A 137,299-nucleotide genomic window follows, 5' to 3' on the forward strand; every position below is an offset into this window, starting at 1 on the left:
GAAAGATGTCGTTGGTGATCCGGAGAACCTCACTGAAGAGAACATATGAGCCTGGGCGGAGGGCTTCCTGAACTAGCAGAACAATGTGATGAGGACAGGGCAATGTTACTCTGGTCTGAGGGAATACATACTCACCATTACTGCAAAGCTTGATAATTAGATATCAGTCATTCCATTCCAACTGAAAATGCTTCTCCACGTGTCCCTCTCAAGTGAAAGCTTTCATCAATTAACATGCATTTAGTGAACACCAAGTGATGGGCTAGATTCCCTGAGAGATTATAAGAAAAAGATAATGCACGGTTCAGTTGCAAACGTTGGAAATAAAAGGTCAGGAGAGGGATTCTCTGATTTACCCAAAGTGTCAAAGGGCCAGGGCTAAAGTCCCACAACCTGCTTTTCAGTCCAGGTCCTTTCATGTCTGCTGATGATCCGCTAGAGATGACCTCAGGACCTCCACACTACCGGGTCCCAACTCGTTGGTGGAGGTGTTTCATTATTGAGGTTGAGGAAGCCCTTTTCTCCTACAAAGTCTGAAATACATTCAGAGAGAGCCCACCAACCTGAGCTTACATGAAGACCCCAAACAGTGCCCATCAGCCCATGCTTCAGGATGACCAAGGGTCTCTCCTTGGAATGGACTTAGCCCTATGTTTTTAACAGATCCTTGCCTATACCTCAAATAGTCCTAAAAAGACCAAGACCAAAAAAAAAAAAAGCATATTTCTATAAATTTAAATCATTCAAAAGGATTATGTTAAATTTCTTCAGATAGTCATTTGTTTTCCTGATAGTAATTACAAAAATTAGCATTTGAAATGAATATAAAAGATTCTTCAAATCTTTTTCCTATAAATTCTCTAACAAAGAAGCTTTCCTCCCTCATTCACTTTACTTCCCTGGGCCTTGGTTTTCTTGGTTTTCTTATTATTATAAAATGATAGAGATTACATTAACAAGTTTCCAATGACTTTTTAGCAATAAAAATGTAATGATTATAAACTGAAATATTTCTTTATCCCACTTTATCCCCATTGTTGTTTTTTTCATACATTTTGTATCTTGGCTTCCTTAGAAACCTCTGTTTGTTAATTTTTCTTATTTAAGTCGCATGCACAATAGATAACTCCTTTATCATGATCTTTTCCTCAGTTGAGTTCATTAAGATCAAAGAATCTCACATTTTTAAAAAGCTTTAAGTGTCATCCATTTGCCAGATTAAAAAAACCTGCAGCCGAAAAATGAAAAATCTTTTCAACATTATATAAGTAGAATTGGAGGGACAGATCTAGAATTTGAACATAACACTTGGGATTCAGGATACTTTCCACTTATACCAGATTTTCCCTCTTTCTTGAAGAAAAGCCCATTCTTCCTCTCTCGAAATACTTACTTTGAGTGTGCTTTTCTCTCAGGATGGCAATAACAATATCCGCCACTGCATATGTTTTTTGTAATGTGATCTTGACACCCCTCCCAGCCCATCTTGAGGTGGAATCACTCTCTGCTTGAGGCAGGGCAAGCTTGTGACTGTTTCAACCAATAGAATACAGAGAAGTGCTGCTGTGTGCTACAGGGCTGTCATATCGGTGACACAGCTTCTTCTGGGCTTACAGGAACACTTGAGCCTCAAGCCTTACACCACCATTTAAAAAGGTTGACCACCCTGAGAACACCATACTCAGAGGAAGCCAGGCCGCATGGAGAGGCCATATGTCATGGTCTGGTCAGCTGCCCTAGTCTTCCATCAACCCAGCCCATGGATGTAAGTAAGGGAGCCTCCTCATGATGCCAGCCCCTAGCCATCAAGTCTTCCCAGATATCCTGTCATCCCACTGTGTCTGAACTAAAGTTCTGACCCTCAGAATGTCTAAGAATTATAAGATGTCATTGTTTTAAGCCACTATGTTTTGGAGATGTTCATTAAACAGCAATAGGAACCAGAAAACCGAGAATAACAGAGTCACAGAACTCTTTGGCTATGGGATCTAACAACTTTAGAGTGCTAACCAAGATGTTAACCTGATAATCTCCCCGAATCAGCAAAAACAGTGGCCTCTCCTTGTACATCAGCAGTAGCTTTAGAGAGGATGCTGCCTTTTGCTCTGAGGAGCCCCCACAAGGATTCAAAGGGAATTGCAAGTCAGATCATATCAAACATATCCTTAATGTTTTAACCACTATGCCATGCAACCAGCTGGAAAAATCTCAAACCATTTGTATTTGCTTTTGAAAATTAGTCACATTTCTTCTCTTTTCCCACACATTTTATTTGACTCATGGACATTCACACCTCTCTGTATTCAGGAATGAGGTTTTCGCAGGCAGATGATTATGCCAATCGTTTATTTATTGTCTCTGAGATCCAAATCTACTCTTCAGTGCTCCACTCTGATATGGCGGGTCTGGGACTCTGCAAAGTTCACGTCCAAACTGCCTTCTCATCTGCCTTCATTCGGGTTACGCTAAAACAAGTTTTCTCAACCTCAGCACTACTGACATTTTAGGTTGAATGATTCTTTTTTCCAGTTTTATTGAGATGTAATTGATACACAGTCCTGTAAAAGTTTAAGGTGTACAGCATAATGAGTTGACTTACATATATTGTGAAATGATTACCAAAATTGAATTTAGTTAATAACCATCATCTCATATAGACACAAAAAAGAAAAAAATGTTTTTTTCCTGTGATGAGAGCTCTTAGGACCTACTATCTTAATGCTTTTTAAATATACCATACAATGGTGTTAACTGTAGTCATCACGTTGTAAATTACATTTCTAGTACTTATTTATTTTATTTGTCTTATTTATATCCCTAGTACTTATTTACCTTATCTATTTGGAAGTTTGTAACATTCTCCCATCCTGCCCCCTACCTCTGGTCTCTTTTTCTATGAGTTTGGGCTTTTTGGTTTTTGCTTAATTGTTTAGATTCCACATGTTAAGTGAAATAGTACAGTATTTTTCTTTAAGTATTTAGCATAGTGCCCTCAAAGTCCATCTATGTTGTCACAAAAGATAGGATTCCCTTCTTCTTTATGGTGAATAATATTCCATTGTACCTGTGTATACCACAACTTCTTTATCCATTGATCCCTCAGTGGATATTTAGGTTGTTTTCAGGTCTTGGCTATTAAAAATAATGTTGCTATAAACATAGGGGTGCAGATATCTCTTCGACATAGTATTTTCATTTTCTTCAGTTATATTCCTAGAAGTAGAATTGCTAGGTTATATGATATTTCTATATTTTTAATTTTTTTGAGGAATGTTCATATTGTTTTCCATAATGGCTGTAACAATTTACATTTCCTCTGACACTGGACAAGGGTTCCCTTTTCTCCACATCCTCACCAGCATTTGTTATCTCTTATCTTTTTGATGATGGCCATTCTGAGAGGTGTGAGGTGATATCGCATTGTGGTTTGCATTTCTCTGGAATTTAGTGATGTTGAACACCTTTTCATGTACCTGTTGGTAATTCATAAATCTTCTTTTGACAAATGTCTATTCAGGTCATTAATCCATTTTAATTGGATGATTATTATTATTATTATTTGTTACTGAGTAGTATAAGTTCCTTATATATTTTGGATATTAGGCCCTTATCAGATATACAATTTGTAAATATTTTTCTCATTCCAATAATTATCATTTCATTTTGTTGTTTTGCTGTACAGATTTTAGTTTAACATAGTCCCACTTATTGATTTTCAATATTTTTGCTTGTGTTTTAGGTGTCATGCCTAAAAAATCATTGCCATCACCCATATCAAGGAGCTTTTTCCTATGTTTTATGATTTTCAGTCTTACACTGAAGTCTTAATCCATTTTGAGTTAATTTTTGTGAGTGGTATAGAGGTTTAGTTTCATTATTTTACATATCAATATCCAATTTCCCCAGTACCATTTATTGAAGAGACTGCCTTTCTCCATTGAGTGTTCTTGGCTCTGTTGTCAAACATTAGCTATCCATATCTTCGTGGACTTATTTCTGGGCTCTCAATTCTGTTCCATTGGTCTATGTGTCGGTTTTTATGCCAGTACCACAGTATTAGATTACCATAGCTTTATGATATTACTTGAAATCAGAAAATAATGCCTCCTACTTTGTTCTTTCCCAGGATTGCTTTAGCTATTTGTGTCTTTTGGGATTCCACATAAATTTTAGGGTTTTTTTACTTCTGTAAAAAATACCATTGGACCTTCTATAGGAACTGCATTGAATCTATAAATGGTTTTTGGTAGTATGGATATTTGAACAATATTCTTCCAATCCATGAAAACAGGGTACCTTTCCATTTATTTGTGTCTTCTTTGATTTCTTCTACCAGTGTCCTATAGTTTTCAATATAGAGATCTTAGCCTCTTTGGTTAAATTTATTCCTAAAGATTTTACTATTTTTGATGGTGTTGTAAATGAGATTATTTTCTTTATTTCTTTTTCAGATGATTCATTGTTAGTGTATAGAAATACTACTGCTTTTGTCTGTTAATTTTGTATCCTGCAATTTAACTGAATTTATTGACTAGATCTAAGAGGTTTTTGGTGGAGTCCAGGATTTCCTACATATAGTGTCATGTCATCTGCAAGTAGTGATAGTTTTACTTCTTCCTTTCCAATTCTAATGCATTCTATGTCTTTTTCTTGCCTGATTGCTCTATTGAGAACTTCAGGTACTATGTTAAATAGGAGTGGTGAGAGTGGACACACTTGTCTTGTTCCTGATCTTAGAGGAAAAGCTTTCAAACGTTCACTACTGAGTATAGTGTTAGCTGTGGGCTCATCATGTATTGCCTTTATTATGTTAATGTACATTCCTTCTATACCTAATTTATTAAGAGTTTTTATTATGAACAGATGTTGAATTTTGTCAAATGTTTTTTCTGTGTTAGTGAGCTGATCATGATTTTTTTCTTTCATTCTAATGTGATATATCATATTTATTGGTTTACATATGTTGAACCATCCTTGTATCCAAGGGATAAATCCACTTGATTATGGTGAATGATTCTTTTAATGCACTGCTGAATTCAGTTTGCTACTATTTTATTCAGAATTTTTGCATCTATACTCATCAGGGATATTGGCCTGTAGTATACTTTTCTGGCTTTGGTATCAAAGGAATGCTGGCCTGGGCTGCCTAGATGGCTCAGTTGTTAAGCATCTGCCTTCGGCTCGGGTCATGATCCTGGGGTAGTGGGAGTCCCACATCAGGCTCCCTGCTCAGTGGGGAGTCTGCTTCTCCCTCTCCCACTGTCTCTCCTCTGGCTTGTCCCCACCCCCGCCTCTCAAATAAATAAATAAATCTTAAAAAAAAAAAAAAAAAAAAGGAATGCTGGCCTGATAATGTGAGCTTGGGAGTGTTCCTTCCTCTTTGATTTTTTGATTTTTTGGAGACATTTGAGAAGAATTGATGTTAATTCTTTAAATGTTTGGTAAAATTCACCACTGAAATCTGGTCCTGAGTTTTTCTTCTTTGAGAGATTTTTGATTACTGATTCAGTCAGTAATTGGTCTGGTCATATTTTCTGTTTCTTCCCAATTCAGTCTTGGTAGGTTGTATGTTTTTAAGAATTTTTCCATGTCCTCTAGCTTGTCCAATTTGATGGCATATAGTGGTTCATAGTAGCCTCTTACGATCCTTTCTTTTTATGTGATATCAGCTGTAATGTCTTCTTTTTTATATATAATTTTGCTGATTTAGACCCTCTCTTTTTTTTCCTTGGTTAGTCTAGCTAAAAGTTGTCAATTTTTAAAAATCTTTTCAAAGAACCAACTCTTTAGTTTTGTTAATATTTTCTATTATTTTCCTATTCTTTCAGTTATTTCTGCTCTAATCTTTATTCTTCCTTCCTTCTGCTAATTTTGGGCCCAGATTATTCTTTTGCTAGTTCCTTTAGTCATAGAGTTAGGTTGCTTATTTGAGACTTTTTTGATTCTTAATGTAGATGTTTATTGCTATGAACTTCTCTCGTAGCACTGCTTTTGCTGCATTCTATAAGTTTTTTTATGTTGTGTTTTCATTTTTGTTTGTTTCAAAATATTTTTTTATTTCTCCAACCAGGCAAGACTTTCTGGTCAGGAGCTATAACGGGGGGTGGGGGTGGCTATTAATGAGCTCTCCTGCCTGAGCAGAATGGAAGGGCCAACCTCAGCAGCCTCTCAGGGGCTCTCAATCAGGTTTTCTGGTCAAAGGAGCCCAGGAGCTGCATTCTGCAGGAAGTGGGACTATGAATTAGCTCTCTTGACCAGGTGAAACAAGAGTCAGCTTCAAACAGCCTCCCAGGTTCTCCCAATGAGGCTTTCTGGTTTGGAGGGGCCAGGAGCTGCCCTCAGCAGTGGGTGGGGCTCAGAATTAGCTTTTCTGCCTGGGCAGAACATGAGGGCCAACTCTAAGCAGCTTCCCAAATGCTTCTTATCAGGCTTTCTGGTTGGGAATGGCCAGGAGCTGCACTCAGTAGTGGGCAGGGCTATAAATTAGCCCTTCAGCCTGGGCGGAGCAGGGATACTGATTCAAAGTTCTGAAAGGTTCCCCCCAGCAAAGAAAAGACAATGAGTCTGTGGCCTCTGCAACAGAACTAATAGATATGGATATAACCAAATTATCAGAAATTGAGTTCAGAGTAACAATGGTCAAGATGATGTGTAGACTTGAAAATTAATGAAATGAAAAAGTTAATGAGAAAATAGAAAAGCGAAGAAAGGAAATGAGAGCAAATCTGGAAGAAATTAAAAATACTATGAATCATATGCAGTCAAAACTAGAGGCTCTGACGGCCAGGGTGAATGAGGCAGAAGAACGTATCGGCAAATTGGAGGATGGGTTAGTAGAAGAGAAAGCTAAAATAGAATCTTGGCTCAAAAAAATCCAATCTCAAGAATGTAAGTTACCGGAGATTACTGACTCAATGAAACATTCCAATGTCAGAATCATCGGCATCCCCGAGGGGGTGGAGAAAAACAGAGGTCTAGAAGAGATATCTGAACAAATTGTAGCTGAAAACTTCCCTAATCTAGCAAAGGAAACAAGCATTCATGTCCAAGAGGCAGAGAGGACCCCTCCCAAGCTCAACCACGACAAACCTATGCCACGTCACGTCATAGTGCAATTCGCAAATATTAGATCCAAGGATACAGTATTGAAAGCGGCCAGGGCAAAGAAATTTCTCACGTACCAAGGCAAAGGTATCAGAATTACGTCAGACCTGTCTACACAGACCTGGAATGAGAGAAAGGGTTGGGGGTGCATATTTAAAGCTCTTTCAGAGAAAAACATGCAGCCAAGAATCCTTTAACAGTCACTAGCCAATTTCGTAACCACGAAACCAGCCCTACAGGAGATATTAAGGGGGGTTCTATAAAAGTAAAAAGGCCCCAAGAGTGATACAGAACAGAAAGTCACAATCTATAGAAACAAAGACTTTACAGGCAACATGGCATCATTAAAATCATATCTCTCAAAAATCAGTCTTAATGTAAATGGCCTAAATGCTCGCATAAATGACACAGGGTTGCAGATTGGATAAAAAGACACGACCCATCCATTTGCTGTCTACAAGAGACTCATTTTGAACCTACAGATACATCCAGACTGAAAGTAAAGGGATGGAATACCATCTTTCATGCCAATGGACCTCAAAAGAAAGCTGGGGTAGCAATTCTCATATCAGACAGATTGGATTTTAAACTAAAGACTATAGTTAGAGACACAGAAGGGCACTATATTTTTCTTAAAGGATGTATCCAACAAGTGGATATGACAATTATAAATATATATCCCCCAAAAGGGGAGCAGCAAGATACACAAGCCAACTCTTAACCAGAATAAAGAGACGTATAGATAAAATACGCTAATAGTAGGGGACCGCAACACTCCACTATCAGAAATAGACAGAACACCCATGCAAAAAATCAGCAAAGAAACAAGGGCTTTGAATGCCATACTCTACGAGCTGGACCTCATAGATATATATAGAACACTACACCCCAGAACCAAAGAATACTCATTCTATTCTAATGCCCATGGAACATTCTCAAGAATAGACCATGTTTTGGGACACAAAACAGGTCTCAACCGATACCAAAAGACTGAAATTATTCCCTGCACATTCTCAGACCACAATGCTTAGAAAATGGAACTCAACCACAAGGAAAAATTTGGAAGAAACTCAAACACATAGAGAGTAAGAACCATCCTGCTCAGGAATGATTCAATAAACCAGGAAATCAAAAATCAATTTAAACAATTTATGGAGACCAACGAGAATGAAAACGCAATGGTCCAAAACCTATGGGATACTGCAAAGGCAGTCCTAAGGGGGAAATACATAGCCAGCCAAGCCTCACTCAAAAGAATAGAAAAATCTAAAATGCAGTTTTTATATTCTTACCTCAAGAAACTGGAACAACAACAGAGGGACAGATCTAATCCATGCACGAGGAAGCAGTTGACCAAGATTAGAGCAGAAATCAATCAAGCAGAAACCAGAAGTACAGTAGAGCAGATCAACAGGACTAGAAGCTGGTTCTTGGAGAGAATCAATAAAATTGACAGACCACTGGCAAGACTTATCCAAAAGAAAAGAGAAAGGACCCAGATTATTAAAATTATGAATGAAAAAGGAGAGGTCACGACGAACACCATTGAAATTGGAAGGATTATTAGAAATTTTTATCAACAGCTATATGCCAATAAACTAAGCAATCTGGAAGAGATGGAATCCTTCCTGGAAACCTATAAACTACCAAGATTGAAACCGGAAGAAATTGATTCCTTAAACAGGCCAATTAATTATGAAGAAATTGAGTCAGTGATAAACAACCTTCCAAATAACAAAACTCCAGGCCCGGACGGTTTTCCTGGGGAATTCTACCAAACATTCAAAGAAGAAATAATACCTATTCTCCTAAAGCTATTTCAAAAAATAGAAACAGAAGGAAAGCTACCAAACTCATTCTATGAGGCCAATATTACCTTGATCCCCAAACCAGGCAAAGACCCCATCAAAAAGGAGAATTACAGACCGATTTCCCTAATGAATATGGACACCAAAATCCTCAACAAGATACTTGCTAATAGAATCCAACAGTACATTAAAAGGATTATCCATCACGATCAAGTGGGATTCATACCTGGGATGCAAGCGTGGTTCAACATTCGCAAATCAATCAACGTGATACATCATATCAACAAGAAAAGACTCAGGAACCATATGATCCTCTCAATCGATGCCGAAAAAGCATTTGACAAAATACAGCATCCTTTCCTGATTAAAACCCTTCAGAGTGTAGGAATAGAAGGTACATTTCTCAATCTCATAAAAGCCATCTATGAAAAGCCTACTGCAAATATTATTCTCAATGGGGAAAAGCTGGAAGCCTTTCCCTTAAGATCAGGAACTCGACAAGGATGCCCACTCTCGCCACTATTATTCAACATAGTACTAGAAGTCCTTGCAACAGCAATCAGACGACAAAAAGGGATCAAAGGTATTCAAATTGGCAAAGAAGAAGTCAAAATGTCTCTCTTTGCAGATGACATGATACTCTATATGGAAAACCCAAAAGAAGCCACTCCCAAACTATTAGAAGTTATAGAGCAATTCAGTAACGTGGCGGGAGAAGTTATAGAGCAATTCAGTAATGTGGCGGGATACAAAATCAATGCTCAGAAATCAGTTGCATTTCTATACATGAACAATGAGACTGAAGAAAGAGAAATTAGGGAATGCAACCCATTTACGTTAGCACCAAAAATCATACATTATCTTGGAATTAACTTAATCAGAGACGTACAGGATCTATATTCTAGAAACTACAAATCACTCTTGAAAGACATTGAAGAAGACATAAAAAGATGGAAAAATATTCCATGCTCATGGATCAGAAGAATTAACATAGTTAAAATGTCCATGCTACCCAGAGCAATCTACACTTTCAATGCTATCCCGATCAAAATACTGAGGACATTTTTCAAAGAACTGGAACAAATAGCCCTTAAATTTGTGTGGAACCAGAAAAGGCCATGAATCGCCAAGGAATTGTTGAAAAGGAAAAACAAAGCTGGGGGCACCACAATGCCGGATTTCAAGTTGTACTACAAAGCTGTGATCACAAAGACAGCATGGTACTGGCACAAAACCAGACACATAGACCAATGGAACAGAATAGAGAACCCAGAAATGGACCCTCGGCTCTTTGGGCAACTAATCTTTGATAAAGCAGGAAAAAACATCTGGTGGAAAAAAGTCTCTTCAATAAATGGTGCTGGGAAAATTGGACAGCTACATGCAAAAGAATGAAACTTGACCACTCTCTCACACCATACACAAAGATAAACTCCAAATGGATGAAAGACCTCGATGTGAGACAGGAATCCATCAAAATCCTAGAGGAGAGCATAGGCAGCAACCTCTACGACATCAGCCACAGCAACCTTTTTCATGACACATCTCCAAAGGCAAGAGAAACAAAAGAAAAAATGAACTTGTGGGATTTCATCAAGATCAAAAGCTTCTGCACAGCCAAGGACCAGTCAAAAAAGCTAAGAGGCAGCCCATGGAACAGGAGAATATATTTGCAAATGACACTACAGATAAAAGACTGGTATCCAAGATCTACAAAGAACTTCTCAAACTCAATACACAAGAAACAAATAAATCATAAAATGGGCAGAAGATATGAACAGACGCTTTTCCAATGAAGACATACAAATGGCTAACAGACACATGAAAAAATGTTCAAAATCATTAGCCATCAGGGAAATTCAAATCAAAACCACACTAAGATACCACCTTACGCCAGTTAGAATAGCAAAAATTGACAAGGCAGTGCCCTCCAACGGTGGCGTTCGTCGCACATCAAACCGTTGGCACCGTGCTGGCAGGTCTCAGCCGCTCAGCCGTCTGAGGAGGCCATGGCGAAGCACCTCCCACTTGTGCGTCCACATTAATGTGTCCATCTTGCCAAGGAGCCGAGCATGACCCACGGGTCTGGAGTAGGAACAACCGCGGAGGCGTCCTTGCTTTGCCCCAGCGTCCCCCGTACCTGCTTGTTGTGGAGAGTCCACAGGGAGGGGAAAAGGCAGTCATGGCATTGGGCCATCAGAGTTCCTTGGGAATTTGGTTAATTTCCTCTCCTTCTTGTCCAAAGTCTCTTATACTCTGGAGCAGTCGCACAAGCGTGCAGACGGCGACGGCATGAGACGGACGCGTATTTGGAAGGAGCCCTCGCAGCTTTCATTGAGGACTGTTGTGCTCCTTGCAACCGTCTGCTTGATCCATCACAGCCCGTGATGCAAGTGATCTAATTCTGTGGGTTCACCCTTTACTTCCTTTAGGTGAGTTCCCTTCCAGTCTCTTCCCCACAAAGAATTGCAACATCTTGCAGGTATAGACAGACGGATCATAAAGTTGCCTCCAGGCCCAATATTTATTTTTCATTCCATAGATATTTTCTCCAGTTTATGCTGGGTAACCAAGTGGCGTCGTCAGTGTTCAACAGCAATATGCTTCAGAGGGGAGGTGGTGGGGGAATGGGATAGGCTGGTGATGGGTAGTAAGGAGGGCACGTATTGCAATGGTGCACTGGGTGTTATACGCAACTAATGTATCATCGAAATTTACATCAAAAACCAGGGATGTACTGTATGGTGACTAACATAATATAATTTTTAAAATATTATTAAATAAATAAATTTAAAAAAAACAAAAACAAAAAACCAAAGTTCTGAAAGGTTGTTTGTGGTCTTAACTTAAGCCAGCCTGCTCCTTAAGTTCCTTCAGTGTGACTGGCTCTGCTCTGGGGACCATCAGCTCTGCTTGTCGAACTCTCTACCCAAGTGTTGCTGGTCCATGCAGCTTCTAGGTGTTCCTACCAAGCTTTCTGGTCAATAGGCCTAGGAGTTATACTCAGCAGCAGGCCAGACTATGACTATGCAGTTGGCTATGTAGCTATCCTCGGCTGTGGGCCTGGGACTATGACTCAGCTCCCCTGCTTGGGCAGCAACCATCCACGCTCCAGGGTTATCAAGACTCTTCATCTGAGGACCCAAATCAGGCAGACCTGCACCCGCCAAGTTTCCTGGCTGGACTACACCACCACCTTGTCTCTGCTGATAAACGAAACTACTGATTGGGACAACTACTTGAATACCGCAGGTAGGAGCTCGGTCTGCCATAATCCAAGTGCTGGTTATTGCAAATCCCTCTCCCGGTCTCCATCACAATGAGATTCCCACAAGCCCTAAAGATTCCTCCACAATTCCTGTCTGGCAAGACCAGAGTTGGGGCTCCCAAGAAGTAACCCATAATCCTGGGGAAGCTGGATGTCCACACTGGACTCTTTTTTCCCACTGGAGGAACATGGGCTCAGGAGAGTCTTATTCTACTGTGGTAGGGGCAATGTCTCTTCTCCTTATAATTCAGTTTGTCTTTGCCTCTGTGGTGCCGGGAGAGTGGGTAGGGGCAGGAGGTGCCTCAGCTTCACCCCTGTGTTCTAGGATTTTCTGTGGTGTCTTATTCATTTTTTTTTTTTAATGAGGTGGAACAAAGGAATGACCTACATCACCATCTTGGTGACATTACACTCCCTGGCTGGGTAATTCTTTGCTGTGCAGGATTTCCATTGTCTGGCCAGAACAGGGGAATTGTAGGATGCTTACCAGGATCGCTGCCTCTACTACTAGATGCCCATAATATTTTCCATCCCAGTGTGACAACCAAAAATGTCTCTAGACATTGTAAACGTCTCCTAGGAAACAAAATTACTCCTAATTGAGAAACACTGTGCTCTACAGAAACGTGAAAGTGGGCAAATGGGGAACTCCTGATAGCATTGCTTTTAGTGGTAGCAGTTGCCCTCACTTCCAGCTTCCTTTAGCACTACCTGAGTCAGAGACATTAGTGGCTGCTGCATGGGGCCGTACCCCTCTTCAATGTCTTCTCGTCATCAGCTCCTCAGGGACTCTGCTCTGAGCTACAGGGTAACCCCAGCTGTGCCCACTATTTCCTCAGCTCTAGGAGACAGTGGTGAAGTGGTTTCTTCCTGGAGCTATCAACTCCAGCTAACCTTGGCATCCCCTTGCTGTGCTTTCACCTTCCATCACTCATGTAACTATTTCTCTGTATTAAATCCCATCTGTTTGAAATGTTTAATATAGTTTCTGTTTTCTGAACTGGCCTCTGACTAATAGAATGATAATGAGTGTAACTTTGACAAAGACCAAAAGTAGAGGTGGCAGGAGCCTAAAATGTTTTTCTTCATTCAACAGACATTTATTAAAAATCTATGAATAGACAGGCACTGTACTAGGCTTTGAGAAGAAAAGGTAAGCAAGGGGTGCCTGAGTGGCTCAGTCGTTAAGCATCTGCTTTCGGCTCAGGTCATGATCCCAGCGATCTGGGATCGGACTCCCTGCTCAGTGGGAAGCTTGCTTCTCCCTCTCCCACTCCCTCTGCTTGTGTTCCTTCTCTTGCTGCCTCTCTCTCTGTCAAATAAATAAATAAAATTAAAAAAAGAAGAAAGAAAGAAAGAAAAAGAAAGAAAGAAAGAAAGAAAGAAAGAAAGAAAGAAAGAAAGAAAGAAAGAAGAAAGAAGAAAGAAAAAGGTAAGCAATATGCAGTCTCTGCTAGCTGGGCAATAAAGAAAAGCCCTATCAAGAGCCAACTATAGATGAACTGAGTACCTGCAAAATTGTTTTTTAATCCAGTTAATTATTTGGCAACCCACAGATCAGTGTTAAGAGGTGCTGTATTTTTTTTCTTTACTATTTTTAATTATTTTGAGTACATGTCCTATTTCTTTAGTGTGGCTTTTCAGTTGAAAATATATTCCTCCTGAAACATGCATGTTTGCCTTTACCAAAGATGAAAGTAATTTAAATATTTTATAGTTGCCAAATCCACAAAAGTGTAAAGAGTTAAAAAAAATGTATTCTTTGTTCAAATATCTTTGTTGCAACTTGAAGAAATCAGACAGATTTATTTACAAAACTGAAGAGTAAAAGCTACAAGCTAGAAACCAGTAATGTTAAATGTTTAAAATTTTACAAAATCCTCCAAGATTGATTTGAAACTTCGTATGTTGAGTAGTGAAGAATTTAAAAAAAAAACAAAATTTTTAAGACTCCTAATTTTATAAGGATGAGTATCTGAAGGAAAATTTCAAATTCTCTTCTTTGCCTGAATATGCCCATTGAGATAAGAAAAGGACCCCAGTCACTGTCTTAAATTCTGATCTTGATGTTTATTTTGAGACCAGTAACAAATGATCTTTTTTTCCTTCTGTGATGGGAGTAGCCCTGACAGTATCTTAAATAGGTCACTCGCTAGCAAGTGATAGAAGCTGAACCGAAACTAACAAAAGTCTAAAGGAGAACGTAAGGATGTTGGGAGATCTCACCACCATGTTGGTTTTCAGGAATATTGGAACCAGGGTCCTGAACTTCATTAGAACTTGATATTTTTCTCTCCTTCCTGTTCTTCCTCACCATTTTTTTCCCTCTCCTTGTAGATCAGTTTTCTAACAAAAATTTCCAAGTGTGTAGGGTCTGGCTTCAGCCAGCAGAAAGAAACATGATATGATGTGTTCCATTCCCAAGTCCAAAACTATGAGGGAAGAATCTCAGGTTTTAACCTGGCCTGTGACCCATCCAATGTCACCTGAACTGAGGGTTATTTAAGAATAATTATTTTTAAAAAGAACAATTAGAGTTCAGTTAATAGAGACAGTAATTGTATCTAAGGACATCAGAAAATGGTAACAGAGCATTTCACCCAAGCATTTACAGATGATCAGGCGTTTTCCAAAAGAAAGACACACCATGAATACCTCACTGGAGGATTCGCCCCTGCAAAAGCGTTGAGGCCAAAAGAATCCGGAGAATTGATAGAGCAGTCCAGTTTGATTGGAACATTAAGATGCCTGGTACAAAGAAGCAGGAGATTACACTGCCGAGAGGTAGGAGCTATTCGCAACAGGTTTTATATGCTGTCAAATTCCTCATATGCTATTGCAGAAAATAAACTAGATCATACAAAGGGGAGAGGAGAGAGGTGTCAGATAAAGGGCTACCATAATAGTCTCTAGGCTCTAGTCTAAGACAGTGACTCTTAACTGGGGGCAATATTGCCCTCCCCCTACAGGACATTTTTTAACTAACTAACATGAGTTTGCAACTTGGTGAGTTACAGGTAGAGACCACACCAGGTGGAGTTGTCACATAAAAGAAACTTTATTTGCGGCACGTAAGATCATAGGGAATAACTTCCAAAGCTGCAAGTCCCCCAGTGGGGGTGAGTGGGTTCCTTTTATTTAGGGTTACAATGAATATTCAGAAAAGGAGGTTTTGTCATCATATGTGGAGGTGGGTATAAGATCATGCATGTGTACTTAGGAAACATGCCTATACATGCATCATATATTATGGTAATGAGGTCTGTGCCCCTTCTGGGGCAGAGATTTTAATATTATAATGAGGTAGAGGTAACTGTTGGACACTCCATCGTCCCTTTGTGCAGGGGCGAGTTGGTGGTTGAGCTCAGACTGGCCAGGTGGAGCTTTTCTTGTTATTTCCCTCTAAGAGATACCTGTCAAGAAGAAGAGGGGTCATCAGGGGTGGGGGGTGTGCTGGTGACAAAATGGCAATATCCAGAAACATTGATTTACACTATGTGGGGAGTGATACTGACATCTGGTGGGTAGAGCAGGGATACTATAATGCACAGGACAGCCCCCACCACAAGGAACCATCCAGTCCAGAATGTCAGTGGTGTTGAGGTTGAGGTCAAGGCTGGTCTGAGATCATGGCTGTGGAGACTAAATGGCTTTTGTAGATATGCTTCAAAAATAGGTTGAAGGTGGGAGTAAGATGATGAGAAAAGTCCGCAGTGACTCTGAGCTAGCTGTCTGAGGAGCTCAGTGGTCATTGATGCCAGTAACCGAGAACAAGTGAAGTAGGCTTTTGCGGGGATGATAATGAAGCGTTCTGACAGGTTTCTGTCCCTTTGCTATGACGCTGTTACCAGGAAGGTGGAGATGGATAATTAGCCGAGGGGAAGTTGGGTGTTATTTGATTATATATTCTCTCTGCTACAGTAATGCAGGGAATAGTTCGTCAGCCTCGACATCTGCTCACTACAGTGAATGAAGCCCGTAGTATATTGGTCATTTTATGGCCAAATGAAATACTCTTAATGTCGCATTCAGGGAGATGATCTTTAATGCCGCTAATGCATCTTAAGAGAAATAGTGTTTATGCTGTCTTTGCTCATCTGGTTATTATCACTCAGTTTCCAGACATTTTGAATAAAGGTATAAGCAGGAATTTGAAATTGTTTTATTAACATGCTACCATGTCCTTTATAATATCATATGTATTATTTCTTTCTATTGATTAGCAAAATGTATTTAGATATTGACACTCTCTTCTTGACTAATTTACGCTCCTCTAAGCCCCATAGACCTTGACCTTGATGTCCATCCTTGTCAGACCTGCATCACCCAGTTGTAGCAAGCATCTTGCTAAGGCAGTTAAGAGAGCCCTTCCCCCATTCTTGATATCTGACCAAATTCCTCACTTCTGACCCTTAATGTCTGATTACCCTAGCTTGCCTCTTAATAACTTTCCATCCACTCACCCCACCCTGCTCCTTGGCTGTAAATCCTCACCTGTCCAGGCTGTATTTGGAACTGACCCCAGTTTTTTTGCTGAGGTCTCTTTTCCCGTACTGCAGCAGTTCCTGAATGGAATCTGTTTTTACTGTTTCACCTACTATCCAGCTCTGGGTTTCTTTAACAATCTCATCCTAACGTATGAGTTTAAGAAATTTCAACAAAGCCAAACCAGTACCTGCTAGGTACCATTACTATGCTAGGGGGTCATATCGGTTAGGGACTAAGCAGGAAACAGAGTCACTTGAACTTGTGAAACATTTAATTTAACACAGGGAATCGGTTAATGGGTGATGAAAGTGCTGAGAAGCTCAACAGGGCACACTAAGGCAAGGCAGAGATTCCCAAAGCAGGAACCTAGGATTAATACTCCTAGACCAGGGGGCGAGAGAGAGGAGGTGGAATTACCAAACCCAGGGGCCAGGGTTATATGGCGGGAGTTAACACCTGACCTACAGGCTGGGACCAATAAGAAGACAGACTGTGCCAGAAACATCACCCAAGGCCGAGAAGACAGGGGTGGGGAAATACTTTAGCTTCTCTCTCTCCTACATGTCTAATGAGCAGTCAGCGTTCCCCATTGGCCAACTCCCACTGGAAGCTGGGAACCCCAGAAATGCAGTCTGCAGAGGTCCCCTCACTTGCAATGCAGAGCAAAGCAGAGGAAAGGCAAGAAATGGATCTGAGGCTGGAGACACTACAGCCTGGCAGAGTGATTCATTTAGTATCTGTTTAATTTGTGCAACACACAGTAAGGTACTGTTACCCACTTTACAGTTCATTAAGTGACCTAAAGTCACAGGCCCATAAAGATAGATCCAGAAGTTTTACAGGGTCTCTCCTGATCCAAAGCCCCTGAAGCTTACTTAGCAGAGGCTTGAACATCGCTGCTGAGCTTTCCATGCTGTGAATCCTGGAGAACAGTTCTAAGGAGGACTGATGACGCTTCTGGAAAGCAAAATGGGGAGATCCAAGTCACAGAGAGACACTCCTATAATGCAAGGCTACGGGACCCAAGAACCCAGCTGCAGACCTTGAGCCTTTTTATTGAACAAAACAAAGATCCTGGCTTAACTGCTCACATAAATCATTATTGTTCTGCTTAATGGGGCTGCCATAAACCTAATAACCTGAAGGATTTGAAAGCATTTTAATGAAAAATACACTGGCATTTTAGAGGAAAGTAATTTGGCCCAGGGGGACAGTTTGGATACAAGGGAGATTTATCCTTTGTAGTCAACAATAAGCTCCGTTACCTGGGCAATGTAACACATCAGCACAGATGAGTTTATCTGATAAGATGCTGCCAGCAAAGAGCAAAACCTGAAGACAAGTAGAAGGGCGGAGAAGAGATGGCTTTTATGGAGTCTGACAAGAGGTAAGGGGGGAGGAAGAAAGATGAGCTATCTTACAGAGCCATAAAGGCTCCTTCAAGAATAATGGAATTGCTAGGGAAGTTTATTGGGTTTGATATTTTTTATTTATTTAGATTTCCTATGCACTTATTAAGTGTGTTACATGATCTTGTGGTTGTCAGGCCGTATTAGAAAGGGATCTTGTATAGATTTAAAGGTTAACTAATGTGGAAAACTCTTCTTGGATGCTTGTACAACAGGTGTCCACACATTCTGATCTCTGTAGCCTGATGGGTTCGTAGGCCTCAGATATTCCATGGTGATATAGCTATTTCCCCTGGAGCCATGTGGCAGTGTTCAAAATTCCTGATTTACAATTTTTTGTACTCTTTGTACTTGGATGTTTTATTGCTTGCTTGTTGTGTTGTGGAGACAAGCTAGGCTCAGAATCCTCCCATGGGCTCTGTGTGGCCTCCTGAAATCTAGTATCAGGCCTAGTCCCCACTCTGCAATTGAGCCATTGGAGAAACTTGCTCATTTGGCCCCAGTGATGAAAAAGAGATGAGTATACAAACCAAGTCAAACCCATCTGAGGCCATTGCTGGTTTTTTCCAACTGAAGCTAATCATAAAGCTGTCAGGATATAATACTGTAAGGTGTTGCCAGTCACATTATAGCAGATGGAGAAATCCAGTGAGCATCAGGAGAGAATGAAGCTGATAAACTAACGAGGGGGGGGGGAGGGAGAGAGTGAGAGAGAGAGAGAGAGAGAACCAAGAGGATGTGTATCAGTGACGTTTAAGTTCTAGTTCCAACCCCCAGGTCCCATATGGCCCCTGGTTCATGCAGCTCAAACCCTTCCAAGTGCTTCTGTCACTTACAAAGTCCTTGCTTAAAATAGTTTTTAATGTAGGTATAGTGCTGGTGATTCAAATATAAGTGAAACCTCCTGAACCCCTACTTCTGAACCCATAACTTGTGGAAATCTAGACTATATTCAACCCCTCCAAAGACATTAGCTAATTCCTGGGGAGTTTACATTATTCCCACCACTCCTGTGATGCAGACCCAGCATCCTTGCACATTACCTGCACCATACCATGAGCACAGCACACAACAGGACAGCCTCTTCTATGAACAACCTCCATAAAAATCACACTTGGGAGTTTCGAGGGCTGCACTAAGGGTTTAATGGAGGCTAGGTCCTGAGGCACAGCCATGTTGCATACCTCATGGCCTTTTACCGTTCCATTCTCTCCCATCTCCTACGCATTTTGTTCTCTTTGCTTCTTCTCAATAGCAATACCAAAAAAAATTAGATGCATTTTCCCCATACATGGAGATTTATTCATCATAATCTGTTGCCTTTACATCTTAATTATTCAACTTCACTCCAAATGTCTTATTACAATAAATTCCTGATTAAATTATTTCACAGTCTGATGCCAGCTAGAATTTTACTGTATTACATAACATTTTCTGTGACTTTCTTCTGTCTTTTTTAAAAAGTAGATTAAGTTTTAAATATTTGAAGTAGTAAATCCTATCTAATTTTATATTCTGCCTTCATCTCACTTGAGACCATAAGCATTTTCCTGTGTGAATAAAAGCTCTTCAAAATCATGATATTTAACGTCTTTGTAGTATTTTTATTATATAAATGTATGTTAATGTCCTTATAATTCCCCTAATCTCGAGTATTGGTTTTCAGTTTTCACTATTGTAAATAACAATGCAAGGAACATGTTTATGGGTAAATGTTTGCATTTTTTATTCCTCTTCTGGAATTGTTTCCCAAAAAATGAAATTATAGGAAGGTATGAGAAGGCCGTTAAGCAAATCTCTAAGTTGGTTTTTCAGGATGCTTATCTAAGTTTAAAATCTCTCTGGCACTGTATGAAAAGGTGCTTATTTCCCTTCATCCTTGTTATCTTGTACTTATTTCACTTCATTCTTGTTACCTATATAAACCTGGTATCAAGTTTTTAAACTTCTGAATTGATAAGTGAAAAAGAATTCATCATTATATCTCTTTAATTACTAAGGAGGCTGAGAAAAATTTTATACAAGTTTAGCCTTTTCTTTTACAAAGAGTCTGTTCACGTCCTTTGCCACTTACCTAATAAAAGCAAAGTCTTCCGTCCCATCTAATCCTCCATCAGAAACAAACTCTTTTAATATTTCTGTTTGAGTTTTCACTGTAATTCGAGAGCATGTTCAAACTGCCATTTCTCATTTTACCAAATTTAGACAATATGTATTACCTCCTGGGTGTGGGGGCGGGGGGAAAGATTTGTCTCAGATTTTATAGCTTAATTTGGTTCCCACCAAAAGCAGACCCTGAGACAAGGATTTATGTAAAAGTAGTTTATTTGGGAAGGCAATTCTGGGAAGCACAGGGAGGGAGTGAAGGAATGAGGAAGTGTAACACAGAAGAGAGAAAAGCCAAATGCGTGGCAGGTTAATGAGTGAGTTATCTCTGTGGGCAACTGGGCTAACTGTTTTGGGGGACCCCGTGAAAAGGCAACTAAAATTGTCTCCCTAATTGCAAACACTCATCCTCATTGTTTGAAGGTTATTTCTGGGCCATCTTCTTAGCACTTCTGGCCTGTCCATCTTACAGGCCAAGTCCATTCTAGCAGAGAGAGAGACTCAGGAGGCCATCAGGCCAATCTGTGCAAGAATTGGCTCTGGTGGTCTCTGGGGTAGGCTGTAGGGATAGGGGAAGTGCACCAACAGCCCCTGTTACACTCTTCCTCCCGAAGTGTGATATTCGTGTTTTTATTATTTTTTAATTGTTGGTTGCTTTGATAATTTAAATAGCATACTCTAGATACTTATTCTCTTTTTTTGAATCCCACTTTGTGAGACAAGAAGATTGACACCCATGCTCTTTCTCAGCTCTTCCTCTTCCCTTCTGTATGTTACTCTCTGCAGCTACAAGGTTAATATTTACATTATTTCTGGCAATCGCGGCAGGACTTCTTTGTTATGACTTTAGGTTGACTCTAAAAACTGAGACCCAATACAAAACAATTCCATATTTATGATTATATAAGCGGTGCTTGTTAAAGACCCGAGTAATCTGTTTAGATTGTATTTCCTCCTCTGTGTGGACAATAGCTTGACCCAGTGCCACCTGAAGAGAAAACTACATTAAAGACTAAATTAAGGTTAACACACTACACTTCATGCCATGTATCACGTAGCATCATATTCGAACCATGACTTCTCCAACTTTTTGTTTTGCTCAGGGATTCTATTAGCAATTTTGCTCTCGGTTTATTTGTATTTAGCATACTGAGTTTTTTCTAAGCTCAAACATTGTTTTTATTCTATAGAGCTCTTCCTCTCAGAGCCCTGTGTTCTTTTCTTCCTGACTGGATGGGGGACTAACTGCTCAAGAGCTAATGGTTTTTTAAGTCCTCATGAGTCCCTTCTCGTCACTTTGTTTGATTCCACTGTTTTTAGTATTTCATATTCTTGGTTTATTCTCTCATTTTATTGGACTATATCCTAAATAAGAACATAGTCAACTTCCCTAGAACTTACATGCAGGAAAAATATATATATTCTGTCTTCACACTAAATTGATAATTTGTTGGATACAAATTTCTGGATTGAAAATAACTTTGTGACAGAATTTTCAATTTATTGTGCCATTATTTTCTACTCTCCAGGACAGTTGGGAAAAAAAAAAAAAAGAATTTGATGTCAGCATGATTCCTTGTGATTTGGCTTTTTGTCTTTGAAGATTTTAGGATCTTCTTGGAATTTAATTTAATCTTGGAATTGTGCAAGTTCAAGATACTGTCTAGATGTGTCTTTCTACAGTTATTTTTCTAGACAGTAAGTTATTTTAGCCTGAAAGCTCCTTTTTTCTTCAGTTCTGGGAAATCCTATAAATGGTGAAACCCCACCGTAACTTATCAGTTGTTGTTTTAAAAAATGGGCAGATTGCCACTGTGGATATTCTGTGATACTGAGTATCTTGGCCTCTTTTCTGACTAGGTCCCTTTCCAGTATAAAAAAATCTGAGAACTCTAGTGAGGAAATTCAGGGTATGTCAGTAAATATAATCTACTTCACTGTGGGCCAACAGAACTATTTGTGAGGCTACAAATCTTCCCAAATTCTAAAATGAGAAAAACTTTTCTTTGGAAGCTCCAAAATCTTCACCAGAAATCTTAGTTATTTCCAAATAATCAGATCTGTGTTTTGTTTTTCTTTTACCAAAAAAAAAAAAAAAGTTGGGGGGCAGTTGTGGGGAAGACAGCAAATGTTTTTGTACATACATGTACATATACATACATATACATACATATATATACATATATGCATGTGTATCTTGATAACAATCAATAATAAAATAAAAATTATGGCTTCAACCAATATTGATATAAAAATCCATATGTTCTAGATAACAGGCTGTTAGGTGTAGTAGATAGAAAAATGCCCCCCCCCACCCAAGATGTCCTACATCCTAATCCCCAGAATCTGAATAAGTTACATTACAAGGAAAAGAAATGTTATGGTTGCAGACAGAAATAAGGTTATTAATCAACTGACTTTAAGATAGGGAGATTATCCTGTATTATCTGGGTGGACCCAATATACTCAAAAGGGTCCCAAAAGTAGAAGGGGGCACAAGTATAGTAGTGTCAGAGTGATGCAGCTTGAGAAATTAGACCACCATTGCTAGCTTTGAAGATGGAAAAGGCCATATGCCAAGGGAAGCAGGTAGCTTCTGGAAGCTGGAAGTCAAGGAAACAAATCTTCCCGTACACTGGTTTTAGCCCAGTGTTGAACTTGTGACTTCCAGAACTGCTAAGATAAGTTTGTGTTGTTTTAAGCCACCAAATTTGTATTTTTGTAATACAGGTTGGCAGCACTATCTAGGAAATGCTATCATTTAGCACATTATTTCCATCTGGGTGAAAGTGAAAGCAGAATAATTATAATATACAATAGTTTTTTAAATGTGGCTTTAAATATAATTCTTGAAGAAAATGAAGGTGTACAATTGCCAAAATCTTCTCTTTGAACTACTTAAAATGCATATGGCAATGTTGAATTTCCTTATTTATTAAAAGCAACATTTCCAACTCACACCATTATATTTAGTTTAGATGACCATGAACTGACTGCAGTTTTTAATTTCACATCAGTTTGAAAAGTTGGTACTACTTGCCTTCAGATCTAGGATCAATACTGGTTAAGACCAAAGTGAGAACATTTGCTAAGGGACAGACGGCTTTTATCACTCCTTTCTTTAACTCTCTACAACATTTCAATTCCTATAAGTCATCATTCCAGAGTCCTACTAGGAATGCAGTAGAAACCACTAGTTAATTCCCTACAAAGAAGTTCATTCCTTTCAAAAATCTGTCATTGCATCTGGCTCCACAGTGGGCAGACTTGGCAAATAGGTCAACAGGCTTTCCTGCTTTGTTATAATGATTCATGGACTCTGAGTAAATCAGGGAGCTTAGCCGCTGCTATCTTTGTAAAACATGGTGTTTGGGTAAGTAAACAGGTATGTTTAGCCCAGGATTCAGCACAAGTTGAAATGATCCCTTGAGAACTAAAACACTCAAGGAAGGTTTAAAAAAGGGGGGGGGGAGCCAAAACTTCAGAAAAAAAGAGTCAAAAAACTGTGCAAGATGTTTAAGGAAGGTTATTCAGAAACAGTTGAACAGTAGTTTTTCTTCTCATCATACCAAACTGTAATAAACCCTTTCAGGCCTAATTAGGAATTATCATACAGCTGGGGTCAGCCATTTGCTAGATCACCAGGGAAACCATTAAAAAGCATGCACTTTGGAAGAAATTCAAAAGCAGTGCTATGGAAACCACAATTGAAATTATCTAGACCTACTCCAACAAGCATGGGGTGAAATCATGAGTTTCTAAAATCATAAACCAAATTTTTCCATTGATTTTAATATTTTTAATTACTTTCCTAAAGCCTGTCTCTGAAGATATTAAATACTGACAACCACAGGAAAAGTCAGCCAAGCAGTAAAGGAAAAGCAGTAATTGAGAAATAGGATTGTGCCCCAAATTCCATCTGCTTAAAATCTTAGAGACTTGGGACCTATATGACAAGAAATCACCACCACAATCATCAAGGAGTCTGTGGACAAGTCACTACCTGGGCACATAAAGCAGATTTTAAAAGTGGTTAAAAACTCCCTAGAGTCCATACTGTCTTGGTTCAAATCCAGGCTCTGCCACTTACTGTTGTATAACTAAGACAGTTTACTTAAATTCTGTGTCCTAGTTTCCTCTTCAGTAGAATAGTAATAGAATTGTTATGAGAAAGAGTTAATATGTAAAGTACTAAAACAGTGGCTGGGACATAGTAGGTGCTATTTACATATTAGCTGTAATATTGTTGTTACTTTTAAGAAATAGAACTTTGAAATGCCTGCAGCTCCTATGTACTTTAAGGCAAAGATTCCAACCTGTCATTTAGATAAATGTATAAATTTAAGACGGTGTTGTTAGTCTGTCTTCTATTTCAAGATCTCAGAACTTATTGTTTGTTTGTTGTTTTTGAAAGAATTTCCTGTCTGTAACTTGTAGAAAGCTTTCAAAGAAATGTAAAGGGTCAGACCTTTAACACAGGATTTCCCAAATTAAAGACCATATATTCTTTCTACAACTTGCCCCAAGCCTGAGTCTATGAATCTAAGCAGTCTGGGTGTGACACCAGGTGCTGAACCACCGTATCCCAGTCTACTGCTATTACTAACCTGCAAATGTCTAGCCAACTTCATTCTGCCTCCCTTCATGCCTGAGACTTTCACAATTCCTTTCTGGTTGAAACAGTTAACCCTGTGAGACCCCGTTCCATAGTCTACTTTCCTCCCACATAGTTGCACCCACTTCGCAGCTGCCCTAAGATAGAGTGCTTCATTGTCACGTACTGTGTCTGTCCTTGGAGAATCTCTGGCTTCCAATCTCATTAATTCTCTTTACTCCTAACACTGGTACCTGCAGCCATGAAAGGAACCCATCTCTGACACAGATGCCTCTGTGTCTCAGGCATCAGGAACTCCATTCAGGGTCCTTGTACCTTTCCCTCACTGGTATCCCACTACCAAACCATCTGTCCACACTGTTCTTTACCCTACTCCAGTAGCAAAGGGCAGGTGAGAAAGCCTGATAACTAAGCAGAAATCTGAGTAGGAAACAAATGCAGTTGTCCTTCTTTGACACCTACATACTTTACAAGAAATGTTCAGCATCTCTTTGGGGGAGAAAACCTAGTCAGGCACTCCCTCTCTCTCTCCCTTCTTCAAATGGGGAACTACTCTCTTCATCTCAGTCCTCAAAAATTACCTGAAGGTAGTAGGACTGTGAATGCTCGCAGTATGGTTCTGTGAACACTAGCCTCTCAGCAAGCACTGGTGCCCTCAACAACAGTTGGTTCCCTAAGCCTAGAAGTAGCCTGCTTAGCAAAATTCGTTCTCTTTCTGTGAGTTTTAGAAGCCAGTTATAGGTGGGGATGGGGGAAGGACTGACTCATATAACACCCAATATCATGCTGTTGCAATTATTTCTTATTTATCAGTTATGTATTCTTTAAGACACTATAAAGCCTTTTGAGGAAATTAGCACGTATGGATAATTAGGTACTCTATACAACCTATAACCCTCACAACTCTGTGGGGAATGTATTATTGTTCCCATTTTACAGAGTAGGTATTGAGGAAAATCTGACTCCCTAAATCATGTTCGTTTTATTAAACAAAACTTGAAGATCTGTGTTTACATTTTGATTAATCTTGGCATTTAGCAAAGTTATGCAGAAACCTAGCATATTTTTGAAGTTCATACATGCTGTAATATGTATTAATACTTCATTCCTTTTTATTGCCAAATAATATCCCATTGTATGGATATAGCACGTATTTGTCCACCCATCTATTTCTTTATACTTTTGGCTATTATGAGTAATGCTACTATGAAAATTCAGGTACTAGTGTTTATTTCTCTTGGGTGTATACCCAAGCTTGGGGTTAGTGGGTCCTATGGTAATTCTATGCTTAACCTTTTAAGGAACTGCCAGGCTGTTTTCCAAAGCAGCTTTCCATTTTGTTTGACGTTCTTGATTTCTCGGTTGTTTTTCCTCCTATCTGATTCCAGCTGGGTTCCTGAAGCACCAGTAACAAACCCCCAACAGAATCAATTATACTAACATTAGAGAATGCACTTCATACTTTTATTACCTTGTACTTCCATTAAGGTATCCTCATCCTTCTCTTTTTTCCTCTATTAAGGTATGTATTTACAGACAAAGAAAAATACTGAATACACATGTGCTATCGAGTAAAGGACCATAGAAGAACAGTATTTTTTTTTTAAAGATATCATTTATTTATTTGACAGAGAGAGAGACAGCCAGCAAGAGAGGGAACGCAAGCAGGGGGAGTGGAAGAGGAAGAAGCAGGCTCTCAGCAGAGGAGCCTGATGTGGGGCTTGATCCCAGAACACCAGGATCATGCCCTGAGCCGAAGGCAGAGGCTTAATGACTGAGCCACCCAGGTGCCCCCCCCCCTTTTTTAAGAACAGTATTTCTTTGAGAGTTTTTCATTTCATAATTTCAGTGACTGGATTAATGTTGCATGCCAAACCATCTTTTTCCTGGGGTAAATACACATGGCAGGCAAGGGAGCAATATATGTTTTAATGTTAAGAATATACTCCATCTTCTTCAACATTCTCCGGGTACCATTTTTCCAGAAATAAGAGAAGTAAATATCTGTGTTGGATATTTTAGCAAGCATTAAAATGAATATCAAACTTAAAAAAATTATAGAAGTAGAAAAAATTCAAATGGCTTAGAAATACAATATGCTACAGATTTCCCCCCCCCATTTATAGTAGAATATCGATACTGTGGGCACATGGAAAAATGGCAAAATCAAAAAATACAGTTTCAGAATTGAAACATCTCTTAAATCTTTTATCTTCCCTCCATGGCACCAAAGAAGTTGTTTACTAAATTTATTTTCATAAATATACTTTTTATAGGAGGGTAGCAAAACTATTTTGAAGGGGAAAAATTTCCCCTTCTAAAAGGCACATGATTTATTTATAAACCCCTGTTTACTGCTACTCTTGATAAAACCATAATTTAACTATTATCCATAAACTCAGATGTAAATGCCTAGCATAAAGTCTCAATGTGAAGAGCGTGGTTATGCATTAAAAGAATTTTTCATCATGGAATCAGTCGTCTTTTGACCAAAAGGCTCAGGCAAAAAGATAATAACTCATGTTACCCAAATGTCCAAGCACAGATCTAGCTTTAAGCACTGCTAGGTAGATTAGATGATATAATCAAGGTCTGTTTTCTCTCTTACAGCCTCTTAGCTCCATCCCTCTTTTGGGTTCATATTTTGAGAGGTTTTCACCTTACTATGTGACAAATTTGGTTCTGTTTATATTCCTTCATTCTCACATCCAGTAGCATGTCTTTGTCCCAGAAATCACAGCAAATACTCATTGTGAATCATTGGTTCTAAATGCATCATGTTCCCATTTATGAACCAATCATCATAACCAGAGCAGCGCAAAGTACTGACTGGCTTAGCTTTAAGTGACGGTGCCAAGGATGGAGTCAGTAACACACAAATATATGGTTTCAGAAAGAATTTATGGTATAGCTACCAAAATAAAGGAGAATGGATGCTGATGCCCAAAATATATAGGAAATGTGTACTAAAATGCTATTTTAATACAAGTTATTAATACAAGCAGAAATATAGTAAGATGATTGCACAATAGGAGAAAAAATTGATAAAATACCTAATCCTTACATTAAAAATTTTAATAGCATAATGGAGTAATCATTGATACAAACTGCACATTTAAAGCACACTGTTGAATAAAGTTTGACTTATGTATACACTCATAAAACTATCACAGTTAAGGCAACGAACACAGCCATTACCTCAATATGTTTCCTTATGACCCTTTATAATCTCCCTTCAAACCCTCCCACTCAGCAACCACTGATCTGTTTCCTATCAACATAAATTTGTTGGCACTTTCTAGAATTTTATCTGAATTAAATAATTCAGTTCATACTTTGGCTTGTTTCACTCAGCATAATTATTTTGTGATTCATCCATGTTGATTCTATCAATTTTTTTTCTTTTTTCTTGTCATGTCCATTGCATAGACATATCCCAGTGGATTTTTTCATCTGTGATGGAACTTTGGCTTGTTCTCAGGTTAACTATTACAAATAATGTGGCTATGTACAAGTCTTAGCATGGGCATACACTTTCATTTCTCTTGGGTAAGAGAACGGGTAAGTGAAATGTTTTGGTTATAAAGTAGATATATATTTAACATTCTAGAAAATTGCTTATTTTCCAAAGTGATTCTACCATTTCACAGTTCTAATCAGCAGTGCATGAAAGTTCCAGTTCCACATCCTTGCCAACACTAGGTATGGTCAGTCTTAAATTTGAAGCATTTCAATACCATGTAGTGATATCTTATGCTTTCATTTTTTGGTATCCTAATGACTAATAATGTTGAACATCTTTTCCATGTGCTTACTTACCACTCATATTATCTCCTTTGATGTGATGTCTGTTTAATACTTTGGGCCATTTAAAGACATTTTATTCATTTGATTATTTTCTTGCTGAGTTTTGATGAGTTTGAGTTCTTTATATATATTTTGGATACTAATCCTTTATCAGATAAATGATTTGCAAAAGTTTCTTCCAGTCTGTGGCTTGTCTTTCATTCTAAGACTGTCTTACCACGAACATAATTTCTTGAAGTTCAGCTCATCAATTTTCTCTTCAATGGATCTTGCTGTTTGGTGTCCTAAGCAAGAAATCTTTGCCTAGCCCCAGGTTACAAAGATTTTCTTTTATGTTATCTTCCGGAAGTTTCAGTGTTTTACATTTTAGATCTAGGATCCATTTTAATGTTGGTATAAGGCTGTTTCTTATGGCTACTAAATTATCACAAAATTGGTGACTTAAAATGATAGAAACATATTCTGTCATAGTTCTGAGGTCAGAAATTAAAAATCAACATGTCAGGAAGACCATACTCTCTCTGCGTATTCTGGAGGAGAATCTGTTGTTTGCCTCTTCCAGCTTCTGGTGGCTGCCAGAATACTTAGCTTGTGGATATCATTCTAATCTCTGTGTCTATCTTTCCATAACCCCTTCTCCGTGTTTATAACCCCCTTTGCCTCTTTCTTATAAAGACACCATAATTGAATTTAGGGTCCACCTAGATAATCCAGGATAATCTCTCCATGTAATCACTTTTTCTTTATATGGTAACATTTATAGGTTTCAGGGATTGGTACCTGATATCTTTGGGTGACCACTAGTCAGTCTAATAAAAATGTAAAAATGGATATCCAATTGTTCCAACATCATTTTTTGGGAGGAAGTTATCCTTTCTCCACTGAATTGCCTTCATATTCATTTCGTCCGTTTACATACAAAGTAATTATTAGTAGGTATGTACTTACTGCCATTTTGTTATTTGTTTTACTATTGTTTTTGTAGTTCTTCTGTTTCATCTCTTGCTCCCCTCTCTCATAGTTTGCTGGCTTTCTTTAGTGATATACTCGGATTCCTGTTTATTTTTTGCGTATCTATTACTGTTTTTTTGTGTTTACTATTATGTTTATATATAACATCTTATGCACATAATGGTCTCTATTATTAAGTTGATGGTCGATTAAGTTTGAGCCATTCTAAAAGCACTAAATTTTTACTCCTCTTCCCATCCCCTCACCCCAGTATACAGTGTCATACTCTACATCCTTTTGTGAATCCCTTGACAGATTTTTATAGATCTAATTAATTTTACTGCTTTTTGTGCTTCCTAATTTTCTTATTCCTGCTTATGGTCTTTCCTTTCCACTCAGAGTCCCATTTAACATTTCTTGTAAGGCTGCTTTGGTGGTGATGAATTACTTCAACTTTTGTCTGAGAAACCTCTCCTATTTTGAATGATAGCCTTGCTCGATAAGAGTATTCTTGGTTGCAGTTTTTTTTCTTTCAGCACTTGGAATGTATCATGCCACCATCTTCTGGCCTGCAAAGTTTCTGCTGAAAACGCAGCTGATAGCCTTAGGAGGTTTCCCTTGTATAAAATCATTTTTTCTTGCTGCTTTTAAAATTCTCTTTATCACTACTTTTTGCCATTTTTAATTACTATCCGTTTTGGTATAGACCTCCTTCGGTTGATTTTGTTGGGGGGCTTTCTGTGCCTCCAGGATCTGGATTTCTGTTTCCTTCCCCCGATTCAGGAAATATTCAGCTATGATTTCTTCAAATAAATTTTCTACCCCTCTTTTCTCTGTCTTTTCCTTCTGTAATCTAAGGTGAAAATTATTACACTTAATGGTGTCACTGAATTCCCTTGATATATTTTCACTTTTTTATTCTTGTTTTTGTTTTTTTATTCTTGTTTTCTCTCTCTCTCAGCTGGATAGCTTTCTATTATTCTGTCCTCCAGGTTGCTGATCTGTTCTTCTGCTTCCTCTAGTATACTATTTATTGAGTTCTTCATCTCTGATTGGTTTTTTATTTTCTATCTCCTTGTTGAGGGTCTCACTGAAGTCCTCCACTCTTTTCCCCAGTCCAGAGAATATCTTTGTGACCATTACTTTAAATTCTCTATCAGTTGTATTACTTATATCCATTTCATTTAGCTCTCTTGCTGTGATTTTCCCCCCTTATTCCTTCATTTGGGACATATTCCTCTGGCTCAACTTGTCTTACTTTCTGTGTCTGTTTCTATGTGTTAGAAAAGACACCTATATCTCCTGCTCTTGAAAGTAGTGGCCTTATAAAGTAGAGGTCCTGGAGTGCTCTACAGTGCAATTGCTCCTGTTCACCAGAACCTGGCAGCTCAGGGGTGTCTCCTATGTGTTGAATGCACCCTATTGTCGCTGAGCTTCATTTGCCTTCAGTTCAGTCATCTGCAATATTTTTCTTTGCCTTTTGTGGCAGGGTTTGGTCCCTGTGTTAGTGGTCCAGTCTGGGACTGCCTTGGGCTTGAGTTGGGTCAGACCAGGTGCTTGCCAGAGCTGCAGTAGCGCAACTGTAGGGCATCTCCCCATATTGTCCTGAGAAGTTTTCATTTTTGGGTGAGGCCTGCAGTCAGGCCAGATGTCTGCCCCTGCCCCACTGCTGGGACTACAGTCAGGATGGGTGTGTGTGTGTGTGTGTTATCTCCCCCTCTCCCTGGGCAGGAGTCACTTAGGAGTGGTACTGACCCATCAGGACTGCTTGCACACTGCCATGTTTGTGGCACCTCTTTGGATGGACTCCTAACCGAGGGTGTGCTGGAGGTAAGTCCACAGAATACAGGGATTGGGGCATGCAGTGTTAGCAAGATTGGTGCTGGTTTGCTGTGAGAGGAATTTGAGATGGCGGCAGATCTGTACAAGTTTGCAGGGCCGGGGTACACTGTTAGCAAGGTAGGTGAACAGCATTCAAGCTGTGCTGCTTCCTGCAGGTGTCTATGTATCTAGGCTGGGTGAGAAATGGCGCCCACCAGTTCCTTTGTTCTTGGAGAAATCTCCCTCCTGCATAGGCCCCAAGATTAGCAAACAAATCTCCCTCGTACACCCCAAGTGTCTTTCAACCTGCTGCTTCTGTATCTCAATGGGGTTGTTTGTGATGCTGTCTCTTCAAGGGTGGGGACTGTTTCCTGTCATCCCCTGGCCTGCCCAGAGCTGAGCCCATGATTTTTAAAGTACCAGATATTAAGCCCCACTGATTATAGGAACTGAGAAGTTAAGCCCTTCTGGTTTTCAAAGTCAAATGTTATGGGTAATCATGTTCTCTGTGCAGGTCCCCCGTGCCTGAGGTGCCTCATGTAGGGCATACTCCTTTCACCTTTTGTGACTGTGGCATCCCTCCTTCCTGTGGAGAGTTCTGTGGGTCGGTTTGGCTCTGGACCATGTCTCTACCCTTCCTACCCCCTTCGATGTGGCTTCTTCTTTACATTTAGCTGTGGAGTCTGTTCTGCCAATCTTTGGGTCATTATCTGGGTTATTTACACTGATGTGGATTTATCTAGGTGTATCCATGGACAAAATAAGCCTAGGATCCTTCTAGCCACCATCTCCCTGGAAGTCAATAAAGTTTACTTTAAAAGTTAGTGCAATGACATGTATGTATATCTGAAATGGTAATAATTATACACTTTCGATCTAAATGGCACAGTATATTTTTCTAAAAGAATTTTTCAATAATTTTTTAAAAGAAAATTGAGTATAGTACTTAACTATGACAGTCTTTCAGTCCATACACATACCTCTTAGACTTTACATCAGTGTGTTGCAAATAGGTTACAGGTTTCCTAGATACTTAATCTCTTGGTCCTTGGATAGCCAAGGTCACTTCTGGCCAAGAGCAGCCCTTGTGTGCCATAAGTATAATTTTCTGTGTGTCATGAAGTGGGGGGGCAGGGGAGGAAAGGGTTAGAAATCTATATTGCTTGGACATAGTATGGGTACATATGATAGATTTCAAAAATGGTTCCAATTCTTCCCCCTCCCTAAAGCCATGTCCTCTGCCATGTAACTTTGTAGGGCACTCCATTCTAACTCTGGGAGAAGCTATGTGCTTTGCTTTGGCCAATATGAGAAAATGTGACACAAACGGAGTTTTGAAAAATGGTTGTGCAATTGATCTTGCCCTGTCACATTCGGACACATAGCCATAATACACACCTAGGTTAGTCTGCTACTGGAGAAGACAGGTGGAACAGAATCTCAAGATGGATGTGGCTGGCAATAGATGAACACAAGTTACCTCTCTTGGAACATGGCTTACCTGCTTTTTAAACCCAAAATACTTGTTCAAAGCAAAGACACGGGGTTGGCTCTTTTTATTTCCTTCCCACGGCAGAAACTTAGGAACCAGGGAAACACATGATCTTAATTTCCTTTGAGGCACTAAGGGGTATTTCCCTCTCTACTATATACATTAAACATTAGAAAAATACATTTTTATTAACAGAGTTCTCATAGGTATGTCTATTCTTTTGGAAAACACACAAATCCTGTTGTAAACTGACCATGTGTTACAATTTAACTGCACCTTTCTCCTATAAGAGGGAAAATATTACTTATATAATGAGTGTCAGGGAGTTTTCAGGCCCATAAAGAGGGATTTAACTTAAAGGTTTTTATAAACACTAATAATATATATACTTTCTAATATAAAAGTACAATTTAGTTACTCCCCTAATGAAGGACATTCAGATTCCTCCAAATTTTTATTATAAACATCGCTTCAATGTATATTCTTATATATATTGCTCTGTGCACATGCTGAGTGTTTTCTAGTATTTCTGGAAATCTAGATAATGTATTGTTTATATGTATTCAAATAATATTTTTGAATAAATATATTTGATTGAATTGAATACAATTCAAATAATATCAAATCCCTTGGTACCTATTGACACTCCCACCAACAGTATAGGAGAGTTTCCATTTTCCCTATCTTGGCCAATATGCAATGTTATAAAACTTTACATTTTTTACCAATTTCCCTGATTACCTGGGAGACAGCATCATTTTAAAAGTATTGGCTATCTTTATTCTTCTATGACTTGGGTGTTAATATCTTTTGTTTGCTTCTCTACTGTATAATTTCTTTGCTTTTTATTATGAAAAATAGTTCTTTTGATTCTAGATTTTAACCCTCTATTATGCATTGACAAATAGCTTTTCTTAGTTTGTTGTTTTTACAACTGTTAACAAACTATAAAGAAATTTTATATTTTGTAATATATCTATTAATCTTTTATATTTTTGGTTTCTGGGTCTTCAGAAGCCTTCTCAATCTTGAGATTATACATATTTTCATCTTATAAGTAAATAAAAAACGTGTGCATCTATTTGCTGATCCAATGATACCATCTCATTTAATTACCATTTCATAAATATCTTGATTATCTGACTGGTTACCTTTTATCTTGGCTGTTTTTGCTCATTAAAATGGTATATGAAGTAAACAATTTTCCAGGTAAATGCAAGCCCAAAAAATCCAAGGAAATAATGAGAAACTAAAATTCATGACACAAAGTATTTAATGTATAAACAGGTTTGTTTTTTTTTTAATGTAGAAGTTCAAGGAGAACTACAAGGGTAAATCATAATTTGTCTGTGATAGATTTACATTAATGGCTCCAAAGAATTGTATCTCTGTTATCTGTGTTCCTGTGCAGTCTCCTCTCACACTGACTTTTAAGACTTGGCCATGTGACTTGCTTTGTTCAATTGGAAGAGGAGCAAAATGATGCAAACACAGGCTTGATAAATTCTTATATACCAAGGCTTGCCCTCTTGCAATGTTTTCTCTATCACAGGAATAAGACGAGTATAGCCTGCTGGAGAATGAGATGCCAGGTACAAAGAACAGAGAAGGCCCAATCTGTGAATCACAGACTTTCAAATGTCCCTGTTTTAAATCACTGAGTTTTAAGGTGGTTTGTTTGTGTAACAATGCATAACAGCTACAATTTGTGGAATCTTATCATCTCTCTTTGTCTATGTCTGTGGAAGAACAAATGGATAAAAATTAAATAAATGGAAAAAACGAATTTGAAAAAAAAACCTTAGTCTTTCAGCAAACTGTAACAATAACTGGACCTGCTGTACTTCTGTTGTATTCCCCCTTCTACTTCAGCTATTTAGTCCACTTAAATAAGTATTTACAAGAATCAACAGTTCAGTCTGTTATCCAAAAATTCTATAGTACAGAATGAGAAACCTGTATCAATGAACAAAGAGTACATGATAAATATTTTTATTTTTAAACACTGAACTGTACATCTTTCATATAAAAGATGAAATTCCACAGACGGTTTTTTAAAAAAATTATACTTACTAATACTTTCTTTACATTTTTTTTTACAAAAGCCAATTTCCTCTAAATTTGCAGCTTCGTTCCATAACTTTTACAGAATCATAATCTCTTGAATATATTTCTAATATCCTTTAAAAAATAAAAAAATTTGTACAAGATAATTTTATTTAACATAGTAAAACTTAACAGGTTATAGTATAACTACCAACCTTCTGGCTATCACTGAATACTTTTCCACTACAGAGAAGCCAACATGTTGGAGTAATCAATTGTCTGTATTTACCTTTATTAAAAAGAGGTTTTTGGTAGTGAGAACAAATAATCTCTCATTTGTTGCTTGAAAGCCTAAAATAGGATCATTGGTTTCTAGGCTTGCTACTTGCTGCTTAGCAACCTGTCCTACTTGCCTGCCTTCCTTTCTGTTGTAAAGCACAGTGGACATGGGAGCAGGCTGACGGTAGATGAATACTCGACGAAGGCACTCGCACAGGGCTGCATAGGAGTAATTGGGAGCACAGGCAAAAAATTTTTTGTCTCTCTTTGATGCTTGGACGTAGCCTGACAAGAAATAAGAGATAAATAAAAACGCATTAAAAAGAAGAAAAATGTGGTTAAACATTTAATATTTCATAGTTTTTATTATAAATTAAAATGCCTCAATAAAATATACACCATAAATATTCAATAGTGGTTGAATTCTGAACCATTAATGATTAGCCATAATCTGTTTCTCCCACTGGTGCAAAAATAGCTTTAATTCCTAAGGAACAAAATAGGTAGGGTTTCACTCTTTAAGAAAAACAAAACATAGTTCCTTATTATTTCCATGAATAATTAAAACGCTAAAAATCTAAAATCAATAGAACAGAAAACATGTCAAACTATCTTTAAATGCCAATTTAATAATCAGTTAAACATCAGATTCTTGATTTCAGCTCAGCTCATGATCTCAGGGTTGTGGGATTGAGCTGAGCAACTGGCTTCACGCTGGGTGTGGAGCCTGCTTGAGATTCTCTCCCTCTCCCTCTCCCCCTCCCCCTGCTCGCGCTCGCTCGCATGTGCATGCACTCTCTCTCTCAAATCTTTAAAAAAAAATAATTAGGCTCATCAATCACAGATGTAGCATTACAGAATCTTCTTTATCAAAGAAATGGGAAAAAATTATGGAATACCACTGTAAAGTTATTTCAGGAGTGTGTCCATAATATAGGCCCCAAGCCTGAACATACTAATACGACAATGCATTCTCTTATTCCTGTAATGTTAGTGGTATTTTTATACACCAATACCAACAATGTAACAGGATTTTGTTGTACTTCAGCTTCCAGAAGTAGAACCTTGAGATCACAAGCTGGAATGAAAATTCAAGTATCTAATTTTAAAAACTCAATTAGAACATCCCTTGAAAACTAAACTTTGAAAAAATCTTGTCTTTGAAAAAAATCTTTACAGGTTAAAAGGGCATTAATGTTCTGAAATATAAATTAGGATTTTCAGATTGGGACATGGTTATTAAATGTCATAACATGTGAGATAAAAAATTGGACACTAATGTAAATTGAGATCTCACCAAATAATGAGCAAAGGAACGACTGAGCACAGGAAGATCACTACTTTTTTTTTAAGACTTCATTTGAGAGAGCACATGTGCAGGCAAGTTGGGGGAGGGGTGGAGGGAAAGGGAGAGAATCTCAAGCAGACTCTGTGCTGAGCCCCACATGGGGCTTGATCCCACGACCCTGAGATCATAACTTGAGCTGAAATCAAGAATTGGACCCTTAACCAACTGAGCCACCCAGGTGCCTTTCAATATTGGATTTTAATATTAAGCAGGGTTTGAGGAGGAAAAAGTGAAGGGGATATAGATACCTATTTGAGTATTTTAGAATTAGCGCTCCAGGCTAACCTTGAGAAAATTAGTAATGTATATAACATCTCAAGACTACATATCTAATGTAATGTTGATTTAACTTAAATTCAAGCACAGAATTCATCTATAACAGATTCAGGGATACAAATGAAGAATCTGAGCATATAAAAATTATATGATAGCACTTTCTTTACTGAAAAAAGATTCAGAATTGCAAACTGTAGTACAGAGGCTAAAAACTGTGTTTAAATTTTTCAACAAAACCTTGTATTCCACATCATAAAAATCCCATTTGGAGTCTGAATTAACCAGTTTAAGCAGCCTATGTTATTAATTATAAAGGATAACTGACAAATCTCCTCTATAATTAAGGTTGTATTCAGAATGTATAATTTTACTTCCTGTTGCCAGTTCAAAATCCTCAATATTGAAGCAATAACTGTGTCTAATTTATATAAAAAACTTCTCCCACACAATATTATTTAGACATAAAATCAATTACTGGATAAGTCTACAATTATGTAGATTAAAATTTTTTGAGACATAGTTTTAAAACCATTTTACCTTTTATCCTACAGAATAAATTTGATTTCCGCTTACCACCATTTCCCTAAGTGTTTTCATTATAATGGCTCTCTTTTGCATAGAAGTTCCATGAAAGATGTCTCCTCATATGCATTATCTTAAAGCAATTTTATCACGTTTTTGAAGATTACTCTGAAGAAACCTGAATACAAGTTCCATGTAGGGCATTACGAAGCCCACTGTTCAGGTTCTAGTTCAGTATAGTTTACTTGGAATAAACAAATGACTGATTAGAATGATTCAAGTGGTTAGATAACCACTTTGATTTCCAGTCTGTCCTGGCCTTCTGTACAAGCATTAAAAACATTAATTCTACTGTTCTGTTCCAAAAGTACTAACATTCATCAGCTATAGTAAAAGCAACCAAATTATAGCACAGATCAGTCCAAATAATTAGGACAGCTCAAATTAAAAAAAAAAAAAGAAAAGAAATGAACTTAAAAAAAATGACCATAATTTTTGACATAATGGAAAACACTTGCAAAGAGTTTGCTTTATACCTAAAGCATTGAAAGTTGCAATGTGTTCCCACATATCATCTTGTTTGCTGGAGTGTGGTTGCCAGAGTAGGGCATCAACATCATGGCGCAAACAGAAGCAGGGCATTTCTTTAGGATCCACTATGACAGAGAAAAGGTACTGGTTGCTCCCAAGATTCACCTAAAATAAAAAGTGACGAAAAATAATGAACAAATTAATAATGATGATGCCAGTAACTGACACACAGTACTCTGTCAGCAGCTTTTCTAAACTTTGTATATGTATAATCTGAATGCTCCTGGGAGAAATGTGCTAGTGTCATGTCCATTTTAAAGCTGAGGAAAGTGGTACACAGGTACTTTAAGTTAACTTGCCCAAGGTCAGCTGGTATGAGTGGAGCTGAGATTTGGACCCCGAATCCATGTTCTTTTTTTTATTTTAAGATTTTATCCATTTATTTGACAGAGAGAGAGACAGCACAAGCAGGCGGAGCGGAAGAGGCAGGTAGAAGCAGGCTCCCTGCCGAGCAGGAAGCCCAGTGCGGGCTGGATCCCAGGACTCTTGGATCATGACCTGAGGTGAAGGCAGATGCTTAACCGACTGAGCCACCCAGGTGCTCCAGGAATCTATGTTCTTAAGCACTATACTATACTGCCTCTTAACTGTTAGTAACCTAGTTTAAAATATGACATAAAGCACTAATTTACAGGCAGAATATTTTTTAAACCATAGAATACAAATATGAAGTTTATAAATGGTTAACTTGTAATAATTACCAAGAACAATGATAGCTACTAGGATTTATAACCATGTGCTTATATGCCAGGCATGTTATAAATATTAATCTCAACCTATAAGGCTATTACATATCTTCATTTAATAGATAAAAGAACATACTTGGAAAGTTTTAGAACTTGTTTTAGGCTACAAAGAAAAACCACAGGGCTGGGATTCAAGCTCAAATTTGTCTGTTTACAAATTATTTACTTTGATGTATTATTTAATTACAGTATCGATGTCAAGAATGTTCATTATGTTAACTTTTATTGCAATACTGATGACTAAAGGAATTCATTTTAATACAAAACCATCAGGTTGACACTCATATTTGGATTCTACCTAAAAGAATACTTCTTTTAATGAAATAGGTTGAAATAATATTCTTTATAGAAATGTTATTATCAGGGGCACCTGGGTGGCACAGCGGTTAAGCGTCTGCCTTTGGCTCAGGGCATGATCCCGGCGTTCTGGGATCGAGCCCCACATCAGGCTCCTCCGCTATGAGACTGCTTCTTCCTCTCCCACTCCCCCTGCTTGTGTTCCCTCTCTCGCTGGCTGTCTCTATCTCTGTCGAATAAATAAATAAAATCTTAAAAAAAAAATATTATCAGAGTTAAAAATGCCTAAATACCATACCAACAAAATCACATCACAAATGGAGAAAACATAAAATATGCATAGTACTTGATAAATACTGAATTGTTCTCTTGAGTTTCAGAGCAGACTGAAGAATAAAACGTTGGGTTAAAATGAGAGGTAGAGACCTGACCTGTATTCAATAGGGAAAACTATGAAGTGGCTCTCCAGTAAGAGGGTTTGTGCGTACAGCTGTGCCAGCATAGGCTCCTGGTCAGAGCAACCCCATTTCTGTTGCCCCAGCAATGCCTGGGGATAGGGCTTTTGTTTTTTCTCTACAGAAGGGAGAGAGACTGGCAGGCAGTGTTCATAGATTATACCTGTGTATATATACTTACAAGGATGTTTACTGCAGCTTTGTTTATATAACAGTGAAACACTTAAAACTGGTACATTTATTCTTAGGAGGAAAAAAAGGGCCCTGTATTCTAATTTAGACATTCCTTCTCTTCCACTCTCATTTTATACGTATCTCCATTACAGTGGAGTCAAAGTATTAATAATTACAAAACAGCAATTTCACATGGCTTGCTTTGGCTCCTGCTAATCAGTGGCTAAGTGAGGTTTATTTTCAAAACCACCAACTGCCTTTTATAGTAAGTTTGATGGCTCCAACACTGCTTCAAGCTCTCTTCCCTGCATGTCACTCTAACATTCTCATTTATTGATTTACCAAGGGCTTTCACAGAAGAAAAAAATAGTTGAAATACAAATATGGGTTGAAAAACATTTTCATAAAAATGCATTTACTTTTATGAGCCAAGTGCCTTAAGAATGTATTGGGTATTAACAATGAAAATGATGTACCTCTGATCCTCACATATATGAACAGACAACACTGAGAGAACAGAGGGCCCTGAATCACCACCTAAAAGGCTAACCACTGAGGGAGATCAGTCATGAAATAAGAGGATGGGGGTGTAGGTTCTCTTGCTATGTGCCCCTTATTCTGACTTAGATGTTCCTTTTCTTCCACTCCCGTTTACTTTATACATAGCTCCACTACAGTGAAGTCAAAGTATTCCTCATTACAGGAACAGCAATCTCACAATGTTTGCTTTTGCTATACCTTTCACACAGCATTCTGCCTGGACTCTTCTTGCCCTTCCTTGCCTGATGGATTCCTTCTCACCCTCCAAGACTCCATTCAACCATCAGTTGCCCTAGGAACTTCCCCTATTTCCATGGCTATATGAGCTGCTTGAACTCTTAAGAACCCCGAATATCAAGTATATCATTCCAAATGAATTATCATATTTATGTGTGATTCTTAATATGCATGTATACCATCCATGGTACACTAATATACCCCCCCCCCAATGTCCACATCTTAATCTCATGGAACCTATGAATATGTTACCTTTCAGGGCAAAAGGGGCTTTTAGATATGATTAAGTTAAGGATCTTGAAATGGAAAGCAATCCTGGACTGTCTGAATGGGCCCAATGAATTAAAAAGGGTTCTTTTTTTTAAAGTTTCATTTATTTGTCAGAGAGCACGCACACGCAGGGAAGCAACAGGCAGAGGGGGAGGGAGAAGGAGACTCCCCGCTGAGCAGGGAACCCAATGTAGGGTTTGATCCCAGACCCTGGGATCATGACCTGAGCAGAAGGCAGACACTTAACCAACTGAGGCACCCAGGCACCCCTGAGTTGTAGTATTTTTGATGGTGGAGGGTCCTGCCTCGATGTTGATGACTGCTGACGCATCAGGGTGGCTACTGCTGAGGATAGGGGTGGCTGTGGCAATTTCTTAAAATAGATAACATGGTGCTTTCTGCATTCATTGATTCTTGATTTCATGACGGTTTTTCTGTAGTATGTGATACTGTCTGAAAACATTTTACCCATAGCAGAGCTTCTTTGAAAATTGAGAGTCAATCCTTTCAAACCCTGCCTCTGCTTTATTAACTAGGTTCATGTAATATTCTAAATCCTCTGTTGTCAATTTCAATAATCTTCTTGGCATCTTCACCAGGAGTAGGTTCCAACTCAAGAAACCACTTTGTTCATGTCATAAGAAGAAACTGTTCATCAGTTCAAGTTTTATCATGAGATTGCAGCAATTCACTCACATCTTCAAACTCCCCTTCTAATTCTAGTTCTCTTGCTATTTCCATATCTGCAGTTACTTCCTCCACTGAAGTTTTGAACCTCTCGAAATCATCAACAACTTCCAAAGTCCTATTAATATTGGTATTTTGACCTCTTCCCAAGAATCAAGAATGTTCTTACTGGTACCCTAAATGGCAAATTTTTCCAAAAGGTTTTCAACAGATCCATCAGAGGAATCACAATCTATGGCAGCCATAGCCTTATACAATGTGTTTCTTAAATAAAACTTGAAAGTTGAAATTACTCCTTGATCCATGGAGTACAGAATGGATGTTGTGTTAGCAGGCATGAAAACAACATTAATCTCATTGTACATCTCCATCAGAGCTCTTGGATGACCAGATGCATTGTCAAGGAACAGTAATACTTTGAAAGGAATCTTTTTGCTAAGCAGCAGGTCTTAATAGTAGGCTTAAAATATTTAGTAAACCATGTTGTAAAAAACAAAACCAAAAAATGCTGTCAACCAGCTTTGTTGTTCCATTTATATAGCAAAGGCAGGTAGATTTAGCATAATTTTTAAGGGCTCTAGGATTTTCAGAATAGTAAAGGAGCACTGGCTTCAACTTAAAAACAGCTGAATTCCCCAAGAAAACAGTCAAGCCTGTCCTGTGCGGCTTTGAAGCCAGGCACTGACTTCTCCTTTCCAGCTATGAAAAGTCCAAGGTGGCATCTTCTTATAATATATAGCTGTTTGTCTACATTGAAAATCTGTTGTTTAGTGTAGCCAGCATCACTAATGATCTTAGCTAGAATTTCTGGATAACTTGCTGTGCTTCACCTTGCACTTTCAGGTTATGGAAATGGCTTTTTTCCTTAAACCTCATGAACCAAGCTCTGCTACCTTCAAACTTTACTTCTACAGCTATTTACCTCTCCCAGCCTTCATAGAATTGAAGAGAATCGGGTTCTTGATTTGGATTCACCTTTGGCTTCAGGGAATGTTGTGGATGGTTTCATCTTCTATCCAGACCACGAAAACTTTCTCCGTATCAGCTAAGGCTGTTTAGCTTTCTTATCACTGGTGTGTTCCCTGGAGTAGCACTTCTAATTTCCTTTAAGAACTCTTCCTTTGCATTCATAACATTGCTAGCCATTTGGGGCAAGAAGCCTAGCTTTGATTTTCAAGTGAGAGACATGTGATCTTTCCTTTCACTTTAGTGCTTAGAAGCCGTTGTAGGGTTATTAATTGGCCTAATTTCAATACTGTGTCTTAGGGAATAGGGAGGGTTGGAGAGGAAGAGAAAGGAATGGCAAGGTTGGTCAAGCAGTCAGAATACATACAACATTTATAGATTAAGTTTGCCATCTTATATGAGCAAGGTTTGTGGCACCCCAAAACAATTACAATAGTTAACATTAAAGATGACTGATCATAGATGACCATAACAAAATGTTTCAAACTTTTTTATTATAATAATTACCAAAATATGACAAGGAAACACAGTGAGCAAATGCTGTTGGAAAAATAGCATCACTAGACTTGCTCAGCACAGGGCTGCCAGAAACCTTCAATTGTGAAAAAATCAAACCAAACCAAACCAAACCAAGAAAAACAACAAAAACACTGCATCTATGAAGCACAATAAAACAAGGTACGCCTGTACTTTATGCCATACTCAAAATAGTACCTTCTCTTCTGAGCAGGCTTCTCCAGTGTTAATAAAAAGAAATAAGGCAACAATAATTTATACCTCTCCTATAGAACTTATCTCATTTTCTTTATATGCTCTTTGAGGGTGAGGACTATGACTCTAGGTAAGATACTTATACCCTATTTTATTCTCCTGTAAATATATAATAATAATAGTACTTATTTCACAATTGTTATAATGAGTAAAATATATTTCAAGTGCCTGCATAGTGCGTGGCACTTAGACCTTAGTAAACGCAAATATTCTTTATTACCATTCTAGGCATCTTCTATAGATTCTTTTTTTTTTTTTTTTTAAGATTTTATTTATTTATTCGACAGAGACAGAGACAGCCAGCGAGAGAGGAACACAAGCAGGGGGAGTGGGAGAGGAAGAAGCAGGCTCCCAGCGGAAGAGCCTGATGTGGAGCTCGATCCCAGAACGAGCCCCATAACGCCGGGATCACGCCCTGAGCAGAAGGCAGACGCTTAACGACTGCGCCACCCAGGTGCCCCTATAGATTCTTCCTTAAATATTACTGCATTCCAAATTAAACAAATGAGATGAACAACATTAATGAGGAAAGCATAGAAACTTAGCAGTGATCTTCATGGAATCATACAGCACTTAATTTTATGCCTAAGAAATGTGTGAATAGCTATTAAAAAGAAAACCCTTACTCTGTGTTAATCAGCATAATTCATTTAGACACATTTTTAAACTCTTGCACCATTTGAAAACTAAGAAACACAAAATTCATTATTCTGTTTGTCATATTATTGTCAAATAAATTCTATTTTCTCTATAGTTCCGCCTGTATGTCCATCACTTTTAATTTTATACCTTCCTATAATGCCTGTGTTTCAGTAGTTTGCAGATCTGCCCAGAAAAAAGTGAACAAATTATTCTTGAAATAAGATTTGGATGCTCTAAATATAGTCTCAAAACCAAGTTTCTGGAAGTTTTAAAAACAAATTAAAATTAACTAGTCTGATGATACTAACTGCAAATAATAATATACTGTGAGATAAAACATACGCTTTAATGAGGTAAACAATTTAGAATTTTTCTATGTGCAGTAAGAGATTGTGTAATATTCATTCTACCTAATAAATTCCAGCCTTCCTTGTCTTCATTTTAAATCAAGTATTCCACACAGCTAAATAAACAAGATTATGTCACTAAAAAACAAAAAACAAAAACAAACCATTGAAAGATATTTAATCTACTTCTTGGGTTGGTCAGTGGCCATGATAGGAAAATAGGCTTATAATTCCATTCAAAGTTGCAAACTAAGAGTGGACAAAGGAACTTAAAAACAGAGTTGCTCGTAATATTCCATTATTACACCTTAGTGTCTTTGGACGTTTATGCACATTTTTATTGCTGATATTGGTAATTTATGTCTTCTTTTTCCTTGGTTATTCTGGCTAGATACTTGGCAAGTCTGATCTTTTCAAAGGATGAGCTTTTGGTTTCACTGCTTTTATTATTTTCCACCGATTTCTGCTCTTACCTTTATTGAGTTTCCTTTCTCCTGTTTGCTTTAGATTTGGTTTGCTCTTCTTTCCCTAGTTTAAGGTGCAAGCTTAAACTATTAAGTTGATACATTTTTTCTTTTCTAATATAACGTGTAATGTTATAAAAATTCCCTCTAAGCACTGCTTTAGCTGCATCCTACATGTACTATGCTTCATTTTCATTCAATACAAAATTTCTTAACTTCCTTTGTGAGATCCACTCCACTATAGCTCATGGGTTATTTAGAAATGTGTTATTTAATTTCCAAATTATTTGTGGGTTTTCTAGATTTTTCTGTTTTACTAATACCTAATTTAATTGTTACGGTCAGAAAACATTCCGTTTATGATTCTTATTTTTTAAAAATTGTTGAGGATTATATGGCCAGAATATGGTCTATTTTGGTGAATGTTCCATGTCTCTTCTGGGATTCCGATCAGATGTAAATGCTCCTAAATGCTCAGTTTTTTTGTTTTAATCCCTACCCCACCCCTCACTTTGGTTTAGGTTCTACTAATTTTTAATAACCTATTTTCAAGGTCACTAATTCTTTCTCTACGGATGTACTGAATATACTGATGAGTCTGTTGAAGACATTTTTGTTGCTTGGTATCTTTTTCTAGAATGTTTATTTTATTCTCTTACAGTTTCTCTCTGTTACAATTCTACATTTATGTATGTATGTATGTAACTCATCTTTTCCACTAAACTCTTTTACATCACACAGTTATTAAGTTCCTTGTCTGGTAGTTCCAAAATACAGATCATTTGAGTTTGGTTACCTCGTCTGCCTTGTCTCTCGACAGTGGAATGTTTTTACTTTCTTCTTTTTGTGTGCCTTGTATTTTTTTTTTTCTTTCTTTTTGGCCTTGTAATTTTTGATTGACTACTGGATGTGAAAAAGAGCAGAAACTGAGGTAAGTAGTATTTATGCCTGGGAATGGACACAATTCTGCTAGGTCATTAGTGTGGGTGGTTATGACAGAGTAAGGTTGTGAAAAGGCTGATCTAAGCTTGAGTTCTGTTGTGGTTATGGTTACTTTCAGTGTATCCCCGGCTTCAAATTCCCCTAGTTTAGTTATACTCTGGTGGGAAGATCGATCTATCTATCTATCTATCTATCTATCTATCTATCTATCTATCTATCTATCTATCTTCCGCAGCTCTGCTATTTTACGACCAGCTTTAGGCTTTCACTATATATCTGCCTCTCAGAGTCTCTCTATGCTCTTACTCCTTCAGTAGTAGGCTGCTATTGTCAGTTATTTGGTGCTTCCCAGCTTCTTGGGGAGGGCTCAGGGGCTTCAGACTGTTGGTTCAGCCTCAGTCCTGGGCCTTGTATCCTTGGGTTTCAGGGTTTGGGCCTTTTTCAGTGATACTGTTCTTCCTCTAGTGGTAGAAAACTTCTAATAGTCTGGGGCTCGGAGGATCTGATTTCTCTCCCAGGCCCAGAGATGGTGTTTTTAACAGCAAGAGGTCTTCTTCTGAGCCCTTGGAATGCTTAGATTTGATGCTCTTCTCCCAGCAGCTTAAGACTTTTGTTACTTAAGGAAAATAATCCAAGAAGGATGTCACGTACTGCACTGAAGTACAGGGCAAGGGACATTTGGTTCTCAAGAGATAAGTAGATTACTTGTTCATCAAAACTATGTGCTATTTTCTAAACAATATTCCATTTCTCCATTAGACTTGACTTGTCAATGCCTTTGTTTATAGGATGACCTTCTACTTCTTCATGAGATCAGAAAGAGACCATTTCTACTACTCCCTATAATCTCCACATATGTTCTCACTAAACATCCATCTCAAGATAACTCCAAAGGTTTTCTCTAATCCCTGCAAACTAAAATCCACACAACATAATTTTACCCAAAAGAAAAAATCAGAATTAAGATTACAAATGAAGTAACTAGTTTAGCTAAGTGAATTAAGTAAATGAAAATGAAGTGTGATAATTAAAAAACAATTAAAATTAATTAAATTAATTAAAATTAAAAGATGCTCCTCCTGCTCTTACCACTTAGAAAATCATAAGGGTTTCAGAAACTCTGTGCCAGGAACTGGAGGCAGAGAATATACACATATTTTCTATTATTTTACAACTACCTTATTTAATCTTCATTACTGGAGAATTAGGAATATGATGCCATTTTGTAAAAGATGAAACTCAAAAACAAGACGTTAAGAGACTTAAGAAGCTAATAAATGGCAACTGGGATTCCAGTCTGGATATGCTTCCAAACTCATGTTCTTAATTACCACCACTGCATGCTCTCCAAAGCCCATTTTATAATAAGTATTATTTGTTGTTTTTAACTGAAGCATAGTTGACAGGTAATACAACACTAGTTTTAGGTGTATGACACAGTGATCCAACAATCACATACATTACAAAATGCTCACCATAAGTATAGTTACCATAAGTCGCCATACAAAGTCACATTACTATATTTTCTATGCTATACTTTTGATCCCTGTGATCTTTTTATAACTCCAAGTACGTACTTTTTAATCCCCTTCACCTATTTTGTCTGTCTTCTTACCCTCCTCCCCTCTGGCAACCACGAATTCTATTTATGGGTCTGTCTTTGTTGATGCTGGTTCATTTGTTTTGTTTTTAGAGATTCCACATGTAAGTGAGATCATATATTTGTCTCTGACTTATTTCACTTGGCATAATGCCATCAAAGTGCATGCATGTTGTCACAAATGGCAAAATTTCATTCTTTTTTATGGCTAAGAAATATTATATTGTGTGTATACACACACATTTTCTAGACCCATTAATTCATCAATGGACACATTGTTTCCCTATGTCGGTTCTTGGCTATCATAAATAATGCTACCGTGAACAATGGGGGTTAGTGCTTTTTTGAGTTAGTGTTTTTATTTCCTTTCAATAAATATCCAGAAATGGAATTACTGATCACGTGGTTCTAATTTTTGAGGAAACTCCATGTTTTCCATAATGGTTGCACCAATGTACATTCCCACCAAGAGTGCATACGGGTTCCCTTTTCTCTACATCCTCACCAACACTTTTTACTTCTTGTCTTTTTTGATACTAGCTATTCTCACTGGTGTGACATGGTGAGTCACTGTGGTTTTGATTTGCATTTCCCTGATGATTAGTAATGTTGAACATATTTTCACAGGTACCTTGGTCATCTGTGTGTCTTCTTTGGAAAAATGTCTACTCAGGTCCTCTGCCCATTTCTAAAACATTTCTTTTTTTTTTTTTTTTTTTTGGTGTTGAGTTGTAGTTCTTTATATATTTTTGATATTAATCCTTCATTGGATATATCATTTGCAAATCTCTTCTCCAACTCGGTAAGAGACCTTTCATTTTGTTGATGGTTTCCTTTGCCCCTCAAAAAGATTTTTAGTTTGACGTAATCCCAATTGTTTGTTTATTTTTGCTATTGTTTCCCTTGCCTGAGGAAAGAGATTCAGAAAAATACTGCTAAGGCTGAGGTATAAGCCTTTACTGCCTATGCATTCTTTTGGAAGTTATATGGTTTCAGGTCTTAACATTCATGTTTTTAATCCATTTTGAGTTTATTTTTGTGCATGGTGTAAACAAACGGTCCAGTTTCATTCTTTTCCCAGCATTATTAATTGAAGAAACTATCTTTTCCCCACTGTATATTCTTTTTTTTAAAAAAAGATTTAAGAGAGAGAAGGGTGGGAGGGGTGGAGAGGGGCAGAGAGAGAGGAAGAGAATCCCAAGCAAGACTCCCTGCTGAGTGCAGAACCCTACATGAGGCTCAATCCCACAACCCTGAGATCATGACATGAGCCAAAACCAGGAGTCGGACCCTTAACCGATTGATCTACCCAGGTACCCCATCCCCATCATATATTCTTGTCTCCTTTGTCGTATATTAATTGACCATATCAACATGGGTTTATTTCTGGGCTCTCTATTCTGTTTCACTAATGTATGGGTCTGTTTTCATGCCAGTATCATTCTGTTTCGATTACTATGGCTTGTAGTGTAGCTTCAAAGCTGGGATTGTGACACTTCTAAGCTTTGTTCATTCTCAAGGATACCTTGGATATTAGTAGTCTTTTGTGGTTCATACAAATTTCAGGATGTTTTGTTCTAATTCTGTGAAAAATGCTGCTGGCATTTTGATAGGTATTTCACTGAATATCTAGATTGCTTTGAGTGTTATGGACATTTTAACAATATAAATTCTTCCAATCCATAAGCATGGTATGTATTTCCATTTCCTTGTATTTTGATTTCTTTCATCAAATTTTATAGTTTTCAGAGTACAGGTCTTTCACACCTCCTTGGTTAAATTTATTCCTAGGTATTTTAATTGCTTTTGATGCAAATGTCAATGAGATATCCTTAATTCCTCTTTATGATTAGTAATTAGTGTACAGAAACATAACAGATTTCCATATATTGATTTTGTAGCCTGCAACATCAGTAAATCCATTTATTAGTTCCAACAAATTTTTGATGGGGTCTTTAGGGTTTTCTATATACAGCATTACATCATCTGCAAACAGCTTTACCTTTTTTTTTTTAATTAACTGAAGTACAGTTTAATACCTAATGTTCTATTAGTTTCAGATAAACAACATGGTGATTTGATAAGTCTCTATGTCATGCTATGCTAACCAGAAGTGTGGCTACCAACTGTCACTATACAGTGTAATTATACCACTGACTATATTCCTTATATCTGTATCCTCCATCCCCATGATTTATTCTTCCCCTAACTACAGGCCTGTTTCTTCCACTCCCCTTCACCTGTTTTGGCCATTCCCTCCCCTTTGGCAACAGTTTGTTCTTTGTACTTATGGGTCTGTTTCTGATTTTTGTCTGTCTTGTTTATTAGATTCTATGTATAAATGAAATCATATGGTATTTGTCTTTCTCTGACTTATTTCACTTAGCATAATACTCTCTTCCTATGTCCATCCATATTGTCACAATCGGCAAGATCTCGTCCTTTTTTATAGCCGAGTAATTGTGTATGTGTGTGTGTGTGTGTGTGTGTGTGTGTGTGTAGAAACATACCACATCATCTTTATCCATTCTTCAATCGATGGATACTTGGGTTGCTTCCATATCCTGCCTATTGTAAATAATACTTCAATGAACATAGGGATGCATATACCTTTTGGGGTTTTTTCCCCTATTTTTAGAGAGGAAGACAGGGGAAGGGAGGGGCAGAGGGAAAGAATGAATCGTGAGCAGGCTCTACTACAAGCTGCAGCCCTACAAGGGGCTCAATCACACGACCCTGAGATCATGAACTGAGCCTAAATCAAGAGTGGGACGCTTAACTGACTGAACAATTTGGCACCCCTACATATATCTTTTTGAATTGTTTTTTGTTTTCTTTGGGTAAATACCCAGTAGTGGAACTATGCAGTTTTATCTCTTCTCTACTAATTTGGATGCCTTTTTCTTTTCCTTGTCTGACTGCTGCAGCTAGGACTCCCAGTACTATGTTGAATAAAAGTGGCAAGAGTAGGCATCCTTATCTTGTTTCTGATCTTAGACGAATATTTTCAGTTTGAGTATGTTAGCTGTGGCCCTGTCATATATGGCATTTACTGTGTTGAGATATGTTTTCTCTATACCTGACTTTATTCAAACTTTTTATCACAAATGGATGTTAAATTTTGTCAAATGCTTTTTCTGCATCTAGTAAAATAATATGATTTTTATTCTTCATTTTGTTGATGTGGTTTATCATGTTGGTAGATTTGTGGATAATGAACCATTCTTACATTTCTGGAATAAATCCCACTTGGTCATGGTGAATGATCCTTTCAATGTACTGTTGAATTTGGTTTGCTAATATTTTGTTGAGGATTTTTACATCAATATTCATCAGAAATATTGATCTGTAATTTTTTTTTAAAGTGCCTTTGCCTGGTTTTGGTATCAGGGTAATGCTAGCCTTGGAGAATAAATCTGTAAGCATTCCCTCTTCTTCTATTATTTGAAACAGTTTGAGAAGAATAGGTATTATTTTCTTGTTACATTTTTAGTAGAATTCAACTTTGAAGCCATCTGTTCCTGGACTTTGTTTTTTGGGGAGTTTTTTGATTAATGATTCAATTTCACTACTAGTTATCAGTCTGTTCGGATTTTTAATTTATTTTCTGATTCAATCTTGGAAGTTGTGTATTTCTAGGAATTTACCCATTTTCTAGGTTATTCAATTTGTTGGCATATAATTTTTTGCCATAGTCTCTTATAATCCTTTGTATTTCTGTGGTATCAGTTTTAACTTCTCTTTCATATCTATTTATTTGAGTCTTTTTTCTTGATGACTTTGGCTAAAGGTTTATCAATTTTGTTTATCTTTGCAAAGAACCAACTTTCAGTTTCACTGGTCTTACTACTGTCCTATTCTTTATTACCTTCCCTCTACTAACTTTGGGCTTTGTTCCTTTTCTCATTCCTTTAGTTGAAAGGTAAGATTGATATTTTTCTTGTTTCTTGAGATAGGCCCGTATGGCTATAAACGTCCTTCTTTGAACTGCTTTTGCTGCATCCCAAAGATTTTGAACCATCGTGTTTCTATTTCCATTTGTTTCCAGGTAATTTCTGATTTCCTCTTTGATTTCTTCATTGACCCAGTGGTTGTTTAGCAGAATATTGTTTAGCCTCTATGTGTTTGGCTTTTATCCAGTTTTCTTCTTGTAACTGATTTCTAGTTTCATACACTGTGACTGGAAAAGGTGCTTGATATGACTCCAAACTTTGAATTTGTTGAGACTTGTTTTGTGGCCTAACATGTGATCTATCCTGGAGAATGTTCCATGTGCACTTGAATGTGTATTCTGCCATTTGGGGATGGAATGTGCTATATATATGTTAGGTCCATCTAGTCTAATGTGTTATTCAAAGATACTGTTTCCTTACTAATCTGATTTTCTGTCTTGATGGTCTATCCATTGTTATTAAGTGGGGTGATAAAATCTATTATTGTATTACTGTCAATTTCTTCTTTTGTCTTTTAATATTTGCCTTGATAGACGGAGGTGTTCCTCTGTTGGTTGCATAGATATTTACAATTAGTATATACTCTTGTATTGGTCCCTTTATTTTTTTTTAAAAGATTTTATTTATTTATTCGACAGAGATAGAGACAGCCAGCGAGAGAAGGAACACAAGCAGGGGGAGTGGGAGAGGAAGAAGCAGGCTCATAGCAGAGGAGCCTGATGTGGGGCTCGATACCATCACGCTGGGATCATGCCCTGAGCCGAAGGCAGACGCTTAACCGCTGTGCCACCCAGGCGCCCCTGTATTGGTCCCTTTATTATTTTAATAATGTATCATTATCCATTCTTTGTCTCTAGTTATAGTCTTTGTTTTAACGTCTATTTTATCTGATATAAGTTTTGCTACCCCCAGTTCCATTTGCATGGGATCATTTTCCATTTCTGCACTTTCAGTCTCTATGTGTCTTCCAGTCTGAAATGAGTCTCACATAGGCTGAATACATATGGGTATTTTTTTTTTAAATCCATTCAGTCACCCTATATCTTTTGATTGGAGCATTTAGTACATCTACATTTGAAGTAATCAATAGGTATGTACTTATTGCCATTTGTTGTTTTCTGGTTATTTTGGTAGTTCTCTGTTCTTTTCGTCTTGCTCTCTTCCTTTGTGACTTAACTTTCTTTAGTGTTATATTCTTTGCTCTTTATTATTTTGTGTATTGATTAAAGGCTCTTTGTTTGTGGTTACCATGAGGTTCATATATAACACCCCATGTGCAAAGCAGTCTACATTGTTGATGGTCACTTAAGTTAGAACACAATCTAAAAGGACTATGCATATACATGTGTACTTCCTCTTTCACGTTTATGTATGTCTTTATATCTTTTATTTTGTGTATCTCTTGATTAATTTTTTAAGATATATTTGATTTTACTGCTTTTGTCTTTCAACATACATACTAGCTTTATAAGAGACTGATCTTCTACCTTTACCTGTATATTTCCTTTTACCAATGATAGTTCTTCCTTCATAATTTTCTCAATTTTAGTCATGGCCTTTTCTTTTCCACTAAAGGAAGTCTCTTTAACATTTACTGTGTAAGGCCAGTTTAGTGGTAAGGAACTCCTTTAACTTTTGTCTGGTAAACTTTTTATCTCTCCTTCAATTGTGAAACATAATCTTGCCAGGTAGAGTATTCTTGGTTACAGGTTTCTTCCTTTTAGCACTTTGGCAATCATGCCACTCTCTTCTGGCCTGCAAAATTTCTGCTGAAAAATCAGTCATCAGCCTTATGGAGTTCCCTTGTATGCAACTGCTTTCCTCTTATTGCTTTTAAGAGTCCCTCTTTATCTTTAATTTTTGCCAATTTAATTATTGTGTCTTGGTGTGAACCTCTTTGAGTTCATCTTGTTTGGGGGCTCTTAAACATGTATGTGTGTTTCCTTCCTCAGGACAGGAAAATTTTCAGCTGTAACTTCTTCAAATAGGTGTTCTCTTGCTTTCTCTTTCTTCTCCTAAAAACACTATAATGCAAATGTTATTACGCTTGATGTTTCACAGAGGTCCCTTAACCTATCCTCATTTTAAAAATTCTTCTTTTTCCTGTTCAGCTTGGTTGCTTTCCACTACCGTCTTCTAGATTCCTAATCCATTCTTCTACATTCTCTAATCTGCTGTCAATTCCCTGTAGCATATTTTTCAATTATTGTATTCCTCAGCACTGACAGGTTCTTTCTATATTTTCTCTCCTTTTGTTGAAGTTCTCACTGTTTATCCATTCTTCTCTCAAGCCCAAACATTACTTTGAACTCTCATGTAGTTTGCTTATCTCCATTTGGTTTAGCTCTTATGAAGTTTTATCTTGTTCTTTTGTTTGGAACACATTCCTCTGTCTCCTCATTTTGTCTGACGCTGTTTGTTTCTATGCATTAGGTCGGTCAGCTGTGTCTTCTGGTCTTGAAAGTAGTGGCCTGATGTAGAGGGCATCCTCTGATGCCTAGAAGTGCAATTCCCTCCAGGTCACTAGAACCAGGTGCTCCAGGGATGTCCTTTGTGTGGGCTGCATGTACCTGCCTGTTGTGTCTGGGGTTGCTTGTAGGCAGGGCTGGCCCTCGAGCCAGCTGTCAACAATGAATTTCCCTTACTACTGTGGGCCCACTGGTAGGCAGAGATTACCAACATGCCTGGCTAGAGGCCCAGCTGGAGCAGCTTTGGGTATGCTGGTTGGGCAGGTCTGGCCCTTACCCTGGCTGTCTGTAATGACCGGCTATGATTGCTGCAGGTACACTATAAATATGTAAAAATGTCAAGAAATGGGTAAGTGCCATGTGAAAAAAAAAAAAGGTGACCAGAAATGCAGTTTTATTTGATACAGGTTATTAAGAGATGGAAGATAACATGTGAAGAGGTCTGAATAAAGGGACAAATGAGACAAGGCGGAACACTTCAGGTATATAGAGTATTAACAGAAGCATGTTTTAAGTATGAGGAACAGTATGAAGGCCATTGTGGCTAAAGAAGAGTGAGCTAGGAAAAAAATGGTGGAGTATGAGAGACAATCAGCACTGGAGGGCAGTGTTTTTTAAACTATGGGTCTCAACATTTTTGGCAAAATTAACTAAGTAGTTCAAAAAAGAGAACTTACTGTTTTATCTCATTAAAAATACTATGGAGGGGTGCCCGGGTGGCTCAGTCGTTAAGCGTCTGCCTTCAGCTCAGGGCGTGATCCTAGCATTATGGGATCGAGCCCCACATCAGGCTCCTCTGCTGGGAGCCTGCTTCTTCCTCTCCTACTCCCCCTGCTTGTGTTCCCTCTCTCTCTGGCTGTCTCTCTCTGTCAAATAAATAAATAAAATCTTTAAAAAATAAATAAATAAAAATACTATGGAATGAAGAATGTGTTATACAATAAGGATAGTACTGTTTTGTGAAATTTTTGCTTCGTGTGTGTGTGCTGAGTCTCAATTTAAAATACATACAGTGAGTCACAGAACAGAGCTTACAGATCATGGTAAAAATCCTAGACATTATTCTAAATGTGACAGATAAGAAGTCCCTATAGGGAGGAAAGCAGAGGGAAATGACAAAACCTACTAAACCCTTTTTAAGTTAAACTGAGGTCATTAGGGTGGGTCCTAATCCAATATGACCGGTGTCTTATAAAAGATTAGGAAACAAACACAAGTAGAAGGAGGACCATGTGATTACTAAAAAGAGAAGACAGCCATCTATCTATAAGCCAAGGAGAGAGGTTTCAGAAGAATCTAACCATGTTAACACCTAGAGATCTGATTTCTAGCCTCCAGAACTATGAGAAAACAAATTTTCATTGTTTAAGTCACCTAGCCTGTGGTACTTTGTTATGGAGGCCATATTAGGGAAATTATCATATAGCTTAGTTTCTTTTTTAAAAAAGGTTTATTTATTTTAGAGTGCACCTGCATGGGGGTGCGTGGAGAGGAAGAATCTCAAGCAGACTCCCTGTTGCGTGCAGAGCCCAATGTGGGGCTAGATGCCATGACCCTGAGATCATGATCTGAGCCAAAATCGAGTTGGATGCTTAACCAACTAAGCCACCCAGGCACCCCAATATAAGCTTAATTTCTAATACTTCATCAAATTTGACATAATGCAAATTAAAAAATTTGATACTCCAAGGAATATAAGAATGTAAAGGGGTCCTGAGACCAAAAAGCTTGAGGACCATTGGTTTAGATCCTTTCTGAATATATTTCCTTCCTTTATAATTTCTGATCTTATCCTTAATATCTTCTTAAAAGAATTAGTATACGGGATACATGCCTTTTCTACTAGCTTTCATAATGACATTAACCTAAAAGAATTATTTCTTCTTTGTAACTCCTCTGCTTCTTGTCTTGATGGCTTCATTTATTTATAAGTTGCAAATACTTTTTTTCAGCTATTTCAGTCTCACATGTTTTAAGTAGTATATGATGAATACCACCTGATCTTGGGACACCTGGGTGGCTCAGTCGGCTAAGCATCTGCCTTCTGCTCAGATCCTGATCCCAGTGTCCTGGGATCGTGCTCCACATTGGGCTCCCTGCTCAACAGGACATTGCTTCTCCCTCTCCCTGTGCACTCTCTCTCTGTCAAATGAATAAATAAAATCTTAAAAAAAAAATACCATCTGATCGATCTCAGAAACTCACTGTAATTTAATTTTTAAAAATATCCTATCACCTTTTCATTGCTAACGTCTATATTTAATGTGATCACTGTAGATTAGTGTTACTCAACAGGAACTACAGGGGTGCCTGGGTGGCTCAGTCGTTAAGCGTCTGTCTTCGGCTCAGGCCGTGATTCCAGCGTTCTCGGATTGAGCCTCACATCAGGCTCCTCCAATGGGAGCCTGCTTCTTCCTCTCCCACTCCCCCTGCTTGTGTTCCCTCTCTCGCTGTCTTTCTCTCTCTGCCAAATAAATAAATAAAATCTTCAAAAAAACAAAAAACAAAAAACCAGAAACTGCAAACCACATACATAAAAACAGGAAAAAAGTCTTAGTAATATATTTAACTAAACATATCTATTATTATCTCAACATAAAAATCCAAAAAAAAGTTATTCATGTATTTCATATTCTTTTTTTATTCTAAGACTTTAAAAACTGGTTATATATTTCACAGTTATAGTACAACTCAATTCAGAAAAACTACAATTCAAATGGTCATTAACTACTATGTAGCCAGTGGCTACTATTTTGTATAGTATAGCTCTAGACAGAAGCAAAAATAATTCCTCTTCATTTGTATTTGAATTCTGATTTGAGCTTTATATCCCAGTAACCACATCTTATTACTTTTTTCTCAGATCTACTATTTTATATTTTTTATTGTGCTGCTGCATATATTCAGCTAACATTTTATTTTCCAAATGTCAAATTCTAACCCTGATTTCCATTTCTTTCAGGGAATTTTATATTTTGAAAAATCTATCATTTATAATATAAAGTTCTGCCCTTTTTGTTATAGTATTGTTTCCAAAAACTATAAGGACATATACTGACCTTTCCATGTACAGCTAATTTCAAATTGTCCAAAGTCATGACAAATGAAATCAAGAAGAAAGAACTTGAAATGAACACTGCAGAAAGAAGTACAAATTGTCGATAAAGTACTATTTGATTCCTAAAGTGGATGTAGCAGTGAACATCTGAAATACTATAGCCTCCTTTGTTCCCTTCCTCCAATGACAAGCCAACTGGTACCCTCTTGGGTATACCAAGAAACTACACATTTGACCAGGTAGACCTTGACTTTCATACAGTACATTGAGAAGCCAATTCTGCCTTTAGAAAGATGTTCTTACTACTTATTTGGTGGAGTTGTTCCATTTATACCCATTCCACTTATACCCAAACAGCAGTATTTATGCATTTTTAATTCACAGAATCTTTGCTTATTTATATAAAACATCTAATAACAGAAAAATCAAAGTGCTCATAATTATAAAACAGAAACTGTGATCTCGAATTTAACCCAACAGAAACAAAGACAAGATATTTAGGAGATTCAGTTCAAGATGCCAGCATAGAAAGATCCTGAACTCACCTCTCACATGGACACACTGAACCTACAGCTACATATGGAACAATCTCCTCTGGAGAAAAAAAACCTATATCCAAGCAGGCAGAGGGGCTGAGATATAATCTCACCAAAAACTGCACATAAACCCTGGCACAGTCACCTACAATCAAGAGGGAGCTTGAAACACCAAGCTACTTCCTGAGGAATGAAGGGTTTAACTCTGTATCAGGGACCCCACCTTTTATAACCTATATTTGAGAGATGAGTCTCCAAAACATTTATGTTTAAAAACCAAGGGAGCTTGAACTGAGAAACTGTTATTAAAGAGCCATGGGGCGCAGACTTAACAGTCGTAGAGGCAGCTGACTGCAAAGTACCCAGACTTTCCATGAAAGATGTTCATCTGCTTATCTTATTAATGCATCTAATTTACCACTCATCTAGAGGCATACTGGAATACTCCTAAGAGATAAAGATGGCAGGTGTCAACTTTGCTTTCTCCCTTTGCCTCACTCCAGAGCACTGGTACCTCTCAGAAAGAAGTCTGTACCCTCAAATGGTGCCCCAATTTTTGTGGCTACCACCCATGAGAGGCCTCTAGATCACCTGGCTCTATCAGCCAGTGGGGTTTACACTTGCAGGTCTCACAAGCCTGTATAGGACAGAGAAAGCATTCTTAACCAGTTACCACTCCTAGGGCAAAGCACGGAGGCAAAAAACTGAAGAAGCCAATCTTTCTTTCTGTAAAAGAGGCCTATTAGCTTATCTTCATAGCTGCAACCTGAGGAGCAGGTTTCTATTAAACATACATCTGAGAGCTAGCTATAACCCTCTCCAGAGACCTCAGATCGTTGGCACTATCTTTGCACTCTCCCTCTGCTGTGCTCCAGGGCACAGCATCTCCAGAGAGAAGCTTGCTGTACACACATCAAGAACCCCAGTTTTTAATCTTGTGGTCTCAATTTTTATGGCTGCTACCCAGCAGTTGCCTCCTAACTGCCTATCTCTGGGGGCCAGTGGGTTTTTTTTATTCCTAGGTCCAATGGGATGGTAACAACTGGAGATGCAGTTCTTGGCCAGCTACTACAATCAGGGTACAGCACTAGCAAGATGAAACATATCCCAAGATTTCTGTGAAAAAGGCCTACTTACTTGGCCTGTAACTTCAGCCCAAGGGACGGACTACTTCTGGTTTGACATACATACAGAAACTTCTGAGATACTTTCCAGGGATGGAGACCATCAGGTACTACTGTGCTATCCCTCTGCCTTGCTCCAGAGTAACAGTAACTCCTGGAAAGGAGCCTGTATACTTCTCTGGCATCCTGACTTATTTGGCTGCCATTCGAGGACATCTCTAGTTTACCTGGTTCTGGCAGACAGTGGGACTTCTGTTTATGGTCCCACATGACTATATATTTTGCATACTTTAAAAGCCATTGTCTGAGGGACAGGCTTCCCATCAGCCTGAATGCAGCCGCTGACTGGCATCATCCACTTAGGGACACTGTCAGGTCTTGGTACACTCTCAAATACTGGGAGTTACTAAGAGTAAAACAGGCTGCTTGGGCAATCAAAAAGGTTTGAGACACAACCAAGAGCTAGGACAGAGCGGAACAATAAGGTTCATCTCCTACAAGAAACCATTCCTGCAAGACTGGGAGAGTTGGCTGTTTAATGCATAGAAACCAACACAGAAAGTCAGGAAAAGTAAGAAACAGGAATATGTTCCAAAGAAAGGACAAGACAAGACCTCAGAAAGATATCTTAATGAAATGGAGGTAAGTGGTTTGTTTACCCAATAAAGAATTCAAAATAACAGTCATAAAGATACTCACCAAGCACGGAAGAATGGATAAACAAAGTGAAAACTTCAACAGAGGTAGAAAATATAAGAAAGTATCAAATAGAAGTCACAGAGCTGAATACAATCACTGAAAAAATATACTAGAAGGGTTCAACAGCAGACTAGAAGAAGCAGAAAAAAGGATCAGTGAACTCAAATACAAGGCAGAACTTATCAAATCAGAGCAGCAAAAAGAAAAAAAGGAAAAAAAACAGCGGACAGCTTACGGATCTTATGGAACAACAAGAAGCAGAACATTTGCATTACAAGGGTCCCAGAATGAAGAAAAAGGGGCAGAAAATTTCCCTAACCTAGGGAAGGAAAGACACTGAGATTCAGGAAGCCCAGAAAATTTCAAGTAAGATGAACTCAAAGAGACCCACCCCCAGACATACCATATTTAAAGTTTCAGAAGTTAAAGACAAGGAGATAATCTTTCTTTTCTTTTTGAGAAAAGAGAGAGAGAGAGAGCACACACAGAGTAGGGAGAGAATCCTAAGCAGATTCCGCACTCAGCATGAAGCCTAACATATGGGTTTGCTCTCACTACCATGAGATCATGACCTGAGCTGAAATCAAGAGTCCAATGCTTAACCAACTGAGCCACCCAGATGCCCTGACTAGGAGAGAATCTCAAAAGCAAGAAAAGAAAAACAACTTGTTTTATACAAGGGACTGCCACCATCCCACGAAGACTAGTAGCAATTTTTTCAGTGGAAATTTTGCAGGCCAGAAGACTGTAGTCTGATACACTCAGAGTGTTGAAAGAAAAAATCTTCCGACCAAGAATATTCTACCTAGCAAGGAAATAATTCAGAATGGCAGGAGAAACAGTTTTCCAGACAAGCAAAAGCTGAAGGCGTTCACCACCTGCACTGGCCTTGTAAGAAATGTTAAAGGGACTTCTTCAAGCTGAACAAAAAGGATGCCAAATAGTAACAGGAAAATGTGAAAATATAAATCTCACTGGCAAAGGTAAATACATACTAACTTTCAAAATAATCTAATGTTGTAAAGATGGTGGGTTAATCACTTAAAATAATAACAGGAAGGTTAAAAGACAAAAGTAGTAAAAATATAACTACAATAATATGTTAAGGGGTATACAAGATTAAAAAATGTTAATTGTGACATCAAATACATAAAATGTTGCAGGGAGTAAAAATGTAGAGCTTTAAAATGCATTCAGACTTAAGCTGTTATCAACATAAAACAAATTGTTATAAATATAATCTGTTAACGTAAACCTCATGGTACCCATTAAGCAAAAACCTATAGTAGATACACAAGAGATAAAGGAAGCTAAGCATACCACTATGGAAAATCATCAAATCACAAAGGAAGACAGAAAGAGAAGAACAGAACAGAGAAGCTACAAAACAGCCAGAAAATAAGCAGCAAAATGGCAACAAGCAGATACCTATCAATAACTAATTTAAATGTAAATAGATTAACTCTCCAATAAAAATACAGACTGGCTGAAAGAAGAAAAAAACCAAGACCCATCTATATGCTGCCTAGAAGAGCCCCACTTCAAATGTAAGGACACACATACATTGAAAGTGAAGGGATGGAAAAAACACTTCATTCAGTGGAAACCAAAAGAAAGCTGGGGTAGCTATACTTACATCAGACAAAAACAGACTTAAAGACTGTAATAAGAGACAAAGTCATTATATAATGATAAAAAGGTCACTCTAACAATATAACATTTGTAAATATTTATGAAGCCAACACAGGAACACCTAAATATATAAAGCAAATATTAACAGACCTGAAGGAATATAATATGATAATAATACGGTACTTGAATATCCCACTTCGCCAATGGTTAGATCATCCACTCAGAAAAATCATTAATAGGGACTTAACAGACTTATATATAACATTCCACCCAAAAGCAACAGAATGTATACATTCTTCTAAAGTAAACATGGAACACTCTCCAGAATAGATCTTATATTAAGGCATAGAACAAGTCTTAATAAGTTAAAGAACACTGAAGTCATATCAAGCATTTTTCTGAGCACAATGGTATGAAGCTACAATCATCTGCAAGAATAAAACTAGAAAATTCACAAATATGTAGAGATTAAACAACATGCTATAAAACAACCAATGGGTTAAAGAAGAAACCAAGAGAGAAATCAGAAAGCCCTGGGACAAAAGAAAATGGAAATACAATATACCAAAACATTGGGAATGAAGCAAAAGCATTTCTAAGACTGAACAGCAATAAATGACTACCTCAAGAAAGAAGAAAAATCACAAACAACTTAATGTTATACCTCAAGGAGCTAGAAAAAGAACAAAGCCCTAAGTTAGTAAAAGGAAGGAAATGAAGATCACTGTGGCAATAAATGACACTTTCATTGATCTTTTCTATTGTCCTTCTACTCTCTAAGAGCTGGTTCTTTAGAAAAGATAAACAAAATGGACAAACCTTTTGCTAGACTTAGACTTGCCAAGGGAAAAAAAAGAATGAACTCAAAATCAGAAATGAAAAAATTACAACTGATACCACAGAAATGAGACTACTATGAAAAATTATACACCAACAAATAGGACTACTTAAAGAAATGGATAAAGTGATCAGTTATCAAAAACCACCCTACAGAGGGAGGAGTTAAGATGGCGGAGGAGTAGGGGACCCCTTTTTCAGCTGGTCACCTGAGGTGAGCTGGATAGGTACCAGACCATGCTGAACATCCACGGAATCAGCTTGAGACGCAGGAAGATACATCTGGATCTCTACAAATGAACATCTCCAGCGCTGAGTATTGAGATACCAAGCGGGGAGCCGTGAAACCGCACACAGATATGGGAAGATAAATGGAAGGAGGAGGGAGCCACGGCGTTTGGGCGCCAGGAAGCGGTAGCCAACTGCACGGGGGAGCGGGCGGACTCGCAGACCGGCACCTGCGAGAGAGCAGACTGAGACCGTGAGCCGGGGAACACGCGCGACCAGACTGAAACGGAACTCCGGTGCCCTCACTGGAACCAGACTGAGACCGGGAGCTCTGGAAACGCGAGGGGGCGGCTGGCGGTGTTAGAAACACAAAGGGTAAAGACACGCCGGCCCTGGAAGTGAGGGCTGGGACGCCGGGTGTGGGGCGCACATCCCGGGACGCTGCAGGGTTCAGCCACACCAACAGAAACAGAGTTAAAGTGGCCAGAACACCAGTGGAGAGTGGTCTGCGATCCCTCTGTTCTGTGACAGAGGCTGAGATTCGGCCACTGCTGCTCTGACTCTCAGAAGAGGCACAGCAAACCGCCAGGGAAAGCCACCAGAGAACAAAAGCCTGGAAATACCGGCTCACAGTGTGCCCATCCCCATCCCTCCTCCCAGGGGACACGGAGACTCTACCCAAACAGGGTTGCCTGAGTATCTGCAAGGCAGGCCCCTCCCCCAGAACGCAGGCTGAAATATCAAGAAGCCCACATCCCTAAGATCCCTATAAAACAAGTGCACACTGCCTGGTTCCCGGTCAATAATTTGGGCTCTAGACAACCCCACAACCTCTCCTCATCAGAATGACGAGAAGGAGAAATCCCCCGAGCAAAGAAAAGACAATGAGTCTGCGGCCTCTGCCACAGAACTAATGGATATGGATATAACCAAATTATCAGAAATGGAGTTCAGAGTAACAATGGTCAAGATTATGTGTAGACCTGAAAAAAGTATTAACGAAAATGTTAATGAGAATATAGAATCTCTAAGGGCGGAAATGAGAGCGAATCTGGAAGAAATTAAAAATGCTATGAATCAAATGCAGTCTAAACTAGAGGCTCTGACGGCCAGGGTGAATGAGGCAGAAGAACGTATGAGCGAATTGGAGGATGGGTTAGTAGAAGAGAAAGCTAAAATAGAATCTTGGTTCAAAAAAATCCAATCTCAAGAATGTAGGTTACGGGAGATTACTGACTCAATGAAACGTTCCAATGTCAGAATTCATCGGATCCCTGGGGTGGAGAAAAACAGAGGTCTAGAAGAGATATTTGAACAAATTGTAGCTGAAAACTTCCCTAATCTAGCAAAGGAAACAAGCATTCGTGTCCAAGAGGCAGAGAGGACCCCTCCCAAGCTCAACCATGACAAACCTATGCCACGTCACGTCATAGTGCATTTTGCAAATATTAGATCCAAGGATACAGTATTGAAAGCGGCCAGGACAAAGAAATTTCTCACGTACCAAGGCAAAGGTATCAGAATTACGTCAGAACTGTCTACACAGACCTGGAATGAGAGAAAGGGTTGGGAGGGCATTTTTAAGCTCTTTCAGAGAAAAACATGCAGCCAAGGATCCTTTACCCAGCAAGGCTGTCATTCAGAATTGATGGAGAGATAAAGACCTTCCAGAATCGCCAGTCATTGACCAATTTTGTAACCACGAAACCAGCCCTACAGGATATTAAGGGGGGGGGGTTCTATGAAAGTAAAAAGGCCCCAAGAGTGATGCATAACAGAAAGTCACAATCGATAGAAAGAAAGACTTTACTGGCAACATGGCATCATTAAAATCGTATCTCTCAAAAATCAGTCTCGATGTAAATGGCCTAAATGCTCCCATAAGAAGCCACAGGGTTGCAGACTGGATAAAAAGACATGACCCATCCATTTGCTGTCTACAAGAGACTCGTTTTGAACCTAAAGATACATTCAGACTGAAAGTAAAGGGATGGAATACCATCGTCACGCCAATGGTCCTCAAAAGAAAGCTGGGATAGCAATTCTCGTATCAGACAGATTGGATTTTAAACTATAGACTATAGTTAGAGATACAGAAGGGCACTATATTATTCTTAAAGGATGTATCCAACAAGTGGATATGACAATTATAAATATATATGCCCCCAAAAGGGGAGCAGCAAGATACACAAGCCAACTCTTAATCAGAATAAAGAGACATATACATAAAAATACGTTAATAGTAGGGGACCTCAACACTCCACTATCAGAAATAGACAGATCACCGGAGCAGAAAATCAACAAAGAAACAAGAGCTTTGAATGCCATACTCGACAAGTTGACCCTCATAGATATATATGGAACACTACACCCCAGAACCAAAGAATACTCATTCTATTCTAATGCCCATGGGACATTCTCAAGAATAAACCATGCTCTGGGTCACAAAGCAGGTCTCAACCGATACCAAAAGACTGAAATTATTCCCTGCATATTCTCAGACCACAACCCTTTGAAATTGGAACTCAACCACAAGGAAAAATTTGGAAGAAACTCAAACACTTGGAGACTAAGAACCATCCTGCTCAAGAATGATTCGATAAACCAGGAAATCAAAAATCAATTTAAACAATTTATGGAGACCAACGAGAAGGAAAACACAACGGTCCAAAACCTATGGGACACTGCAAAGGCAGTCCTAAGGGGAAAATACATAGCCATCCAAACCTCACTCAAAAGAATAGAAAAATCTAAAATGCAGTTTTTATATTCTCACCTCAAGAAGCTGGAACAGCAACAGAGGGACAGGCCTAATCCACGCACGAGAAAGCAGTTGACCAAAATTAGAGCTGAAATCAATCAAGCAGAAACCAGAAGTACAGTAGAGCAGATCAACAGGACTAGAAGCTGGTTCTTTGAGAGAATCAATAAAATTGACAGACCACTGGCAAGACTTATCCAAAAGAAAAGAGAAAGGACCCAGATTATTAAAATTATGAATGAAAAAGGAGAGGTCACGACGAACACCATTGAAATTGGAAGGATTATTAGAAATTTTTATCAACAGCTATATGCCAATAAACTAAGCAATCTGGAAGAGATGGAATCCTTCCTGGAAACCTATAAACTACCAAGATTGAAACCGGAAGAAATTGATTCCTTAAACAGGCCAATTAATTATGAAGAAATTGAGTCAGTGATAAACAACCTTCCAAATAACAAAACTCCAGGCCCGGACGGTTTTCCTGGGGAATTCTACCAAACATTCAAAGAAGAAATAATACCTATTCTCCTAAAGCTATTTCAAAAAATAGAAACAGAAGGAAAGCTACCAAACTCATTCTATGAGGCCAATATTACCTTGATCCCCAAACCAGGCAAAGACCCCCTCAAAAAGGAGAATTACAGACCGATTTCCCTAATGAATATGGACGCCAAAATCCTCAAGAAGATACTTGCTAATAGAATCCAACAGTACATTAAAAGGATTATCCATCACGATCAAGTGGGATTCATACCTGGGATGCAAGCGTGGTTCAATATTCGCAAATCAATCAGCGTGATACATCATATCAACAAGAAAAGACTCAGGAACCATATGATCCTCTCAATCGATGCCGAAAAAGCATTTGACAAAATACAGCATCCTTTCCTGATTAAAACCCTTCAGAGTGTAGGAATAGAAGGTACATTTCTCAATCTCATAAAAGCCATCTATGAAAAGCCTACTGCAAATATTATTCTCAATGGGGAAAAGCTGGAAGCCTTTCCCTTAAGATCAGGAACACGACAAGGATGCCCACTCTCGCCACTATTATTCAACATAGTACTAGAAGTCCTTGCAACAGCAATCAGACGACAAAAAGGGATCAAAGGTATTCAAATTGGCAAAGAAGAAGTCAAAATGTCTCTCTTTGCAGATGACATGATACTCTATATGGAAAACCCAAAAGAAGCCACTCCCAAACTATTAGAAGTTATAGAGCAATTCAGTAACGTGGCAGGATACAAAATAAATGCTCAGAAATCAGTTGCATTTCTATACACGAATAACGAGACCGAAGAAAGAGAAATTAGGGAATCCATCCCATTTACAATAGCACCAAAAACCATACGTTACCTTGGAATTAACTTAACCAGAGACGTAAAGGACCTATATTCTAGAAACTATAAATCACTCTTGAAAGACATTGAGGAAGACATAAAAAGATGGAAAGATATTCCATGCTCATGAATCGGAAGAATTAACATAGTTAAAATGTCCATGCTACCCAGAGCAATCTACACTTTCAATGCTATCCCGATCAAAATACCAAGGACATTTTTCAAAGAACTGGAACAAACAGTCCTTAAATTTGTATGGAAACAGAAAAGGCCCCGAATCTCCAAGGAACTGTTGAAAAGGAAAAACAAAGCTGGGGGCATCACAATGCCGGATTTCGAGCTGTACTACAAAGCTGTGATCACAAAGACAGCATGGTACTGGCACAAAAACAGACACATAGACCAATGGAACAGAATAGAGAGCCCAGAAATGGACCCTCGGCTCTTTGGGCAACTAATATTTGATAAAGCAGGAAAAAACATCCGGTGGGAAAAAGACAGTCTCTTCAATAAATGGTGCTGGGAAAATTGGACAGCTACATGCAAGAGAATGAAACTTGACCACTATCTCACACCATACACAAAAATAAACTCCAAATGGATGAAAGACCTCGATGTGAGACAGGAATCCATCAAAATCCTAGAGGAGAACATAAGCAGCAACCTCTACGACATCGGCCAAAGCAACCTTTTTCATGACACATCCCCAAAGGCAAGAGAAACAAAAGATAAAATGAATTTATGGGACTTCATCAAGATTAAAAGTTTCTGCACAGCCAAGGAAACAGTCAAAAAAACTAAGAGGCAGCCCACGGAATGGGAGAATATATTTGCAAATGATGCTACAGATAAAAGACTGGTATCCAAGATCTACAAAGAACTTCTCAAACTCAATACACAAGAAACAAATAAATCATAAAATGGGCAGAAGATATGAACAGACACTTTTCCAATGAAGACATACAAATGGCTAACAGACACATGAAAAAATGTTCAAATTCATTAGCCATCAGGGAAATTCAAATCAAAACCACGGGTGGTAAGATACCACCTTATGCCAGTTAGAATGGCAAAAATTGACAAGGCAAGAAACAACAATTGTTGGCGAGGATGTGGAGAAAGGGGATCCCTCCTACATTGTTGGTGGGAATGCAAGTTGGTACAGCCACTCTGGAAAACAGTGTGGAGGTCCCTTAAAAAGTTAAAAATTGAGCTACCCTATGACCCAGTCATTGCACTACTGGGTATTTACCCCAAAGATACAGATGTAGTGAAGAGAAGGGCCATATGCACCCCAATGTTCATAGCAGCTTTGTCCACAATAGCTAAATCGTGGAAGGAGCCGAGATGCCCTTCAACAGATGATTGGATTAAGAAGTTGTGGTCCATATATACAATGGAATATTACTCAGCTATCGAAAAGAACGAGTTCTCAACATCTGCTGCAATATGGACGGCACTGGTGGAGATAATGCTGAGTGAAATAAGTCAAGCAGAGAAAGACAATTATCATATGGTTTCTCTCATCTATGGAACATAAGAACTAGGAAGATCGGTAGGAGAAGAAAGGGATAAAGAAAGGGGGGGGTAATCAGAAGAGGGAATGAAGCATGAGAGACTATGGACTCTGAGAAACAAACTGAGGGCTTCAGAGGGGAGGGGGGTGGGGGAATGGGATAGACTGGTGATGGGTAGTAAGGTGGGCACGTATTGCATGGTGCACTGGGTGTTACACGCAACTAATGAATCATCGAACTTTACCTCAAAAACCAGGGATGTACTGTATGGTGACTAACATAATACAATAAAAAAAATTAAAAAAAAAACAAACACCCTACGAAGTCCAGGACAAGACAGCTTCACTGATGAATTCTACCATACATTCAAATAAAAATTAATATCAATCTTTTTCAAAGTCTTCCAAAAATACAAGAGGAGGAAATACTTCCAAACTCATTTTACAAGGCCAGCATTACCCTGTTACCCAAACCAGACAAAAATGCCACAAGAAAAGAAAATTATAGGCCAATATTGATGATAAACACAGATGCTAAAATCCTAAATAAGATATTAGGCAAAATGAATTAAGCAATTCATAAAAAGCGTCATACAGTATGACCAAGTGAGGTTTATCTCAGAAATGTGAGGAGGGTTTAATATCTGTAAATTAATATGATACTCCACATTAAGAAAATGAAGAATGAAAATCATATGATCATTTCAAATACATGCAGAAAAAGCATCTGACAAAATTCAACATTTATAAAAACTCTCAAAAAGAGGGTACAGAGGGAACATACCTCAACAAAATAAACCCACAGCTAATATCAAACTCAACAGTGAAAAGCTACAAGATTTTCTTCAACGATCAGGAACAAGAAAAGGATACCCACTTTTACTCAACATAGTATTGGAAGTCCTAGGAAGGGCAATTAGGCAAGAAAAAGAAAAAGGCAACCAAGTCAGAAAGGAGGGAGTAAAACCACCAGTATTTGCAGATGACATGATATTACATAGAAATCCCTAAAGACTAGAAAAAAAACTGTTAAAACTAATAAATTTAGTACAGTTACAGAATACAAAGTCAAAGTACAAAAAGCTGTTGTTTCTATATACTAGTTACATACTGTTGGAAAGAGAAATTAAGAAAATAATGTCACTAACAATTGCACTGAAAAGAATGAATTAGGAATAAATTTAACCAAAGAGGTCAACAACCTGTACACTGAAAACTATAAGACACCAATGAAAGAAACTGAAGAAAACAAAAATAAATGGGAAGATATTCCATGTTAATGGATTGGAAAAATTGTTAAAATGTCCATATTAAGCAAAACAATCTACAGATTCAATAAAATTTCTGTCAAAATTCCCAATGGCATTTTCCCAGAAATAGGACAAAATCCTAAAATTTGTATGGAACCACAAAAGATCCCAATATCCAACATAATCCTAAAGAATGCTTCCTGATTTCAAACTATATTACAAAGTTATAGTAATCAAAACAGTATAGTATTGGCATAAAAAAAGAGAGTCCAATGGAACAGAGTCCAGAAGTAAAACTACCCATATACGGTCAATTTATGATAAAGAAAGCCAAGAATACACAATGGAGAGAGGAGAGTCTCTTCAACAGTGTTGGGAAAACTGGACAGCCACATGCAAAAGAACAAAGATGTAAAGACAGTGTTAAAGAACACTATCTTTACATCATACACAAAAACTAACTCAAATGGATTAAAAAGTTTAACATAAGACCTGCAATCATAAAATTCCTAAAAGAAAACAGAAGCAGTAAGCTTCTGGACATTGGTTTTGGCAATGATTTTTTGGAGCTAAGGCAACAAAAGCAAAAATAACAAGTGGGACTATTTTGAACCAAAAAGTTTCTGAACAGCAAAGGAAATGATCAACAAAATGAAAAGGCAACCTACGGAACAGGAAAAAAAATTTGTAAATCATATCTGATAAGGGGTTAACATCCAAAATCTATAAAGAACTTCTATAATTACATAGCAAAAACAAACAATACAATTAAAAATGATTCAAAGAACTAATTAGACATTTTTTCTAAAGAAGAGCTACAGGTGGCCAACCTGTACATGAAAAGGTGCTCAACAACATTAAGCATCAAGAAATGTAAATCACAACCACCATGAGATATGACCTCACACCTCCCTGATGGTGGCTGGGGGATGGATTAACATGTCAACAGGATAAACTTCCAGTTATAAATAAGTATAGGACATCGTGAGGTACAGCACAGTGACTATAGTTAATAATACTGTACTTCATATTTGAAATTATTAACAGAGTAGACCTTGAAGTTCTCATTATAAGAGAAAAATTTCTATGTATGGTGACAAATGTTAACTAGACTTACTGTGGTGATCGTTTTGCAATATATACAAATAGCAAATCACTGGAATTAAACCAGCAATTAACACTGAACTGTGATTAAACAGTTTTAGAGTATGTGCAAAATGCTAAAAATGTTTTTATCAAATATCTCTAAAAACTACGGTAGAATGAGGAATTGTATGTGTATTTCTTAACTTTCTGAAGACAGAACCTATTTATAATGGAAGTCTATCATACATGCTCTTTAAGAACACATTTTATAAAGAAGATCACACAAGTCAGTCAGAAACACCAAAACAAATAAATGAAAAAATTATTCACAAGAGTCAAAAGTAATATTATGAAACAGTCAACAGTAAAAAAAAAAAAAAAAAAAACAGACTAAAAATCCTGTATCTTGCACATCAATTAGTAAAAATCAAACAAAAAAACTGAAGGGGCAGGTAAAGATGCAATGAAATAGGTTAATAACTGCTAACATTATTAATGAGAATATAGAGTGGAAATCGATTTGTCAGAGTCTTAGTCTATGACTTATTAATTTGACTTCTGTAACTGTATTAGATAAAACACCATAGCATCATCATGAATAATGCAACTGAAAAAATGTATTAAAGATGTGTACTATAATCTGTATGACAACCACTACATACACATATACACATGAACAATAACATTATATAGTGTCACCCAGCCATTAAACCAGATTGAAATGAGAACATGAAGAAATACTTATGTCATAATTTCAAGTAAAAAAATATATGAGGTTATTATAAATTAGTTGTAATTATACATAAAAACCTGAACAGAAAAAAACCAATCAAAAGATATCAAATATGCAATAGTACCAAAACAACAAAACATTGTTTTATTGGGGATGGTGATATAAAACTGCCACTTCATGGAATGATGAGTTTTAGATCATAGCCAGTAACTGCCAATCAAGCCAGCTTACAAAATATACATTTGGTCAATCAATTACCATCTCATGTAACTTGTATTTATTCATAAGTTTTCAGAAATATAATGATCAAGAACTTACCACATGAGTAGTTTTTAATGTACTGCCATCAAATCTGCATAAACTGGAGCTCTCTTCAAAGAAAATGTCACATTCTTCTAACTCTTGAGCATTACAAGGAGGTTTTTCTTTATCTGGATTTGGATTCTTAGACCAGAAAATAAAATAAAATAAAATAAATAAATAAGTCTTCAACAATAAAAGAATGGATTTCTTCATTCTTAAAAAGATCAAAATTATAGCACTAATGAAAACCTAAATTTCAGACCCATGACCAATGAATAATAATCAACAAAAACAGAAATAACAGAATGATGAAATCACCAGAAAAAGATATTAAAACAGGTATTATAAACATGTTCTATTTACTCAAAGATGCAAAGAAAAATATGTGTATGTTGACACAGGTATGCAAGACATAAAAAAAGAACCAAATTGGACTTCTAAATATGAAACTATAGTATCTGAAATGGAAAGCAAAAAAGATAGGATTGGCAACTAATCAGACATGGAGAAAGACCTATGAGCTTGAAACAAAGCAACAGTCTATGTTTTTTTCCAAAATGTAACAAACACATTGGTGTTCAGCCATAAATAACCTACTCACAAAGACCAATATTCATTTGAAATAATCACGTTTAAATGGCAGTTAAGAGCAATAATATACAATATCAAAACAAACATCTACTACTCTAACTACTATCATATCCCAGAGCACAACATAACAAATAGTTACTGAATAAAGGAACATAATAGGTCAATACAGTCTGCACGGCTTAGTCTAACACCAGGACTATGAAATCAAAATTTCATGGTCTAACATATGAATTATAGTAATTCCTGAAATTTTTAATTATTGCTGGCAGACATGAAACTTGGTTTCTCCATTTTGACCATGATTTCTTTTGATAGAGACATTTACTTTCAATATCCTAATTTCCTTTCTACTTTAGGATACAATTAACCCTATGGTATAACTACATCTTCATACAACTTTTTTCCTCATCGTTCTAACTCCAGGTGACAATAAGTCAGACATTTTACATGTACTGATATAATTTTTGGTGAATAAAACATAACTGAAATTCTGGTATGCTTTATTCAAATTTTTAACATTATCTTAAAAGTTATCAGATTTCAACAAAAATCTCAGTTGAATGAGTAGTGTATTATTATAATCATTACAATGAATTACTGTCAATCAAAATTAATTATAGCATATATTTATACCTCTAGTGATATTCTAAGATAACCTAGAAAATTTCAATGATGAGAAGTAGATTATTAGCATAGGTAGACAGTAAAATCATAATTTTTGTCCCTACCAGTATTAGTCTATTGATTCTTCTAAAGGAGAATATATATTTATATGTGTATATGTGTGAATATATATGTATGTGTATACATATGTATGTGTGTATATATATGTACATACATAGAAATACATGCATGCATGAACACCCACCTTATACAACAATCTCACACACATATATGTATTCATGTAGTGTAAGGAATGAATATTAGAATTTTAAGCTATATTCAAACACCAGCCTGCAGTGCCTAATCTGTGTCTCTAACACTAGCAAATGTAAAATAATGTTTGAAAAACATGGCATAATCCTCACATAACATACTTCCAGACCTCTGGAAAGTGACACTACTACTGCAATTGCTTACCAGTTCTTCAGAGGTCAAATGCATTAAACGTTCAGCTATTGCAGCACACTGTGCTGAGTCTCTTATAAACTCTCCTTGTTTATCACCAACTACTAGCTCTGGCCATGTTAGTCCTTCATTCTTTTTAATCAAGAAAATCTCCAAGCTAGAAATTAAACAAGAAAAGTAATGTTACATTAAGCAACTATACAAATTATATAATCAACACCAAACAGAACCATCTTCCACTGAATTTAATCCCCCTTGGTTTCCAGCCAGAGATGTTTTACCAAAACTTGTGTCAATGGAATACAGATGGAAAATCTGTAATCCAAGAGTAAATAATTTATGGATTTTTAAAAAAGATTTTATTTATTTATTTGGCAGAGGGAGCGAGCGCACAAGCAGGAGGAGTGGCAGTGGGAGAGGGAGAAGCAGGCTCCCCGCTGAGCAGGGAGTGGGACACTGGCTGGATCCCAGGACCCTGGGGATCATGACCTGAGCTGAAGGCAGACACTTAACAGACTGAGCCACCCAGGTGCCCCAAGGGTAAATAATTTACATTTAATAAACAAACAAAAAAATACCACTGGAAATGGTATGTCAAATGGCCTGATAAGAAAAGTGGCAAGAGTAAGACCCCCTAAAAGTACTGTTGTAGTCCAGGTATGCAGTGTGTTACTAAACTTAAGTGACAAATGCAAGCAGCGTGGATCTATGAAATCTTTTACTAGGGAATAGTGGTGGTGCTGAGGGTGGAGACTGGGGTGGGCACATAAAGTTAACTGGGCAGGGACTATATAACTAAAGGTCCCTCTTTTTTCATGGAACCAATGACTAGCTTCACTTCCCCAAACTAGTAGCCATAATATATAATTATTAATGTAAACATCAGGCAAGTTAGATTAATACAAATGTTAATTTTTAAAACACATATTTTAAAGGAAAAAAAGTAGAAATTAGAAAATAATTCTTTGATAACTCCTTAGGGGGAAAAAAGTTGCTAATGTGGTCTCTATCAACTGAAAATCTAATTCTGTACATCTAAGCCATTAAACACAAATTCCAAATACACTAAAAAGGGCCTGTCAATGAATACTGAGATTAAGGTTTGATGCAGCAGGAAGGGGAAAGAGAGCTGAGTCGGAGCAGACTGTGGACACAGGAGTTGCCATGTGCCTCTTGAATAGGAAGGGAAATTCAGTAAGCTGCTTTAGGAGTAGCTGATGCTATTAACACAGAGAAAAGTGGGGGTGGTGGTAGCTGGAGAAGCAACCTTTTCCATGTGCCATCTCTGGGACACGTGTGCCACTAACCCGTGCCCTGGAACACAACTGCAAGGAAAAATTGCAAGGACACTATAACTATTATCATAATTATCAAATAGAACATGCAAACCTACCAGTTATTCTTTTTCAAGGCTGTTATTATCACTACCTCATGAATTAATTACAGCAGTTTAAATTTTTCTGAAACCACTTATTTTAAGAGATTATACAAAATATCTTTCCATGTAATGAGTTCCTATCATTAGCATTAAAAATTACTACCATAATACATTCTCTAAGGGAAAGGTAATCTTGAAAATAATGATGATGATGATGATGAAGAATCATGACAGCAACTCATACTTACTCTTCCCATATGCCAGGTGCTGTCAAGCATTTTACGTGTTTTTAATTCATTGATTGCTTACGACAACCAAATAAAGTAAGTAGTATTCTCATCTTCATTTTACAAGTAAGAAAAAAAAAAGCACTGAGAGGTTAAGTAACTTGTCAAAGTCACAAGCTAGGAAAGCAGTCTGGCTCCAAGTTCATGTTCCTCACTACTGTACTATTCTGCCTCTTTGAACAAATATATGTAAATAACTAGTAAAGAAAGCTTACTGTGACCACAATGTGTAAGTACTGTTTCTCGTCAGCTGCTACCTACAGCTCATACAATCTCATTTATAATTTCTGAACCATCATTAAATTTGCACACCTACTCAATACAACCCTTTTAGCACAACTGCATTTCTACATTTTAAAACTAGTATCATAGCCTACCATCCAAGCAAAAAAGAACATATAACATGATAACCTAGATTAGTTAACAAATCCTTCCAAAGTGAGAGGGAACATTAAGCATTCAAAAATGAGAGAGATGAATAATTTAACAGAAAATCATGTTTTTAAACCAATGATACCACCAACACGTCATTGTAATTATCCTTCGTAACATAAAATTGTAATCAAGAACCTCAAATTTAATGGGAAAACAATACTGGTTTATGCTCGCGTATTAAATGCTGAAGCTATCTTTGAATCCAGCCATTCTAGAGCTTTGCTGGGTTACTGCTTCATGACTTGTATTAACAATATGTTATAGTTGGTTTGAAAGTTTATAAATGCTACCCTCAAATCTCTCTCATAAAATATGTTTAAACAGAATGTGGAGATATAAAATACTTCTTAAAGAACCTTTCAGATAATTAAGTGTTTAAAATATGTTAAAAACTGTAAAGGGATTAGGGGTATACCTGTCATGATGACCACGAAGTACAGAATTGTTGAATCATTATATTATAAAACTGAAACTAATACATTTTATATTAATTACACTTCAATGAAAAATAAAATTAGGAAAGAGTAACTTTATGAGATTCTGTTAGGAATTCCGTGTGTTAGCATGTCAAAGTTCACAAAGAATGAGGCAAAAGCCAATGTGCTTGATTGTGGTGACCTCACCATAGTCAGGCAGGGATTACCAGAAACATCCACAGTTCTTTTCATCTGTGTCCTTTCCACATCTTTATCTTCCAGGTAAATGGATAAACTACTGGCAAAATCAGGTATCTACTCAATTGGTATAACTGGATGTGTTAATAAGTATGATATGCCTAAAGCAAGAAGTAGTAAGACTGTTGGTCAGGACTCTATAATAAACGACTTTTATCACCTTGCAGGTGGGATTTTTGAAAACTATCATGTCCATAGATTGACTTTAATCTAGTAGCTCAGGTCAACTTTTCACTCTCCCTCTAAAAGAGTATTACTTTTCTGAGAATTACAATAAAAATACTTTCATAAACATTTGCAGGAGTGATTATGAAAAATGCTGGAAGAACTACAGTGATTACTTAAAATATACCATGATTAAAACTGGTTAGAAAGAATTACTAGAACAGTTAAAAAAAAATTCATGTGCCAAAACAGAAAGACAAAGAATCAGATTCACAGAAATCATTACTCTTTTTTGTTGAAGTCATTGAATATTGAAAACTGAATAGTTCAATAATTCTCAATAAATTATAAATGACATCATTTACTCATGAATCTATTTTTCTTACTTCATTAAAAAAGAAAGTGTAACCAAGTCACCAAATTTCCCCATTAAGAAAATGAATTCAGGATCTAAAAGCATAAAGCTTAAAATTTTTTTGAAGTAGATATCTATTTCTTAGATTCTCAGGATTTAGACTCATATCAAAGACTCATATGGGTCTTATATTACAAATAGAAAATTATATTTAAGGTAAAAATATCTAATTTTGACCAACTTCTGAACAAATCTGACCCTTTTTATCACAGAATGCAGTAATTACTAACACTTAACCTATAATGAAAGAGTAATTTTATTAATCCAAGTAACTGAGGAGTGAGTAAAGTTTCTGGGACAACAGATTTGCAAAGTGGAATAAAAGCAGAAGCAAAGGTTATAGTTTTATAACACACTTAACCTTCACCTATTTGTTTTACATATTCCTTTTACTGAGGTTTTTATAGATAAAATTCAGATTTTAAATGTAGACTCCATTGAGTCTGACACCTGTGTCACTCAATGAAACTACTGAATCATCCAGAAAGTCATTCACTGTAGCAAAAGATTGCAAACAGTCAAAATATCCAACAATAAAGGACCATTTTTTAAAAATGATTGTGCAGTTAGTTGATAGAGTAAAATACCATAAACAGCCATAAAGGAGAATAAAAAAAATTATTACGTATATGTTATGGAAAGTTATACAAGATTTATTGTTGAATGTCAACAAAAGCAAGCTATAAAAAACTATGTATAGCTATGTTGAAATCTTTTTTGTTAAAAAAAATATGTATCTGCTTGAATGCGCATAAAATACCTGTAGAAGGAAACTATAATAGTGGTTATGGGGAGGAGAAGGGTGACAGGAAGGCCTGGGCTAGAGGGAGCCCTTGTACTATTTACCCTTTATATATCTTAAAATTTAAACAACAGGAATTCTTATCTAGTTGGCAAATTGAAATAAATAAAATTAGTTTAAAAGATTTTAAAGTATTAATTAAAGTAAATAACTATTTTTGGGGCACCTGGGTGGCTCAGTTGGTTAAATGTCTGCTGTCGGCTCAGGTCATGGTCCTGGGGTCCTGGGATTTGAGCCCTGCATAGGGCTCCTGGATCAGTTGGTGGTCTGCTTCTCCCTCTCCTTCTGCCCCACCCCAACTTGTGTGCAGGCTCTCTCGTTAAAAAAAAATAACACATTTTTATCTATTAATTATTACTGTTAATATTGTTATGATTTTATCCAGAGCTGGTAATGAAAAGCTCTACCACTGAATGCCAACAATGATTACAGTAGCATCTTTGATCTTAATGATAATTATGCTTTTTGATGCAGTAACTCCATTTTTAATCTAAGAAAAAGAATCAGCAATACAGACAGCCTATTGTAGTATACAACTTTGTGGTTACTGTGGAAAGGATTAAAAAAAAAAAGAAAAAAGAAAAAAGAAAAACAAAATTTTAAATATAAATACAACTCTATATTTACCTATTATTCTCTTTAATTATCCATGTACTGCTTTCTTGATCAACAGATGAATAGAGTTTTCCTTCCAGAAACCTCTGACCTTTCAGCACAATGTTGATGTGATCAGGCAAAAACTGTACTTGAATGTCCTCCTTAGAAATGCCTTCTGGAAGCCGTATTGTTACTGTCAAATCATCTTCAGTCTGTTGCCAGTAATACAAAGGTTCTGTTGGGAAAAGAAAAACACATTATGTAATAAAAAAGAATTAGAGACTAGAGCATATAAAAGAACACCGATCTAAAAGAATCTTAGCATAATTCCTAGTGATCTTATAAAAAAAAAAGTAATTATAAACAAAAACAGATCTCTTTGGGGAATTTTCAACAAATTACAACAATTGCACTTGACATTTCCTCTTCCAGGCTTACCTAATGCTCTAGGACATAAACACTCATAAAATACTAATGATAGCAATCCTTTACCCCATTCATTCTCTCCCTGCATCCCAGTTCCCCTCTTTTCCTCCTTGCTCTTCTCTTTACACACACACACACACACACACACACACACACACAGCAGATTCCCAATTCAAAAGAATGACAAATATGTCATAAACCATTGTCTGAATCTTTCACCATTGCCTTGATTTGCCCTAATGATGGAACTCTGTGATACAGGAGACCACTATTATTTGGTGAGATACAAATCCACACAAAAATAAAAGGTGTATTTACTTACAAAGGAACTAGCTATTCTACCCCACAATTTTGTTGCATGAAAGCAATTTCATAGGAAATTCAAGGGCTGTCTGTGTATTTTGTCTAAGTTCCCAATGAAACAATCCACCCTTCACCTCCTTCTCTATCTCCTCGGCTTGTCTTCTAAAAAGCCAGCTACTAAAGAAATACCTTAAAACCCATCATACATTATAACCATGAAATAAGAAAATAGGGCTTAAGTACAAAAAGAATAAACATTTGCTTAATGATATCCATAAACATTAACATGTCCACGCGCTTATTAGAAAGGAATATGATACAGTGGTTAGGAACTAGTACTCCAGAGTTGACCAGTCTTAGGTCTGAATCTTGGCTCAACCATTTATTAATTTTGGTATGCAACTGCATCTCTGATCCTCTTTTTTCTGATCAGTAAAATAAGATAACAAAATATTACATATCTCACAGAACTATTAAAATTTAAATGAGTTAATACCTATAAAATATTTAATATCAATTCTATTATTAAGTATACCATAAACTCTCACTAAATGTGGGTTATCATTCTTGTTTGGGGGTTATTATTCTTTTATTATTCTTTTTCTTTTTGCACCGTTTTGTGTAAAAACTTTGTGAATACTAGATATGCTCGAAGATCATGTTTAACATTAGGTATGATATATCTTCTTAAAGGGTCACTTCTATTTGATGTTAAATAAAATTTAACAAGCATGATATTATAGAAATACATTTAAAAATAAATTTTCAGTATAAAATGTTACTTTGGATTAATTTCTAGCTTGTATCACATTCCTTTAAGCAGGTTCTCAGAGCCCCTCTCTTATCTCTTTAGAAGTACTTTTAATATAAACTCACTGAAAAAGTTTCAACTGTAGCTTAAAAGATTGGTAACTATAAGCTCCTTAAGGCAAGTAATTTGTTTCACTCAATTTTCTGTCTATCACAAAAGTTAACAAGGCAGTTTACATGTAACAATGACTCAATGGATAATTTCTGGAAGATATGGGAAGGCGAAGAGTACAAAATCACAGGAGCTTTTAGTAAAAATTAAAGGCCATAAAAGTAGACTAAAAGGGAAAGCCAGAATTTTTTAAACCTCTCTCTACTAAGTTATACAAACACCTAAATAATTTCCTCAATTGTTGGTTGCTGAATGCCTTTCTATGTTTTTGGAAATCATGTTTTCAGTTTGTCTTCTTTTTTTTAAAGATTTTATTTATTTATTTGACAGAGAGATAGAGAGAGCCCAAGAGCACAAGCCAGGGGGAATGGCAGAGGGAGAAGCAGGCTCCCCGCTGAGCAGGGAGCCCAAAGCAGGCCTGGATCTCGGTACCCTGGGGATCATGACCTGAGCCCAAGGCAGATGCTTAACTGACTGAGCCACCCAGGTGCCCGTTTTAAGTCTTTCAAAGAAAATGCTATTACTTATATCATTATGACAACATCAAATAGGCAACAGACAGTATCCGTTTTCTTGAGGTTTACAGAAAATGAAGCCAGTATATATTCTCAGAAGATTATTTACAAGAAAGCATGCTATATATAATTAACAGATTATCCATAATTTTTTTAAAAATTACATTTTTCCTTTATAAGTAAAGGCTGTTTATTAAAAGGAAAACAGAAAAATACAGGGGGAATTTGAGATTCACACTACAAGAGAAGAAATGACATAATGATGTATTCAGGAGGAATTCAATATTAGTGAGATGTCAACAAGAAAAACAACACCTGAACTGGTAGTTAGTGATTTAAAAAGATGTTGTGTCCCTCCCAGGCTACGATCTGTCTTGGAACCACATGGGTCTCAGCTACTAGGCAGAATGGCTCCAAAGAGTAGGGCATTCTTTCACTCCTTTGCAACTGCTCACCAAGAGTCCTAAAGGGCATGTGGTCTAGAGATATGAATAGCTGTTTTGGCTAAGCTCTACAAGACTTCAACGTTATAATGAAGACAGAAAAGAATTTATTTGGAAAGGGATCTTAGAGATAATCTGACAAAAAATGCATTACATATAAGAAAACCAAGTTGTTGTGAGGCTAAATAAAAAGTCACCAAGCACAACTCTCATATTCAAAGGTGCAAATATCTATAAACCCGGGAAAAATATTTTAAAAATATTTATTACATTATTATTTTCAAATACTTTTCAAAGGATTTTTGTTTAGAAGGTCTAACTGGATAAAAATAGTGAAACTAATTTTTATTTTATATAATTAAGTAACAGTAAGGTACATTCAGAGATTCGTATGTATAATTGTCAAATACTGTGAAAATCTGTTAAGTTAAAAAAAACTATTCTCTGGCTATAAACATCAGAAATATGAACAGTATTGATTACAGAGTGATGTTCTCTTGAATAGAAGAGTATATAATCTTTGTATGGGAATACAAATTTCTTTTTTTTAAAGATTTATTTATTTGAGAGAGAGCGAGAGAGTGCACACACCAGCATGGGAAGGGGAGAGGGAGAGAATCCTTAACTAGACTCCCTGATGAGTGAGAGCTGAACCCTGGGATCATGACCTGAGCCAAAACTAAGAGTTGACGATCAACTGACTGAGCCACGTGGGCACCCCAGTAAATATAAATTTCTTTTGGAAGACCTTATTACTGTCTTTGTTCTAAAATATCCATTTATTCATTTAGCATTGGGAAAACTTGATGATTTTGCCCTCTAGAACTTTTTTTCAGCTTAGTACTAAAAGTTAAGAACATGTACATTAGTATACACCTGTAATCAACAGAGTTTAGCATATTTTAAAAGATTAATATCTTCAATTAGCTAGCTTCTCGAACACCAATAAGAGACATCATTTATTCATTTAATAGGTATTTATTAGATCTAAACAGGTAAGCTAATGTACAGATTTTTTTTTTTTTAAAGATTTTATTTATTTATTTATTTGACAGAGAGACAGCCAGCGAGAGAGGGAACACTAGCAGGGGGAATGGGAGAGGAGGAAGCAGGCTCCCAGCGGAAGAGCCTGATGTGGGGCTCGATCCCAGATCGCCGGGATCACGCCCTGAGCCAAAGGCAGACGCTTAACGACGGCGCTACCCAGGCGCCCCTGTACAGATTTTTTAAAAACATTTTTGGTGATTACAAAATTACTAATTAAAACAGTTCATACTATTTAGGTAGTACATTTTACAAAAGACTATTCTAACACATATAAAGAAAAATAAAGATAAAGCAGCCATAAATGTGTGTGTGCATAAACACATATGAGCTCTATGAAGGTGAAGAGTAAAATTACCTTTGATTTTCTTTGACATGTTCTCATTCTGATTTTCTTTAAGATCTTGACCAACATGAACAAATGTGAAGGACTTGTAGGAGACAATCATCAGACCCTTCCCATCAGGCTCAATAGCAGCATAATGTGGCACTGACTTTCCACGGAGAATATCACGCTTAATAATTTCATATTTGTTATCATCTGTAAGAAATCAAAGCATTTTAGAACAAAAAATTACAAAAACACTGTATTGTAAAAATATCCTGAAAATATTTGTTTATTAGTTTTAATTAAAATTAAGTATTTTAAGTGTACTGTTAAAAGGCATGCTATTAAGAGTCTTTTCATAGGGATAAAAAGATTTATAACCTAATTTTCTGTAAATACACCCCTACTTTAAAATACCAGGTCTGATGAAATTTGCTCTAGACTGTGCTTTCCAATGTGGTAGCTACTGGCCATAGTAGATATTTAATCAAAATTAAGTAAAATTTAAAATTCAGTTCTTTAAGCACACTAGCCATATTTCAAATGCTCAACAGCCACACATGGCTAGCTGCTATTGTATTAAATGGCACACATATAAAACGTGTCCACTTCGCAGAAATTTTCATTGGACAGCAGTGCTCTAGACTTTGAAAGTGACTAACTTACCTGCAATATCAGCTTCTGATGGATCTACCTTTTCCTTTACTATAGCCTGTCTATGTTCCCAGCAGGTACATGATAGGCATCTTCTGAAAAGAGCCACACACTAAGGATAAAGGAAAGGTATGGTGTGGACTATTTTTCTGCCTATTCTAGCTATTGATAAGAGGGTTTCCTTAAAATGAAATGTTTATGGTAGAAATTATTTTTATACACACTAAGAGACAGATCTACATGCCAACTGTAATCAAGCATAAGTAATGATACTTAATTTTAAGATATAAAATTTAAAATAGGAAATATAAAGAAGATACAAAATTAACTGTATCATGAAAATTTCTGGTAAAATAACTGAATTTATTCTTGAAAATAGGGGTTTTTTGGGGTTTTTTTTGCTTTAAAAAGTACTAAACATTACAGCTGAGTCCACACCTTTACTTACAGTTACTCTATTAAAGTGGGTTGTACTTTAACAAGTAAGCTTCACAATGAGTAGTCAAAAATCGCAACTCAATGTCACATTATACATAATGATACAATCTGTTCTAAAGTATGTCATTTTTTCCTTTAAATCTTCATCTACATTCACATTTATCTCATACATATTTAAGAACAGAACTGTAAATTTATGAATGAGCTAATACACTTCCTGCACAGTACATGCAAGGCAAAGAGTCCTACCTGACTCCAAAGACCCAGACTTAGTTACTACATAGTTTATAGGGTGGCTTTTCCCAATATGTGTGCAAGAGAGAATAACAGGTGAATTTCAAGTTAACTCCATGATTAAATAAGTTGTGAAATGCTTGATTAAAATTAAATTCTCTTTATTACTCAAAATTTTTAGAACCTTTAACATGTTGAATGTGTATTAGGGATATTTGACCACAAAACATAGCTTATCAGATGTTCCTCTCAACACAGTTTAGAAAAGCACTGTTATGTTCATTAAAAAAGAAAAAGGAAAAGAGTAACAATTATATTAATAATACTTGGGGAGTGAAAGGAATGAGACATTAAGAAGAGTAATGAGAGAGAAAGTGAACCATGAGAATTAATATTCCTCTAATTACAACCTTGGGAGATAAGAAGAAAAGTGAGTCTGATTGTATCTGTCCAGTTGAGGCAAGTACACAAAGCAAAGGGAATGCAAGGGTGAAGCTTGAACAGAGTGTCACAGTTACTGTGAACTAAGCTACAGTTGTCACAGAACCAGAGAACAGGAGGAAAAATATGCACCATGATTTCTCTGTAAGTTGTTGAGTTAATTACCTTAATAAAAAAAAATAATTTTTTTTATTATCTAAAGTAGAGATTGGCAAAGTATGGCCAGTGGAGACAAAGCTGAATTTATGCATATTTTCATATGGTCTGTGGGCTAAGAATGAATTTTATACTTTTTTAAATGACTAAAAATAATGAAAATAATAATATTTAAATATATGTTAAAGTTATATAAAATTCAAATGTCCATAAAGCATTATTGGAATACAGCTAAACTCATTTATTTATGTATTATCAATGGCTGCTTTTGTGCCACAGTGGCATAATTGAGTAGTTGTGATATAAATTGTATGGTTACCATCTAGCCCTATACAGAAAGTTTTCCAATACCTAAAGTTTTGAGTTACTGTGTTACTCCAGAGATGAAACTACAACACTGGGAAAAACAACAGACAAATTATATTAAACAGTTCGCAGAACAAATCTAGGAAATTTACTCAGCTTACTTATAAACTATTGTTACATATATATGTATATATACACACACATATACACATACATATATGTACATATACACATGTTCATTTTAAAATAAAAAAAGCCCTCTTAGAAATCAAGCACTTTATCAGATTATAAATTAACAGTTAACTCTTGAACAATATGAAGGTTAGGGGCACTGATCCCCTGTGCAGTCAAAAATCTGTGTATAACTTTTGACTCCCCAAGAAACTTAACTACTGATAGCTTACTGTTGATTGGAAGCTTTACCAAAAACAAAAACAGTCGATTAACACTATTTTGTGTATGTATTATATAATATATTCTTACAATAAAATAAGCTAGAGAAAAGAAAGTGTTATTTAGGAAATCATAAATACATTTATAGTACTATCCTCTATTTATCAAAAAATACCCATGTATATGTGGACCTGCACAGTTCAAACCTGTTGTTCAAGGGTCAGCTATAATTTAAGACTCATAAGTTAAATGAGTAAGTTAATAAAAACTGAGAAAAAGGGCAAACAGTCATCATGGAAACAAGCTCCCTTTGTTCTCAACTACAGAAAAATCCACTTAATTCTCTTAATTCTCTCTCTCTCTCTATATATATAGTGTTGTATATATTGAAAATATACACTTAAAATTCTTCTAAAGTTATGTAAAATTCTTTTTTTTTTTAAGATTTTATTTATTTATTCGACAGAGATAGAGACAGCCAGCGAGAGAGGGAACACAAGCAGGGGGAGTGGGAGAGGAAGAAGCAGGCTCATAGAGGAGGAGCCTGATGTGGGGCTCAATCCCATAATGTCAGGATCACGCCCCGAGCCGGAGGCAGACGCCTAACCACTGTGCCACCTAGGCGCCCCTATGTAAAATTCTTCTAAAGTTATGTAAGAATGTCTGCTTTTATACAAAAAGGCATAATTGACTCTGGAAGCACATTACTATTTTTTTAATAATCCATACCTGAAGAGAAACTATCTACAGGAATTCATTCCACTAAGTGTCAGGTATTAGAATCACACCAACACCACCCAAGAAAAAGCCAACAGCATTTACAGGAACAGCTCTGCATTTCAAAATCTACTAAATGGTGCCAACCACTATGGATTCACAGTGTTGTTATATTTTACCTTTATTTTTTTTACTGATAGTGACCCACTCCAAAGAAACATAGAATCCACTTCCTTTCATATCCAATTCCTCCTTCTCTATTCGAAGAAGTAAGGTTGTTACAGAATGTTCTTCAGCATTCAGCAGTGAGATACTGTGAATTATGATAAAAGGATTCCCAAGCTCTTCATTAAACATAATCTACAAAAAAAAAAAGTTACGTACACAAAAATGTACATATTACAAAAATGAAGGTAGCACAGAGAGAATGTACAGATAAAACAACAACTAATTTGGATACTATTTATTATAAGGAATAGAAAAATGAAAAAGCCTTTAAATAAAGGTTGCAAGTTCAAATAACATTCTTTGAAGAAAGAACTTTTTAAAAATGCCTATTTGTTTAATAGAAAAAGTGGTAAGTACTCTTGGCTTAAAAACAAGGAAAACAACAGGGCATCCAAGCAGCATCAAAAGGAGAAAGAGAACTAGAAGCAACCTCTAGAAAAGAATTAACAAGTGAAACAGTGCTCTACACAAAAGAGGACATGAGCAGGTTAATGTTGACTCCTTTATCTCTTCTCCTATCTTGTATATGATTTATTTCCTCTTTGTTCCTCTTAGTTTCTGAATATTGTTGTTAATGCATATGTGTGTGCATGTGTGTATGTATGGTTTTTTCCTATTTTTGTTCTGTTCTGTTTTGTTCTTCTGTTTGTTTCTTGGAAGTTTAAAAAGGTCAGAGTCAAAGGAATTGGAGAGACACCACTGAAACTTTCTTCTTTTTCACAAATAAAACAGCCCCTTTACATTTAAAAGTTATAATTCAACAAACTCTATTTAAATATAATACTGAAGTGTCTTCTTAAAAAGCAAATCTAAGTACCATACAGAGACACAAAATCTTAATAAATTATTTTTTCTATCACAAACACATTATCTAAAGGACTATTATATTTATTTCAGAGTAAAAAATAAAGAAGAGATATTTTAAGACTGTTCACTAAGCAAGATTTTTGAATAAATGAAAAAATAAATGGTTGAAGAAAATATCCAAATGACAAAAGTTAGCTTTAAAAAAAAACAAAAACAGAAAAACTCCATCTATCTGGAATCCTACCCTATCTGCTCCTACTTGGAAGTCTTATAAAGAAAAGTATGATTTAATGTCAATTTCCCTTAGTGTTTGAGCACCTCTGACAAAATTATTCAAATAGTAGACCTTTGGAATCCATTCTATGGTCTTCCACAAAAAGAGCAAGAACAGCAAAAAAATATCTCAAATACTCAAAACTGAGACGATACACAGGTTTTAGTTGTTTGACAGAGTTTTGCTTGCGTTTGGGATACAACAGGAGACCAAAGCGAGGAAAGAAAGATAGTAAGTGTTGTCAGGTACAAGTAGCTAGTTTATTGCTTCCTTCTCTTCTTTCTCTCATGTGAGTGAAAGGGACGGGAATGAAACCAGGAAGTAGAAGTCTAAACCTTTATAAATTGTTAGGCTGAAGTTTCCTGTCTCCGGAATAAGCTTAGCAACTCAAGTGTGATACTGCTGATAACAGCACCCCCATCATATTAGAGGCAACACACTTGCAAAAAGCAGGCAGTCTTCCTGTCTCCCTTTCTCTTTCTACACTGCAGTCATCACCGTCCTTACTTGGCCTCCTTATGCCCCACTGTACCCCACAACCACTCCCACCTTTAGCTTCCTCTCTGTTCCACCAACTTCCCCAAAGTCCTAAAACTCTCCTAAGTTGTTTCTCTTACAGTGACCAGTATACCACAGTATCCCTCCCACCTCAGTTAGTGCCCAAGTCCCATCCCTGTCCCGCTCCCCTTCTCCCCAAAACTATTATTAACTGCAAACATCTCTGGGTGCTAATCTCATTACAGCAGTGTACACTGAAGAGGGCATGAAGTAAATTTACATTTTTGATTTTAAAAATATTTACTAAAGGCCTAATTTGCACCAAGGGGATGTACATAGCATAAACCAAATGATTTATAAATCCATATGAATTTCCTTCTGGCATAGTATGCGGTGTCATTTTTAAGCTGAAGGTGAGCTGGGCCAGTGTGTCTCTTCCTGCTCAAAACCAAAAGAATCCATAGCCTGATTCTCATTCTCCTATCCATCACTCTCCAAACTCCTTCCAAATGTTTCAGGTAGTTATGCTATCCATGTGTCACATTGCCTCAGTTAATAAAATTAAAAAAATTAAAAAAAAAGAAAAAAGTTATTACTGGAGGCCACAGCAGAAAAATGTCACAATGTCCAATGAATATTTAAACCTGTGACTACAAAGGCCTGCAAAGGCCTCCTACAAAAAGACTACTGTTGTTCTGGTTATTTACTGTGTTTTTTGTTTAGTTTTTTGCATTACTACGATTTGGTAGTATACCATTTAATATAACTTTGTAAGAAAGGCAAGCCATTTGGTTCTAAGGCCTTCTTAGTTTTTCTCAAATAATTAAAGCCTGATCTCTGTAGGCATTTGTTGGTCTGATTAAAATATTTTATAAGATGTAAATATATTAAGTTCATATTTCTTTATCTACCCAGAACTAAAAGGCCACCTGCTGAGATTTAGACAACAGCAGTATCACAATATACTTACTAGTATAACTCAGTGTCATTCTTTCCCACCTTCAAAAACTGTGGCTCTAGAAAAATTAATTCCTTATTTATTATGATTAAAATCCTCATCTGTCCCTCAGATTTAAAAATGTTACATTGTTTTAAGAAAACTGAAATAAAAATAGCACCTCAGAGCTTGGCACACTATAACATAAATGTTATAGTGTATTCTTCCAAGTAGGGAATACTCTGGTAAACTCAGTATTTGACCAATGGCAACTTACCAGACAGCTAGCAGAGTGGTGCCTCAGAGTGTGCTGGGCCCATAAAGATACCAGCAAATATAACATGAGTATAGGAGAAAAGATATCCCAATGTAATTCCTGGCTAACTCTTCATCAAGAAGGAGACAATATCAGTACACTAGTGTACCGCTTTACACACATATAAAGCGTTCAATATACATTCGCTGAACAAATGAATGCAATTCTTGACAATTGCAATAACCCCAGATCAAACCAGAAATGGTTAAGATACCAGTTTTGTAAAAGGTATGTATTTTATAATTTAATTAAAAATTTCCAAAACATTATATATTATAAAAATGAAGAGGTCACACATAAACCATGCCCAGAAAGAGTTATTTCAAAATCACTAAGGTCTAATTTATATATACTTTCCAGACATTGCTCAAGTCTAAAAAACAAAGAACAAAACCGCACCTCCCATTTTTCAGAAGCACTATTTCCACGTTCACCTGTACCAATGAGGTATAATCGTCCAGTTCCATCTGACAAGGTAACCCAGGTAGAAGATGTGAAATGGATAGATGCACAAAGGCGATTGTCGTATGCTGTCAAATCTGTGGGAAGTCGAAACACTTCTCGTGGTTTTCCTAAAGCAGTGTCCTAAAAAGAAGCCAAACAAATGAATCTACCCTCTCCTTGATCCATATGCACACAGAATAAATATCTGCAGTGTAGTGGTTACTCTCTCATTCACGAGAAGGTGCCTAATTCCCCTCCCTTAGGGTATGAGCTGTACAACTCACTTCTAACAAAATATGGCAGAAGTGACAGTTTGTGACTTCTCAAACTTGGCCATAGTTTCTATTACATCTTCTATTTTGCTCTTTCTTGGACTACACCTGGAAGACCCACATGGGGAGGACATAAGGGCTCCTGAAAATAACCAACACCTTGTGAGCTAACTATCTGAAGGCCCTACTTGAGCCTTCAGATCACTGGGCTACAACCTCATGAGACACCTTGACACAGGAACCACCTTGCTAAGCCACTCTGATTTCTGACCCACAAAAACTGTGAGATGACAAATATTTATTGTTTCAAGTCACTAAGTGTTGAAGTAAGATATTACACAGCAAGAGATAATGAATATACTGTGGTTATCTGGTCTTGATTGTTTAGAGTTAATGATCAGTATTTTTAACTAACTGGAAATACTACATCATGTTCTAAATGTCTCTATAGACATCAGCCTGTGGTATGAAAACACTGCACTTAGATATTAACAACTTAGGTTTCTGTTAGCACATTTTTATTGTATCTATATCCTTAAAATTTAAAGCTATAAGATGGATTGCATCATTCAAATGTTTTACAAGAAAATATATAAAAAGGTCTACATTTCTGGACATAAACATCTTATATATCAGATGTACTCAATTCAATAATTTGTTAATGTTAAAATTTTAATTTTTAGTTAACAGATTTTCCTACAGGCCAAAAGTAATTCTTGATTCATGTATTTCATTCTCTGTTCCTAGAATTACTTAGATAAATGCATATATTAACAAAATTTAAGTAAACAAAATGTCCTTACCAGCCACAAGTTTTTCAGTGACCCACTGTCTCTTTCTAAAGCATCCAGTTTAGTTTTCTTTGAAATGGCACCTTTCCTTCTTTTTGTATTCATATTTTACTGATTTACATAATACTGGTTAAATAATGAAAATACAAGGACAAGCACACCTGGCATAAAGTTTTTAGAATGACCATATCTGAGTGTTAGTGATGTAAAACTCAACTAGTGGAAACAGAATTGCTATCAGCATAGTACTGAGTAGCCTACTAGTAGTAAACATTAAGCTTACTGTGGTCTGCAGTCAGTGTATTATATGAAGGAAAGAGAGAATATCAGTTACCCCAGTCACTCAATTAAATGGAGGTCAATTAAGAGATATTTTACTGCAGGCTAATGTCTATGCAGGCGTTTAGAACATGATGTGGCATTTCCAATTAGTGAGAAATAAATGGGAGTGGTCAAAACAAATGCTATTGGGATACTAGAGATCTGGAAAAAAATTGCTCTTTCCCTCACAGCATACACAAAATTCCACATTCCAGATGGATTAATAATCTAAATATTTTAAAGAAAAAGTAAGATAACTTTGTTAGAAGATGAATCATGTTTTAATCTCAGGATGGAGAAAGTCTTCCTGTGAAAAATAAAGGACGTGTATGAGACAGGGAGAAAAATATTTGCCACAAAAATAACACAGGACCAGTATCTATGGCATATAAAGAGCCTTAGCAACTGAACAAGAAATACAGGAATGTCCAAAATGTTTAAATGGGTAAAGATATGTATAGCAAAACTGTGGTTAAAAAAAATTAACCAGAAAAAAATCACCTAATACAAGCCCAATCCTGTAATAAATCCTTTCTAAAATCCTCTTACTGAACCACTATGTGGTCCCCCACAGTGTGGATTCTCCTGTGCTGTAAAATGTAATAAATCCAACTTGTTCAACTATGGATGGGTACCTGGTATCTTTGTCTGGAGAACACTGGTGGAGAAGTGGTTAATTGTGAAATATCCATCCTTTGGAATACCAAATAACTGTTAAATATACAAAAGTGGATTTATAATACTGACATAAGAAGATCTCCAAAATAACTGAAAAAAAAAGATGCAGAATATATACAGTATGAATCCATATATGTTGGAACAACATGTTGTGATATGACAGCACAGAGTAAGGTATACAGACACATGCCGGTGGTCTCTTAATAGTGTTTACCACCAGAAAGGGAAAAAAGACCATAGTCCAATTGGACGTCAGGGAGACTGAAGGTAAGGGGAAACTTTCTATTTTTGCTTCAAATACATTGCCTGACTTTTTTTTTTTTTTTACAGTGAGCAATTTATGTGTAATGCACATAGTTTAAAAGATATTAATAGAATAAAATAAAATGGGACTTCTTCCTCAAAACAGTTGTTTCAAAGTAAAGGTTTCTAGTGGTCTCCCCCACCCACTACATGCCCTTCACTGCATCTAATCTAATGAACCACTTGTTAGGACAAATGCAGGGCTTAAACCTGTTAAATCACTATGCTTCATTTCATATACAGTTATGAAGGTTGTTTTAAGCTATTTTCTTTTAAATACAAGTTTACACACAACTGAGATTGCTGGAAGTCTAATTATCAGATAAATGATTTCGATATCCAAGAGAATAATTAAGATATTCAAGTATATAAACGTAAAGCTAAAAATTAACTTAAAATACAAAAGAAAACACAGTGTATCTCTTACATAAGTTAAACGATAGTTTAAGTGAAAGCGACCTGAATGTTCCTAATTTTTGAAATCTAATTCTCAAAGGGTACATTTAATTTTAAATGGACTGTATGCAATAAAATATTTTCTTCTGTGAATCTTAGAGTATTAAATTATTTCTGAACAACCTCCACTGACAGTTTTACAAAGTGTCCTTATAATAATGTCTTATGATATTGGCATCTATAATGTCTTTGTCTCACCCAATCATTTTCTTCTTCCAGACAAAAATAAAAGTTAATGTAACTATGTTCAAAGTTGTTGAAAATAATTCTGCAGTAACATTTCACAGCTGAATTGCAAAAGAATTAAAATTTCACTGATGAGTGGAACATTTGCTGAATACCTACAATGTACAAGTAATATATTAAGTAAGTGCTCTGAGTTTTTGCCATCTCATTTAACAATTACAAAATCCTACGAAGTTGAAATCATTATGCACACTTTGAGAGATAAAGACCTCTATTCAGAAGAGTAAATCATTTGCCTAGAACTCTGATGCTAAGAAAATGGCAGGGCTAAGATTCAAATTCTGATTGACTCCACTCTAAAAGTTGAAGGTCTCTCCTGTATTCCATACTTTCTTGAGAAGAAACCACTACCCAAGTTTTTCTAAACAAATGATACCTCAGATCTCATTGCAATTTCTAGAATACTCCCTGCAAAAACAGTAAGAACAACACTGTGAATGCACCTACTATATTCAGTTTTTCTTCAGACTAACACATTATATAAAATTTTTACTTACATTCCTGGGTCAACAAAATGCAATACAAAAATATAAAAACATCAATATATTGTACTATAAGTGACATGGTAAATAATATATGAACTGTATTTATGAAAAATATCTCTAAACGGGAGTTTGTGGGCCTCTTGCCACAGGTACAAGAAGACAAGGTTTGACCTGACAAGGCATTTTTCTAATACATATATGTTTATAGAAAGCACTATCCAAGTTTAAAGAAAAATGGTCAAGAAAAATTAAGTAAGGATGCCATTTACTAGTATTATTACACAGTGACATTTAAAATTTTGCCCTTTTAAAAGGAAGTTATCTTTTTCTGGAAAAACATTTTCATCACAAATAACTGTTAAGTTTATTTGGAAGAAAAGAAAACTTCCTTTTTCCTTTCTCTTTTTTTTTGCTAAAGCTTTAAGAAATGATGTTTTATTAAGTGGAATTTGAGCAATGTCTCTATAAAACATAAAACTTTTAATAATTCATTAAGAACACACAGTTCAAATAACTTACTCCTCCCCTTTATTTTTCTCTTTAACGAGGTAAATAACTGGCTCCCTATTAACAAATGCGACTACAGAAAATAAGGTGAGATTCAGGTCTCGAGATACTAGTTTGGAGACACTGGCAAGCAACTGAGCTAGACTAATAAGCAGTTACAGTGTGTTACTCACTCCAAGACACAGCCTCACAAAAGTGGGCTTCACATGGAATCTAGTAACTCTCCTCTGATCTTTAAGTGTAATTCAAAGAGGCACCACAAGATGACACACTTCTTTAGGAGAAACAAACTAGTTTTTCAGGTAAATGGAGAAAAAAGTTATAACAGAATTAATTTCCTAAATATTAAGAAACAAAACATGTAACTTTAAAAGAAGCCCTAACAGGGGCGCCTGGGTGGCGCAGTCGTTAAGCCTCTGCCTTCAGCTCAGGGCGTGATCCCAGCCTTCTGGGATCGAGCCCCACATCAGGCTCCTCTGCTGGGAACCTGCTTCTTCCTCTCCCACTCCCCCTGATTGTGTTCCCTCTCTCACTGGCTGTCTCTCTGTCAAATAAATAAATAAAATCTTTAAAAAAATAAATAAAAAATAAAAAATAAAAATAAAAGAAGCCCTAATACCCTAATAAAATGACAACATAAGAATTAAGTTTTAAAAACACAATTTTTTTTTGCTTTCCTAAGGCATTTTCTACTTTCTAAAAGCACTTCCTCCTAATTGACATTTCTCTAAAATTAAGCATTGTAAACAGACAAAATAAACTGACTTGGAAATATAATGCCTCTATAAACCTGTGTGTTGAACTGCTGCCATCTGCTGGCTCCTGACAAAATCTCAAGGTCAGACACAATGTGTGGATTTCCTTACCTGGGCCCTACAGCCTTCTCTTGACCACAATAGTGTTTAGCACAGATTTAACAGGGTGGGGGCTATCTGTAAACCAGCAACAGCAAAAGAACCTCTCTGAGATTTGTGCATGTGTGCCTTTGACTCAAAAAAAAAAAAAAAATCAGACAATAAAATGGGTATTAGAATAACTTTTCTGCTTTAAAAAAGCCAGTGTGTAACCAGTGGCCAACACTCTCCACCTGCCCCCAACACAGAAGTTCAAAAGAAACAGGTCAGTTTCTTTTGCTGCTGATCACAAAAATAGTAAGAAAGAAATGTGGTATTCCTCTCTGCATCAGAGGTGCACAGTTTCTCAAAACTTGGTTACTGGACCACGAGCAAAATCATATGAGGTCCTTGATAAAACGCAGATTCCCAGACCATGATCGACCCTGACATACCGAATCCGAATCTTTAAGAACCATAACCTGAAATTAGCTTTAATCAATTACTCCAAGTGATTCTGATGTGCAAGACATTTTGAAAACCAAAGGCAAAACTGAATTAAAGCAGAAAACAAACTAAAATAACACCATAGTTCTTTAAAAATAATAGTAAAAATACCCTTCTAAAGTTTGATTACGGAAAAAGAGAAAAAAGAGAAAGAAGATAATCTTAAGAGCATAAAACATGCAAATTTACAGCAACAAATCTGAAAAGAATAAGAAGAAATGAACAATTTTCCCCAGCAAAAAAGTATATTATAAAATTACCAAAGAAACAGAGTTTGACTAAACCAATTACCATAGAATCAAGTGGATAATTAGAAGACTATTACTGAAAAGGACAGAAGAATATATAATAAGATAGGTCCAAAGAGAATCTTTAGTTAACATATAAGGAAAGGGTCATTCTACTCTGAAACTGTTCCAGTTCCAGAAAGCTCTCCAATTCCTTTAAGGACGTGAGCAAAACTGTCAGAGAAAAATCTGACAGATATCACCAAAAACAAAATTAAAGAAACTAATTTGTGAAAATAAATACAAATACACAATACATATACAAAATATCTGTTAATCAACTTTATGTTATCAGTAAGGCTTCTTGTCAACAGTAAGCTATTAGTCAAGTTTTGGGGAATCTAAAGTTGTACTTTTCTACTGCAAATTTTTGATTGTGCAATGGAGGAGAGGTTTAGCGCTCTGATTCCCAGTACTGTTCAAGGGTCAACTGTTGTTCATACTCTGCTTTGACTTAATAAACTAAAAGAAACTTTATTTTGTATGCTGCAGCATTCCCAGGCCTATAACAATGTGTAACATATAGTAGGTATTCAATAAATATTTTGAAGGTTAAGTGAATAATAATAATGAGCCCACAGAAAGATAACTAGTTCATAGAAGCACAGAGAATAGGTCAGAAAAAGGGATCAAAAACATTAGTCTTTGCTCTGATTCCATGTCAAATAAGTTATCTTAATAAAATTACAGTATTTGACTTCTTGTGAAAACTTTCCAATGGGAGAAGAAAACTATATTGACCAGTCCACACTGCTTACACTGCTTATAGTATTTCAAATGCTATCATTAAACTTTCATTCCACATTTTCAATCAATCTTGTGATTTAAATTGGTATTAGTATTCCAAATCATGATTACCAAAAGTGAACTGATAAAGCCAAGCTTCTGGCCCAAAACTGTGACCCTATCCACACCTGTCTCCCGACCAAGCATAATTACTACTAAAATGAATCAAAGAATCAATCTTTCTTTTTAATATTTCTCTTTGCTTAACACAGAATAACATGATAGATCCTCCCTACCTTCAAAACCTGGCCTCTGCCCACCCTGCCATCCTCCTCTCCAACCATAGCCTGTATACTATTTAGGTCTTTCCATACATGCTCTGTGTTTCAGCAAATCAGTCTAGAGTACCTGTAGTACACACACGCCTACGGAAGTTTGCTGAATGTGCCTCTTAAGTCATGTGCAGACATAGCTGCCTCAATTTGCATGGCAAACTAACTGATCCTTCAAAACTCTTAAGGTGACATCTCTTCTGAAACTTCTCTGAACACTTCGTCTTTCAACATTTATTATTTCCTTCCTCATACTATGTCTGCATCTTATCCCTACTTCGACTGTTACATGTTATCAATTTATTTGTATATGTGGCTACAAAGCACATAATAGCATTCAATAAACATTTGCTGAAGAGAAAGAAATATTTACTATTCACTAAAAGCATTTATCTCAATAAACCAAAGACTCATACCTGAGCCTGAAGAAGAAATAATAAGAGAAAGATCCTATCAAGAAAGCAAAGCTGTGGTGCTTGGGTAGCTCAGTCGGTTAAGTGGCCGGCTCTTGGTTTCCACTCAAGTCATGATCTCAGGGTCCTGTAATCAGGCCCTATATAGGTCTCTGCGCTCAGCAAGGAGTCGGCTTGAGGATTCTCTCTCTCCCTCTACACTCCCCCCACCACGGGCTTGCTCTCTTTCAAATAAATCTAAAAAAAGAGAGAGAGAGAGAGAATGCGAAAAAGGATGCATACCCAACTCCAAAGGATAAGAATAAGCTTTAAACAGCTGTTATTATTTCAGCAAACATACTGACCAAGCCTTCTGCTGGGTGGCAGGATTATAGAAATATAAGAAAAACCCAGGGCCTAGACCAAGGTTTGGCAAACTACAGTCAATGACCTAAATCTGGGCAAGGTCATCTTTAAAAATAAAGTTTTATTGGAATACAGTCACACTCATTCATTTACATATTGTCTAATGCTGCTCTCATACTACTACCACAAAACCAAGTAGTTGTGACATAAGACTGTCTAGCCTACAAACCCTAAAATCTTAATTATCTGGCCCTGTGCAGAAAACGTCTGCCAACCCCTGGCCTAGAAGGAATTCAAAGTTCACACAGATCTGAGAGCCAATGGTTTGAATACTCCCAGAGGAGCAAAAGGAGGATGTCAGGGAAAGCTTAACAGATGAGATGGTTTGCTGGGACTTAAGTAAAGATTGGGAAGCAACCTGACACAGAACTAAGAAAGAATGTTCCAGGTAGAGTTAATCACACAGGAAATGGGCTGAGGGCAACAGGATACAGAGCATTTCTCGGGAACTGCAAGAGTCTGGTATTGCTAGGGTATAGTGGACAAAATGGTAAAACACAAGGTTGGACAGAAGGGCACCATAAGCTGCATATACGAAGATGAAGAGTTTGTATTTTAAAAATATATATCACTGGGCACCTGGGTGGCTCAGTTGGTTAGGTGTCCGACTCTTGGTTTCAGCTCAGGTCATGGTCTCAAGGTTGTGAGATCAAGCCCCAGCGCACCCTCTCTCTAAAATAAATAAATAAATAAATAAATAAATAAAATCTTTAAAATATATGTATGTGTATATATCACTTGGTGCTTACACTTGCCAAGAAACCAAAATCAGACACACAGAAATAACAAACCACTTCTAGAAGGATCCACAGGAAATTAAAAGAATTTATAAGAAAATATAAATAAGTGGGAAAATACTCCATTCTCGTGGACTGGAAGAATCAATATTGTTAAAATATCCATACCACCCAAAGCAATCTACAGATTCAATGCAATCCCTATTAAAACTCCAATGGAATTTTTCACAGAAATACTACAATCCTCAAATTTTTATGGAATGACGAAAGACTGCAAAAAGCTAAAACAATCTTGAGAAAGAACAACAAAGCTGGAGGCATAATGATCTCTGATTTCAAACTACTTTACAAAACTGTGGTTATCGAAACAGTATGGAATTGAAGACAATGGAACAAAATAGAGTCCAGAAATAAAATCACACACATATGATCAACTGATTTACAACAAAGGAGCCAAGAATATACAATAGGGGAAAGGACAGTCTCTTCAATAAATGGTGTTGGGAAAACCAGAGAGTCATATGCAAAAGAGTGAAACTGGACTATCTTATACCATACACAAAAATAAACTCAAAATGGATTATAGACTTAAATGTAAGACCTGAAGCCATAAAACTCCCAAAAGAAAATATAGGTAGTAAACTCCTTAACATTGGTCTTAGCAATGATTTTTTGAATCTGACATCAAAAGCAAGGGCAATAAAAACAAAAATAAACAAGGAGAACTACATCAAACTAAAAAAGCTGCTGCAGAGCAAGTGATCAACAAAATGAAAAGTCAACCTAGGGAATGAGAAAAAATATTTGCAAATCAAATACCTAATAAGGTATCCAAAATATATAAAGAACTTATATAATAGCAACCTCCCCAAAACCCCAACAAACAATCTGATTAAAAAATGGACAGAGGGGACGTCTGGGTGGCTCAGTCGTTAAGCATCTGCCTTCGGCCCAGGGCGTGATCCCAGAGTCCTGGGATCGAGTCCCACATCAGGCTCCTCCGCTGGGAGCCTGCTTCTTCCTCTCCCACTCTCCCTGCTTGTGTTCCTTCTCTCACTGGCTGCCTCTCTCTCTGTCAAATAAATAAATAAAATCTTAAAAAAAAAAAAAATGGACAGAGGATCTGAACAGACATTTTTCCCAAAAAGATATACAGTTGGCCAAAAGATATATGAAAAGATGCTCAATCATTAATCTTCAGGGAATGCAAATCAAAATCACAATGAGATTACCACCTCACACCTGTTAGAATGGCTATTATCAAAAAAACAAGAAATGACAAGTGTTGGAGAGGATGTGGAGAAAAGGAAATCCCTGTGCACTGTTGGTGAGAATGTAAATTGGTGCAGCCACTATGGAAAACAATATGGAGGTTCCTCAAAAAATTAAAAATAGAACTACCATATGACCCAGTGATTCCTCTTCTGGGTATTTATCCAAAGAAAATAAAAACACTAACTCGAAAAAATATATGTATCCCTATGTTCACTGCAGTATTATTTACAATAGCCAAAACAGTAAAACAAAAAAACACCTAAGTGTCCATCAATATACGAATGGATAAAGAAAATGTTTTTCATATATATAGAATATTTCATTTAGCCATAAAAAGGAATGAAATCCTGCCATTTGCAACAACATGGATGCACTTTGAGGGCATTATGCTAAGTGAAATAAGTCAGAGAAAGACAAATACCATATGATCTCACTTATATGTGAAATCTTAAAAAAAATCAGATTGATGATTCTGTTGATGCAATGTAGAACGGTGCTAGAAGGAGCAGGGAGTAGTCAAGAAGCTATTATTCTACTGACTGTTTAAAGCAAATACACTAATAATCTATTGTGGAGTTTATAACATATGAAGTAAAATATAGAACAAAAATAGCTTGAAGAGTATAAGAGAAATAAAAGGGATAATATATTATTGTAAAGTTTTTATAGTAAAATAATATTAATTAGAGGAAGACTATAAGTTAAGGATGAATACTATAAACTCTACATTAATCATTTAAAAAATAATAACACAAACAGGTTTAGATAAAAGCCAAAAGAGAAAATTAAATGGAATTTTAAGAAAATTTGCTTAATCCCAAAACAGGTAGGAACTGAGATAAAGAAACAAAGAACAGATGGGACAAACTGAAAAGATAGCAAAATGGTAACATAAACCCAACCATATCAGTAATTACATTAAATATAAATGTACTAAGCCCTTTAATTAAAGGACAGATTGTCATGCTAGATACAAAACAAGACCCAACTACATGCTCTTTACAAGAGACATACTTTAAAAATAACAACACTGTCATGTCAGGATGGCTGAGTGGTTTAAGGCATCAGACTGTAAACAACAACACTGATAAACTGAAAGAAAAAGGATAGAAAAAGATGAATATCACTAATAAAAAAAAGCCAGTACAACTGTATTATTATCAGAAGATTTCAAGACAAAAATCATCCCCAGAGTCTAGAGATAAAGAGGGGCATTTCACAATGCTAAAAGGACAAATCCATAGCAGACAAAATGTTTGTGCTCCAATTAACACAGTTAAAAATACAAAAAGCAAGAATTAAAAGGAAAAACAGACAAATCCACCATCATAGTCAGGGTTAACACTTCACACTAGAAAAAGCAAACATGAACAGTTACGTCAATACTGATCTATAAAACACATTAGAGTAGTTGCTCATTGGTGGGAGTGGAGGGGAAATATAACTTAAGTGTAACAGGAACAAAGGAAAAAATTAAAACTATATTAAACAGAATAGAGCCTTGTATAGATTAATGATAGGAACGATTCCATATATTAAAGATATGTGTACCTCAATTCCCTGGACATTAAAAGTGAAAATTAAGAATCAAATTTATTGGAAAATCCTAATATTACAGATATTTTTCTTACCAGCATCACTGTTAAATTCATAACTCTTCCAAGGTTATCAATGTAGTAGACACTGTCTTGATACCATGAATCACAGTGTAGGTAATTATACATTCCAAAAGCATGCATGTGTTCCAATGTATATTGGTCATCTCGAAGTTTTACTTCTGCCACAGCTGAAATGTAAGAAAAATAAACATAAATATCACAGATTTTGTCTCAGGTTATTTCTATCCTCAGAATGCTTACAAGGTGAAGAAATCACAGAATGCTAATTACAAAGGACTTTGGGACAAATTCACTCTATTATTCATTCTAAAATAATTTCTAGGCACTGTGTATAGAGGATAAACAGTAAGTAAAACTGAATGATTCCCTGACAGTAGCCATGAGAGAGACAGGGCTTTTCATGCCACTACCTTCTTTTCTTTTGGGTACCTCTTCCTTGTAATTATGAATAAGAACAGGGAAATCCTAAAATTGAAGATCTCCTGTCGTTTGTGCAAATTGTAAGTCTATTTTATAGAGAATTTTTATAGTTTTTAAAATGCTTTTACCTCTATTATATCTCACTCCTTTTTTAACACATTAAGAAATAAAGAGAATGTTTTTATTATTTCATTATACAATTAAGGAAATAAATTAAGCATAAATGGTGATTTCTCCAATGTTTTACCACATCTTTCCCAAGGGTATAGAACAAAATAGTCTACCTGGAAGAGAAACAAGATTTCCTAATTAAAGAGCAGTGTTTTCCACTAGGGCACTAGCGATTTCCATATTTTATTTTTACTTTTTTCCACGTTTATTATGATGTAATTGGCATATAACATTGTATAAGTTTAAGGTGTACAACACAATGACTTGATATATGAACACACTGTGAAATGATTACCACAGTAAGTTGCTGAACACATCCACCACCTCACATGGTATTTTTTTTTTTTTTTGTGATGAGAACTTTTAAGATCTACTCTCTTAGCTACTTCCATAATTTTTTAAAAAGATTTTATTTATTTATTTGACAGAGAGAGAGAGCACGAGCACACACACAAGTAGGCAGAGCAGCAGGCAAAAGGAGAGGGAGAAGCAGGCTCCCTTCACAGCAAAGAGCCCAATTTGGGGCTCAATCCCAAGACCCTGGGATCATGACCTGAGCCAAACGCAGACACTTAACTGAATGAGCCACTTAGGTGCACCTAATTCCATAATTTTAATCTATTAAATGTGATCTCTGCTTCCCCTCTCTCTTCCCTCATACACAGATAGGAACCCTTATAGCTCAGGGCTGCCCATGACTTAGAATTCATTTCTGCTCTGACAGGAAATATGTAAGTAAACAATGCTGGGCCAATACCTTACCTTAATATAAAACTCAACTACTGTAAATAAAAAATTAAAAAATAAAAACAACAGAAAACTCAACTTACTGTATTCTAATTGCCATTAATTTTTTTCCCCATAATGGTTCATTGGTTCCTACTTCTATTACCTGCCTTGAGTCCTGGCTGACTTATATTCATTCACTGATTTATTCAGCAATATTTTAATAGGCACCATTGATACAATGATGAGCAAAAAGCACAGAATTTACCTTCTTAGCACTTACGATTCAGTGAGGAAATGGACATTAGTCAAATAATCACATAACTAAATATATAATGAAATTGTAATAAATGTTGGGGGAAAAAATTAACAGGTACCATGAGAACAAGTAACACTGGGCACTGATCTATATGGAGTAGAGAACTGATGAAAGCTTTCAGAAATCTGAGCCAAGCTAGAAAGGATAAAGGTAACGATTGAAGAAATTTACCTCCCCCCCCAACACACACGCACACATACAGAGGCAGAAGGAAAAGCAGGCAAAGTAGGAGGAAAAACTTGTGCTCAAAGAACCAAAAGAAGGCCAAACTGGCTGAAATACAAAGCACTGTGGAGATCTGTACAAGAAAAGGCTACAGATGAACAAAGCTAGAGAAGTGGGCAGGAGTTGGATCATGAGAGGCCTTGTCTTTATCAATAAAGTTAATGTAATTCATTTACGTTTTTAAGCAGGACAGTAAATTCAGATTTGAATTTATAAAAGATTACTTATAACTACAATATGTAAAACAGACCGAAGCAAAGCAAGGTAAAATCCAGTGTAAATATTAAAAGGAAACTTCACTAAAAACACAGTGGAGAGGCTAGCAGGAGGGACCCTACCATTCAACATCAATTACAGGAAGTATTGTTAATTATAGACCCCAACAGAAGAGTATTCAACAGGAAAGAATCATCAATTACAGGCCCCAACAGGGAAAAAATGTATACTGCATCTCCTACAAGAAATGGCACCACCCCTGCAACTCAGTTAATGAGAAATCAACATTACCTGTACTCTTGTTTTTCAGTGGACTTTCATTCAAACCAACCCCTCCCAACTTCCTCCTCCTTCTCCATAAAATGGTTTGCTATGGTTTTGCTGTAGCTTGCATGTCCCGAATTGCAATTCTTTAATATTCCCAAATAAACCCACTGTTGATAAAATAACTTGGCTGTTTTATTTTTATGGTTAACACCAGGAAGATCCATTAGAAATCTATTGCAGTCATCTTGGTAAAGCATGACTGACTGAAGTTTGGAGGCATCTCAGGGGTAAAATCATAACATTATTATGGATCTGATGAAGGCTGAGGAAACTGCTATTTATAATTCAAGGAAGTATTTATTTTATAAAGAACACTTAGAAATACATATTCCACTGATTAGGAGGGAAACAATCAATTCTTGGTTTTCTAGCACCACAGTGTGGATAAAACTCAATACTGCAAGAAATATGCATGGTAACATAATGGCCCAAAGTAATAATACTAGAGAATGATATGACAAATACATTTTCCTCATATTTCTGCCAAAGACCCTGAGCAATCCCAAACAAGCCGGAGACTTCTTAGCCCTCTGCCTTATTACAGTATCTCATCTGTGAACATAAGGTTCTGGAAAACCATTATTAGGTGACTATAATATAGTCTAAGTCTTCTGTTATTGCATTTGGACAAGATAATTTACTAAGTTATTAGGACACAGAAATGAGCATAGTGTATATTACATACTTAATAATTTGTAAAAGCTTGTTAGTGTATAGAAAAAGCTGTATCTCTGGCCTCAAATGAGAAAGAAAAAGTTATCATTGCATTTTTCATGTCAACCATCTTGAGTTTATAAAAGGAGAGGCAGAACAACTCAAAGGAAAAAGCAGTGTTCACAATGTAACAAACTTAATCACTGGCAGCGCTCTTTCCTACAGCCTCCTAAGAAAGGAGGCGGACAGCAAGGAGTCTCAAATCTCTGCTGGGATCTTGGAAATGGCGGAGAAGGGAAACCTCTTTAACAGAAGGCCAGAGAAGTAAATATTTTATTATTTAATATTATCTTGCACTGGAAATAAAAGAGCTTTGCTAAAAAATCCTTCTCTTTTAGTCTTTTAAAAAGAACTTAGCGATCAAACAAGAAGGAAATCTCCCTTAATCTTACCTAGATTTCTCATAAGACATGTATGAAACCTCAAAAATCTATAGTTTCTCATTCACAAATTATTTATTGAATGTCTACTACATGTATTATGCTTGGCACTGGACATACACTCGTAAATATAAAACAGACATTATCCTTGTAATGGTGTTAATAACAGTCACAATTACTGCTTCTTGTCCTTTCAAAATATACTGTTATGTTGAACCACATGAAATTGCCAATATTCAACTCTTTTGATACCAGTTAAATATCACTCATTCTAATACCTATATAAGCAGAGCACAGTAGTTTAAAAAAGCAGGGGTAGAAACGTTAACATGTTAACTTACAAAGGCCACTTCTTAGACCATTTATCTTCTAATCATACCCAATGAATTAACTCTTTTTGCCTAGTCACTGAGTTTGCTATTTGTGTATAAAGATGTAAAAAAAGTAATAGTACAGTAGCCCCCGCCCCCTTATCTGCAAGGGATATGTCCTAAGATCCTTAGATCTTCAAGCATCAAGATGCTTGAAACCACAGATAATACTAAGCCCTATATATACTTATTTTCTTATACGTGCATACATACATACATAACAATAATAAAGTTAAATTTAGAAATTAGGCCTAGTAAAAAATTAACAATAACTAATAATAAAATAGAACAATTATAGCAATGCCCTGTCATACAAGTTACACAAATGTGGTCTCTCTCTCTCAAATATTGTACTCACCCTTCTTCTGGTGATGATGTGAGAGAATAAAATGGCTACGTGATGAGATGAAGTGAGGGGAATGATGTAGGCATTTTGATGTAGTGTTAGACTACTACTGATCTGTCAATAATACATCAGGAGGAGGATCACCTGCCTCTGCACCGCGGTTGACATGGGTAACCGAAACTGCAGACAGTGAAACTAAAACTGTGGATAAGGTGTAACTACTGTACAAGTCCATGTTATGAGTTCTGAAGTAAGATTTATGAGACATAACAGAACTAGAATTTGGAGCACTGCTCCCACTAACCCATTTTATATAATGCTTCTGCACAAATTAATATAGGCATCTACCTCTCTTCCCCATATTTTCTACCCTAAGAGCAGATATGAATTTTACAGTAAGCTCTACAGAAATCCACTGGTTACACAGATCTTTACTCTGACTATAGCCTAAATCTTCACCAGCTTTTACTTTCCCTCCCCTGAAGGAAAGAGCCCAGAGACCACATTGATTAGAAAAAACATGAGCTTTAGAGTCAGCTTTGCCACTGTCAAGAAGTTTTTTAAGTTACTAGCCTTTCAACCCTATCTCCTCATCTGTAATGAAAATTAATAATACTTATCCTATAAAATTATTGACAAGCTTAACCTTAAACCATTAAAGTATTTGCTATATGACACATAAGAAGAAAAACAAGTGTCGATTTCCCTGTTTCTCTTCCCCTGTCCAAGGTTAATTCTCACACAGTTGTTTATTATTCCATTCTCTTCTACCTCTTCTAGAATAAGAGGGAAGTGTTGGGCACTCACATAAGCCTGGGAACTATGACTGTTCCCAACAGGTAGAATGGAGAAAACACATAATTCATGGGATAATGGGTAGAGTACACAGAAAACTTTTGTCTCATTGTGAGGAATATTAGCATTAAACTGAGCAGTGCTCCAGACCAGCCTAAGAAATCATAAAACACTAAATGAAATTAATCTGTTTCCAGTACCTCAACTGCATCCCAGAATAAAGCTGACGAAGTTTATAAGAATACAAATCTATCCTTCAGCCAACAACGTAAATTTCACAATTTCTAGCATCCAGTCAAATATTACTAGGCATGCAAAGAGGAGGAAAAAACATACCCATAATGGAGAGAATAATCAATCAATAGCTCAACATAACTGACATAGAAGTTATAATTAGCAGAACAGAACACAAAGTGATTAAAGTACATTCCATATGTTCAAAACAATAGACATGAAAAATGTAAAAAAGATGAAAACTAGAATATCTATGATGAAAAATACAAGTAATGGGATTAACGACAGGTTAGATATTGCAAAAGAAAAAGACTAGTGAAGGTAAAGGCATAAAAATAGAAATTATCCAAAATAAAACAAAGGAAAAAAAGAACAGAAAAACACATACAAATCAAGAGCACTGATGAGCTGGGATCAATTGCCAGCAATCTAAAAATGGGCAACTGGATTCCTAAAAAAAAAAGGGGGGGGAGGAGAAATAATGGCTGAACGCTTTCCAAACTTGAAAACTATAAACCCAAGGATCTAGACAGACCAACAAATTCAAAGCATTAAGACTCATGAAGAAAACCGCACCAAGGCACAACATAATCAAACTGCTCAAAACCAATGTAAAAAAGAAAAAAAGACATGTCATGTATAAAAGAATGAAGATTGGAAAACACCAGATTTCCATCAGAAACAATAAAAGCAAGGAGAGAGTGGGGCAACATTTTTAAGTACAGTTGACCTTAGAATGACAGAGGGGTTAGGAGCACTGCCTGGTGCACGTTCAAAAATCCACTTGTATCTTTTGACTCTCCACAAACTAAACTACTAATAGTCTACTGTTGACCAGAAATCTCACAATAACACAGTCAATTAACACATATTCTGTATATTATATATTGTGTTCTTAAAATAAAATAAACTAGAAAAAAAGAAAGTGCTATTAAGATAACCACAAGGAAGAGAAAATACATTTATGGTCTGTACTATATTTATTGAAAAAAATCCAAGTATAAGTGGACCTGCATATTTCAAATCCACATTATTCAAGGATCAAATGTATTGAAACAAGAAAAGGTATCAACCTAAAATCCTACACAAGGCAAAAATATCTTTTGAAAACACAAATAAAACAGCATAAAGGCCAGGAGGAAAGAAACAGAAGTATACCATTGTAGGGTCTTATGTTACAAGTTAAGTAGTATAACATTATTTGAATGTATCATGTAATAAGTTAAAGATGTATACCCTTAACCCTAAAGCAACTAGTAAAATAACAAAGAGCTACAGTTAGTAAACCAACAAATGTGATAAAAATGATTTCATAAGAAAATACTCAATCCAAAAGAATATTTAAAAAATGGAAATGGAAAAATGAAAAAAAAAAAAAAAAGGAAAATTTCAGCTTCCCAAAGACTAGATAGAACAAACAATACCAACAGCGAGATGAAAGACCCAAACTAACAAAATCAATAATCACATCAAATGTAAACAGTCGAGTTAAAAGGCAGCGATTGTCAGGTTGAATAAAAAAGCAAGACTCAACTATTTCTGCCAATAAGAAATACATGTTAAATACTAAAATACAAACAGGTTAAAAGTTAAAAGATGGAAATAAATAAATACACACACTATGGTAACATTTAGCAAAAGAAAGCTTGAGTGACTATTTTAGTATCAGGTTTCAGAGCAAAGAATATCACCAAAAATAAAGGTTATTTTTTAATGATAAAGGCATCAATTTGTTAAGAGGATATAACAATAGTGTTTATACAACATAACAGAGCTTTATTTTTTTTTTAAAGATTTTACTTATTTGAGAGCGAGAGAGCGAGAAAATGATCAGGGTGAGGGGCAGAGGGGTGAAGCAGGCTCTCTGCTGAGCAGGGAGCCTGATGTGGGGCTAGATCCCAGGACTCCGGGATCATGACCTGAGCAGAAGGCAGATACCTGATCAACTGAGTCACCCAGGCACCCCCATAACAGAGCTTTAAAATATATGAAGCAAAAACTGACAGACTTGAAAGGAAAAAGAGAAAAATCCACAATGAAAGAGATTTCAATATCCTTGTCCCACGCAAGCATGAACTAAAAGTAATTATGCTGCGTAAAAGCGAGACAAAAAAAAAGTACATACTGTATAATTCCATGTATATAAAACTCCAGAAAATGCGAACTAATTTATCATGACAGAAAGCACAGCAGTAGTTGCTTAGGGATTGAAGGGGATATGTGGAGGAACAAAGGGCTAGTTACAAAGGGCACGGGAAGTTTTAAGGATGATAGTTAAGTTTAACATCTTGATTATGGTGAGGACTTCATGAGGGTGTATATATGTCAAAACATGCCAACCTGTACACTTAAATATGTGCAGTTTATTGTCAGTTATCCCAGTAAACCTATTTAATGTGCATGTGTGATATAATAGCATCTATTATTCACCAGGCATGCTCCAGTCCTAGAAGGAAAGATGGACACTGGAACCACTGATAACAAAACCAATCGTCTTAAAAGAGAAAACAGACACCAAATGCTACAAATTATGATAAAGTCTATGACCAGGTACAGTAGGAAAGCAGACTATAGATTCTAATTTGTACAAATTCTGTAGTATAGATTCTAACTAGATAGTCAGGAAAGGAATCTCTGAGTAAGTAACATATAAACCAAGATGAATGAATGGAGTATGAGTTAGCTAGGTGAAATATAGGGGGAAAACATATACAAAAACATTTACAGAATGAAGAGTCTAGGAAAAAAATATGTACAGTCAGTCCGCAACTTAAACTGGTTCAACTTAGGAGTTTTCGACTGTGCAATGATGCAAAAGCAATACATATTCAGTAGAAACCGCACTATGAATTTTGATTTTTTCCCAGGCTAGTGATATGCAGGAGGATACTACTGGTGATGCTGGGCCATGGCAGCAAGGTACAGCTCCCAGTCTGGCACATGACTGATCATGAAGGTAAACAACCCATTCACTTACAACCACTCTGTACCCACACAACCAGTCTGTTTTACTTTGTATTCAATAAATTACATAAGATTCAACACTTTATTATAAACTAGACTTTGTGTCAGATGATTTTGCCCAACTCTAGGCTACTGCAAGTATTCTGAGCACATTTAAGATAGGCTAGGCTAAGCTGTGATGTTAGGTAGATTAGGCGTATTAAATGCATTTTTCAATTTAAGATGTGTTTGTCTGGACATAACCCCATCATAATTCAAGGAAGACCTGTATAAGGTAAATGCCCAGAAATGGAATTGCACGGTCAAAGAGCAATCGTAGTTTTATAAAAAAGGGAGTTTTTTGCTTAAATCTTTGGAATACACAAACCGACAGTTATTGCTTATGTAGCAAAGGGAACTTTAGAACAATTTACTAACATTATTTAAAACAAGAGAATAAAAATAAATTAGTATTCCAAGCTCTTTGAAACCAGAACACATCTTCATCCTCACATCCTAAATGCACAGCTTCACACACCATCCACTAACATTTTGCTGAATTAACTGTAAACTCCTTGGGTAGCATAAAAGAAATCACGTTGCCAAGAGGAACTCCTCAATCATACCTATCTCTAGAAATGACAGTTTTTAAAGGAATTCACCTCTCTACCCTCCTGAGGAGGTAGCAATTCTTAAAGCAAGCCCCTCACACGAACTATTGCAAAAGCCTCCAAACTAGTCTCCCTGTCTCTATTCCTCCAATCTTCCAAATTCAACCTCCACAGAACGTAAGATTAAGCCAATCTCTAAATCTATTTCTTCTCTATACCTAAAACCCTAAATGGCACCTCACCCCCTCCAATTGTGCGTCCCAAACACAGGCTCCCAAACCAACAATGGTGAAAAGAGAGGACAAGGACAATTTAGTGAGTTGTTGATAAAGTTAATGTATTCAATTTTGAGGACTATTGGGAAAGTTTGCTTCCTGCTTTTTTGATGTTAAAATATCCTTTTGCTTATGAAAGAACGGGTGAGGACATCAGTTTTTAAGAAACAGCTCTACTTAGGCACTAGAATGTTATCAAGTCAAGCAAAACAAGTCAGTCATAGCAAGACAAATACCATATGATTTCACTCATATGTGGAATTTAAAACCAAAACAGATGAATATACGGGAAGGGGGAAAAAAGAGGGAGGCAAACCATAAGGAACTCTTAACTATAAAGAACAAACTAAGCGTTGCTGGAGGGGAGGTGGGCGGGGCATTGGCTAAATGGTTGATGGACATTAAGGAGGGCACTTGTGATGTGCACTGTGTGTTATATTTAAGTGAAGAATCACTAAATTCTACTCCTGAAACCAATATTACACTGTATGCTAGCTACCTAGAATTTAAATATAAACTTGAAACCAAAAAAATAAAAAGAAACATCTCCACTTAGCAAATTAAAAAGTTGGCAAATCTTTGACAACTGAGCTTTATTTTTCATTGTAAGGGCCTGAGAAAATGTCTGGGGAAACACTGACTCACATACACCACAGGTGTGGATAAAGTCCACCAGGCAAACAGTGCCCTCACCTATTTTTCTAAGTCGTTTCTACTTCCCCAGATTTTTTGCTTTAGCTATACAGGACCGCATCCATGTCCTACACACAATCTACTTACTCTCTCCCATTGCTCATGCTTTCTCGGGAAGGGAATGGCTTCAATAACAACTCTTCCTTTTCTTCATCCACTCTACTTATTTATCACCTACAATGCTAAGCACTAGGGATTGAGTAGTAAGCAAAAAGAAAACATTACTGTCTTCATGGAGCTCACAGTCTAGTGGAGGAAAACAGGATATCAAATAAATACAAAATTAAAAACTATGATGATACTGTTTTACAGAGAATGGAAGGAAGGAGAATGGAATGGCGGGAAAGCTAGTCAATAAACTACTATAGTTCAGGTAAGGGATAACTGTGATTTGGAGAAGGGTAGAGGCAAAGAGAAGTCAAATCTTGAGCTACTGTATTGCTGACAAACTGAATAGACGCACTATAAGAAGAAATATTCCATGACACCAACATAAGCAACTATATATAGACTTGCATAATAGTCCCAATTTTTTATGCCTCCCTGGATCTATGCCCTTTGCTATGAGCTTGCTACATTGACCTTAAGGCTTGTTATATGACTTGTTTGGATCACCAGGACAACAGCAAACTAATTCCAGGCAGTAGCTTGAAAAAGCTCTTGTGCACTGCTACTTTTCTCTTGGATTAAGCCTAGGTTAGCCTGCTAAAAATGAGAGACCACACGGAGAAAAGCTAAGCAAAGACCATCTGAAATAATCTTATACCAGTCTACAGCCAGAGAACCCCAAAACATATGAGGAAGTCCAGCCAAGATGAGCAGAGCCACCAAGCAGATCCATAACTGAACAAAGATGCAGGAATGAGTCCAAGCCACTACTAGAAGAACCACCTACCTGACTTGTAGACTTGTGAGCAACAATTGCGTACTCTTTTGAGCCACTGGGTATTGACTGGTTTTTTAACGCACAAACTAAATCTAGTGGTACCAATTACTGACATGGGGTGGAAGAAGCAAAGGAAGGGAATGAAAAGAAAAGCTAAGCTCATTTTATCTCACCCCAGTCAACTCTTACCTCTCCTTCAAAACTCAAATTAGATATCAACTCCTCCAGGAAGCCTTCCCAGATCCCCAGGCTGGTTTGGAAAGATAACTTAAGTACTACCATTATGTTCTGTACATAACCCAATCACTGCCTTATCACACTGTTCTGTAATTATGTTTATATTTTTCTTCCCAAGTAGCCAACTGCACTTTTCTGTTAGAGACTGTATCATATTCATCTTGATAATCAACTTGTAACATAAAACAGGCTCTCAACAGATGTTTCCAAATTTTATAAATCAATTAATAAACACTTATTTGATAAAATTCCTTAACTCTAGATTAGTATTTCTCAATGTGTGATCCACTCGCAACATGCACCAGAACCAGTAGAGGTGTGTATTAAAAATGCAAATCTCTGGGCTCTTTAACGAAAATGCCATTCATTACCTCGTAAGAACAAGGATGAATTTTTTGGCCAGCCTCAGATACACAAAACAAACAGAAGAGTAGATACTAAACTTTTCCTCAAAATTTTCTAGAGATGTTCTCTATGATAATATCTTAGTCTGACAGCACCTATGTAACTGAAAATGCTCTGAACTGCAATGGAGTTTCTCTTCTACGAAACGGGTCTCCGCCAGAGGAAACAGGAGCTGGGGGTCATCCCAGGAGGTGTGGCTTTCCAGCGCACACGGTTACAGAGGATGCTTGAAAGCGAAACAAGACCTGAGTTTTCTCCGCAGCAGGGCCCAGGCCAGAGACCGACAGCGACCCGAGCCCAGGCAGCAGCCGCGTGCCGCTTGACGAACCCTGGAGCCCGGCGCCCGAGCCAGCGCCCGCCCAGGGTCTCGCTACCTAAGCGCCGCACGAAAGAGACTCCCACTGAGTTCCGGGACGGGCGTCCGTCTCCAGGGCGGCCACCCTCGGTCCACCAAAGCCCGACGGGCCGTGCGAAGGCCCGGGTCGCTTGGCCTGCCAAGTCAGAAAGGAAGAAAATGAGGGAAGGGTCCGGCCGCTGGCAGCCGACAGGAGAAAGGACTAGAGTGCCAGGGGACGCCGCCGCTTCCCACCTGCGTCAAGCTCCAGCTGGTAACAGGGCAGCGGCTCGAGGGAGAGCTTGTAACCTTCGAAACGGGGATCCAACAGAGGTCTCTTCACGCGCAGAGAGCAATTAGCAGCCACCTCCATAGTCTTCCTGAGTCGTAGCGTGAGAATTAATAAAGCTCTTGTTGAAAGGTCCGCGCTTCGCTCGTAGCACCGAGGCTCGCAGGCGGCGTGGTTCCCATCCCAGAAAACACTGCGGTGAGGGATGCCTTCTGGGGAATGTAGTGCCCATGAGAAAGTTGACTGTTGCATACCGGGCTATGTAGTTTTTCGGAGACTTAACGCCCGCGCAACAGCATGGTCTGGACTCTGTTACCCAGAAGGCTGAGCAACCAGGAGGCGGCCCGCGCCGGTTAAATTCTAACATTTATAGGCAGGGTGGCGAGATCCCGCCCCGGAAATGCGTGTTTTAGCTTTCTGTGTGCTTAGGTGCCCGAGCTACTGAGGGTCTAGGTCCGGGCAGCCGAAGAGTGTGGTAGGTAACGGTCGTCAGCGCAAGGGTCATTTCGTCGCTGGGAAGGGACGGCCCTCGCCCGCGGTGATGGTGGTGAGCTATGCCCGTGGTCCTCAGGGCCGGGACCCGGGCCCAGCCCAGGCTCCTTTCGATGTGCTGTCTTTCGTTAGCTTCCCCGACCCGCGCTCGCGGGCCTGTAGGGCTCTCCGACAGGGCGTGCAACCGGAGTTGGCCTGAAGCCAGTCCACGCTTTGTTTTCTGGCTCCTCCCCTCCCGCCTCTCCCGCTGTCTCCGCCCTATTCTATCTTCCCAAAGAATGTCTGTACTGGGAGGGATCCCCTAGCGCCCTCGTTTTACCAGTGAGAAAACTGAGGCCTTAAGAATTGACTTGTCCAAGGTCACTATCCGTATTTTAGGGGCCAATGCGAGATCAAGCTCAATATTCTAGGAATGGTACCGACCAGACCTTAGAATTATTTTGAAAATGTTAGCCTCCAACTACACAGGAAAACATTTCTCAGCCCTTTCTCAGCCCTTCCTTTTTCCTGTTCCACTCAAAAGAATTTTTTTTCCCAACTCAAAACTCAGTTGCCAGCTTGAGTTTTCGTATAGGCGAGATGGGACACAGCAAAAGTGGTCCCAAGTTAGTGACAGATTATATGCAGTAATGTTAGTCTTCCAAGTGTTACATTCTAACCTCCCTCTCCTTTCTGCATTACTTTGGTTTTGTTTGTCTTTTTTTTCACTGAAAATTGAGAATATTCTAAGTTAGGAATTAGTTCGAGATTTGTTTTTCCCTTATCCTACCAGCAAGCTTTGATGAAGAGCATACACAGACACACACTTGGATTGGAGCTAGTTTGGCTGTTGTAATTCTGGGTACATCCTACTGAAAAGTAAAGCACTTAGAGCCTAATCTGTAACTTTCATTTTTCACCAACAGTGCTTATTCTTTTATTAGTATTTAGGTTATATGGCTTCCCCGAAATTTTGAATGCAGTTAAGGTGCAGATATGATTAGCAGTCAGTTATGATGTGCTGTTAAAGTGTTTTGGGGCTGCTGGGCTCAAAGTACATGAGTTCAAATCCTGCGTTCACCACTTTCTATCTTGGTGCCTCAGTTTTCTCAATTGTAAAATACAAATTATGTTAATTCTTACGTTAAAGAATAAGTTTTGGGAATTAAATGAGGTTAAAAAAAATCAATGTGTTAACCCAGTACTTGGCACATAGTGTTGCATAAAAGTTACAGTAGTTATTATTATCCAAAGACTCGTTAATAAAGAGTATGTGGGGGGAGAAAAATTGTAAAGTGAGTTAATCAGTATGACTTCTTGGGATGCAGTAAATAATATTAAAAGTAATGACATTGTTAACACATTGTTGAAATTTATCATCCCTTCAGTTGATAGAATGTTAAATGTGTTGGGATGCTTACCTGGAGGACTTAGAAGAAAATGCTTTGTATGTGTTCTGTGTCTGAAAATACATGTTGATGTTCAGGTTAGCAAGATGAACAAAGATGCGCAGATGAGAGCAGCGATTAACCAAAAGTTGATAGAAACTGGAGAAAGAGAACGGTAAGCAATAGATTGTGTTAATAAACTACGTTTAACATCTTTAAATTATAGTTACGCTATATGTAAGAATCTAAATATCAAGGAACAAAACTGATGTCAATGGAAGGAATTACAGAAAATTGAGATTATCAAGAGTTTCAATTCCTAACATCTATAAAAAATAGGTGTGTTCAATATTGCATGCTGAAAGGAAAGTGAGTCATCTAGAAAGATGAACAAGGAATGACTGTCTCTCAAAGAATGTATAATCTAATGGAAAAGAAAAAAATACCCAAATAACTACAATTAAAAACATAATGGTACCCAATTTTTAACAGGGAGATAATGTGGTAGAACCAGTTTCAGTTACTACACTCTCAACTTCAGAGCAGCATGTGCTGTTCCTACTCTCTGAAACATTTCTTCTTCCCCTGATCTTTAATTCTAGCTCATCTTTCAGGTCTTAATTTAAACATCACCTCTTGCAGAAATCTGTTAAGTCCCAGATACCTTCTTCTAGCCTAGCATTTAATCACATTATATTATAACCACCGGCTTTGCTTGTTTGTGTCCTCCACTATAATCTAAATTCCTTGACAGTAGAAGTACCATTGTATCCCCAGCATCATCCCTAGCACATAATTGGTCAAGGTAAATATTTGAAGAATGAACAGGTTTGGAAGTACTAAACAGAGACTCAGGAATCAAGAAAGGCTTCCAGAAACAGGGTGAAAAATTGCATAAGAGAAATATATAAGGAATAGGAGGGATCTTTCAACTCTACCTGGGGGGTTAAGGTAATCAGTTACAAAATAGTAAAAGAGTTACTTCAACTTGGGAAAAGGATTAGCCATTCTTCCAGCCAGTAAAGGACAGAAGACGTTCTAGGCAGATGGAACAGTATGCAAAGTCACAGAGATTTGTTACAACATGATAATGTTCTGAGGAGCTACAAAATTAAAGCTAGCAGGTAAAGTGTGAAAGTGATGTTGCTTTAACAGTGGACAAGAGGATTGGATTTTGTATAAGTCAGAATTCTTTCATTTGTAAATGATAGAACTCAGAAACCGGTTTAACCAGTGAAATATATAAGCTCATCTAAGTACAAAGTTTAGAGCTTGAAGTTGCTTCAGTCTCCACTGGGTCCAAGCACTCAAAAATAGTTACCAAGAATATGTCTTTCTTTTTCTTTCTCAGCTCTGTTTTCCTCTGTGTTGGCTTTATTCTCAAGCAGACTCTACCCACAAGGTGGCAGAGATTAGCAGTTCAGAATTCATATCCCTCTGGCTCAGACTACCTTTCTCCTAGTAGTTCCAGCAAAGTACCTGGCGTGATTACCATCTTACTTAGGTACATAGGCCAGTTATGATCAACCTTGCCTAGGTCTCATTTCCATTTTTGGAACCCTATGCAGATTTCTTACACTAAGAGTGGTGTCAAAAAAAGGTCAGGAAAATGGGTGATGGGTTTGCAGAAACATACGTTGTTGACTTTATCCTTGGGCGGTGGGAGTCATTAAAAGATCCTAAGAAGGGGAGTGATGCATCACATTTGCTCTTTAGGAACATTAGGCAATGTGGAAGATAGACTTGAAGGTCTGGAGATAGATTACAGAGGAACGTGTTAGCAGATTATATCAGATTAAAAATGAAAAACAGCAAAAAAATGGAAAGGAGAGCTTATCATTTTTTGAAGTAAAAGCAGCCCTCAATATGAGAAATGAGGAAGAAGACATCCAGAACAATGCCTTGGGGAACTGAGAGGGTAGTATTAGCAGTAATGAGGAAAGGGTGTTATTTATTATTGTTTATTTGTTTGTTCATTCATGCAGCTTAAAATTACTGAGTTTCTACCATATGCTATGTCCTGTTAAGGTGCTGGAGATACAGTAGTGAACAAAATAAAGTCTGTTCTTTCATGGAGCTTACATGAGAGAAGACAGACAATAAGTCTGTATTATGTAGATGGAGATAGTTCTAGAGGAAAAATAAAACTGAGAATAATGAGATGTGTATTTGAGACAAAAAAAAAAAAAAAAGAAGAAGGCTTCACTGATAAGAGCTCAAAAGGATATGAAGGAATGAGGGGACTCCCAAGAGCCAAGGACCCAAGACAGAAGCTTGCCTGGTATTTTGATGACCACATGAAAGCTCATGAGCCTGAATAAATTGGGTGAGGAGAAGAAGAGATAGTCAGAGGCATAGCTGGGGATGGGGAAGATCATGGAGGCTTATTTAGGCTGTAGCATAGATTTGGAATTTTAAGTAAATTGGGAGGCCACCAGACCATTTTGGGCAGAGGAAGGAGAGCAAAGTATATAAGGGAGGGAGCAGGGGAACAAGTTAGGGGCTTTGGTAATGGTCCAGTCAAGAGAAGAAGGTGCCTTGGACTAGGGGAATAATGGCAAAGATGGTGAAAAACATTTGAATTGTAGTATGTATTTAAAACTGGAACCAATAGGAATCACTCCTATGTATTATATGTATAGTGTTAACAGAGTTGCTGAGTGAAGGATGCCAAGTTTTCTAGCCTGAGGAACTAGGATGGACAATGGCTTTCTGACAGGGAGAATAGGTTGAAGTGGGAGAGAAGCAGGAGTTGGGTTTTTTGGCCCTATTAAGATGGAAAGACCTAATTAAATACCAAGATGGAAATGTCACATAGCGAATGTTTAGAAATACTGAAAGAGAAGTGGTTTGGTTTGGGACATGACATGTTCAAGCTCTGAGAAATGATTTAGGTTGAAGATTGAGGATTTGTAAGAGTGGGTATGGCAAAATGATAAGAAAATATTGGTAAGAAAATATTTTATTGCACCCCTGATGCCATTAGTTGCTATACACATCATTATTATTATTATTATTATTTTTTTTTTTTACCAGTAGGGAAAAAGAAGATACTGCCAATTAAATTATGATAGGCATACCAGTTACTGAACTGTTGAAATGTAGGGAAAAAACAGTCTTAGAATCAATGAAATACCATACTTAGTATATAATTTAGAAGGTTATTGGAAAAAAATTGAGGGGAAAGGTTTTGAGGTTAGAGAGGGATATGACTGGGGAAGTAAGAGAGCTAAAGGATAAGAATCTGTAGTCAAAGAATAGATTTTGGAGTTTGAAGATTTTGAGGTGCAGCTGCTTCAAGCTCAACTAACTCCATTTGGAAGTTGTACAAGACCCACAATATTCCTGTTGGTGGAGGTAAGTAGGAAGTGTATGAGAAGCTAGAGAGTAGAGTTTCTTGAGAATTACTGTACCCTATCCACTTCCTTTAGTTTTACTGATGATGAAAATGAAGTCCAGAGTTGAAATGAGTTGCATAAGATCAAAGAATTATTTAGTAATAAAACCAGGATTAGGTCACAGTTAAAGTTTTTGAGATTAGAAGGCAGGGAATTTTTAATTGAACATTTGAGCTTTTGCTTCAAACATTCCTATCTAAAATATTGCACCTTGTTAGAGTTTAATATGAAAACATTTTCTTTTTCAACAGCCTCAAAGAGTTGCTGAGAGCTAAATTAATTGAATGTGGCTGGAAGGACCAGTTGAAGGCACACTGTAAAGGTAATCAGTTTCATTTACAAGATAAGCTAATTTCATTGTTCTTGTTGGCTTGGGGTTCACTAGGAAAATAATAGACGGTGTTTTAAGATCTATTGAGTGCCGAACATAATTTTAAACCGATAGAAAATTGAATCTTCTAGTAGTGATTTCCCCCTGTCTCCTTTTGGTAAGCATAATTCCTGAATCTTTAGAAATTTTCTTTGTATTTTTCTTAAAACAAGTGAGGCAAGATTTTTTCTGGCATCAAAGTATGCATTCCAACCTTTTTCAGTGTGCCTACCCAGAGTGAAACATCAGTTATTCCTGGGTTTTAACTTTATAACAGATTGAACACTTTATGATTGGCAGCCTCCGTAGGAATTACATCTTCTGGCTTTAACAGTGTTATTTTTGAAAACTTTACCTATAAAAGCTCTTAGGTAATTATACTTATTTTTTTAAAATGTAGAATGGAAGCTTGTAAAATTGCTAGGTATCGATGATGATGCCTCTAGATAGATTATACATGTCATGAGGATGAGTCTCTTCTGGCTTGGCTGTGGTATACTGGAATTCTGGATATTTTCAGTGAACTCCCGTTATATTGTAATGGTTTCTACAATTAATGATAGTAGTGTTTATATCACTAATCCTAAGAAGGCAGTGTGGCAAATTAGAAAAAGCATAGTTTTGGGGGTCATACAGACCTTAAGCCTCGGTCGGGTCACTTGTATGTTAAGCCTCAGTTGGGTCACTTGTATGTGGAAAAATGCCCAGCCCATTAGATTGTTATGAATATCAAATGCCATAAATCACCCAGCACATAATAGCGTTCCAGTAAATGTTAACTCCTTCCCCTCTTCTGTTTCCTTTGGCCCAGCCTAGAGAAGAGAAAGGAGCAAAGGAGTTGTTCTATTCTTTAATTTTGGGCTATGAAATTACAAGTTAGACTCAAATAATAGCTTTTTACCTGTTCCATACATTCAAGAGCTGGTATGATTATGGTGAAATAAGATCTGTACAGTTATAAGTTTCCAGCTTTTTACACATAATTAGATTTGACCTTATAGTTCAAGTTCATTCTAAGTGTTACAATAATTGTTAAGTTACAGGTTAATTAGCTGAGAGATGAATAGGCTTTTAAGATTTTGATCTGGTGAATACTTAATGTGTTTAAAGTTGAACTAAATCTTCATTAGAAAAGAAAAAAAGAAGTGTCCTCTTTTTTTTTTTTAAAGACCAGTCTGCACTCTAAAAACATGATCTTAACCCTTCCTCTATGAAAATCTTTCTTACAGATAATGATTTTAAATGATATGATTTGTTTTTTGCTTTTGCATAAGAGGTAATTAAAGAAAAAGGACTAGAACACGTTACTGTTGATGACTTGGTGGCTGAAATCACACCAAAAGGCAGAGGTAAGGAATACAAATTGTGTGAAAGGAAAGGTGTGCTGAAGACGTGGTTCTTTTCTCTGTCTTGCTGGTTCAGCTTTTCTTTCTTTTTATAGAGAAAAACCACCTTTCCAAAATTATTTGGGTACTTGCATTTCCTCATTGGGAAAGATTATAATTGCCTACCTGCCTCTCTAGCCTAGTCTTGAGTAATAAATGAGAGGTATAAAATATTTTTGCACTCTTATATATACAAATGTAAGTTGATAATGGTTGTTAAAACAGGTAATTTTTAAAATGTGGGATTTTGTAGAGGCAAGTGTCACCTGAATCTAGGATTTATAAATTTTATTAGATACGGCCCGATTTCACTTACTTAAGAATTCAAAGTTGTACTCCAGCCCCAGAGTCATTGCTCTTCTGCTGCTTTTCTTTTTAAAAATAAGTAAAGCTGTGTCTTCTTAAGTGTCTAAATTAAGAATTTGGTAGCTCTAAAACTTCGTGTTCTGGGTAATCTGTATTTAAAATTCACACTACTATCATTTCATTTCCTTACAGAAGGCAAAGGAAAGAGAGGAAATACTATATTAACATTGATGATATGTAATAAATATTAAGTTAGGAACTACATTACATTGTTAGCTCAGATGTGGTTACATTATTTGCACTTATTTTGGGAAAGGGTTTCTTTTGGTAATTTTAAGTGGAAGCAGATAAATTAGATAATCCATCTAATATCTATTTTCTCACACAGAAGTAGTAAAAAAAATTTAAGTGTAAAAGTAAAAAAGTTTGAAAATTATTACTAGAGAATACTAATTCTCTGAACTACCTGCTGGGAAAGAGCTACAGAATCCTGGAGTCCTTTCCAGCCATCCGTAGGCCTGTTTACAGCTAAAAAACAAAATATGACTTTTTCATTAAGTATGTCTCAGGGAAAGAAAAACAAAACAAAACACAGTATTTATTGTTCCCCGCATGAATTTACATTTTAAAATAATTTTCTCCAATTTCTATTTTCCTTCTGTAATTTATGCTTAAGCTGTTAACATTTTGGAGCTGGTTATACAGGGTAGAAATTTCCTTTGCTTCTCCTTCAACACTGTATCCTAGACATTTCAGTCCCTTAGAGCGGCACTGGTAGAAAATGAGCAAATACAGAACAGAGAAATAAAAATAAATCTTTTCTTTTATGTTCTTAGTCTTTTATAGTCAAGATAAGTATTTATTTTCCTTTTTTAACTAAAATACAATAGAATTGACCACGTCTTAGTGTGCAGTTCTGTGAATTTTATACACACGTACAGATTCATATCACTACCCTCCTCCCCACAAAAAGCTCCCTCAAGCTATCCGTTTATAGTCTTACCTTATCCCAACTCCAAGGCAGCTGATCTATACTCCCATCACTGTAATTTTTATTAAAAGTGTGTTTAATATATGTACTGGTCACATTTCCAGTGGTCTTGAATTCATTATCTGGCTTTTATTTCTAGCAGGCTTAAACTAAAAAATCTGTAAAGAGGAGTATGTGTCTTATTTAATTTGTGTACTTATTTGTGGAATTCACTATACAAATACTGAACTGTATCTGAAATATTTCATTTCCTTTGGATATAAGCAAGTAGCATTAGAAGTTTTAGTTAATTTCCTATTGTCCTTATTTATTAGTAGCCAAGAAAGGGGAAAAAATAGTGTAGATTCATTTATTGACATTTTTAAAATTCGTTTATTGACATTTAATAGTATTTCAAAATTACTAAGAGTGGTGCTCTAATTAAAATTTCAAAGAGCATGGCCTTTTTTTTTTTTAATGTGATACTCTGAATAGATAATAGTCACATGGTTCAAAATTGAAGAAGTAAAAATACCACAAATGTAACTCCTGTTGCAATTTTTGCATCCTTGCTGAGTCAGAGTCTGTGCACTTATTTCAATACAGTATTGGCAAATTACCTTCCCGAGAGTGTGGTACCAATTTATGTTCTCCACCAGGTAATATGAGAGAGCCAATTTTCCCATCTTGCCAACACAGGATATTACTGACCTTTGGTTTTTAGCCAATATGATTGGCAAAACATGCTGTTTGAATGTGGTTTTAATTTACATTTCAGTTATGAAGTTACACCCTTTTTATGTTCAAGAACTGTGTTTCGCCTTTTCTTCATCTCTTTTGCTCATTTTTCTATTAGTCTGATATTTTTCTTATCAATTTGGAGAAATGTAGTGAGAGATCAGCCCATTCCTGTGAGTGTTTTCCCACTTTTTGTCTTTTGCCTTTGTTTATGGTGATTTTGACCAACTTATTAAATTGTCATTGTTGCATTAAGTCAGATTTATCAATTTGTTATAACCCTCTGTGCTTCAGAAAGGCCTTTTGCGCTCCTAGTTTGAAGGAGTATGTGTCTTATTTTTTTCTTGTCCGGGTGCAGTGTATTTAGTGCATTTAGGTATTGGATAGTTCACTCAATGAATGGGCAGATATATTTTATTTTTTCAGATACCTTTATCTCTTTCTTTTTTGAGGCGTATGGCTTATTCATGAAATTATTTTATTGTTAATTCTGAATAAAATATCAAATACCAAATTGACATATATGAATTGGAATCTTCTTACTCTTATATTTTTATTTTTGTATTTCAGCCCTGGTCCCTGACAGTGTAAAGAAGGAGCTCCTACAAAGAATAAGAACATTCCTTGCTCAGCATGCCAGCCTTTAAGATTGAATTAGATTGTGTTGTTTTGTGGTTTTATTTCTGAAAATAAAACTTGCCATAAATTAGGAATCGACTTCCCAAAATAAAATCCTTTTTTGTATGATGGTATACAGTTTTCAGTAATGATGTATACATTGTATTGATTTTTTTCCCTAAATGTGTTATTTTAATAAATATCTCATGAATGAGTTTGAAGTTTCCTTGGATTTTGGAATAAAAGGGACTTTATTGATAATATACCGGATTTGTTCAGAGGAAAATTCAGCAATTAATACAGTTTAAGTGTTAAGTATGTACATATCTCTGTGCTAACAACTGAGGCGGAGTAAGCAGGCTCTTCTTACTGTCTGGATGTGGTGTATTCCTCTTTTGAATCTCTGCTATTTTATAATACATGTCCCATCTTGTACTACAGATGTCTTATTTCTGATTTGTTATAAATGCTGAGGGTTGGGACTGGGTCTTACTCATCTTTATGTGCCTTCCTATTCCTCAAAGAATTTACCATCCTATTGGAAGAGAGAACATTTGCAAACTGGCTCCATACCAAGCTCCTCTCACATACTCTACTCATCTGAACTTTGAGAGCAGAAACTTTAAATTGCATCCCCACATACTAAGGTCAAGAAAGAACTTAATGGGAAATAATCTCCACCTGTAGCTTTATTCTGACATCAAGATTGCCAAATCCAATGGACTCTTGTCTGTTCTTATGTGACCTCTGCTGGAATGAGAATGTTGACCATCCTGCCACTTGGAACTTTCTTCCCACTACTCACATTGTGTATTCCTACTACTGGAAGTTCCTTCTGTGTCTTGTGGATACCTTTTGCTGTATGGGACTTCAGATAATGGTGTTCCTTAGTGTTCCCTCCTGGGCCCTCTGCTTGACTAATGATATACTTTTCCTGGGCAAATCCCAGAAAACTTGGGTTGGACCATGGCTTCAAATACAAACTTGTTGATAAATGGTAAATTGTTTCTCCAAACCAGACTTCAACCCAGCTTCCAGACCCGTATACCCAACTGCTATGGATCAGCTTTCTTGGATGTTCCATAAACAGCTAAACTGACCACAGCTAGGATAGTGACTTCTTTTCCTCCAGTAACTGCCCCTACTGTGTTTCTTATCTCTGTGAGTGGTACCTCCCAGACCTACAGATTACCAGAGCTTGTTAAAATACTGATTCAGAAGGTAAGAGGTATGGTACAACATTCTCTTGTTTCTGACAAGCTCCCAGTCAATGCTTGTGCAGCTGATGGAGGACCACTTTGTAGCAAGGTTGTCCGTTGTCCCCTCTGCCCTCCGCTGCCTTAGTTCAGACAGATTATTGCAGCGGGCTCCTAATGTTTCCTGCTATAGTTGTATCATGCTTCCTCCAATGACTCTTCCACACTATTACCTAAGTGACCTTAACAAAAAGTCAAGCCTCCTCATTTTATTCTATCTGAAATTTCTCAGTGGCTCTTAGTTTGCAGTGCAAAATTCAAGCCTGACCACAGCAACCAGGTCTGACATTTACTTCTAGTTACTCTAAAGAGTCCTCAAAAGTATCAAGTTATTTCATCCCTAAATACAAAAGTCCATAAACCTAGAAAGCCCTTTTACTTCTCTCATTCCTACTTTACCTTCAAAATTCAGCTTGAGTTGTTGCAAAAACATTCCAACATTCCTTTGTCTGGTTTAGATTCCCAACCACTCTTTTCTACAAGAAGCACCTGTGCATAATTTGTGTTCACTACACTGGTTATTGAACTTTGCATACATCTCCTGGAGGGAAGGAAATGACTTTATGACTTTGCATGATACGTATTTGTAGATGGATGGACAAGGGAATGAGCATTATGGGAACATAAAATAAGGTAAAAATACAATTGGGTATCATTGAGAAAAGACTTCGTGTTAATTTTTGATTTACTGTTCCAGAGATACAATTTTATATTTCTGATGAATTTATATTTTAAGTGTAGTCTTTGAACTAACTGGACTTAATTATGTAAAGTGACCTCTCTCTCACACACACACAAAATCACAAGACCTACACAAGGGAGTTTTTGTTTCATTTCATCTCTTATGAAGCAACAATCTTAAAGCAATGATAGTTACATTCATTGTTCTGTTTCTGTTATCAAGAAGGAAACAGTCTTAAATGGTACATCAGGAATGTTAAGAACAGCAGATCTTATTTTATAGTACTGTATGTGAAAAACCAAATATTGCTTATGAAGGTATTTTAGTAGTTTAAAAGGAAAATGAGAAAATGAAAACAAGAAAATATTTTGAAATGGAACAAAAGAAAGTTGAATTGAAAATACAGTAATTGAAAGTACGAAAGAACATAGTTTTAAAGTGATAGTGCCAAAAACTGCCCACCCTACGCCCACCACCTCTAGGTTTGACTTCTTAGGAATGTCTTGTTTGCATCTAGAACCATTGGTATCTTTCAAATAAACCAACTTCTTGACTCCCATCATTGATTTATGTAAACTAGGAATACATTTTTTAAAGATCTTGCACCATTCCATGCTCAATGTCTGGAATTCAATAGGAGAATACTGTTACACAACTGCACTGGGTGAGTAAATTACTAATTAAGATTACTAGAAGCTTCTCTTGTATAGGATTAAAGAAGATCCAACTAAATTATTTATGTAATCACTTTGCTTTGGCGTTACGAGTGTATCATTTGTTTGAGCAGTGCCAAGCCAGGGCCTGGGTGATACTGGGGATTGGTAATTGGATATGGGACTTTTCATAACTTGATAAAAGTCTCCATCTAACTTGAGAATTGTGACAGCTGCTCAGTAGCTGATGTTGGAAATGATCCAGTGTGTGTGTGTGTGTGTGTGTGTGTGTGTGCGCGCGTGTGTGTTTTAACCCTTATTGTAAATGGATATCTCATATTACTCAGTGACTTCATAAAACCCTTCATATTACCATTAGAAACCACACAAAAGTCATTGGATGAATCCACCAAGAAAACTAACAAGTGCAGTCAGGCAATTTGAGTTCTAGTTCCATCTATGACACTGAACTATCAGGTAAGACTGACTCTGCTGCATAATAGGTCTGATAATATTATCTGGCAAGAATGTAAATAATTACAAAACCGTTACTACTATTAATAAGATAATCATAAAAGCAATACGGATTAGAGTTACTCCTAGGAGAAACTCTAGAAATATGTAATTATTTACTATGTGTTTTCTAGATTTGTATAGATAGATGAATTACACCCTATGTGGAAAATAGCTGCTTTTATTTTTCAGGAATTTCTATATAATATCACCATGATAATACCTACAAAACTGAAGATAACCAACATATCTTGGTTGGAATAGAATAAATATAGTAGCACTTAGCAGGGAGGGTTGAAATTATCTGTAGTCCGTTTACCCTCATTCTACTATTAACTCCTCTATGACATAGACTGTATACCATTTATCTTTTGACCCTAAGTGCCTAACAGAATAAATTCTTGATAAGTTCTTTTAAAGAAATGAATAAATAAATGCAATAGAGAATGAAATTTGGCATGTGCCTGTTTATTCCAGACTTCAAATTGCATTTGGTTGTTCTGCCTGTCAGCCACCAGAGGGCACTTGAAGCCCGTATTTTGGTTCTACCTGGGGCTCTCTCTAATTGAAGAGTGTTATTTCAACAAGCTTAATTTCCAATTCAAGCAAGTCAGATTTTTCAAGATGGAAGTGTTATTGAATTAAAACTTAATGTGAGGGCCTCAGAATGTGCTTCTGGTATAAATTAAGATGAAGCTACTGTGAGATGTGTTACTTTACTGGTATCATTTTCCGAAGCCAATTCAGTGTTTCAGGCAGCAGTTTGATTAAAATAGCATATGCCATGACTGAAATAGTTCTCTTTCAGCTATTTTATCAAAAAAGACGAAGAAGCATAGTAAATTTTTAATAAAAAGTGAAAGAAAATTTCCAGTGTCTTCAATCCCTGTCATCGTGCTCCTCTTTTTATAGAGTCCTTTTAGGAGGGAAAAGTACTCATATTTTCCTTTTTCATACAATGTCAGTGTTTAAAAAAAGAAAGTATAAATAGAACATTACATAGTGCCAAAACCCTGTAGACATTCAATGGACGTTGGCTTACGACGACAATGGTAAAGAATGTCAGTTCATGAAGGCAGATGATTCTGCACTCAGGGTGCTCCGTTGTTCATAAAATACAGGTATTGGTGCCGGCACTTATCACATTCATAAATGCTTTGACTTTGTGCCTGAGATCACCAAAATTGAGTGCTAATAAATGGCTTTCAGTTACTGCATATCTCCTTAAGGGAAAATGATTTGTTGAGGGCACATCTTTGAGAATGTATCCTTTCTAGGCAGCTGCTTATATCAAAATTGGCCTTTGACAAAATAAGAGGCATAATGTAGAGTCACTGAAATAGAGACGTCCATTAAACTCCAGCCTGTGAGGCGTGCAGGCGATCTGGGTGGTGATACACATTGTGTAATCTGAGGAGCGTTCAGTTCGGCTAATACAGCATGTGAGCGCGCACGCCGGTTCTCTTCTGGGGTGACCACTGATGGACTTCATGATTTCATTAGTCACTTAAAACTCCTACCTGAGAGTTGCCTATCAAAACCACGATTCCTTTCTGCTAGGGATGCTGAGAAGATGATAAGTATGAGACTCACGAGTGCTCTTCTTGGGAGGCATAACATGCCGTCGAAGTTACGGTAAAGGACTTCGCAAGTCCTTATGTATAATATATGCTGCACTTCGGCAATGGCGTTCCTAAAATAGTTTTGTGTGTAGCTATCTCCCACATTTAACCCAAGCGTAAACACTGGGCTTTCAGCAGACCTGTATGGTGAAAAAGCACAAACGTATTGACTGATCAGCTGCCTTTCCTATGTTCCTGACCCAACGCTTTCATGTCAGGGAGACTAGAGCCCTCCAGTCACCTAATCACTTCTTCATCGTTACCTTCACTCCCTCCGTGTTCTCATTCTCTTCTTACCCATTTAGAGTTGATGGTTTATCATTCCAGCTCTCTTACAATCACCATTAAGTTCTCTCCCCTTTTCTTCCCCAGTCACACACGGTTCTGCTTAAATGAAGCCGCCCTGAGAGCTTACTCCCTGCATGCTTCTGATCACCTGAACTTTGTTGAAGAAAATTACACAACCTTCTGATAAGTCCCATTCTAACACAGCAACTACAACATTCTGAAAGACAGTTAACCTGGACTTATCAAAAATGTTAATGTCATGGGGACGCCTGGGTGGCTCAGTCGGTTAAGCGTCTGCCTTAGGCTCAGGTCATGATCCCAGGGTCCTAGGATCCAGTCCCACAACGGGCGCCCTGCTCAGTGGGGGGCCTGCTTCACCCTCTGCCTGCCGCTCCCCCTGCTTGTGCTCTCTCTCTTTCTCTCTGACAAATAAATAAATAAAAATCTTTTTTAAAATGTTAATGTCGTGAAAGAATGAAAGATAAAAAAAATTGAAAAGGGAGAAAAAGGAAAGAAATGAAGGTCAAGAACTGTTTTATGTTAAAAAGAGAACAAAGAGATTTATCTTTAAAGGAATATGTCAGTCTTGATAAATAAAATTATGAAGAATATTATTAGGACACTCAGAAATTTTAAATATTGGCTATAGTATCACTGTTTTAAATTTGCTGAGTGTTACATTTGTATTCATGAAGAATGACTTTGTTCCTGTTGATATGTTTAGGGATGAAGTATTATGTGGTAACTAACTTTCAAATGATTCAATGACAACAACAAACGTATATACTTAATATGGAGAGAGAGAATGACAGAATCTAAGGGAAGGGTATATTTATCACAAACAGGATTGAAATTTTTCAAAATAAAAATTTTAAAGGAAATAATGGTCACAAATCTCAAATGAGTACTTTTCACTGCCCCAGAACTCTACTACACTTTCCTAGTATACACTTCCCACACCCCAAAATGCCTGTTTCACACTCCTCTTCCACGCTAATAGCTGCTTCATGCTTTACCAAGGAAGAGCAGCAATCAGACCAGAATCCAGCATCATCACATCATCAAAGCTACCAGCCTTCCTGAATCTGGACCCGGACTTCCAGGCTTTCCTTCACTTGTGCTCTGAATTCCAGCACTCTCTCTTTCTCAATAATTTCTCTCCTGAGGTTATTCGTCTCTAGACTTTTCCATCAGAAGTTTCCCCCTGGGGGCGCCTGGGTGGCACAGCGGTTAAGCGTCTGCCTTCGTGATCCCGGCATTATGGGATTGAGCCCCACATCAGGCTCTTCTGCTATGAGCCTGCTTCTTCCTCTCCCACTCCCCCTGCCTGTGTTCCCTCTCTCGCTGGCTGTCTCTATCTCTGTCAAATAAATAAATAAAATCTTTAAAAAAAAAAAGAAGAAGAAGTTTCCCCCTGTATTGCATCAGCCCTAACAGCAATAACTTGCATCTTTTATAAAAAACCATGTCTTGGTCACAGAGCTCCCTCAAGGAACAGCCCCATTTCTTTGCTCCCATTCAAAGCAAGGAAAGCTTCTTAACTAAATTGTCCACAGGTACTGTTTCCACTTCTCCTCTCCCACTCACTCACTCACTCACTCACTCAGTTTGGGGTTATGGAAATCGCCATTCCACTGAAGATATTCAAGTCGTGGTCAAGAGAAAGCGTTATGTTAATAACCTCTCGGCAGCATGGATAACAAATGACCACTCCCCTTCCTCAGACACATTCTTCTCTTGATTTTCATGTTGCGAAACTATCCTGCTTCTTCTTAACTCACAGCTGCTGTCTCTGTGTCTGCTAACTTCTCTTCTTCTAGACCTTGGACTTCTCAAACCCCAATCATGTGACCTAAGTTCTTCTCTGTCTCAGGGATTCTTGACTGTTTTGTGTTATTTTGGCACTCAAGTGAAGCCTATCAAGTCTTTCTAATAATATATTTAAGTGCACAAAAAAAATTCTTAGAGTTACACAGGAAACTATATTAAAATATAATTATAAATATATTTCAAAATAAATGCATGATATTTATCTTTATTAACACAAGAACAGGGCAATGCATTTTAAATATGGGCAGACTTAAAATCATATCTTACTTTTAAAATATCAATTTAAAAGCTATTTATTTCTTAACTTGTAAAACAACATTAAACATGAGATGGTGTTCAACCAGACAACATATATATATTATATATACACAATAATATATATTATACATAAACATACACATTATATATATATATATATACACACACACACACATACACACACACATATATATATGCTATGTTGGACATTCCATCAATTTTAAATTTTTGTTTTAATGCTTATAAGTACTAAAAATATTGATGAGCTAAGGTACATATTTTTTTGCAAATGGAATTAAAGTTTCTTTAGCTCACTTTGCAAGGTCAGGAAAGCTTGTCTCAAAGAACACCAGGATTCTCAAAGGCTTTTTGAGTTAGATTTCAACTATAATAAGATTGGGTCCTAAGATCAAAGATCATGGTCTAGGACAATACCTTCAATGGAGTTTATATCAGAAAGAAAAGGATTGTGGATCTGTGGTTCAGCTTTAATACTATCAAGATAAAAGTAACTTCTGAAAGAATCCTCAATAGTTTCCAATTGTCCATGGATTTCTCTTTTTGAAGGAATCGACAGTCATCTGAGGATGAAGCACCTTCTCCAACATTTCAAAGTCCAGCATTCCTAACTGGTTGCTAATCCTAGAGACCTTATAATTTTTTTTAAAGCAGAAACCACAATGGACTTGAAATGAAAGCTTTATCTCGCTCATATGGTTAAAAATAACTGCCAGGTGGGCCAAATCATAGATAAATCATTTTTTTCCAAAGTGTTCTGAACATGGAGTTTCTTTTCTTTTAGAGAAACTAGAGCCAACTGTCCTTAATTCAGACAAGCATTTAAGTCTTGTTCTCTGGGAAAGTCAGTGAACTATTTGATAAAGATGTACTTCATATTCTGATCCTTTTTCTTGACAAATTTTTAAATTCAATTATTCAGAGTAATTATCAGAGGATAATGTTGGTAACTCTTATACTTGTTGGCAAAGTCTCTCTCAGGATTGTAAGAATAGTCTTAATTCCTAGTGTATGTCTGTGTGAAAAAAACAAAGTGATGACATCATGAGATGCTTCCTTTTCCATTGAGGCAAGAATACTGGATATATTACCAAGTATTACTGAAATCATGGGAGGGGTGCTTGGAGAAGTAATCTGTATAAAAATACAGAACAATAAAACAACTCACATCTTTGAACCTGTCCATAGCCTTGGTCAGTTCTAAAAGTGACTCACAGAACAAGAATTCTTCCAGCCACATACTCCAGGGGAGCAGTGAGGCTGTCAATTCCTCCATTGCTTGTTTCAAAAATTTAAGATATTTTTTATAATTCTACGCTGAATGAAAACATTTGACATGAGAACCTCCCCAAGATTTCTGTTCATTTGCAAACTTAGGAGTTTCCAGGTAAAATCTGAAATTAGCCTCTCTACATGGAGGTCAAGGAGAGATAGAAGGAAGAGGCAGGCCACTCCAGATTAGTAGTGGAAGTTTCAATAAGCGAGGGAACTTACATATGAGGATTGTCTTGGGCAGCAGCAGAACACGTAGATTTCTGTACCACCCGCCAGAATCTTAAAAGTTTATACAGAGATCTTAACCGGGTTCAGTGATGTATACAGTCCAGTTGGTCTCAACAACACCTCACTCTTTCAAGGCTTCATCCCTGTTCCCACTGTTCCCACTGTTTCAAGGACGCAGAAATGGTGGCGGAGGGTGCATTCCAAGGTCAGGGGAGGGAGTGAGGAGCCTCCGATTGCCTGTCTAGCTCGTGAGTCAGTCAACCGGTGGTCAGACCCTCTCCATCACCTGCTCCAACAATTTTCCTCTGTTCCAGTTCAAAGACCAACTTGAACATTTTCAGTAAATACAGCTGAATTACAGTCTCTCCCATTTTAAAGAACGTTAGAAAAAATAATTTTGTTAAATGGGAATACCATTTGGGAAGTATCCTAGCTTTTCATCTTGAGATTTTCTTGCATGAAGAAAGTGCTATTTGTAAGAATTTTTACAAATGAAAACACTGTCTGGCACGATCTGTGAAAGAACTAATTGATAAATATGACTTCGTTCAAATTTAAAATTTCTGCTCTGCAAAAGACACTGTCAAGAAATTGAAAAGACAAGCTACAGACTGGGAAAAAATATTTGCAAAAGGCATATCTGATTAAGGACTGCTATGCAAAATATACAAGGAATTTCTTAAACTCAACAATAAAAAAACAAACAACCCAATTAAAACATGGGCCCAAGACCCCACCAAAGGAGACATACAGATGGCAAATAAGCATATGAAAGGTTGCTCCGCATCATTATATTATCAGGGATATGCAAATAGATGAGATACCATTATACACCTATCACAATGACCAAAATCCAGAACACGTTAAATGCTGGGGGAGATGTGGAGCAAGAGGAACCCTCCTCATTCATTCCTGGTGGGAATGCAAAATGGTACAGCTACTTTGGAAGATAGTTTGATGGTTTCTTACAAAACTAAACATACTCTAAACCATGCAATCCAGCAATTACACTCCTTGGTATTTACCCAAATGAGCTGAGAAGTATATCCACATAAAAAATGCACATGGATATTTATAGGAACTCTACTCACAATTGCCAAAACTTAGAAGCAACCAAGACGTCCTTCAGTAGGTTGATGGATAATTACCTGTGGTTCATCCAGACAACGGAATATGATTCAGCGCTAGAAAGAATGAGCTATTTAGCTCATTAAAACTTAAAGGCATACTACTAAGTGAAACTTAAAGGCATATTACTAAGTGAAAGAAACCAATCCAGAAAAGCTACACACTGTATGATTCCAGATATGTGGTATTCTGGAAAAGGCAAAACTATGGAGACAGTAAAAAGATCAGGGTTGCCAGAGATTGAGGGGAAAGAGGGATGAATAGGAGGAGCACAGAGGATTTTTAGGACAGCAAAACTAGTCTTTTAGAAATTTTTTTAAAATTTAAATTCAATTTAGTTAACATATAGTATATTATAAGTTTCAGGGGTAGAATTTAGTGATTCATCAGTTGCATATAACATCCAGTGCTCATTACATCAAGTTGCCCTCCTTAATGCCCATCATCCAATTACCCCATCCCCCCACCTACCTCCTCTCCAGCAGCCCTCTGTCTGTCTCCTAGAGTTAAGAGTCTCTTATGGTTTACCTCCCTCTCTGTTTTTATCTTATTTTATTTTTCCTTCCCTTCCCCTATGTTCATCTGTTTTGTTTCAAATTCCACATATGAGTGAAATCATATGGTATTTGTCTTTCTCTGACTGACCAATTTCACTTGGCATATGCCCTCTAGTTCCATCCACATCATTGCAAATGGCAAGATTCCATTCTTTTTGACGACTAATAGTCCATTGTATGTGTACATTGTGTATGTGTATTTTTTTTTTTACAATTTTATTTATTTATTTGAGAGAGAGACAGAGAAAGCATGAGCAGGGGTAGGGGAAGAGGGAGAGGGAGGGGGGGAGAGGACAAGCAGACTCCCTGCTGAGTGGCCTGACACAGGGCTCCATCCCAGGACCTTGAGATCATGATCTGAGCTGAAGTCAGATGCTTAACTGACTGAGCCACCCAGGCATCCCATGACAGTGAAACTAGTCTTATGAAACTTTAACAGTGTCCAAACCCACAGAATGTACAACATCAAGAGTGAACCCTAAATTATGGACTTGGGTGATAATGTGTCAATGTAGGTACATCAGTTATAACAAATGTACCCCTCTGGTGGGGGATGATGGTGATGGGGAAGTCTCTGCATATGTGATGGCAGAGGGTATACGGGAAGTCTTTGTACCTTCTGCTCTACTTTGTGAGCCTAAAACTGCTCCAAAAAATAGTATATGAAAAAATGACCACACTGTAGCCTTTGTGTCTCATCACATTGAGTAGTACACAACTAATGCATTAGCATCTAAGACAGGAAGAGTATGTTTATGTTGTTATGGGTCTAATAATTCCTTTAACTAGTGATGAGCATAAATGATGTTTCAAGATATCTCCAACAATTATAATATTATATGAAAATATCTATGATTTCCATTGATATCATGGATACCAACAACACGCCTGTGGTTTGTTGTCTACGTTATTAATTGAAGGGGATGCAAAATGAAGCTATAATTTTTTTTCCCCATCTAAGTTCATAAACATCGGGCCTCCTGAGATCTCAGCCACTCTTATGGCTTCAAATTTCATCTATATGCTGCTGAATAATTCCACATTTTAGTTGTTTACTTAACTTGACATTTACACTTGGTGTCTAATAATAGTTACTGTTTGTTGAGTGCTTACTATATGCTAGGCACTATTATAAGCATTTTACATTTACTAAGTTATTTACTTCGCAAAAACAACACTATCAGGTAACGTTCTATTCTCATTTTATGTAAAAAAGAAACCTGAGGCACAAAGATGTTAAGTAGTTGGTCCAAGGTTTCCCCGCTACTGAGTGGCAGAGTGAAACATGCAGCCCTGGAAGTCTGCCTCCAAAGCTCTTGCTCTTAGCCTGTAAGCAACCCTTCTACTAATCAGCACCTCAAACTCAAGTTGGACAAATCAGGTGTTTGGATCACCTGTCTCTAACTGTACCTCCTCCAGGCTTTGCACATCATAGTAAATGATGCACCATCCTCCTAGGCATTAACATCCCAAACCTAAGATGTCCTAGCTTTCCCTTGCCCCACCGAAGCATTCCAAAATATAAGGACAGAAGTAAATAGTAATACTATCTCTAACCTACATCCAGGCATCTGTCCATTTCTCAACAATTCCAGTACTTCCTTTCTAATTCCATCCCCATCATCTCTAGTCAAGACTACCACAATAGCATCCTAACCAGTCTTGTGTCCATTCTTGTCCCCAATTTAATCCCTTACAAAGACTGCGCTCTTGAAGCACTCTTCCAAATCTACTCTTCCCACATTCTTCACCAGCAGTTAATGGCCTCTGTATTTCTAGATGTTGAGGACCAAACTCTTGTAGCTATGTTTACCCCCTCCTTTTTCTTCTTACCCTACATACTCTTTGTCAGCAAATCATATCAACTCAGTTCTCAAATATACACACAGCCTGACTTCTTTGCACTACCAACACTGTTACCATCCTGGTCCAAGATGCCATTATTCTTGCCTGGATTATTTGCCTTTATCTCTGAATTGATCTCTCTGCATCTGCTCTTGCCCTAGTGCAGCAGAATAGCATTTGGTTGTTATTCTGAAAACATAAATTAGATCATGTCATATTTCCGCTCAATGTTCTACAGTGGATTCCCATCTCACTCAGAGTCAATTACATGATCCTGCATGATCCTCCCATTACTTCTCTGACTTCATATCTTATACCATTCTGGCTTCCCTGCTCCTTACACATCAAACACACTCCCTCGTCACGGCAATGGCGTCTGTCCTAAAATGCTTGGAATGCTCTTCTTCCAGAAGTCCACGTGGCTAAGTAATTCCCTATAGACCTTTAGATCTTTACTCAAAATTCACCTTCTCTGTGACAACTTCCTGGTCCTCCTATTTAAAACTGCATCACATTCAATTCCACTCCCCTCCCCACACACACATGTGATATTCTTCCTTGCTTATTCGTCTCTCTCGGCACGTATCACTTTATAATGGACTATATATTTCCCTCCCTTATCTTGTTTTTTGACTTTCTCCACTATGAATGAAGTTCTGTGAGGACAAAGAATTAAAAAAAAACTACTGCCCTATCCCTACTGCTTACCATACTGACTGCTTGTTGAAGGCATAGAAGAGAACAAACATATTCTTGTACGTATCTCCATTTGTTCATCATCTCTCACAATTAGGTCTAGATTCGAAATTAGGCCCCCATGCACAGCTCATTTTCCAAGTTAAGTGAATTAACAAGTGAACCCTTTATGCCTTCTAGCTCTGCAAGAGTTCTTACTCTTTATCACTTTCTAATTTGCTTTTATTCATTTGTCTTTTTAAATAAATTGATTCTTTTTTTAAGATTTTATTTTTTTATTTGAGAGAGAGAAAGAGAGCATGCATGCACCAGGGGGTGTGGGCAGAGGCAAACTCCCCACTGAGCAAGGAGCCTGACACGGGACTTGATTCCAGGACCCCAGGATCACGACCTGAGGCAAAGGCAGATGCTGAACCGACTGAGGCACCCAGGCACCTTCTAATTGCTTTAAATTGAAGGAGGAACAAATTTATCATCTGTCTCTTTTTTCATTACCAAGGCAGGCAGGACCAGGCAAAATGAAAACGGGGATTCCCTCATTCAAAAATTACTGAGGATTTCCGCAGAGTGTTGAACAAAGCATGGGGTCTGTGAGACCACACATGTCATATGCCCATGATGTTGGCCCTAATAGCAGGGTTTTGTTAGAGCTGGAATTTTTTTAACTTACAAAAGCATGGAGTTTAATGATCAAGAGTTGCCTTTCCATGTCCATGGTCCATGATGAATCTGTATTATAAAGGTTTAAATATTCTAAAGATGAACACAATTTAAATCACTAGTTATGTAAACTACATAATCACTTTTTCTGGTTCCAAGTTGACTTTTTGGCTATACAAATTTCTATCTATTTATAATTATTTATTGTTACATTATCCCATCCACTTATGTTAATAATTTAAGATAAAAAGTACCACTGGTGGGATCTTTTACTAGATATTGACTTATCATATAAATAAGCACTTTTAAAGGGAGAAATGTTAAAGATGCCCATTCATTCAAGAGTTGAGTAAAAATCTATGTATGCAAATTATAGTGCTTGGCTTTTTAAGAAATTTAGGCATTATATGACAGGAAAGCAGACTTTTTGCTGAAATATCAACTTTCCTAAAGCTAATTAGCCAAATGATCAATTTGCTGAATGACCAATTTGCCAAATTTGCCAAAGTAAATGAGTGCAATTTAACATAATTAACAGCTTGAACCAGTTGGAGAAATATATAGAAAAATTATACACACATTTTTAATATTGACTATCACAATTGGATTGTGAATTATATAGGGATATATGTATATTTTATATATATGCTTGTTTCATACATATATACATTTATTCATACTTATATGTAGAGTTAACTTGTTATATATGCATATTATATGCAATACATATAAGTTACACATATAGTTAACTGGTTATAAGAAGACTAGTTATAAAGGAAGTATAATCTGGAAGGGACCATATGGTTAGTATGAATGAAGTAGAAAGATGAAATAGGACACAGTGGGAGTAACCACATTATATACTAAATATTGTGTGACACTTTCTGGTTGATATACACTGAGGATTTGGTAAAAGAATCTTAAAAAATATTAAAGGTTCGGCAAAACAGTAATCAACATAGAAAGGTTCCTAATCACTTATTAATATATCCAAAATACAGAACAGTTTTCCTCTTTGTTATAAATAACATTGATTCCTTCGACAGCAAACTCTGCCTATTTCAATGGTTCTTGATTTGAAACCACTCCAGTTATGACACGGGACAAAGTTTCTCACCTACTTCTAATTTATTTCATAATACTTTTGAATGACATTTCCTACCTTTTTAATTCTAAAACATTTAAAATATTTTAGTATTATCTCACCTATTCTTCATACTCTGTCCTAACTTATAAATTCAAAAGCATCTGAAAAAAAAATCAGAATTTTGAATTAAATTGCACTTATTTTTTAATGAAATCATCCAAAATTTCATTTAGGTCAACTTAATTTAATCCCAATTTGAAAGCATCAGAAAGAAATGAAAATTAGCCAAACAATTCCAATTTTTATCCCCACACTAACTTTTACTTTGTTTTTTGATACCGAAATACATACTTCTACACATTTCACAACTAATACATTGAAGTGACTATTTTTGTTAATGCTGCTAAATAATTCTTGGTAAAGTTGCTAATTATTGCAATACAACATTACAGTCTTTAAATTTAGTAAATTTGGCAAATAGTTAATCAGGAAATTGGCATTCAACTAGCTGATTTTCTGCTAATTGACCTACTCCCAGATAGAGGAGGGAAGGGTGAGTAAAGCATGCAGGAATACTAATTTTCAGGAAGAAGGTGTAAGTGAAAAATATGAGATAGAAGTGATTGGAGAGGTAGGAAGAAACCCAAGACTCTTCAGAGGAATGGAATTTCAAGAAAGATGTTCACAGTGTCACATGCTACAAAGAGTTCCAAGAGTAAGAAGGTCAATGGTACCTTGCAGGCACTATTTTCAGTACAGTGGTGACATGGGCAGTCAATTTACAGAAAATTATGAGATGAATGTAATTAACCAAATCTAACAACAACAAAAATTAACCCCCAATGAGATAGATATCAACTCTTGAAGAGCAATGACCTAATTTTATTATTTTAGAGTTCTGTCTCTCTTCTATTTCTTTTCTCTTCCCTCTCAACAAGAGTAGTCAGATTTGGTAAATACAGGATGCTGAGTTAAATGTGAATTTCAAATAGACAACGAATAATTTTTAGTGTAAGGATGTCCTAAGCATTGCAAACCCTCACTAGAAGAGTGCTAAATTGGGGACAATGGAGGGGATAAGAGCACTGGCTCTGGAGTGACTGCTTGAGTCCTCACTCTGCACTTAGTTATACGGCTGTGGGTAAGTTACTCAAATCTTCCAAGTGCCTCGAGCCACAGCTTGGAACAACGGGGATAATAACAGTAATCATAATTAGTAGTAATTATGGGGATTATTGCGAGCTGAAGTCTCTACAGCACTGGGTGTGGTGTTTGGGACAGAGAAATCAATACATATAAGTATGGTTGTCAATTAAAGGAACAGCACTAATTTATATGAATATGAAGGGGGAAAACGTGTGGGGCTTGTATATTGGATGGACTTGTAGGTCTACCGGGGGATAGTTAATAGCCAAAGCATGCAGACAAATGAAAGTATGTAGGCCTAGAATTTTTAAAAAGGGAGGGGACGGGATTCACGCAAAACTTGCCCATTGATCCCTCTTACCAAAAGGAGTGGAGTCATTACACTTATGTGGACAGCCTGGAGACGTCAGCACCCAGGTTTGAGTGTGGAGGTCTGATGACCACAGACCGGTCGAGGCCGGTTCGGTTCTCCAGGGCTAGGAGTGTATCCACGTGCAAATCCCAGAGGTGCAGCGGGACAGCCCGGGGCGGGGCGGGCCTCGGGTGGCGGAGTTCGCTTGCGCGCGTGGGAAGAGTCAGGCGCGCGAGCGAGTCGCGGTCCGGAGCCCTGCCCGGCGCTGGCGGCGGCTGCGAGCGAGCGGCGCGCGCACACGCTGCGCGACTGACGCGGCGATGGGACACCTGTGGCTCTTGGGAACCTGGGGCCTCTGGGGGCTGCTCCTGTGCGCCGCGGACCCCCGCACAGGTAATTCATCCGGGGCGCCAGGGAGGCAAGAAGTCCGTGCGGACGCAACCCCTGCTCCCAGGGCCGCGGGAGAGGCGGGACTGCCTGGCACCAGCCCTGCGCCCAGGCTGCGGGTGCGGCTGCGTGGTGATCCTGGGGACCTGGGACCCGGGACCTGCAAGTCAGACCTAACAGAGAGACAGATACACACACACACACACACACACACACACACACACACACACAC

General features: G+C 37.0%; 3 protein-coding genes across 5 annotated transcripts in view; 2 read left to right on the plus strand and 1 right to left on the minus strand.

Annotated features, from left to right (window-relative positions):
• Positions 1–34,124: 34,124 nt before the first annotated feature.
• Positions 34,125–111,141, minus strand: NUDCD1 (NudC domain containing 1). 2 transcript variants are annotated; one of them, XM_008689263.2, is made up of 10 exons: positions 110,909–111,141; positions 99,038–99,192; positions 87,788–87,973; positions 84,508–84,688; positions 81,020–81,202; positions 77,039–77,243; positions 72,268–72,412; positions 70,612–70,737; positions 37,877–38,036; positions 34,125–35,479 (listed from the first exon to the last, which is right to left on the minus strand). In XM_008689263.2, exons 1-10 carry the CDS (start codon positions 111,024–111,026, stop codon positions 35,187–35,189), a joined length of 1,752 nt encoding a protein of 583 aa, XP_008687485.1. In that variant the 5' UTR covers positions 111,027–111,141; the 3' UTR covers positions 34,125–35,186. The 2 variants fall into 2 exon arrangements, with proteins under 2 accessions (XP_008687485.1, XP_040481763.1); XM_040625829.1 differs by lacking the exon at positions 87,788–87,973.
• A 180-nt stretch (positions 111,142–111,321) lies between these two features.
• On the plus strand, positions 111,322–120,800 carry ENY2 (ENY2 transcription and export complex 2 subunit). Of its 2 annotated transcripts, none has more exons than XM_008689265.2 (5): positions 111,322–111,417; positions 112,900–112,976; positions 116,451–116,521; positions 117,844–117,918; positions 120,539–120,800. In XM_008689265.2, exons 2-5 carry the CDS (start codon positions 112,909–112,911, stop codon positions 120,613–120,615), a joined length of 291 nt encoding a protein of 96 aa, XP_008687487.1. In that variant the 5' UTR covers positions 111,322–111,417; positions 112,900–112,908; the 3' UTR covers positions 120,616–120,800. The 2 variants fall into 2 exon arrangements, with proteins under 2 accessions (XP_008687487.1, XP_008687486.1); XM_008689264.2 differs by having other exon boundaries at positions 111,337–111,489.
• A 15,983-nt stretch (positions 120,801–136,783) lies between these two features.
• PKHD1L1 (PKHD1 like 1) overlaps positions 136,784–137,299 on the plus strand; it is a 148,927-nt gene continuing 148,411 nt past the window's right edge. Inside the window, exon 1 of the mRNA XM_040626062.1 lies at positions 136,784–137,073. Within this exon, the coding sequence (XP_040481996.1) occupies positions 137,001–137,073 (73 nt within the window). The 5' untranslated portion in view covers positions 136,784–137,000. The remainder of the gene's footprint in view (positions 137,074–137,299) is intronic.

This window comes from Ursus maritimus, unplaced genomic scaffold, assembly GCF_017311325.1.
Source record: "Ursus maritimus isolate PB19 unplaced genomic scaffold, ASM1731132v1 scaffold_9, whole genome shotgun sequence".
In the NCBI taxonomy this organism is placed as follows: Eukaryota; Metazoa; Chordata; class Mammalia; order Carnivora; family Ursidae; genus Ursus; species Ursus maritimus.

Coding starts and splice junctions, on each gene's coding strand:
- NUDCD1 (XM_008689263.2), bottom strand. CDS start 111,026: ATGGAGGTGGCTGCTAATTGCTCTCTGCGCGTGAAGAGACCTCTGTTG. Junction 81,203..84,507: donor TATCAGTAAAAAAAATAAAG/GTAAAATATAAC, acceptor GATTTCTTACAG/ATGATAACAAATATGAAATT. Junction 38,037..70,611: donor CATTAAAAACTACTCATGTG/GTAAGTTCTTGA, acceptor TTTTTATTTTAG/GTGAATCTTGGGAGCAACCA.
- ENY2 (XM_008689264.2), top strand. Junction 112,977..116,450: donor GAAACTGGAGAAAGAGAACG/GTAAGCAATAGA, acceptor CTTTTTCAACAG/CCTCAAAGAGTTGCTGAGAG. Junction 117,919..120,538: donor AATCACACCAAAAGGCAGAG/GTAAGGAATACA, acceptor TTTGTATTTCAG/CCCTGGTCCCTGACAGTGTA.